Below are 144,179 nucleotides of genomic sequence, written 5' to 3'. Positions count from 1 at the left end.
AGAAATCTACAACAAAGCTTCTAGATCTGATAAATGGGCTCAGTAAAGTCACAGGTCATAAGACCAATGTGGAAAAATAAGTAGAAATTCTGTACACAAATAATTAGCAATCTGAGAAGGAAATCCAGAAAAAAATTCCATTTACAATAGTAAATAAAAAAGCCATTACCTAGGAATAAATTTAACTAAAGATGTAAATGACTCATGCACAGAAAACTGCACAACACTGTTCAAGGAAATCAAAGAAGTCTTCAATAAATGGAAGAATATTCCCTGCTCATGGATAGAAAGATTAAATATCATTAAGATGCCTATCCTACCCAAAGTAATCTAGATGTAATGCAATCCCAATAAAAAGCAACACAGCACTATTACACCTTTCTACCTTATCATAGATTTTGCCCGTATAGGCATTGACTCACAATCTTCTCTCTGTCTCCTGTAAACCTATCTTCCAGGCTATAGCTCTGTGAGCCTGCGGAATTTGCTTAATTCATATCACTTGGGTCTTGTAATATTTGTCCTTCAATACCTGGCTTGCTTCACTCAACAAAAGATCTTCAAGATTCATCCATGCATTTCTTTTTTTTTTTTAAGATTTATTTATTTATTTCTCTCCCCTCCCCCACACCCCAGTTGTCTGTTCTGTGTCTATTTGCTGCATCTTGTTTCTTTGTCCGCTTCTGTTGTTTTCAGTGGCACGGGAATCTGTATCTCTTTTTGTTGCATCTTCTTGTTGTGTCAGCTCTCCGTGTGGATGGCGCCATTCTTAGGCAGGCTGCACTTTCTTTCACGCTGGGTGGATCTCCTGACAGGGGACACTCCTTGCATGTGGGGCTCCCCTACACGGGGGACACCCCTGCGTGGCACGGCACTCCTTGCACGCATCAGGACTGTGCATGGGCCAGCTCCACATGGGTCAAGGAGGCTCAGGATTTAATCCTATGTGGTAGACAGACCTCCCATGTGGTAGACAGACGCCCTAACCACTGGGCCAAGTCTGTTTTCCCCCATGCATTTCTAATACTGCATTCCTTCATATACTGAGCATAATAATATTCCACTGTATGTATATGCCACAATTTGTTTATCCATTCATTTGTTGATGGACATTGAGTTGTTTCCAACTGTTGTAATAATGAATAATGCCACAATGAACATTTGTGAGCATATATCATTCATTGCTGGATCATATGGCAGTTCTAGTTAGCTTCCTGAAGACCTACCAAGTTGTCCTCCACAATGGCTACAACATTTTACATTCCCACCAGAGGGGGATAAGTGTTCTCATCCCTCCACATCTTCTAAAACACTTGTAGTCCTCTGTTTTTTAATAGGCCCCAGTCTAACAGGTGTCAGATATCTCATAGTTTTGATTTGCCTTTCCCTAATAGCTGTGATGTTGAGCATCTTTTCATATACTTTTTAAGCCACTTGTATTTCTTCTTTGGAGAATTGTCTGTTAAAATCTTTAGCCCATTTTTTAAATTGGTTGTTTGTCTTTTTATTTTAAAGTCATAGGATTTCTTATATATGCTGGATATTAGCCCCCAATCAGATAGATGGTGTAGCAGTCTGATTTGATTATGAATTCCAAAATAGATACTAGATTATGTTTGTAAGCTGATCTGTACCTGGGCATGATTAAAGTTAGGGCTTTGATTGGGCCATGTCATTAGGGCACAGATAAAAGGCATGGCAAAAGACAGAGTTGAGGGTTCTTAATGTTGGAGTTTTGATGTTGTAGTTTGATGCTGAAGACTTAATCTGGAGCCCCAGGAAGTAAGCTCACAGAGGAAAGAGAAGCAAGCCCTGGGAAGAGAGTAACCCTGAACCCAGAGAGAAGCAAGACCCTGGAAGGGAGAAACCCAGGAAGCCTGAACCCTTACAGACATCAGCAGCCATCTTGCTCCAACACATGAAAATAGACTTTAGTGAGGGAAGTAACTTATGCTTTATGGCCTGGTATCTGTAAGCATCTACCCCAAATAAATAACCTTTATAAAAACCAACCAATTTCTGTTATTTTTCATCGGCACACCTTTGGCTGACTAATACAGAATTTGGTACTGAGGAGTGTGGTACTGCTTTTGCAATTACCAAAATGCTGAAATGGTTTTATAAATGGGTAAGGGGTATTTTTTGGAGGAATTGTGAGATGCTTGGAAGAAATGACATACAGTGTTTTGAAGAGACCGTTGATAGCAATATAGATACTAAAGAGACTTTTTATGATGCCCTAGAAGTAAATGATGAAACTAATATTGGAAACTGGAGGAAAGGTGATCCATGTTTTAAAGCTGCAGAGAACTTAGCAAGATTAACTCCTGGTGATTTATGGAAGGCAGAGTTTGAAAATGGTTAGCCTGGGCATTTAGAAATTTCCAAAGTAAACCTAGAGAATGCAGCTTGGCTTCTGCTTGTAGTTTACAACAAAATGCTAGACAAAAGAGATATGCTGAGGACTGAACTGTCAGGCACAAAGAAAACAGAAACTGATTTTGGAAATTCCAAGCCTCTGGAAATCAAGCTCCCAGATGAAAGTGCCCCACTGGAGGACTTAGCTAAACTTGGAATTAGTAAATCAAGATTGAAGATGCAGTTATCTCAGAAAGATTTGTGGGGGAAGTGGACTTGGCCCAATGGATAGGGCATCTGTCTACCACATGGGAGGTACGTGGTTCAAACCCCGGGCCTCCTTAACCTGTGTGGAGCTGGCCCACATGCAGCGCTGATGCGCACAAGGAGTGCCGTGCCATGCAGGGGTGTTCCCATGTAGGGGAGCCCCGTGTGCAAGGAGTATGCCCCATAAGGAGAGCTACCCAGTGTAAAAGAAAGTTCAGTCTGCCCAAGAATGGTGTCACACACATGGAGAGCTGACACAGCAAGATGACGTAATGAAAAGAAACAGATTCCTGAGCCACTGACAAAATCAGAAGTGGACAAAGAAGAACATGCAGCAAATGGACACAGAGAACAGACAATGGGGGGGGATGGGGAGAGAAATAAATAAAATAAAACTTAAAAAAAAAAAAGAAAGACTTGTGGAAAGTCTTACTGTCTGATGGCTTGGACCTCTGCTTCTTGCATGCTAAACCAAGAAGATTTTGGAGAGAACTGTATGAACAAAACCACTGTCATCTTGGACTAAAAGGGACAGGGAAAGGAGAGATTGAAGGAGAAACAGCTATAAGAAGAAAACCATGGAAGCTGAGATCTGGAATTAAGACATCACCTTGGGCCAAGAGAGGAACCCCCCACCCATGTATACAGAGAGGGTGAGTTTCCACCAGCAGTTGAAGGTGGATGTTCCAACCCAATGTTCTGGGAGAGTTTTGCCACCCCAGGGTACAGAGAGGGTGGAACACATTCCTCAAGGATTATGGAGGTTAAGGTCAACACCCCACAGGTCTGAGAAGGGTGAACCTGTCCCCCATGGATTAGGGAAGGCCTGATTGTCAACTCATTGCTCTGAGAGGGTTGAGTCTGCATGCCAAAGGTTAAAGAAGGCCAGGTGGTCAACTCATTGCTCTGAGAGGGTTGGGCTTGTATGCCAAAAGTTAAGGAAGTCAGGTGGTCAACTCGTTGCTCTGAGTGGGTTGAGCTTGTTTGTCAAAGGTTAGGGGGAATGTTGTCTTCACTTTGCTGTACTAGGAGGTTAAGACTCTAGCCCAAAGATTGGGTAAGGTGTGTCAATCACCCCAACACTCTTGGAGGTTGAGGTCTGGAGCTTGGTTGACACCCAGATGCTTGATGAGGGTGGAACCAAGAAAATGGCCATAGGGCAAGCACATGGAAAGGATGGGTTCCCATAAGGCACCAAGGAGAAGAAACCATCATCTTAAGAATGACTCTGATTGAAATTGAATGGAGGATGTCCTGAAGGTTTACTGAAATGTAGAGGACCTGTGACTCAGGTTTCCCCCCAGTTTCCCCTTATTTTAATGAAAATGTTTATCCATTGTCTGTCAATTTGTGTATTTGAAACAGATACATTGTTCTGTAAGTTTCAGAGGTCTATAGCAAACAGTACTTTGGCCCAAGACAAACTATTTCTTTAAATTGATTGTACAAATGTGGCCTCCCTCTAAGCCAAACTCAGAATATAAATGCATTACCTTACCCCCAGAAAGGGACAGGACTCCTGGGGATGAGCCTCCCTGGCACTGAGGGATTACTACCAAGCACCAACTAGCAATGCAACTGGAAAAAGACCTAGAATAAAAGGGTGAAAATGTAAAGACAAATGAGTTTATATGGCTAAGAGAACTCAAAGTGAGTCAGAAGGTCATTGCAGAGGTAATGCTTATGCACATCTCAGCAGGATCTCATAGACTACCAAAGTGGATACTACCCCAAATAGTGGGGCTCCTGAGGGCTCTGGAGACACACAGGCCCTATGGTCAGGGCAGATAGCTCCAGAGTTTGGCACCTTGCCAAAGGGCCCTACGTGGGAGTTTGTGCTCCTGAGAGCAACAGACTTGGGCTCACTTATGGCTTCCCTACACATTCCCTTCTATTTGAACCTATAGGTGCTGGAGTTTGTAGGTGTACATCCAAGAGACTAGAATCTGGGCTGTTCATGTGCCAGCTGGGCCCTGAGCCTCAGTGGAGTTGCAAAACCTGCCAGCTGGGCCCTGAGCCTCAGTGGAGTTGCAACACCTACTCTTGAGTTCATTGGACTCACTCAGAACAAGGACTGAGTGAGGGCTGAGGATTGACAACCACCATACCAAGGAAACAAGAGTGTAAAAATGGGGAAGTGGATTTGGCTCAACTGATAGAGCATCTGCCTACCATATGGGAGGTCCAGGGTTCAAACCCAGGGCCTTCTGACCCATGTGGTGAGCTGACCAATGTGCAGTGCTGATGCACACAAAGAGTACTGTGCAATGCAGGGGTGTCCCCCACATAGGGGAGCCCACACACAAGGAGTGCACCCTGCAGGGAGAGCCACCCCATGCAAAAAAAAAAAAAAAAAAAAGCACAACCTGCCCAGGAGTGGCACCACACACACACAGAGCTGATGCAGCAAGATGATGCAACAAAAAGAGACAGATTCCCAGTGCCACTCACAAGAATATACTTGTCAGTACAGAACAGAAGAACACACAATGAATAGACACAGGAAACAGACAATGGGAGGAGGGGAGAGGAATAAATAAATAAATAAAAAGAGTATAAAAATGCAAGTTAGAGAGTCCCATCCATTGGCCTCATGGGATTTAAGCCCCCTCTCAATTAGAGGTGGAGTGGACATCACCATCCCAGAATCTTCAGGATTGAGGAATGAACTATGGACTAGAGTGAACTTACTATTATTCTACTATAGACTTATTGTGATTCTAGCAATGGAAGAAATTACAACACTGATGTGGAGGCAGTGGCTACTGGAGGCTCTGGAGGTAGGAAGAGGGAAAAAAAACAGGTGTAATACAGGGCCTCTTTCAGGACTTGGGAATCACGCTGGAAGTTGCAATGACAGATATAGACCATTTTATATCTATGCAGAATAGTGTGGGAGAAAGTGTAATCTATAATGTGAACTATGGTCCATGCTCAGTGGCAATGCCCCAGGATACATTTATCAATTCCAGTGAATGTGCTGCACTAATGAAGAATGTTGTTTATGTGGTAGGGTGTGGGAGGTGTGGTGAGTGAAGCATATGGGAATCACTATTTTCTGTGTAACATTTATGTAATCTAATAAACTTTTTAAAAATATGTTATTTAAAAAATAAATAAATAAATCCAAAAGATAAAAGAAAAAGACCTTGACCAAAAGGGTGAAAGAATAAAGACAAATGAGTTTACATGGCTAGGAGACTTCAAAGTGAATCAGGAAGTCATCTCATTGACTGCTAAAGTAAATATTGATGCAAATAGCAGGACTCCTGAGGGCTCTGGAGACATCCAGACACCATAGGCAAGGCAGGGAGCTCAGGAGTTTGGCACCCTGCCAGTGAACCCTACTTAGGAATTTATGCTCCCCAGTGTGACAGAAGTGGACTCATTTTGTGCTTTCCCTATACATGGTTTTTCTGCCCCTTCTATGTGAACTTATAGTAAGTACTAGAGTTAATAGGTTTATGTCCAAGAGACTTAAATCTTTGGGCCTTCCATGTGTCAGTTGGGCCCTAAATCTCAACAATATTGCAACACATGCTCTCCAGCTCATTGGACTAACCCAGGACAACTAACAAGGAGATGATGATGGACATCCCAAGCAACAAGAGAGTCTGCAAGTGAACACAAGATAGTTCCATCCATCTGCCCCATGAGAACTAAAAACCCTCTCAATTAAAGGTGGAGTGGGCATCACCATACCAGAGTCCGTGGGATTGGGGAATGAGTGATGAACTAGAGTAGAGTTACTGTTATTCTACTATAGACTTTTGATTCCAGCAATAGAAAAACTGTTAACATTGATATGGAGGCAGTGGCCACTGGAGGGTCTGAGGGGAGACAAAGGGAAAAATAGCTATAATATGGGGTGTGATGGTTAGACTATTATGTCAACATGGCCTGGTAATTGAGACAAATTGTTTTCTCAAGCAAGCACTGGGCCAATGTAACATAAGGACATTTATTGACTTTAGTTACCATTGACTTTACTGCAGTGGTAAATCATAGATAGCTGATGATGGTGACATCAGTCAGGGAGATTGTCATCAGCCAGGGGGGATGCTTAACCCAATCAGCTAAATGTCTTAAAAGGGAAAGTGATTTCAGCATTGAGAGAGAATTTCCCAGCTCATCTCTGGATAGCCAACATCTCCCAGAACTCATCAAGAACCTTCATTGGACTTTCATTGCAGTCCCTGTTTGCAGCCTGCCTGTGGAACCTAGACTTGTGCATCGCCATGGCCATGACTCTTACAGAATCGCATACCATTGGCAGATATCTCCTGTTGACTCTTTCCCTAGAGAACCCTGACTAATACAAACCATAAAAGCTTCCAGAAGAAATTGCAGGAAAACATCTTCAAGACCTGGTGGCAGATGGTGGATTTTTAAAGGAGATAAGAGGAGGACTGAGATGGGCTACTGATATTTAATGTATAAAGTAGTTTTCATTAGCTTTTCTGTAAAAGTGTGGAAATGTAGAGAGTGGATGGTAATAAATTATGATTAACAGCTATATTATAAATGGGGATGTAGCTGAAAATGGTAGTCTAAGTACATAAATTCCAATTGACAAATGCTAGAGAATAATCTAGGAACTGTATAGTACAGTAAACCAAGAGGTGGATGAGAATTGTGGTTGATGGTACAGATGAAAGCATGTCCTTTGTGAGCTAGAGCAAATGTACATCACTACTGCAAGGTGGTGGGAATATGGAGAAGAATGGGAAAAATACAACTGGAGTGACCTATGGACTGTGATTATCAGTAATAATATAATATTCTTGCATCTTTGCCAAAGATTTATTGTGTTGATAATGGGGCAGTATGGAAAATGTGAGCTGAATGTACACTATAGATGTGGTAACAATCAGATGATATTATTGTATGTGTAGCAAATGTTCCACCACAGTGTGGTGTGTTGATGTAAGGGTATTATTTGGGAATTCTGCACATGTGCATGACTGTTTTATAAGTTTATACCTTCTGTCATAAAAAATATATTTAAAAAATAACAATAGGCTGGGTTGGGTGGAAAACACAGCAAATGTAAGATAAGGACTATAATTAGTAGTAAGATTTTTAAAATATTCTTTCATAATTTGTAACAAACATCTTATGACAATGCAGGGTTTTGTGGAGGGTTGATGTATGGAATCCCTGTGTGATGTTATGCATGTTCGCTTTGTAAGTTCACAACTTTCACTATACACTTATTGTTTATGTATGTTCATATATAAATGATATAAAGATAATAACAATAAGGTGGGTTAGGGGAAAATACTTTGGTTAGTAGTAATATTTTGACAATGCTCTTTAATCATTAATTAAAAAAGGTTTAATGACAATGCAAGGTATTAGTGGTAGGGTAAGTTATGAGAGTCCTGTATGATGTTATAAATGCTTGTTTTGTAAGTTCACAGATATTACTATATACTTATTGTTTATGTATGTTTATGTATGAGTGATATACTTCAACACTCTTTTTAAAAAATGGGCAAGAGATTTGAACAGACACATCTCCAAAGAAGAAATACAAATGGCTAAAAAGCACATGAAAAGATGCTCAACATCACTAGCTATTAGGGAAATACAAATCAAAACTACAATGAGATACCATCTTACACCCATTAGACTGGCAACCATCAAAAAACAGAGGACTGCAAGTGTTGGAGAGGATGTGGAGGAATGGGAACACTCATTCATTTCTGGTGGGAACGTAGAAGGATCCAGCCATTGTGGAGGACAGTTTGGTGGTTCCTCAAAAAAACTAGCTTTAGAATTGCCATAAGACCCAGCAATTCCACTGCTCAGTATTTACCCAGAAGAAATGAAAACAAGAACATGAACCAATATATACCCATCGATGTACATATCAGCATTATTCACTATTACCAAAAGTTGGAATCAACCCAAATGCCCATCAACAGATGAATGAATGAACAAAATGTGGCATATACATACAATGGAATACTACTCAGCTGTAAGAAGGAATACAGTACTAACACATGGGATAATATGGATGAATCTTGAGAACCTTATGTTGAGTGAAGCAAGCCCGGCATTAAAGAACAAATACTGCATGACCTCTTTGATATGAATTAAGCAAAACAAGCGGTGTCAGAGAACTAGAGACTGGAAGATAGGTCTACAGGAAATAGGAAAGGAGAGGAGAGGAGAAGAAGGTTGTGAGCTAATGCCCACACGGGTGAAATCTATGATAAAGTGGAGGTAAGTTGTGCAGTGAAGGGATAAGACGGTCGGGAGAGGGATACTGTTGGGTTGGTCTTTGCAGGCTTCAGGGGGCCTAGGGTTGGGAGGATGGGTCAGGATGGTCCATAGAATTGAGAGAAGGGTTGGGGGGTAGCAGGTGAACACGAGAGATTGTCAGGTACGTGATTGACTCTATAATGTAGAGAAAACTCTTTAGAAAATATAATGAGGAAGGGTTACTGTTTTAAGGTGTTTGACAGGTGACATCTAGCACAGGGTGCACCTGAGGCAGGCTTCTAGGGAGTATGTGAGTGCTCATCATGTCATAGTGTGTTATATCAGTGGGTGGAGACCCATACAATGAGTGGGAATTTGTTGTACCCCTATCCTGGGGAGGCTTGCTGTTCTCAAACAGAGGGGAGGGTGTCTCTTGAAAGCATGGGTGGCTCCCAATGGGGGAGGACAGACTAGTGTGTCAAGCCCTTAGCATTGTTGCAAGTGTCTATGAATCTTGTCCTTCAAGCAGTGAAACTTGGTTGTCACTGTGGGCCCTGAGTGGAGGGGGAGAGAGAAATAGAATAGATGGATGAGAGGGTAACCGGGTGACAATGGAAGTGTTCTGCATGATCATGTAATGATGGATACAGGCCATGTTAAATTTCACCAAAAAGTTATAAAAGTGTACAGTCTAAAATGTAAACCGTAATGTAAACCATGATGGAACCATGGTTGGTGGCTGTGTTTCAATATCTGTACATCAGCTGAAGCAAATGTAATATCCACATGTAAAAAGATCATTGCTGGGGAAGGGGGGAAAGGGTTTGATGCTGGGTATATGGGATTCCCCTATAGTCTATATGTGAATTTACTGTGATGTAAAACTTTTTTGAAGACATAATTTTAAAAAAGGATATAGACACTGAAGAAGAAATGGAAGAGATTGCCTTGCCACTATACATACAAGGAATCAATTATTACAGTAATGATGGGATGTGGATTTGGCCCAGTGGTTAGGGCATCTGTCTACCACATGGGAGGTCCACGGTTCAAACCCTGGGCCTCATTGACCCGTGTGGAGCTGGCCCATGTGCAGTGCTGATGCGCGCAAGGAATGTCGTGCCACGCAGGGGTGTCCCCTGTGTAGGGGAGCCCCATACGCAAGGATTGCACCCCGTAAGGAGAGCCACCCAGTGTGAAAGAAAGTGCAGCCTGCCCAAGAATGGCGCCACACACACGGAGAGCTGACACAACAAGATAACGCAACAACAACAAAAAAAGAAACACAGATTCTCATGCCGTTGACAACAACAGAAGCGGACAAAGAAGAAGATGTATCAAACAGACACAGAGAACAGACAACTGGGGTGGGGGGGGGGAGGGGGGAGAAATAAATAAATAAATAAATCTTTTTAAAAATGATTACAGTAATGAAAGGCAAAATGTCAACATTTTTAATGCCCCATTTATTTTTTACTTTATTTTAGTTTTTCTAAATTATTGTGTATTTTATTTCTATTCTTTAAACCTACCATTACTATTTCATTTTCTTTTTAATTGAATTTGGCAATATGTTAGGCTTCATTTTTGAAGAAGTTTTGGATCAAAGAGGTGTTCAACTATGGCATGGGAGGAGCATTGGTGTGGGGTGTCATTGATGGGGTATGCATGTATGGGAAGGAATTCTCCAGGACATGCATATAGGGTATATAGATATGTTTGGATGTTCATTGGTTATTGACATAGTGGGTAGAGTTTCACACAACAACCAAGGGAACGCTGAGTTCCCATCCTGGGGAGCTCTGTTGTATTCCCCAATGGAACAGCAACAATCCCCCAAGTGCAAGGGCAAAGACCAATGAAGAAGGGTGGTCCAATGATGGGCCCTTGATACTAATGACTATGCTTATGAGCCAGTGTGCTTGAAATTTCAAGTAGCCCTAGAGCTGCAGAGTGCTTAAGAGTTACCTTCTGAAAGCCTCCATGTTGCTCAAATGTGACCACTCTCTAAGCTCTACTCAGCACATAAATGCATTAACTCCCCCCCAGCATGGGATATGACTCCCAGGGATGAGCCTCCATCATGCATAGGGATTACTTCCAAGCACCAGCTGGTGAGGCAAATAGAAAAAGACCTTTAATACAAGGGGGAAATGGTAAGGACAAATGAATTTATAAGACTGAGAACCAGAAGGAGTCAGGAGGTCATCAGAGGGGTTGCACTTACACAGATCTCAGCAGGATCTCAGAGACAGCCACAGTAGATACAACTCCAGGTAGTGGTGCTCCTGAGGGCTACAGGGACATGCAGGTCCTCTGGTCATGGCAGAAGGCTCTGGCATTCAGTGCCTTACCAGTGGGCCCTACTATGGAATTGTACTCCTGAGTGTGATAGAGTTGGACTCAGATGTGACTTCTCTATAAATACCTCTTCTGTTACTTTTACTGGACCTGTGGTTGGCACTGGGGCTATTGTATGCACAGAAGACTTGAATCTCTGGACTGTCCATGTGCCAGCTGGGCCCTGAACCTCAGCAGAGTTGTAATAGCTACTCTATCATTCAGTGGACTTGCCCAGGTCAGCTAACAAGGAGGTGAGGATGCTCAACCACCACATCAAGGAACCAAGAGAGTCTACAACTGTAAGCAGAAAAATCCTATCCATCAGCCATGTGGGATATAAGACCCCTCTCAATTTAGAGGTGGAGTGGGCATGGAGGAATAAAATATGGATTAGAGTGGACTCACTGATATTCTACTATAGAATTTTTGTGACTCTAGCAATGGAAAAAAATTGTATCATTGATGTGGAGACAGTGGCCACAGGAGTTGCTGAAGGCGGGGAAAGGGAAAAAGAGGTGTGACATGGGGGCATTTTCAGGACATTGAGTTCACTTCAATGATAGTGCAGGGACAGATGCAGGACATTATATATCCTGCCATATCCCACTGAATGGACTGGGAGAGAGTATAAACTACAGCCATGTAGCAGTGCTCTAAAATGTACCACAATAATGAAAGAAGTTTTTGATGTGGGAGGAGTGGGGGATGTGGGAGTGTGGTATATGGGAATCTCTTTTATCTTTTAATGTAACATTTTCTGTGATCTATGTATCTTTAAAAAATATAGAGATAATAAAAAATTTATTTAAAAAAAGGAAACTACTCCCTACCAGAAGAGCTTAAAGATGTTTTCCTACATTTTCTTCCAAGTGTTTTATGGTTGTAGTTCTTATGTTTAGGTTCTTGATCCATTTTGAGTAAATTTTTATAGGGTGTGAAATAAAGATCCTCTTTCTTTCATTTGGATATAGATATCCAGTTCTCCCAACACCATTTGCTGAATAGATTGTTCTGACCCAGCTGGGATTACTTGACAGCCTTGTCAAAAAATTACTTGACTCTAGATGTGAGGGTCTTTTTCTTCTTTTTTTTAATTTAAAATTTTTTCTCTCCCCTCCCCCCCCCATTGTCTGCTCTCTTTATCCTTTTGCTGTGTGTTCTTCTATGCCTGCTTGCATTCTTGCCAGCAGCACCAGGAATCTGTGTCTCTTTTTGTTGCATCATCTTGCTGCATCAGCTCTACTTGTGTGCAACTCCATTCCTGGGCAGGCTGCGCTTTTTTCACATGGGGCTGCTCTCCTCATGGGGCACATTCCTTGAACCTGGGGCTCCCCTACACAGGGGACACCCCGGCATGGCATGGCACTCCCTGCATGCATCAGCACTGCGTGTGGCCATCAGCACTGTTTGCATGGGCCATCAGCACTGCACATGGGTCTTTTTCTGAGTTCTTGATTCAGTCCTGTAGCAATTTGATATTATTGATGAATTCCAAAAAGAAATATTGAATTATGTTTATAAACTGATCTTTTCCTCTGGGCATATTAGATTATACTGGATTCATAGGTTTACTTGATTAAGTAATTACATAAACCTCTTGTGTCAGTAGGGCATTGAGTCCCCACCCTTTGTTGGTTGTGGACTCACAGATAAAAGACATGGCAAAGGCCAGAGTAAAGGGTTTTAATGTTGGAGTTTTATGCTGAAGCCTTAAGTTTGAGCCCCAGGAGGAGAGGAACCCTGAGCCAAAGAAGAAGCAAGTCCTAAACCCAGAGAGGAAGACTGAACCCTCACAGATGTCGGCAGCCATCTTGCTCCACCACATGAAAATAGACTTTGTTGAGGGAAGTAACTTATGCTTTATGGCCTGGTATCTGTAAGCTCCTACCCCAAATAAATACCCTTTATGAAAACCAAGCAGTTTCTGGTATTTTGTATCAGCATCCCTTTGACTGAATAATACAAGTGCCATTGGCCAATGTGCTTATCTATGTCATGATGCTATTATCACTGTAGCTAAGTTATATGCTTTAAAATCAGAAAGTGAGAGTCCCTCAACTTCTCCTTTTCTAAGACATTTTTGGCTATTCCAGGCCCCTTCCCCTTCCAAATAAATTTGATAATGGTCTTTTCTATTTCTACAAAATGGCTTTTGGGATTTTTATTGTGATTGCATTGAATCTGTGAATCAGTTTGGATAGAATTGGCATCTTAATAATATTTAGTCTTCTAGTCAATGATCATGGAATGCCCTTCCATTTATTTAAGTCTTCTTCAGTTTCATTTAGCAATGAAACTGCTTCATAGTTTTCTGAATACAGATCCTTTATGTCCTTGGTTAAATGTATCCTTAAGTATCTGTTTCTCTATTTGCTATTTTTTTATGATATTTATTATTCACACATGAACATCTTTAAACAATAAATGTGTAATATAAATTGTGAGCTTACAAAACAAAACATTTATTTGCTATTATAAATGGATTTTTTCTGATTTCCTCCTCATATTGCTCATCAGTAGTATATAAAAACACTACTAGTTTTAGTGTATTAGTTTTGTGTCCTGCAATGACCTGAACTTGTCTATTAGTTTTAGTAGATATTTTGTGAATTTTTCAGAATTTTCCAGTTATAAGATCATATCATTAATGAATAGCAAAAGCTTTTTTCCCCCTCCTATCCTATTTTGGTGACTTGTATTTCTTTTTCTTGCTTGGTTGGTCTAGCTAGAATATCTAGCACAATATTGAATAACAGTGGTGACATTGGGCATCCTTGTCTTGTCCTGATTTCAGTCAGAAAGCTTTCAGTGTTTACCCACTGAGGACAATATTAGCTGTAAGTTCTTCATGTATGCACTTTACCATGCTGAGAAAACTCCCTTCTATTCCTAACTTTGGAGTGTTTTTATCAAGGAAGGATGTTGTATTTTGTCAAATGCTTTTTCTGCTTCAGTTGATAGGATCATGTGATTTCTCTTCTTCAGTTTATTAATGTGGTATATGACACTACTTGTTTTTCTTATTTTGAATCACACTTCCACACCTGGTATAAAGCCCATTTGATCATGATGTATAATTTTTAATGTGATTTTTACTTAGCTTAGTAAGTATTTTGTTGAGGATTTTTTAATGGTATTCATTAAAGAAATTGGTCTGTAATTTTCTTTTTTGTACTATCTTTATCTGGTTTTGGTATGAAGGTGATATTTGCTTCATAGAATGAGTTTGGTAGCACCCCTTCCTGTTCAAATTTTTGGAAGAGTTTGAGCAAGATTGATATGCAAAAGGTTGATGCAAAAGGAATTGTGGGTTGGGACTGTGAATTTTAAATCATTATAACTAGGCTCAAACACATCCTTATTAATCAAAATAGGAACCATTACAATTAACACATTTTTGCCAAAGAGAAATAAGTTTATTTATTCTTATAGTGTAAAAATCCATGCTTTGGGATTTGACAACTCTTGGAAAGCATTTTCTGCATCCTGTTGTTTGTGGAAGGGTTTTGCCTGCAGAAAGTTGAAGAGATGCTTGAAAAAGTGGCAGTTGGTTGCAAGAGGTCAGGTGAATATGGCAGATGAAGCAAAACTTTGTAGCCTAATTCACTCAACTTTTTTTTTGTCTTTTTTTTATTGACTTTGTAATAATATTACATTGAAAATATATATGTGAGGTCCCATTCAACCCCACCCCCCACCCCCCCTCTCCCCCCCGCCAACAACACTCGTTCCCATCATCATGACACATCCATTGGATTTGGTAAGTACATCTTTGGGCACCTCTGCACCTCATAGACATCACTCAACTTTTGAAGTGTTGCTTGTGCCACATGCAGTTGGGTATTGTGGAGAATTGGGCACTTTCTATTGACCAACGTCAGCTGCAGGTATTGCAGTCTTCAGTACATCTCATCAATTTAATGAGCATACTCTTCAGATGTAATGGTTTTGCTGGAATTCAGAAAGCTGTAGTGGATCAGACCAGAAGCAGACCACCAAATAGTGACCATGACTTTTTTTGATGCAAGTTTGGGTTTGGGAAGGGTTTTGGAGCTTCTTCTTGGTCCAGCCATGGAGCTGGTCATTGCCAGTCATTGTATAAAATCCACTTTTCATCATACAACACAATCCAATTGAGAAATGGTTTGTTGTTGTTGTGTAGAATAAGAGAAGATGATACTTCAAAATGATGATTTTTTAAAAATTTTTGGTCAGCTCATGAGGCATCCACTTATTGAGCTTTTTCCCCTTTCCAGTTTGCTTCAGATATGAAACAACCATAGAATGGTCAATATTGAGTTCTTTGGCAACTTCCTGTGTAGTTTAATTGGATCAGCTTTGATGATTGTTCTCAAATGGTCATTGTCAACTTCCAATGGCTGTCCGCTATGCTTCTCATCTTCAAAGCTCTGGTCTCCTTTGAAAAACTTCTTGAACCACCACAGCAGTGTGTATTCATTAGCAGTTCCTGGGCCAAATGTGCTGTTGATGTGAGTTGTCTCCACTGCTTTATGACCCATTTTGAACTGAAATAAGAAAATGCTTGAATTTGCTTTTTGTCTAACATTGTTTCCATAGTCTAAACTAAATATAAAATAAAGAGCAAGAAAGAAAACATTAGTTAAAAAAAGCAAGAAATGCACATTAAAATTATGTATAACGTAACCACATTTATTTAAGAAAGTATGCCAATATCAAATGGCAAATTTCAACAATGCAAAACCACAATTACTTTTACATCAACCTAAATATATCTTCTTTAAATGATTGGTAGAATTCAGCTGTGAAGCCATCTGGTCTTGGTGACAATTTCTGTAATTGGTTTGTTGATGTTCTATTTCTTCTAGGGTGAGTGTGTTTTGTTCATATGTTTACATAAATCTGTCCATTTCAGCAACATTGTCTAATTTGTTGGCATACAGTTTTTCATAGTCCTTTTATGATGTCTTTTATTTCTGTTGGGTCAGTGATAATGCCACCCTTCTCATTGCTGTTTTATTTATTTGTATCTTCTCTCTCTTTTTTCTTTACTAATCTAGCTAAGGGTTTATTGATTTTGTTGATGTTGTTGATATTCTCAAAGTTCTGTTGATTTTCCCTATTATCTTATTATTCTCTGTTTCATTTATTTCTGCTCTGACCTTTATTATTTCTTTCCTCCTGCTTGTTTTGGGATTGCTTTGCTGTTCTTTTTCTAATCCCACCAGTGGTGCAGTTTAGTCTTTGATTTTAGCTTTCTCCCTTTTTTATTTGAGGGCTATAAATTTCCCTCTCAGTTTTAATATGCAGATGTGAAACATTAGAAGATCTTGCATTCTTTTATCTGTCTATTCCCCTATCTTTTCAAGTTCAAATGTTTTATCTTTGAAATCATTTCCATTCTTTCAGTAAGAAGTGAATTTTCTAATGTATTAAATGTAGAATCTGGGGGGAAAGCATTTGTGTTAGTCAGGGTTCTCTAGGGAAATAGAACCAACAGGAGAAATCAGCAAATGTGAGATTTTATAAAAATTGTTTCATGTGACTGTGGGGATACATGAGTCCAAATTCCATAGGACAGGCTGAAAGCCAGGAAGCCTGATGAAGGACCTTGATGAGTTCCCCAGGAGAAGCTGGCTGTCTGAGGTACAGATGGGAATTCTCTATCTGCATGCTGAAATCATTTCTCCTTTTAAGGTCTTCAACTCATTGGATGAGACTTCTCCCATTGCCAAAGGCAATCTCTTTTGTTGATGGTGAATGTAATCAGCCATAGATGCAAACAACCCACTGATGATATCCTTATTACAATTAGCCCAGTGTTTGCTTGAACAAACAACTGGGTACCATTACCTGGCCAAGTTGATGCACTAGTCTAAACATCAGAGAATCCTAGACCAAAAAAAGAAAGAAAGAAATATAGCCAGCACAAATTCCCAACACAGAGTGGGTTTGTGGTAATGAGAACAGGAAGGAGGCCAATGGATGTTGTCAGAAATTGTGAAGCTCTGAGATTTTACCTTACTTGGTAGCAACAAGGTTAGCCTGCCATAGTTCCATATATATACAACATATACTGACATAAAACACTAAAGCACAGAACCAGAGAAATGGGTGATTTATTACTGACAGTAAAAACAGCAGCTTGAGATGTATTTTGCGTTGGTATCCCACACCCCATAGCCCACAAGGTGATGTGACTGTGGCTGAAGGTCACCTGCACATACAGCAGGTTTACATTCCAAGGGAGAAACCAAAAATTTAGGAGACAGATTTCATCAGGGCTGCTGGTGACCTGCCCATCCTCCCCAGGTGCGCAGGAACACAAAAAGTCCAGGGAGAACTGTCTCCCAACAGTAAGTTGAGTGATATTAGGGAGCAAGGACATCACAAGAGATGAAGTTTTAGGGGTAACATGGGGACTGCTTGCCCTGCAGGGGCACAGGCAGGGACATGGGTGGGCTCAGGCAGTGTCTGTTAGAGACCCTGAGACCTGTTAGATGGAAGGAGCCAGTCCCTGAGGCTCAGAAGAAGAGCATCCCAGGCAAAGGCACAGCATGTACAAATGTCCTGAGGTTGGAATGTTTGAGAGACTGAAAGGAAACCAAGCCATCCAGTCCTTTTCCAATTTCTTGGGCTTCTTTCAAAAATACTTTATGTAAATATAAGGGAAAATGCTCATATACAAATATATTTTTTATTTTAACATAAAAAGTAATATACTCTTTTATTTTTAATACTTTATTTTTTCATTTTGTGATATGATTTGCAACTTTGTTCACACTGCCTCAGTCCTTTTAACAGCTGCATAATATTCCACTATAGAATTTATTTAACCAGAATGCTGCTGAGGAACTTTTAAATCACTTCCAATCTTTTGCTAGTACAGACAGTGCTACAGTGAAGAACCTGTATCATTGTGAAGTTCTATTAGTACTTGTGAAAGCTAAATTCATAGAATGAAATTTCTCGTCAAAGACTATGAAAATTTTTTATTTTAATAGATATTGTTAAAGTATTCTCCACAAAGGTTGCATAAATATATATACACACAGGCCACATATGAGAACATCTGTTTCTTAACATCTGAGACAACACACTGCATTATTAAACTTTTTGATCTTTACTAATATGATAACACGATGATCTCAGCATAATTTTAATTTTCAGTTTTTTGAGTATGTATGAGATAGAGCATCATTGAACATTTTTATTTGGGGGTTTGACCTTCTACTTACTGATTCATAGGTGCTTTTTATGTCTTAGAAAATTAACCTTTTGCTTGATCTCAGATGTAAATATTTTTCCAAGATCATCATTAATTTTCTAACTTGGCTTTTGGTGATTTTTATGAGGCTGGAATTTTTTGTTTTTTCTTATTTTAAAGATTTATTTATTTATTTTCTCCCTCATTGAGATGGCTCTCTCAGCTGCTCATTGTTTGTGCTTACTGTGTCTGTTCACTGTATCTTCTTGTCTTCCTTAGTTGGCACTGGGAACTGAACCCAGGGCCTCCCATGTGGGAGTTAGATACCCAATCACTTGAGCCACATCTACTCTCTGCTTTCTGTGTCTCCTCACTGTGTCTCCTTGTTGTGTCAGCTCATTGTGCCAGCTCATTGCATCAGCTCATCTTTAGAAGACAATGGGGACCAAACACAGGGCCTCCCATGTGGGAGGTGGGCCACATCTGCTACCCCAACGCTGGAGTTTTGGGATCTTATCTAAGTGTTTCACTATTTATTTTAGGTTTCTAATTTCTTTTCCCTAGGTAGCAGAAAGGACTTCTGAACTCCAAGATTATAAAATAGATTTTCCCTGATTTCTCAAACTTGTATGACTTCATATTTTACATGTAAATATTTGATGCATTTAGAATTTGCCTGCTGTAAACTTTTGTGTTTAGCACAAATTTTGTTTTTCCTAAATGACTAATTATCTCAAAAATCTATGTTGAATAAACTTTTTATTTTTGCCCACTGATTTAAATGAAACCATTACAAAATTAATAGACCAACAGGGTTTTATTTTCATTTACTCATGTCTAAGATAGAACTTTTGATATGTCATTCCACCTATGCAGAATTCTGATTCTGACACCAGTCCCTGAAAAATCTTTCTATGTCCATTGTAAATATTGAGACACCCTTGCTCTAAGTAATCTCATATATCTAGCAACACTTTGATAGAGGTAAATTTATTATTCCCATTTTATGGATTAAGAAAATGAGTCAGGGAGAAATGAAGAAACTTGCTCAAGGTCACATAACTAGTAAGTGACTGAGTCCAAGCTATTAACCATTATGATACACGGCTTCCCATAGTCTAAGAAGCATTAAGTGATCCTTTGTTCCCTGCAGTTATTACTGAGCTTTGTATAATGGAATACTAGCATTGTTTCTACCATAGAAAATGAAGATTACTGACTCAGTGCATGTGCAGAGCAAGCACACTGCCAGTGTTAGCTTTTCATATTAATTTAATGATTTAGGATCTTGTTTACTCAGAATTGTCTATTTCTGTACTGCCAAACACAGATGCACTCAAGGTTTGGTATCATCATGGACTTTGGTGCTGTAGAGATCTTGGTTTGAATCTCAAACTAACAGCTGTGTTCTCTGAGCCTCATTTTCATCAAGAAAGTGGACACAATAACAGTAACTACTCCCGAATACTGTTTTATGGATTGAATGAGATGAGATAAAATATGTAAAGCGTCTACTCAGGTTCTCCTATACTATCTGCTTCAGCAGGCCCTTGGATTTCTTTTTGTTCTGGGCATCTCCTCACTCAGCTAGTCACAAGGTGCTTCCTCTTCAGTTTGAGCAAAAATGGCTCTTCATTCCATTCAGAATGGGAAGCTGAGAATTGCAAAAAGTCCAGCCATGAAACCTCTTACCTGAGTGTGTCAACTGCATCTTATGGTTTCTGGCAAGAAATTGGAGGGAGTCAGCACTGGCTTCAGGACACAGTCCAGCTCTACCTGGCATTGGTTTCCCTTCCCTTAGGAGGGAAATGTGCCTCCTCACTCTGCCATAGTCCCTCTCTCGCCCCAAAGCACTCCTGTTTCTTCCCCTTATGTTCTCTGGGCCAAATGAACTTAGTTTCTAGCTTTGAACCTAGGACTACCTTCCAGCCTCTCTTTAACAAGGCCAACTCCAACTTTCACATGAGAGTTTAGATTTCTGCTGACCTGAAACTTGGGTGCCCTATTTCCTATTGAACTGGACAATTCCTAGATTTCTCTAAAATTCTTGTTTTCTACTGGATGAGTTGCTTCTTCTTCACAACCTTTACAGCATTTAACTAATCATGGCCAGAAAGCACTGCTGAGATCAATGAAGGCAAGTTTCGTCTTCATTTTCCAACACCAAAAAGGTAACAACTTGTCATAGGACCTGGATTGAACCCAGAGGCCCAAACTGATTATGGTCTAACATTCAGCAAGCATAGAACCCATTGCATGCATTATTTCACAAGAAGAGTTTCTCACTACCTGGGAATGGTACTTTAACAGGGAGGGGTGTCTTGGCAGTCTTGGAAGTGTCCAAATGAACCTGACACTGTCAGATAGATAGCAACCTGTTTGGGAAGAAAACGGCATTAGGGAGTATGAGGGTTAAGTTCATGTATCAATCTGGCTAGATTATGGTGTTCAGTTTGGTCAATCAAGTACTGGCCTGATTATTACTGTGAGGGTATTTCATGGAATTAAATGAAAATAATTGATAGCATCTATGACTGATGACATGTACAATCAACAAAGGAGATTGCCTTCAGTAATGAGAAAGGGTTCATCCAATTTGGTGACATCCTTAAAGGATTGATTATTTCAGCAGTCAGAAAAAAAACATTTTTTATCTCTCCTCGGTCAACCAGTTTCTCCTGGGGAATTAATGGAAACCATCGTCAGAGTTCCCACTTGTGGCCTGCCCTGTGGAATTAGGGCTTGCCAAGTCCCATGGTCAGAAGGGACAATTCCTATAATAAATCTCTTAATATTTACATCATATGTGTGTGTGTGTTTATATATATATTTCTCTGGAGAATGCTGACTAATATAGTGAGGGGGGCCATTGAACAGGATCAGGGTTTTGGTGGCATCCTGTATAAATTTACTCTTGTGTTTCTGATCACCTACCTGTCTGGTGTAATGGTTTATCTCTCTGAATGGAGACTGTTTGCCTTTCTGGCTGGGTGGGACATCTATCTGGCTGTTCAACTGGAGATCTCTTTGGCTCACAGAGTGTTTACCTGTCTGGCTGAGGTTTCATCTGGTTGTTGTCTTTATGGCTGGGGGTCTATATGTCTGTCCTGCCAAGGATCTATGTGCCTGTTTGAGGACTTTGTCAAGCTGGGAGTCGGTCTATCAGTCCAGGAGCTGGTCTGTATGTCTGGGGGGTTAGACCATGTGATGGTTTGGCTAATGTGTGAACTTGACTTGGTAATGGTGCCCACCTGTTTGGTTAAGTAAACCTTGGGCTAACTGTAATACAAGGACATTTCATGGACTTCAGTCATCAGTGAGTTGATTGCATAGATGGCTGATTACATCTACAGTCAAGAAGATTGCCATGGCAATGAGTGATATCTAATCAGTTGAATACCTTAAAAGCCGAAGTGATATCAGCATTCAGAAAGATTTTTCAGCTCTACTTTGGATAGCAAATATCTCCTGGGAACTCATCAAGGACCTTGTTGGAGACCCTGGTTTGCAATTTGCCTGCAGAATTAGGACCTGTGCATCCCCATGGTCACCTGAGAGAATTTTATAAAATCTCCTACTGTTTTCAGACATCTCTTATTGGTTCCATTTCCCTAGAGAACACTGATTAATTCATCTTGGTACCAGGAGTGGTTCTTGAGAAAGAGAGTTTTAAAATAGGATTTTTGAAGTAGTTCTGGGAGTTTTGCAATTGGCTCTCTAATTACACTCAAGGGTATTAATTACTCCTTTTCCAATAATCAAGAGGCCACTGACAGTCCATAGTGTGAGCGAGCAATGGAGAAATGCAAAATATCACCACTGGATTCCACTACTCTCATGTTTATAAGAGGCATGAATCTGCGTGAGAGTGTTTTCAACATCTTAAAAGAGTTTTGAGGAGTCAAATGGTATAATGATCTTAGCTGGTTCTTCCTAAATACTCTGGATGCAGTTACAAAATAATTGGATGAGGGACTTCCAGGAAAATGGCAGACTAGAAAAATATAGGACTCTGTTCTCCTTCAGAAAAATAGCTAAAGGACACACTGAAATGGCCTAGAAAAAAAATCTTCTGGGTTTTGGACACAAGGTGAAGGCTGGACACCACTCAGAGGAAGAGGAACAAAGGAGGGGCATCATGGTGACAGAACTGTGAGTTGAAACCAGCAGCTGCTGCTGCTGGCACCCTGCCCACACTAAAGGCACCTTAGAATACTCAGATCTCTTGGCCTGTGTTACAGACAAAGGGGGCTTCAGCGATTCACCACCCTAGAAAAAGGGAGAGCTAGGGACACAGCCTAAGGCGGACTCAGCTTCTGATACACAAATTTGGTCTAATGTGCCCCAGGAGCCCTTGCCACTGTTTGCCTTGGGAGCCAGCAAGGGCTTAAGAGGTACTACCCTCCCAATCTCCTTATCTACCAACCTGGAGTGATTGTTGAGGATGCAGAGGGAAGTGGAAATATTTTCTACCCAGAGAAGGCTGGAGATTCAGAAAGCTTGAATTATAAGGCTTTTAGCCTCACTATCACATTGATCCTATCTGTGTTGCAACAAACACTTTCTGACCAGGCACTGAACTGAGAGGGTTGCCAGTGAGCACCATCTGTTGGCAGACCAAGGAAGTGTACATGAGAAAAATTAAAAATAAGTGAGAGGTTTTTCCAGCCTTTATAGCCTTTCTCCCCAAGACCCAAGGAAGAGGGTCTACAACCAATCACTGGGTCAAGAGCACAGATTTTAGCAACTAGCAGGGACAATCCTAACAATCCAGGTCAAACAAGAATCAAAGAATAGCAGTAACACACAGCCTCTTGCCAAATAGAAAGAACTTGAGCATCTGTGTAAACTACATCCTAATCAGATGCCTAGACATCAGAAAAAATTATAAGCCAACTAAAAAAAATGGACGATATGGCACAAGGAAAGGAATATATCAAAACCCCAGAAGATATGCAGGATTTGAGAGAACTAATTAGTGACATGTGCACAAATTTCCAAAATCAAATTAATGAGTTGAAAGACAACATGGCTAAAGAGACAAACAACATCAAGAAGATGCTAAGTGAATGCAAAGAAGAATCTGCAATCCTAAACAGAAAAGTAATAGAGCTCATGGGATTGAGAGACACAATAGGTGAGATTTAAAAAAACACATTAGAGGCATACAACAGACTCGAAATGATAGAAGAAAGAATAAGTGATACAGGAGACAGAAGAGATGAAATTGAAGAGAGAAAAAAAAACAGAGAAAAAATGGGAAAAAAAATTGAGCAGGGGCTCAGGGAGTTGAATAACAACATGAAACACACGGGAGTTCCAGAAGGAGAAGAGAAGGGAAAGGGGGAAGAAAGAGTATTAGAAGAAATAATAGAAGAAAATTTCCCAACTCTCATGAAAGAAATGAACTTATATGTCCAAGAAGCACATGGTACCCCAATCAGAATAAATCCAAATAGACTACTCTAAGATAAATAATACTCTGCCAAATAACAAAGATAAAGAGAAAATTCTCAGAACAGCAAGGGAAAAGCAAACCATCACATACAAAGGATGTCCAGTAAGACTTACCACAGATTTCTCATCAGAAACCACGGAGGGGAGAAGACAGTGGTTTGATACAAATAGGATACTGAAAGAGAAAAATTGCCAGCTGAGAATTTTTTATCCAACAAAATTCTTCTTCAAATATGAAGGTGAGTATAAAATATGCACAAACAAACAGAAACTAAGGGAGTTCAAAAAAAAGAATCCATCTTTGCAAGAAATATTAAAGGAAACCTTAGAACCTGAAAGAAAAAGGGAGGAGAGTATAGAAGAAAGAAAAGCAGAAAGGATATCAGAAGAGTAAAAAAGACAAAAATATGATATGGTGTATGAAAACCAAAGAATAAAATGGTGGAAGTAAATAATGCATTTTCAGTAATATCATTGATGTGAATGGATTAAACTACCCAATCCAAAGATACAGCCTGAGAAAATGGAAAAAGAAAACATGAGCTACTTATATGCTGCTTATAAGAAATGCAACTTTGACCCCAGGATACTTTTTTTAAAAGATTTATTTATTTCTTTATCTCCCCTCCCCCCCACCCCGGTTGTCTGTTCTGTGTCTATTTGCTGCGTCTTGTTTCTTCGTCCGCTTCTGTTGTTGTTAATGACACAGGAATCTGTGTCTCTTTTTGTTGTCATCTTGTGTCAGCTCTCTGTGTGGGTGGCACCATTCTTAGGCAGGCTGCACTTCCTTTCGCACTGGGTGGCTCTCCTACGGGGCACACTCCTTGCACGTGGGGCTCCGCTAAGCAGGGGACACCCCTGCGTGGCACGGCACTCCTTGCATGCATCAGCGCTGCTCATGGGCCAGCTCCACACGGGTCAAGGAGGCCTGGGGTTTGAACCGCGGACCTCCCATGTGGTAGACAGACACCCTAACCACTGGGCCAAGTCCATTTCCCAGACCCCAGGATACTAACCAATTGAAAGTGAAAGGTTGGAAAAAGATACTCCACTCAAGTAGTAACCAAAAAAGAACAGGACTAGCTATCTAATATCAGACAAAATAGACTTTAAGTGCAAAAATGATACAAGAGATAAAGAAGGTCATTATATATTAATAAAAGGGACAACCCACAAGGAATATATAACAGTCATAAACATGTATGCACCTAACCAGGGAGCCCCAAAATACATGAGGCAAACTCTGGCAAAAATGAAGGGAGAAATAGACTTCTCCACAACAGTCATTGCAGACTTCAACACCCCACTCACATCATTAGATAGAGCTAGACAGAAGATCAACAAATAAATTTGAGACCTTGAACAATATGATAAATGAGTTGCATATACAGAATGCTGCATCCAAACTCAAGTGTCCATGGATCATTCTCCAGGATAGACCACATGTTAGGGCACAATGCAGCTCTCAATAAATATCAAAAGATTGAAATTATACAAAGCATCTTCTTGGATCATAATGGAATGAAACTGGAAGTCAATACTAGACAGGAAAAAAGTAAATTTGCAAATGTGTGCAGTCTAAACAACACACTCCTAAATAATCAGTGGGTCTAAGAAGAAATTGCAAGTGAAATCAGTAAATATATTGAGACAAATGAAAACAAGAACACAACATCAAAATTTAGGGGATGCAACAAAGGGAGTCTTGAGAGGGAAATTTATAGTCCTAAACATCTATATTAAGAAAGAAGAAAGAGCTAAACTCAAGATTTAACTGAACAACTACAGAAAGTAGAAAAAAAAAACAGCAAACCAATCCTAAAATAAGCAGAAGGAAAGAAATAATAGAGATTAGAGCAGAAATAAATGAAATTGAGAACCAAAAAAGCAATAGAGAAAATAAACAAAACCAAAACCTGGTTCTTTGAGAAGATCAATAAAATTGAAACGCAGCTAGCTAGACTAACAAAGAAAAAGAGAGAGAAGATGCAAATAAATACAATCAGAAATCAAAGCAGGGAACTTACGACTGACCCCATGGAAATAAAAAGAATCATAAGAGGATTTTATGAGAAACTGTATGCCAACAAACTAGACAACCTAGAGGAAATGGACAAATTCCTAGAAATGCACAAAGAGCCCACACTGATGCTATAAGAAATACAATAACTTAAACTAATCATATTTAAAGAGATTGAATCCATCATCAAAAATTTCCCAGCAAAGAAAAGTTAGGACCAGATGCCTTCACAGGTGAATTCTACCAAGCATTTTGAAAAGAATTAACACCAACCCTGTTTAATCTCTTCCAAAAAATTGAGTAGGAGGGAAAGTTTCAAAACACATTTTATGAAGCCCACATCACCCTAATACCAAAGCCAGATAAAGATACTACAAGAAAAGAAAATTACAGACCAATCTCTCTAATGAACATAGATGCAAAAGTTCTCAACAAAATACCTGCAAACAGAATCCAACATCATATAAAAAACTTACACAGCAAGGATGGTTCAACATAAGGAAATCAATCAACATAATACACCACATTAACAAAAAAAGGAAAAAAATAGTCTTCATTATGATAAAAGGTGTATATGAAAAACCCACAGCCAGCATCATAGTCAATGGGGAAAAGTTGAAAGCTTTCCCTCTAAGATCAGGAACAAGACAAGTATGCCCACTGTCACCATTTTTATTCAATATTGTACTAGAAGTTCTAGCTAGGGCAATCAGAAAAGAAAAATAAAATAAAGACATCCAAATAGGAAAAGAGGAAGTAAAACTCTCACTATTTGCAGATTACATGATCCTGTATTTTTAAAATTCTGAAGTATCCACAACAAAACTTCTTTAACAAATAAATGAGTTCAGCAAAGTGACAGGATACAAGCTCAACATGCAAAAATCAGTAATGTTTTTGTACACTAGTACTGAACTATCTGAGCAGGAAATCAGGGGAAAAATTCCACTTTCAATAGCAACACAAAGACTCAAATACCTAAGAATTAATTTAACTAAAGAAGTACAGGGCCTATATGCAGAAAAGTACAAAACAATGATAAAAGAAACCAATGAAGACCTAAACAAATGGAAAAACATTCCATAATCATGGATTGGAAGACTAAATATTCTGAAGATGTCAATCATACTCAAACTAATTTATAGATTCAATGCAATACCAATCAAAATCCCAACAGCTTACTCTACAGAATTGGAAAAGGGAATTACCAAATTCATTTGGAAGGGAAAATGCAACTGAATAGTCAAAAATCTTCTAAGAAACAAATGAAATATGGGAGGAATTTTGGTGCCTAACCTTGAAACATTACAAACCTACAGTGGTCAAAACAGCATGATATTGGCATAAAGATAGACATAACAACCAGTGGAATAGAATTAAGAATCCAGAAATAAACCCTCACCTATATCATCAGCTGTTTTTTGACAAACCCACCAGGTCCATGTTAATGGGACAAAACAGTCTCTTCAACAAATGGTGCTGAGACAACTGAGTTATCTATAACCAAAAGAATGAAAGAGGACCCCTATATCACTCCCTATACAAGAATCAACTCAAAACTGATCAAAGGCCTAAGTATAAAAACCAGAACCATAAAACTACTAGAAGAAAATATAGGGAAACCTCTTCAAGACCTTATAGTAGTTGATGGTTTCTTGGACCTTACACCCAAAGTATGTGTGACAAAAGAAAAACTAGATAAATGGAACCTTCCCCAAATTAAACACTTTTGCACTTCACAGGACTTTGTGAAATGGAGAAAAGGCAGCTGACACAATGGGAGAAAATATTTAGAAATCACGTGTCTGATAAGGGTTTAATATCCAGGATAAATAAAGAGCTGTTACAACTCAACAATAAAAAAAGAAAAGGGCTAATTAAAAAATGGGCAAAAGACTTGAATAGACATTTATCCAAAGAAGAAATACAAATGGAAAAAAAAAACCCTGAAAAAATGTTCAACATCACTAATGATTAAGGAAATGCAAATCAAAACTACAATAAGATATAATTTCACACTTATCTGAATGGCTACTATTGAAAAGGCAGAGAACTACAAGTATTGGAGAGGATGTGGAAAGATAGGTGCATTTATTTATTGTTGGTGGGAAGGCAGAATGGTATATTCTTTGTGGAGGAGTGTTTGGCAGTTCCCAAAGAAGTTGATGTTGTAGAATTTGAGAGAGGTTCAATTATTTGCGTATAGAGAGGCCAGGACTCAGGAATGATTTTGAGAAGGAAAAATGGTTTATTGATGGCTCACCGGACTCAGGAGCTTTCTGTTTGAATCCCGAGCCCCAAACAAGATTTTTTAATCCCTTTTATACAGAGAGGAAAGGCCAAAAGGTCCCTTTGTTTCAGTTCTCAATAGGCTCCAATTAGCATATATATCTTCCACATCTTAGGTAAGCTTTTAGCATGGACTTCAGACATTCTAGGTAAGCTTTTAGCATATTTAGTTTGCATTTCCCCTAAATACTTAAAGTTTATAGACCTTGCATTGTTAAACTGTTTCCTGGGACTGGAGTCCTTGCCATTGTTACCTAGGGCAGGACTGCAGCCTCTTACCATCACACCCACAAGTCAGAGAGCTTAGATTATCTCTGAAGAGACAAAGAGCTTCCCACCCATAGCCCACATCATTGAATATAGACTTGCCTTGTGATCCTGCAATAACACTACTGGGTATATACCCAGAAGAACTGAGAGCAGTGACACAAATAAACATCTGCACATCTATGTTAATACCAGCATTATTCACAGTTGCCAAAAGTTGGAAACAAACCTAGGTGTCCTATGGATATACAAACTGTGTTGTATGCACACGATGGAATATTATGCAGCTGTAAAAAAAAAATGAAGTCATGAAGCATACAACAACATGGATGAAACTGGAGGGCATTATGTTGACTGAAGCAAGCCAGACACAAAAGGACAAATACTGTATGATTGTGTACTATGAACCAAATATATTGTGTAACATATTGTATGATTCAAAAAAATTTATGGGAAACGGACTTTGGCCCAGTGGTTAGGGCGTCCGTCTACCACATGGGAGGTCTGCGGTTCAAACCCCGGGCCTCCTTGACCCGTGTGGAGCTGGCCCATGTGCAGTGCTGATGCCTGCAAGGAGTGCCGCACCACGCAGGGCTGTCCCCCACGTAGGGGAGCCCCACGCGCAAGAAGTGCGCCCATAAGGAGAGCCTCCCAGCTTGAGAGAAAGTGCAGCTCACCCAGGAATGGCGCGGCCCACACTTCCCGTGCCGCTGACGACAACAGAAGTGGACAAAGAAACAAGACGCAGCAAAAAGACACGGAAAACAGACAACTGGGGGAGGGGAGGGGAGGGGAGGGGAGGGGAATTAAATAAATAAAAATAAATCTTTAAAAAAAATTTATGTATATCTAGTACATTTAACTGAGAAATGTATGTTTTTATTCAACTGCATTTTCTTCTCACTCAAATTATTGTTTACATTTTCAATTATTAAATGTACAAAATAAAGTTAAAAAAGAAATGGATGAGCAAAAGTCTTCAAATTTGCAACTTAAATGGCACACGAATATGTGAAAGTTTCTATGTATGCTCTGAAAGAAAATCTTGTTTCATGCTGCCATGGACTTGAGATTTCTGAAGACCAGACTCAGAGTCTCACTCTACAAGTAGCAGAGATATGTAGGAAACTAAAATCTCACCCTTGCAGGGTGTCTGCTGTTAAAGTAAAGGCATTGATTGGAAAAGATTGGAACCCTGAGGATTGGGATGGAGACATATGGGTTTATGTTGATATCGGTGGGGATATTGAAACCCTAAATTCTGCCAAATAAACTTTATTTATTTGACTTTGCCAAATAAACCTGTGATGGTCTGCCCTATAAAGACTACACAACGTCAGGCTTGTATCACCCAGCCTCTGGCCTGCCCCAGGGAGTCTGGACCTCCTCCCAGCCCTGAGGCAGGTACCAGCCAAACTCCATCAAGTACTGTCAAACTTCCACCCTGCCCTGAGGAGTCTGTCTTCCAACCCCTGCCGAAAGAGATTAATCCTGTCTCACCAGACAAAAATGCAAAGGAATGCCCTGAGGTCAGTAGCTTGCAAGACATTTCTAATCCTTCTCCTTACCCACCCCCACCACCCTTCTTCTGAGACCTATTACAAGACTAAAATCACAAGTCCCCAAAGGTTAAGTTCAAAGTGGGACCCATGAGGAAGTACACTATATTCTAAAAGTACTGCATGACCCATCACTGTGTGCAGGCAGTGAAAGCATCCTTTCCAGCAGTGGGGGTGGGAGGGTCTGAGGCTGATTAGAAGGATCTGGCCTTGGAGTCAGACAAACTGAATTCCCCAGGCAACAGTACACTTAGGGGACCAAAGCCTCCTTCAAAATGGGCATCTCTAGTCCAGATGATTTTGTAGAGGGTGTTGGTTAGCCAGCTCTCTCCACTGTGGCTCTAAAAATGTAGTCAAATGACCTGCCTTCTAGCCATGAATTTTGCCTAATCATCCTATCCTGTATTGTTAGTTTTTAAAGATTGTTAAGTCATGGGTAGGGAGATGTTTTGGTGCTGTTTTTGTTTACTTGTTTTTTATTTTTATTTTATTATCTTTTTTAATGCACAACATGTTACATTAAAAAATATGACGGGAAACGGACTTTGGCCCAGTGGTTAGGGCGTCCGTCTACCATATGGGAGGTCCGCGGTTCAAGCCCCGGGCCTCCTTGACCCGTGTGGAGCTGGCCCACGCACAGTGCTGATGCGCGCAAGGAGTGCCGTGCCACGCAAGGGTGTCCCCCGCGTGGGGGAGCCCCACGCGCAAGGAGTGCGCCCGTGAGGAAAGCCGCCCAGCGTGAAAAGAAAGAGCAGCCTGCCCAGGAATGGCGCCGCCCACACTTCCCGTGCCGCTGACAACAACAGAAGCGGATAAAGAAACAAGACGCAGCAAATAGACACCAAGAACAGACAACCAGGGGAGGGGGGGGAATTAAATAAATAAATCTTTAAAAAAAAAAAAAAATATGAGTTTCCCATATACCCCACTCCCCACAGCCCCCACTCCTCCCACATCAACAACTTCTTTCATTAGTGTGGTACATTCATTACATTTGATGAGCATTGCTACCCAGCATGGATTATAGTTTATGTTGTAGTTTACACACTCCCAGTCCATTCAGTGGGTTATGACAGGATATATAGTGTCCTGCATTTATCCCTGCAATATCATTGAGGACAACTCCAAGTCTTGAAAATGCCCCAATATCATATGAGTGTACTTGTTTCCTGCCTTTAGGCAATGCAGACCCAGGCAAAAAATGGCACTTTGGAGAAAAAAAGAAAAAGAATTGCATGAGTTTTCCAAATTATATAGACAGAAATCAGAGGAATATGTGTGGGAATGGATACTACAGGTATGGGTTAATGGTGGAAGGAATGTAAAGTTGGATCAGGCTGAATTTATTGATATGGACCCACTAGGAGAATTTCTGGATTCAATGCTGTAGCCCAAGGGGTTAGAAAGGGCACTAACTATTTGGGTTGCTAACTGAAACATAGACCCAAAGATGGCCTAGAATGTCTGAGGTCAAGGTGCTCAGTTTATCCTGGTATACAGTGTAAGAGGGAATTCAAAGACTTAGAGAGACTGAAATGCTAACATGGATTTACCATTTAAGATCTGCCCATCCACCCCAGGAATGTCCAGGGGACACACCTTTAAGCAGGACTATGAGGAATAAATTTGTAAAACAAACTCCATATTCCCTGAAGAGCTCTATGGTTGCTCTTCTCTGTAGGTCAGCTATTACTGTGGGAACTGCTGTCATGGAACTAGAATCCTTAAACACTATGGGGATGATCAGTTCTTGGGCTGGTAAAAGGCAAGTATCAGAGTTAATCACCAAAGACAAGGTGGGTGTGGCTGCCACAATAAAAGCCAGGCTCAAAGCAACAATCAAGAGTCTGAGTCACATAAATCTATGGCAATGGTTAATAGATCATGGGGTACCTAGAAGTGAAATACATGGGCAGTCTACTAAATTCGTACTTGATCTGTATAAGCAGAAGAGTTCTAGGTCAAGTGAACAAAACTCTAACTTGAATTATAGACACAGAGAATCACAGTCCCTTAGTCAAGTCCCAGACTGTTTACAGACCCAGAGCCCCTTTAATGAGGAGAGGGCCAGGTCCCCTTGGGGAAGGATCCTGATACACTGTGAAAAATTTATACTGTTAATCTTCCTCCTAGCTTTCCCCAAAGAGACCTATGGCCTTTTACCAGAGTAACTGTGAATTAGGAAAAAGGAAATGATCAGATGTTCTGGGGATTATTTGACACTGGCTCTGAAGGGACATTAATTCCAGGAGACCTAGAACATCACAGTGGTCCACCAGTCAGAGTAGGGGCTTATGGAGTCCAGGTGATTGATTGAGTTTTAGCTCAGGTCTATCTCACAGCGGGGCTAGTTGGTCCTCAGATTCATTTGGTTATTTCCCAGATCCAAAATGCATAATTGGAATAGATGTACTCAGTAACTATCAGAATCTCCATTTTGGATCCCTGACTTGTGGAATGAGAGCTATTATGGTAGGAAAAATAAGTGGAAGCCACTAGAACTTCCCCCACTTAGCAAAATAGTAAATTAAAAGCAATACTGGATTCCTGGAGGGATTATGGAGATCAGTGCCACCAGCAAGGATTTGAAAGCTGTAATGGTGCTGATTCCCACCATATCCTTGCTCAACTCCCCTATTTGGCCTGTGTAGAAAACAGATGGATCTTGGAGGATGACAGCAGATTATCATAAACTTAACCAGGCAGTGACTCTAGCTGCTACCCCAGATGTGATATTTTTGCTTGAACTAATCAATACATCCCCTGGTAACTGGTATGCAGTTATCAATCTGGCAAATGCTTTTTTCTCAATTGCCATTTGTAAGGACTACCAGAAACAGTTGACTTTCAGTTGGCAAGGCCAACAATATGCCTCCACTGTCCTGCCTCAGGGGAATATCAACTCTCCAGCCCTATGTCATAATATTGTCTGCAGGGACCTTGATCATCTCCCCCTCCCACAAGACATCACACTGGTTCATCATATTGATGACATCATGTTGATAGGACCTAGTGAGCTAGAAGTATCAATGACTCTAGACTTAGTGCTAAGGCATTTATGTGAGAGAGGATGGGAAATAAATCTAACAAAAACACAGGGGCCTTCTACCTCAGTGAAATTTCTAGGTGTCCAATGGTTTAGGGCATGTTGAGATATCCCTTCTAAAGTGAAGGATAAGCTGCTGCATCCTATGATCAAAAAAAAAGAGGCAGCACAGTGCTTAATTGGTCTCTTCAGATTTTGGAGACAATATCTTCCTCATTAGGGTGTGCTGCTCCAGCCTATTTACAGAGTGACCAGAAAAGCTGCTAGTTTTAATTGGGGACTGGAACAAGAGGAGGCTCTGTGGCAGGCTGTTGTGCAAGCTGCATTGCCACGTGGGCTATATGATCCAGCAGATCCAATGGTGCTGAAAGTGTCAGTGGCAAATAGAGATGCTATCTGGAGGCTTTGGCAGGCCCTCATAGGAGAATTACAACAAAGACCCATAGGATTTTGGAGCAAAGTCCCAACATCCTTTGCAGATAATTACTGTCCTTTTGAGAAACAGCTTTCAGCCTACTACTGGGCCCTCATAGAGACTGAACTCTTAACCATGAGCCATTAAGTTATCATGAAACCTGTGTTGCCTATCATTTCCGAGTGGGCAAAAAACACGAAAATATTTGTGTCCCATGTGAATGATCACCAGAGGGTGACTTCAGCAGAGGAAGATTTTAATAATCAAGTGGATGGGAGCAGACGTGTCTCAAGCAGAGAGGGCCTGCTTCCCACATGGGAGATCCCAGGTTTGATATTTGATGCCTCTTTAAAAAACAACAAGCAAACAAATGGGGGAAAAAAATAACTCAGGGGAGCTGATGTGGCTCAGTGGTCAAGCACCAGCTTCTCACATATGAAGTCCTGGGCTCATTCCCCGGCCCCAGGACCTCAACAACAACAACAAAAAATCAGTTGGGTAAGATGACCTGCTCTATGGCTATTGCTCATCCTCTTTCCCCAGGTGCTCCTGTCATTGCCTAATGGGCTCATGAACAAAATGGCCATGGAGGTAAGGATGGAAGTTATGTACAGGCTCAGCAACATGGACTTCCCCTCACCAAGTCTGACTTGGATACAACCACTGCTGAGTGCCCAATCTGCCAAAAGCAGAGACCCACACTCAGCCCATGATATGGCACCATTCCCTGAGGTGATCAACCTGCTACCTGGTGGCAGGTTGATTACATTGAACCACTTTCATCATGGAAAGGGCAGCAATTTGTCTTAACTGGAGTAGACATATACTCCAGATATGGATCTGCATTTCCTGCATGCAATGCTTCTTCCAAAATTACCTTCCATGGACTTACCAAATGTTTTATCCACCACCATGGCATCCCACACAGCATTGCTTCTGATCAAGGAACCCATTTCACAGCAAATGATGTGCAGGAATGAGCACACGCCCATGGAATTCAATGGTTTTACCATGTTCCCCATCATCCTGAAGCAGCTGGATTGCTAGAATGGTGGAATGGCCTTTTGAAGTCTCAATTATGGTGCCAACTATGGGACAATACCTTTCAGGGCTGGGGCAGTGTTCTCCAGGAGGCTGGGTATGCTCTAAATCAGCATCCACTCTATGGTGCTATTTCTCCCATAGCCAGGATTCATGCGTCCAGGAATCAAGGGATGGAAATGGGAGTGGCATCACTCACTGTTACCCCTAGTGAGCCACTAGGAAAATTTCTGCTTCCTGTCCCTACAACCTTAAGCTCTGCTGGTATACAGTTCTTAGTTCCAAAAGGAGGAGTGTTTCCACCAGGCAATACAACAGTGATTCCATTGCCACTTTGGGCTCCTCATGCCTCTGAATCAATAGGCAAAGAAGGGAATTACTGTACCATCTGGGGTGATTAATCCTGACTACACTTACATAATGGAGGTAAAGAAGAGTATGCCTGGAATACAGGAGCTCCTCTAGGGTGTCTCTTACTACTGCCGTGCCCTGTGATTAAAATCAATGGAAAATTGCAACAACCCAATCTAAGCAGGACTAACAGTTTGGACCACCCTATCAGGCAAAGAACCACATCCAGCTGAGGTGCTTGCTGAGGGTAAAGGGAACGTGGAATGGGTAGTGGAAAAAGGTAATGATAAATATGAACTTTGACCACATGACCAGTTACAGAAATGGGGACTGTAATGCTCATGAATAGTCGTCTTAGTTTTGAATGTGCTTATACTTGTACATAAAGTAAGTATCTTTGTTTTCTTCCTTAACTTTCCCCCTTTATCATATGACATAACTTGTATTAGTTTCATGTAGTAATATTTAAGGATGTCAGGTTTAAAAATGAATTTTACCCAAGGACTTGCAGCCTATTCTGGAGGGAATTAGTGCATTTCCAGTTGTATGCAACACAGTTAAATATTTTAGGTAGAAATATATATATGTATGTATGTTATTGTTTTTATTTAGAGACTAAGTATGGTTTAAGGTGATGTGTATAGCTGCCAAGTTGACAAGGGATGGGCTGTGATGGGTCCATTAGCCAATGGTCAACTCAGCCAGGTAATGGTGCCAAGTTGTATGGTCAGGTAAGCACTGGGCTTACTATAATATAAGGACATTTCATGGACTTTAATCATCAGTGAGTTGATTGCATAGATGGCTGATTATATCTACAAATAATCAAGAAGATTGCCATCAGCAATAAGCGATGTCTTATCCAATCTGTTGAATGCCTTAAATGGGGAAATTTCCAGCTCTACTTCAGACAGCCACTGTCTCCTGGGAACTCATCAAGGACCTTCGTTGGAGCCCCTGGTTTGCAGTTTGCTTGCAGAATTAGGACTTGTATCCCCATGGTCACCTGAGAGAATTTTATAAAATCTCCTACTATTTACAGACATCTTCTGTTGGCTCTGCTTCCCTAGAGAACTCTGATTCTGTATCTTGGTACCAGGAATGGTTCTTGAGAAACAGAATTTTAAAATAGGATTTCTGAAGTAGTTCTGGGAGTTTTGCAATTGGCTCTCTACTCTAATTAGACTCAAGGGTATTAATGACTCCCTTTCCAATAATCAAGAGGCCACTGACAGTCCATGGTGTGAATTAAAAATGAAGATACGCAAAATAACACCACTGGATTCCACTACTTCCATGCTTATAAGAGGCAAGAATCGGGATGAAAGTGTTTTCAACACCTTAAAAGAGTTTTGAGGAGTCAAATGGTTCAATGATCTTGGCCGGCTCTTCCTAAATACTCTGGATGCAGTTACAAAAGAAATGGATGAGAGGGACTTCTGTGAAGATGGCAGACTAGAAAGACATGGACTCCCTTCTCCAGAAAAAATAGCTAGAGGACAGGCTGAAATGGCCTGGGAAAAAGTCTTCTGGGGTTTTGGACACAAGGCGAAGGCCAGACACCACCCAGAGGGAGAGGGCAAAGGAGGGGAGTAGCAATGACAGAACTAAGTCTTCTGGGGTTTTGGACACAAGGCGAAGGCCAGACACCACCCAGAGGGAGAGGGCAAAGGAGGGGAGTAGCAATGACAGAACTAAGTCCGTCTGGCTAGAGGTCTGAGTGAACAGTTGGGGGTTGTTATGGTTGGTGGCTTTCTGGCTGGCTGGGGGTCTTTCTGTTTGGCTGGGGGCAGGAAATTGTCTGTGTGGGGCCTAACTGTCCAGTTAAAATCTAACTGGCTGGGGTTCATCTGTCTGAATAGCTGGAATTGGTTGTGCCTACTCACTTGGGGGCCTGTCTGCCCATCTAGGGAGATCATCTGTCTGTCTAGTTGAAGATCCATCTGTGTGTGGATGTGGATCCATCCATACATCTGGCTAAGGGTTTGTCTAGCTAGGGTCTATCCATCTGTCCAGCTGGGGGTCTGTCTGTCCAGCTTGGGATCTGGTCAGCTGGCTCATCCATCTCTCTGGTTGTGGGTTGTGAGTCAGGTCTCACTGTCTGGTACTGGCAGAGGACCCATCTGTCCAGCAAGGTGTCCATCAGATGGGGACTCAATCTATCTGAGGGGCTGGGAGCCCATCTCTCTGAAGGACTGAGGGTCCATCTGTCTGGTAGCATCTGTCTGGTAGCAGAGAGTCTGTCTAAAGGATCTTTTTTCCAGCTGGAAAATAGTCTGAATAGTGGGAAATCTGATTTTCATTTGCCTGGGGTCCATCTGGCTGCTCACCCAGCAGAAGGTGTCAAGGTGTGGGCTCTAAGTGGTTGATAGGGTCTGTCTGCCTGTCCAGGGGCCCATCTGTCTGGCTAGTTGGGAGTCTGACTGGCTCGGGGTCTGTGTGGCTGGTGTCTAACTGGGAGTCCATCTGTTTGTCCATTGGGATTCTGACCGAGAGGACCTGAGGGGGGAGACTGTGTGGTTGGGAGCCTCTAGGCAAGGGGATGCCTGTGGGTCTGTCTAGCTAGAGGTTCCCCTGGCTGGGGCTATACTGTCTAAATATGCAAGGGGATGTCTCTTGGGGACTATCAGTATACTGTTCTCTCCAGCTGAGGTTGACCTGTCTTTCTGGCTGTTAGGCTATTTGTTGGTTTATCTCTCTCCAGCTAGGAGTCTCTTCTCTCCAGCTGTGAACTGTCCCTCTGAAGGTCTGGCAGTCTGGGGATCTGGTTTCCTTTCTATCCAGGTCAAGCATCCAAATGTCTGCCTGCTCATCTAGGGGGTCTGACTGACTGCCCAGCCAGTGATCGGTTTACCTGCCTCGGGTCTGCCTGCTTGGATGTGGGTATGCCTAGTTTAGATCTGTCTGAATGGCTGAGGGGCCATCCCTCTTTCTCAGGGTCCATCCATCTCTCTGTGTCAGAGTGTGGAGGCTCAGATATTGAGGGATGGAGCTGGTCAGCATGTGTTGATGGGGGCAGCCACCGGAAGCCCAATCTGTCCACCCTTCCCTTCCCAAATGGGAGCCCCACTTGTCCAGCCCTTCGGGTCCAGGCCCATTCCTGATGTTCTTTCTTCAATCTGCTCAGGGCAGCCCTGCCAGCCAATTTCTCTTCTATAACCTCACCCCCCAAGCCTCAAAGTTCAAAATTACTGGGGCAAAGCTCCCACGTTTTCCACCCTGAGGAACTTTTATTTTGATCCAGGCCCGGCACCCCGTTCACAACACTTCCTGCTGCAGAGCAAAGCCGTCGCCGTCCAGTCTGCGACGAGAGGCGGCAGGGAGGTGCGGCCGCTCCGCTCACACCTGAGCCCACGCGGCAGGCGGGTCCCTCGGCCCTTTCGGCCTTCCGATGCGCAGGTTGAAGCCTGGGAGAGGAAGGGCGCGGGGTCAGAGGAGCCCTGGAGCTCAGGGGGCAGCTGGGGTGCGGACAGGCAAGCAGCTCGCGGGAGCCCTTCCCCGCGTCTCCAAGCCCCCGGGTTTGCTCCAGCACATCCGCGGGCCTCGGAGAGCACAAGTCCCGGGGTCCCACAACTCCAGGCTCGGTCTCCCTTACCTAGTCCACTGGTCTGGACCCCTCTCGCCACGTCCTCGTAGGCACCCGGCCCAGCGGGGTGCTGCTGGTCGGCAGGAGCTGTGGGCACGAGAACCCCTGCTCAGGTCAGCTGGGGCTCGAGTTCAGCGCCTCCCCCACTCCCCGCCCCCACCTCCCCCACTCCCCGCCCCCACCCAGGGACGGCGACGCATCCTCCAGAGGCCCAGAGGAGACGGCAAAGGGAAGGCGGGTAGGGGACCGCGGGCAGCCGGAGCAGAGTAGGGGTGGGGCCCAGGGAGGAGGTGGCTGCGTCGGGGGCGTGGCCAAAGATTGGACACCAGCCTCCCGGACACAGCCTCGGCCAGGCGGCTGCGTCAGAGAACCTGGCTGGCCGCCTCGGGGTCCCGTCGGGCTCCGGGAAGACTCAGGGGCGCGGCCAGGCCGAACCGGGGGCCGCGTCCTGGTGGTCCAGGGGCGCGCAGCCCAGGCGCTGGAGGCCGGGCAGCCCGAAGCACCTTTCCTCCCCGCAGACTCACCGCGTTCTGGCAGCGTTCCCTTCGCGTCCTCCGGCGGGGCAGCCCCGTCCTCGGAGGGCGCCCCGGGCCGCCGAGCGCGCGGCGTCACCTGGCTGTAGAGCGGCGCCTCCTCCGCGCGCAGCGGCCCCGGCCCCGGCCCCGGCCCCGGCCCGGCGCCCGCGGGGGCCGCGCGCTTCTGCACCACCGCGTACGTGTCGGCCATGGCGAGGGCGGGGGCCCCAGGCACCGAGATGCTCCTGCGGCGGGAGGAAGTGAAACCCCGGGGCGGGGAGGGCGCGCGCTCGGCGCACAAACCGCGGGCTTCCTTCCCGCCCGCGCGCTGGGGAGTGGAGCTGGGGCTCTCGGCGGGGAGAGCCGGGGCCCTGCGCGGCCCTCGGCGCCGTGTGCTTAGTGCCCTGCAAAGCTGGGTGGGTGAGCAGACCGCAAAAGGGCCTAGCCTAGGAGGGAAGGGGCCAGCGTAGAAGGTAAACGAGCCGGGGTGTTTGTACTGGGGTGGGCATTTCTTGGGTGCACGTTTGTTGGATTTAAAAAGAAGAAAAAAAAATGAGGAAACGGCATCCCAAGTGGAGAAAGGGATGGGTCAAAGGTGAGTGGTGAAGTGTCTGGTCCCAAGGGGTTTCCATGCCGTGTCTACAGTGCCCAGCTTGAGGCCTGACGAGGGAACACCCGGGCGGGGGCGGGGGCGGCCGGGACGAGCTAACCTCGACTGCTGGACGGTCTCAGGCAGAGGCGCGAGAGTCCAGGGATAGGCGGGGTCATCGGGGGCGGGGGAGCCCCCAGCTCAATTCAAAGACACGGTCAGCAAGTATTTGGTGAACTGACCGGCCAGAAAGGGGCTGGTGTCTCCAGGGCGAGGAAAGGACTAACCTTGGAAAACTTGCAAAGGGAAGAGGAATGGGCAGTGGAACCAAGTACCTGAGGACCCCGCCGACTGGGTGCGGCGTGGCCGGGAGGGCCGAGGGAGTTCTGAGGGAGAGGGCATCGTCGTAGAGTGGGGCGCGATTCTGGGGAGAAACGAGAGGAAGAGCCTGAGGCTGGAGAGGAAACTGGGCAGCCCCGATGGAGGTCACTGTGGCCACTTGTGTTGTAAGCGCAGGACGGACAGTCTGATAAGGGCAGAGGAGGGCGTGGCAGCGAGCCAGGCGCCCTGCCCGAGCTGCGGTGCTGGCCGCTGAGGCTGGAGGTGGGCTGGAAGGCAGCGGGGAGAGCGCCTCTGTACCTCCTTGAGGTTCTCGCAGTGGGGACTGGCCTTCTGGAGCGCGGCGGAGAACATCTGAGCCACCGTGCGGTACACGAGGCTGTACTGCTCCTGGTGGAGAGCGAGATGGGCCGTCACCCAGAGGCAAGGACGGGCCCAAGCCCAGCGGGTCCTTCCTCCTTGAGAACGAGGCCACGTGGCTCACACCTCTGTCTGCACAGCCGCGGGCCGCTGCTTCCGCATCTCCAGCACCAGGTCGAAGAGGCTGAAGTGAGGCGGGACAGTCTGGGGCGGAGACGGGGCACACCTGAGAGGAGCCGCACGGGCAGGGGACACACTGCCCCCGCACACAGGGCACGGCCGCATCGTACCTGCGTCAGGAGCAACTGCCTCACGTAATCCACGGTGCACAGGACGCCTGTTCTCCCGCAGCCTGCACTAACAAGCGCGAATCAGAGGGAGTTTGGTCAGGCCTGCCTGCAACGCCTTTTGAACGAACCATTGAGTGCGGGCACTTTCAGGACTTGGAGTTGTCCTGGTGGTGCTGCAGGGGCAGATGCTGGACATTGTACGTCCTGCAATGGCCCACTAGGTGGACTAGGGGAGAGTGTAGACTGCAATGTAAATCACTGTCCATGTGATGCAGCAGAGCTCCAAAATGTACTCAGCAAATGCAACGAATGTGCCATTATGATGAAAGAGGTTGTTGACGTGGGAGGGGTGAGGGGCATGGGGGGATATGGGGACCTAATATTTTTTTAATGTAACATTTGAAAAAAAAAAAAAAGAAAGAAAAAAATAAGCCATTTGGGGTTCACGGTGAGGGTCCTAACAGGAGATCCCCTCAAGTCCTCTTGATTTCTAGAATCCCCAGATTATAATGTAAAAGAAAAAAAGGTAATCACCTACATTTGTTGAGCATCAACTGTTTGCTTACTCACCAGCAGACAGGCGGTGCTCGGTGAGTGCTAACACTTTCAATACCCAGAACGTGAGCAAGTATGATCTCAGGTTTCCTCAGGCACCTGAACTGCAGCCCTGATGCCAAGCCCTGTGCCCCTCTCCCCACCTAGTCCCCTGTTGCCGCCTCCCCCGTCATCACAGCCCTGTAAAGCCCTATACACCTGCAGTGGACACAGAGGGGCCCAGGGCCAGATCCCTGAAGGCGCCGAGCTTCCTCCACCAGGGCGAGCACGTGGTCAGGGTTGCTGGGGACCCCTCGGTCCGGCCAGGAGAGAAACTGTAGCTGGTGAACAGACCGGGATTCCTGGAATGCAGGACAAGAGGGAAAAAGAGAAAAAGCATTTACTGAGCACCTATTACATGCCAGGCTTAGTTCTAAGCACCTTCCACTTAAACCCTCCAGACAATAACCGAGGGGGGTGGGTTTTATTGTAAATCCCCAGTTTACAAATGAGGAAACAGGCGGTAACAGCTTCCCCCTGAGGAAGCCCCCTCCCCTCCTCCCCCTTCAGCACCTTCTGGAGTGTGACCTGGAGGGTCCTGACCATCGTGTCAGCATTCAGCCACGTCTCCTTTGTCTGTGCACACGGGCAAAAGGGGAGAGGGAAGAGGACATGTTTATTTAAAAACAACGCAAAGCATACCTGATTAAAATTCAAACGTAATAAACACACTTTAAAAAAATACATTTACTCCAAGCATCCCCCACAGCTTTCATGAAGGGAACGTTTGACAGAGGAAAGAGGAATAATTATAAAAACCCAAACAAGCCCATTTACAGTGAAAAAAATATTTTTTTTGATCTAAAACAAAATAGTTTTACTGTGTTTATCAAGCATCCACTATATGTATGACCAGAGCTGAGAGATTCCCCTAGGTTCTTTGAAATGGTAAGATGAATAAGAATTTCGAGACTCCATCCGTGCATGTTTATATTAGGGAGATAACTGTAATGGGATCCAAATAGGAGTGAAGAACAGTGTGTCTATATTGAGTGCTGTTTGAGGGTTCACTCCAGTACTCTCAGGGGACCTGGGAAAACTCTCCATCCTTGTAGGCCCAGCCCAAAATGCTCCCCACCCTGTGGGTCTTCCTTGAAGCCTCCCTCAACATCCACGACCCCCCAAAACCCTTTCCCACTTCTGCCACAGCTCACCAACGTGATGCAGAAGAGTCCAATCGCCAGTGGCTCCTGTTCTTGGGCCCAGTAACGCTCACACTTTTTCTACAAAAGTCAAGGGAGAAAGGGCAGGAAGTGGGGAGGGGAGTCTGAGTCAGCTCCAGTGCCATTTGTCCCTCCCTCCCACAAGCCCCCCAGGTCCCTGGTGAAGCACAGGAAGCTGTGCTGTTACAGCCGCTGGCCGCCAGCCTGGTCAGACTAGCATGTGCAGTCTGAATGGAGACTTGAGCTTCTGACCATGCAGTGTGAAGTCAGCCCAGATACCCTCCCACTCTAATCCACCAAAGAACTGGACAAAATACATTTTCCCACATTGGCTAACAGAAATTTAGGACTGCACTCACTGGACAAAAGGAAATATCAATAGGGAACCCAGAAGGGCCACACATTCGAAGTAGAACCAAATTAGCTCTAGAATAAAGACTATGCTAAAACAGCTTAAAAATCAAAATAAAATGATCAAGCATCCAAAAGTAACTTAACTGCCTTCCAGAAAATGTCCCACACTCTTTAAAGGAAGACAAAAAAATTCAAAATTTACCTGTGTAAAATTCAAAATCTCAAGCATCCAATAAAAATTCACTAGACATCTAAAGAAGCAGGAAAGTGTGACCTATTACCAGGAGAAATACTAGCCAATAAAAAAAGACCCAGAAATAGCAGATGAGGAAGATGCAGAAAAGGCCCTTCAACCGGCTATTATAAATACACTAAAAAATGAGAAGGAAATTGCAAATGTGATAAAAAGCAAAACAGAAGATGCAAAAAGACTTAAATGAAACTTCTAAAGAGGAAAAGTAAAATAGTCAAAATGGAATTTTCACTAATAGTAGACTCTACACCAGAAGAAAAGATCAGGGAACATGAAGATATAGCAACAGATACTATTCACAATGAAACAAAGACAGAAAAAATAACTGGGAAAGAAATGAATAGAGTGACCTGTGGCAATATCAGCTGGTCAGCCTAAGTGTTCCTGGAGTCTAGAAGGGAAGGAGAGAGAGGGGTGAACAGAAAATATATTTGAAGAAATTACACTGAAAATTTTTCCAAATTTGATGAAACTATGAACCAACAGAACCAAGAAGGTCAATGAACTACATAAAGAAAATGTCATCAAGGCTTAACATGATCAAATTGCTGAAAAATAGTGATAAAGAGAACATCTTAAAAGCATCACATATGCAAATAACACATTACATACTGAGGAACAAAAATAAGAATTAATGCAAACTTTATGTCAAAAAAACAGGCAAACAAGAAGACAGTGGTATGACAGCTTTAAAATGCTGTATTTTTAAAAAAGATTTTTTCAGACAAAAGCTGAAAGATTTCATCACAAGGAAATCTTCACTGTGAGAAATAATAAGGTTCTTCACACAAAAGGAATATGATGCCAGATGGAAATATGAATCTATACAAGGGAATGAAAATTAAAGGAAAAGGTAAACATGAGCCTAATGTAAAATATGTTTTTCTCATTTTTAACATCTTTAAAATATAATGTTAGAAGCAGACTTGGCCCAGTGGTTAGGGTGTCTGTCTACCACATGGGAGGTCCACGGTTCAAACCCCGGGCCTCCTTGACCCGTGTGGAGCTGGCCCATGCGCAGTGCTGATGCGCGCAAGGAGTGCCCTGCCACAAATCCCTGCATAGGGGAGCCCCACGCGCAAGGAGTGCGCCCCATAAGGAGAGCCGCCCAGCGCGAAAGAAAGTAGAGCTTGCTCAGGAATGGCACCACACACACGGAGAGCTGACACAACAAGATGATGCAATGAAAAGAAACACAGATTCCTATGCCGCTGACCACAACAGAAGCGGACAAAGAACACGCAGCAAATAGACACAGAGAACAGACAACTGGGCTGGGGGGGGGGGGGAGAGAAATAAATAAATAAATATCTTTAAAAAAAACATGGGAAGTGACTGTGGCTCAAGCAATTGAGCTCCCGCCTACCACATGGGAGGTCCTGGGTTCTGTTCCCAGTGCCTCCTAGAGAAGATGAGCAAGACAGCAAGTCGATGTGATGGTGCAGTGAGCTGATGCAGCAAGATGATAGAACAAGAGACACAAGGAGAAAAACATAAAGGCACAACAAAGAAGGTGGCTCAAGTGATTAGGCACCTCCCTCTCACATGGAAGGTCCCTGTTTCTATTCCCAGTACCTCAAAAAAAGGAAGACACGCACACAACAAACAGACACAGTGAGTGCAAAAAATGAGGGGGTAGGGAGAAATAAGTAAAATAAGTCTTTAGAAAAAATAAAATATAAAAAATTGTACCAAATGTTATAGAAGAATTCTGGCGAAACTATTCAAAGAATTTAAAGAGAAGGGAACACTTCCCAACATATTCATGAGGCCCATATTAGCCTGATTCTGAGACCAAAGACATCATAAGAAAAAACTATAGACCAATGTCCCTTGTAAATAAAGACAGAAAAATCCTCTACAAAATACTAGCAAACCAAATCCAGAAGCATATTCAAAGAATTATATACCATAACCAAGTGGAATTTATTTCAGGAATGAAAGGTTGATTGGACACATTAAACATAAACAATGTAATAGATCATACCAACAGAATACAAAACAAAAACCACCCAATCATCTGAATACAGAAAATTCATTTGACAAAATACAACAAACTTTCCTGATTAAAAAAATATTCAAGGAACTAGGAATAGAAAGAAACTTTCTCAACATGATTAAGAACGTCTACAAAAAACCCATAGCTAATATATTTAATGATTAATGACTGGAGGTTTTCCCTTTTGGGTCAAGAATAAGACAGGAGTGTTCACACTTGCCACTTTTATTCAACATTGTATTGGAGGTTCTAGTCAGGACAATTAGGCAATAAAATGAAAGAAAGAGAGAAGGAGGGAGAGAGGGAGGGAGGAAGGAGGAGGGGGAAGGAGGGGGAAAGCATCAAGATTGTAAAGGAAAAAGTAAAATTATCTCTGTTTGCAGATGACATGATCTTATGTATAGTAAACCCTAAGGAATACACACAGAGATTAATACATTGTCAGAGCAAATAATTAAATTCACCAAGGTTGTGGGATACAAAATCAATATACAAAGAGCAATAGTATTTCTAGCAGTGCAAACTATTCAGTTTGCAGTGAACCTACAAATGTAATTAAGAAAATAATTCTATTTACAATAACATTAAAAAGAATTAAAATGCTTAGGAATAAATTTAACAAAAAGAAATGTAAGACTTCTAAACTAAACACTACAAAACTTTGCCAAACGAAATTAAAGAGAACACAGAAAAATGGAGAGACATCTCATGTCCATGGATCTGAAGACTTAATTTTGTTAAGACGGCAATGTTCCCCAAATTGATCTACAGAAGACTCAATGCAATCCCTATCAAATTCCCAGGAGGAGTTTTAAAAATAAGTCGACAAGCTGATCCCAAAATTAACATGGAGGGAAGCAGATGTGGCTCAACTGATAGAGAAGCTTCTGCCTACCAAATGTGGCTCAACTGATAGAGCTTCTGCCTACCAAATGGGAGGAGCTGGGTTCGAGCCCTGCAGCCTCCTGGTGTAAAAGAAGAAGAGAAAGTGTGCCTGCGCAGCAAGCCAGTGCCCACACGAGTGCCCACGTGGTGAGCCAGTGCCCACAAGAGTGCCCGCGTGAGAGCCCATGTGGTGAGCCAGTGCCCCGCGCAAGTGAGTCACACACATCAAAAGAGAGACAAGGGGAGAGTCAAGGTGAAGTGCAGCAGAAACCAGGAACTGAGGTGGCACAATGGACTGAGAACCTCTCTCCCCATCAGAGGTCTCTAGGATCGAATCCTGGTGAGTCCTAGAGGAGAGAGACAAGAAGACAAAAAGAGAAATAGATATAGAAGATCACACAGTGAATGGACACAGACAGCAAAAACAGCCAGGTGGGGGAGGGGAGGGGAAGAGAGAAAAAAGCTAAACATTCAAAAAAATTTAGCAAAGGGAAAATGCACATGTGTGAAGTCTGGGGAAAACCAGGTGCATGTTTCCAAGGGCCTTCCACCAATAGAGTTTCACAGGATGCACTAATTTCTCCAGCATTGAATTGTGACACTCGTGAAATGTTGTCTATCAAGAAAACACATTAGGGGCTCAGCGCCCAAGGTTTTTATTGGGGCACCCTCTGCCTACCTCTGTCTGTGTCTTTGTCTAGCATGTACCAAAATTTCAGACTCCCACAAGGAAATCACACTTTCAGCATAACCTGTATTGTTGTATAAGACATTTAGGTCATGGTAAACCACTCTTATCAGAAATCCAAGTTCTCAGATACCAGCCAAGGGACAATCTTGTAAGAAGGCCTTTTAAGCATAAGCTTAAGTGACTTGCTATGTTAACTCTCCTCTTCACAACAAGTGACCCAGATTAGCCAGAACAACCTTGAAAAAGAAGACCAAACACTTCTTGATTTAAAAACTTACTGCAAAGCTAAGTAATCAATTACTGGCACAAGAATAGATATATAGAGCAAAGGAAAAGAATTGAGAGTACAGAAATAAACCCTTACACTTACGGTCACTTGACTTTCAACAAGATGCTAATATCATTCAGTGGGGGAAAGCAAAGTATTTTCAACAAAGTTTCTGTGAAAACTGGATATATACATGCAAAAGAATGAATCTCCCTATCTCATACCATATACAAAAATTAACTCGAAGTAGACCAGAGACTTAAAATAATAGTGAAACTATGAAACATTTAAAAGAAAACATAGGAATAAATCTTTATGACCTTTGGTTAGGCAATAGCTTCTTAGATACAACACCAAAAGTACAACGAAAAGAACAGAATTCAGGTTGATCGAAATTTAAAATATTTGTGCTTCAAAGAATACTATTGAAATCATGAAAAGACAATCCACAGAATGAGAAAAAAATATTTGTCAATCATAAATCTGATAAGGGACAGAATATACAAAGAACTCTTACAACTTAATAATAAAAGGACAAACAACCCAATTAAAAATTTTACATTTTGAATAGACATTTCTCCAAAGAAGATCAATAAGCACATGAAAGGATACTCAACATGACTAGTTATTGGGGAAATGCAAATCAAAACTGCAATGAGATACCTCTTGACGCACACGAGGGTGGCCATTATAGAAAGGGCAGAGACAAACAAGCCTTCCTAGCGTCACACAGGCAAGCACCATAAAGGTCTTCTCTCATCTGGAAAGTGAGGGAAGATGAACCAGGGAGGCCAAGGCCAAGGATCAGGCCACAGCAGGCTCAGAACCACTGTACCATCCAGGCACCGAGGTGAGGCCCACAGAAGCCCTCCTAAATAAGTGCTCATTACTTGCTAAGCTGGACTTGTCTGAGTCTGTCTTTGGTCAGAAATAAACATTCCAGTTTGGTGGGAAGCTTTTATGTAGCTCCTCACTACACTTAGGACAAAGTGTTAACCAGGATGTGGAGAATTTGGAACCTTGCTGGGAATGTAAAATGCTGCAGTCACTTGGGAAAACAGTTTAACACTTCCTCAAAATGTTAAAAATAGAGTTACCATATCACTCAGCAATTCTATTCCTGGATATATACCCAAAGAAAAATGAAAACATATGTCCACACAGAAACTTGTACCCAAATGTTCATAGAAGTATTATTTATAGTTGTCAAAAAGTGGACACAACCTAAATTCTATCAATTTTTAATCAACTTATTAACTGGTTGCCAACCTATTAAGCCAAATATAGTATCCAATAGAATATTATTCAGCCACAAAAAGAGTGAAGTACTTCTATATGCTACTACATGAATGAACCTTGAGAACACTATGCTAAGGAAGTGAAGCAATCACAAAAGACTACATATTATATGATTCCATTTACATAAAATGTTCAATCCACAGAGACCAAAAATAGATGAGTGGTTGCCAAGAGCTATGGGATTGGTGGGTAATGGAGAGTGACTACTAATGGATACAGGGTTTTCTTTATGTGGTGATAAAAATGTTCTAAAACTTACTGTGGCAACAGTTGCACAGCTGGTGAATAAACTAAAAACAAGCTGTAGCTTTGCAGCTTAATAAAACTGTTTTAAAGATAATGTAAAGCAATATATTGTGGAATATATATCATATTAGAATTAAAATGTATAGTAACAATAGAACAAAATATGCAAGGGGAAATTGAATTATACTCTGTATAGTTTGTATATTTTATATGAAGTGGTATAATATTATTTGAATGTAGACTATGATAAGTTAAAGATATAAATTGTAAACCCTAAATCAACCACTGAAAGCATAAAACAGAGATATAGCTAGTAAATGAATAAAGGATATGAAATCTATTCATTAAAAAAGTCTCAATCTGAAGAAGATGAAAATGAACAAAGAGCAGATGGAACAAATAGAAAACAAATAGCAAGATGGTAGATTTAAACCCAACTTTATTGATAATTACACTGAACTCTAATTAAAAAGCAAAGATTGTAATATTACATGAAAAAATAAATTTCCACAAATGTTGCCTACAATAAACACTTTAAAATTAAAAGTAAAAGAATGGGGAAGTGGATGTGGCTCAAGCAATTGGACTCCCACCTACTACATGGGAAGTCCCAGGTTCGGTTTCTGGGGCCTCCTAAAAAAAAACAAAACAAGACCAGCATACAACAGACAGAACAAATGCAAACCATGAGGGGTTAGGCAAAATAAATAAATAAAATAAACCTTTAAAAAAAAGTAAAAGAATGGGAAAAGATTTATCATGAAAACTCTAAATATTAAGTGGCTATATCAATAATTATATTGATATTAATATATTAATATAATTAATATATAATTATATTGATATAATAATATCAAAGTACACTTAGGAACAAAGAATATTACCAAAGAGAAAAAGGGACATTATATAATGAACAGGGGGTTAATTTATTGGGAAGACGTAATAATACTAAATATTTTTGCACTCAATTATAAAGCTTGAAAATATATGATGCAAAAATTGACAGAACTAAAAAAGGGAAATACATAAATCTACAATTATAGTTGGAGATTTCAAACTCCACTTTCAACAGATGGTAAGAAAAATGACAGGCTGAAACAGCCTAGAAAAAGATCTTCTAGGATTTAGGACACCAGGGGAAGGCTGGACACCACCCAGAGGAGAGAGGGACAAAGGAGGAGAATCACGAGGACAGAACTGTGAGCTGAAACCAGCGGCTGCTGCTGCTGGCACCACCCCGCACACTAAAGACACTTTGGAATTCTCAGGCCTTTGCCCCCACACACATACACTCAGATCTACTACCCCAGGAAAAGGGAGAGAGAGGGACAGAGCCCAAGGCTGGCTAGGCTTTAGACTCACAAATTTGGTTGGCTGTGTCCCTCCTGGCCCTTCCAGGCTGGGGGGACCACATGGTGGTCTGCCTTGGAGCATGGGAAGGGCTGGAGATATCCAACTTGACCCTCCTAATGTCCCTCTCTTCTAGCTGGGACTGACGGTTGACAACCACCAGGAAAGGGGAAGGGCGGATGCAGCCTAAGGCTGACTCAGCTTCTGACCCACATATCTATTCTGCTGTGACCCAGGAGCCCTTCCAGGCTGAGTGGGGCTGCCCGTTGTTTGCCTTGGGAGCCAGCAAGGGGCTAAAGATGTACAACCCTCCCAATCTCCTCCTCTACTAACAGGGACTGATAGTTGAGGACTCACAGGGGAGTGGTAATATTTCCTGGCCAGGAAAAGATGGGACTAGGAAAGAAGTTTGGAGAACTGTCTCAGAGAAAGTTTGAATTACAAGGCTCTTAGCCTCCAGACAGGAAGCTCTGTCAAAGAGATCCGTCTGTGTAGCAACAAATACACTCTGACCAGGCACTGAACTGAGAGTTGGCAAAGAGCACCATCTGCTGGCAGACCAGGGACAATCCTAACAAGTCAGGTTGAGCCAAGAATCAAAGAGCAGTGGTAACACACCGCCTCTTGCCACTAAATACCCACAAAAGAGAAAGAAATTCAGCATCTGAGTAAACTACATCCTAAACACATGCTAGACATCAGCAAAAAATTACAAGCCATACTAAGAAAATAGAAGACATGACCCAAGAAAAGGAATATAGCAAAGCCCCAGAAGAGATGCAGAATTTGAGAGAATTAATCAGTGAGGTGCTCACAAGTTTCCAAAATCAAACTAATGAGATGAAAGACAATATGGTTAAAGACATAAATGACATCAAGAAGACACTGAGTAAGTGCGAAGAATTTGAAATCCTGAACAGGAAAATAACAAAGATCATGGGAATGAAAGACATAATCGGTGAGATCAAAAACACATCATAGGCCTACAACAGCAGGCTCAAAAGGACAGAAGAAAGAATAAGTGACACTGAAGACAGAGCCACTAAAATTGAAGAGAGAAAAGAATGGGAAAAAATTGAGCAGAGGCGGAGTTGAATGACAACATGAAATGCAACAACAAACATGTCATGGGAGTTTCAGGAGAAGAGAAGAGAAAAGGGGCAGAAAGAGTATTTGAGGAAATATAGCTGAAAATTTCTCAACTCTCATGGAAAAAAAATGAACTTACATGTTGAAGAAGCAAATTGTATCCCAATCAGAATAAACCTGAATAGGCCTATTCCAACACACATACTACCAAGAATGTCAAGTGTCAAAGATAAAGAGAAAAGCAAGGGAGAAGCAAACCATCACGTCCAAAGGGACATCTGGTAAGACTAAGCACAGATTTCTCTTCAGAAACCATGGAGGCAAGAAGACAGTTGTGTGATACAATTAGGATACTGAAAGAAAAAAACTTCCAGCCAAGAATTCTTTATTCAGCAAAACTGCCCTTCAAATATGAAGGTGAATATAAAAGATTCCCAGACAAACAGAAACTAAGAGACTTTGCAAAAAGAATCCACCTTTGCAGGAATAAATAAAGGAAGCCTTAGAATCTGAAAGAAAAAGATAGGAGAGAGATGCTTGAAGGAGAGTACAGAAGAAAGATTAGCAGAATGGATAACCAAAAGAGTAAAAAGAGAGACGAAAATATGATATTACATATGAAAACTAAAGAATAAAATGGTGGAAGTAAATAGGGCATTTACATTAATATCGTTGATGTGAATGGATTAAACTCCCCAATCAAAAGATACAGGTTGACAGAATGGATGAAAAAACATGAGCCATCCATATGCTGCTCACAAGAAACACCTTAGACCCAGGGACTCTAAAAGGCTGAAAGTGAAAGGTTGGAAAAAGATACTCTACACTAATAGTAACCAAAAAAGAGCAGGGGTAGCTATACTAATATCAGACAAAGCAGACTTTAAATGCAAAAAAGTTTTCAGATACAGATGGCCATTATATATTTTAAAAAGGGACAAGCCACCAGGAAGATATAACAGTCACAAATATCTATGCACCTAACCAGGGTGTCCCAAAATACAGACGCAAACTCTGGCAAAAATGAAGGGAAAAACAGACATCTCTACAATAATTGTTGGAGACTTCAACACCCCACACACATCATTAGATAGAACAACTAGATAGAAGATCAACAAAAAAACAGAACTTGAACAATATGATAAATGAGTTAGACCTAACACACATATAGAATGCTGCATCCAAATCTCAGTGGGTTACACATTCTTCTCAGGTGTCTGTGGGTCTTTCTCCAGGATAGACCACATGTTAGGGCACAATGCAGCTCTCAATAAAAATTAAAAGACTGAAACTATATAAAGCATCTTCTTAGATCATATTGGAATGAAATTGGAAATTAATTCTAGACAGGAAAAATGTAAATTCGCAAATGTGTGGAGGCTAAACAACACACTTCTAAATAATGAGTAGGTCAAAGAAGAAATTGCAAGTGAAATCAGTAAACATATTGAGACAAATGAAAACAAGAACACAACTTACCAAAACGCTTGGGCAAAGGGAGTCTTGAGAGGGAAATTTATAGCCCTAAACACCTATATTAAAAAAGAACGAGCTAAACTCAAAGATTTAAATGAACAACTACAGAAACTGGGAAAAGAACAGCAAACCAATCCCAAAGCAAGCTGAAGGAAAGAAATAATAAAGATTAGAGCAGAAACAAATGAAATTGAGAACAAAAAAAAAAATAGAGAAAATCAACAAAAACAAAACCTGGTTCTTGGAGAAGATCAATAAAATTGGCAAACCCCTAGCTAGACTAGCAAAGAAAAAGAGAGAGAAGATACGAATAAATAAAATCAGAAATCAAAGGGGGTAATTATGACTGACTCCACCAAAATAAAACGAATCATAAGAGGATATTATAAGAAAATGTATGCCAACACACTAGACAACCTAGAGGAAATGGACAAATTCCTAGATATGCACAAACAATCCATGCTGACACTACAAAGAATAGAAGAACTTAACAAACCAATCACATTTTAAGAGATTGACTCCATCATCAAAAATCTCCTAGCAAAGTAAAGTCCAGGGCCAGATGGCTTCACAGGTGAAATCTACCAAGCATTTTGAAAAGAATTAACACCAACCCTGTTTAAACTCTTCTAAAAAAATTGGAGAGGAGAGAAAACTACCCAACATATTTTATGAAGCCAACATCACCCTAATACCAAGCCAGATAAAGGTACTACAAGAAAAGAAATTACAGGGAAGCGGACTTGGCCCAATGGATAGGGCGGCCGCCTACCACATGGGAGGCCTGCAGTTCAAACCTGGGGCCTCCTTGACCCGTGTGGAGCTGGCCCATGTGCAGTGCTGATGCGCACAAGGAGTGCCCTGCCACACAGGGGTGTCCCCCACGTGGGGGAGCCCCACGAGCATGGAGTGCTCCCTGTAAGGAGAGCCGCCCAGAGCGAAAGAAAGTACAGCCTGCCCAAGAATGGTGCTGCGCACATGGAGAGCTGACACAACAAGATGATGCAACAAAAAGAAACACAGATTCCCAGTGCCGCTGATAAGGATAGAAACAGTCACAGAAGAAAACACAGCGAATGGACACAAAAGAGCAGACAACTGAGGGGGGTGGGGGGAGGGGGAAGAGGGAGAGAAATAAATAAATCTTTAAAAAAAAAAAAGAAAAGAAATTACAGACCAATCTCTCTAATGAACATAGATGCAAAAATTTGCAACAAAATACTTGCAAATCAAATCCAACAGCATATAAATTGACTTTTACATCAGAACAAAGTGGAATTTATTCCTGGTATACAAGGGTGGTTGAACATAAGAAAATCAATCAACATGATACACCACATTAACAAATTGAAGGAAAAAAAAAAAACACCACATGATCATCTCAATCAATGCAGGAAAGGCATTCAACAAAATCCAGCATTCTTTGTTGATAAAAGCACTTCAAGTATAAGAATATAAGGAAAATTCCTCAATATGATAAAAGGATCAACACACAAAAATCAGCGATATTTTTGCACACTAGTGCTGAACAATCTGAGGGAGAAATCAGGGGGAAATTTCCATTTTTCAATAGCAACAAGAAAACTCAAATACCTAGGAATTAGTTTACCCAAAAAAGTACAGGACCTCTATGCAGAAAACTACAAAACAATGCTAAAAGAAATTTTAAAAGACCCAAATAAATGGAAAGACATTCCATGTACATGGACTGGAAAAATAAATATTGTGATGTCCGTCTTACCCAAACTGATTTATAGATTCAAAGCAATACCAATTAAAATCCCAACAATTTTATACAATTAGAAAAGGCAATTGCCAAATTTATTTGGAAGGGAAAGTACACCCGAATAGGCAAAAGCATTCTAAAAAAGAAGAGGGACTTTGGAGGAATTTCACTGCCTGACCTTGAAACATATTACAAAGCTACAGTGGTCAAAACAGAGTGGTACTGGCATAAAGATAGACACACTGGTGAAGAGGACTTGGCCCAGGGGTTAGGGCGTCCGCCTACCACATGGGAGGTCCATGGTCCAAACACCAGGCCACCTTGACCCGTGTGGAGCTGGCCCATGTGCAGTGCTGATGCGCGCAAGGAGTGCTGTGCCACGCAGGGGTGTTCCCCGCATAGGGGAGCCCCACGCGCAAGGAGTGCACCCCGTAAGGAGAGCCGCCCAGCGAAAGAAAGCACAGCCTGCCCAGGAATGGCGCCGCCCACACGGAGAGCTGACGCAACAAGATGACGCAACAAAAAGAAACACAGATTCCTGTGCTGCTGATAAGGATAGAAGCGGTCACAGAAGAGCACACAGCAAATGGACACAGAGAGCAGACAACTGAGGGGGGGAAGAGGAGAGAAATAAATAAATAAATAAATCTTAAATAAAAGATAGATACACTGATCAATGGAATAGAATTGAGAATCCAGAAATAAACCCTTACCTATACTGTCAGCTGGTTTTTGACAAACCCACCAAGTCCATGTTAATGGGACACAATCTCTTCAACAAACGGTCTTGGGACAACTGGATATCTATAACCAAGAAAATGAAAGAGGACCCCTATCTCACTCCACATACAAGAATCAACTCAAGGGAAGAGGACTTGGCCCAGTGGTTAGGGTGTCCGTCTAGCACATGGGAGGTCTGTGGCTCAAACCCTGGGCCTCCTTGACCTGTGTGGAGCTGGCACATGCACAGTGCTGATGCGTGCAAGGAGTGCCGTGCCACACTGGGGTGTCCCTCGCATAGGGGAGCCCCACGCGCAAGGAGTGAGCCCCATAAGGAGAGCCGCCCAGCACAAAAGAAAGTGCAGCCTGCCCAAGAACCGTGGCGCACACAGGGAAAGCTGACACAACAAGATGATGCAACAGAAAGAAACACAGATTCCCATGCTGCTGACAACAACAGAAGTGGTCAAAGAAGAACATGCAGCAAATAGGCACAGAGAACAGAAGACTGGGGGGGGGTGTGGAAGGGGGAGAGGGGAGAGTAATAAATAAATAAATCTTAAAAAAAAAAAAGAATCAACTCAAAATAGATCAAAGATTTAAATATAAAAGCCAGAACCATAAAACTACTAGAAGAAAATGTAGGGAAACATCTTTAAGACCTTGTAGTAGGTGGTAGTTTCTTGGACCTTACACCCAAAGCATGTGCAACAAAAGAAAAACTAGATAAATGGGACCGCCTCAAAATTAAATACTTTTGTACCCCACAGGACTTTGTGAAATGGAGAAAAGGCAGCTGACACAATAGGAGAAAATATTTGGAAATCATATGTCTGATAAGGGCTTTACAACTCAATAATAAAAACAGAAATGACCTAATTAAAAATTGGGCAAAAGACTTGAATAGACATTTGTCCAAAGAAATACAAATGGCAAAAAAAATGCATGAAGAAATGCTCAACATCACTAATAATTAGGGAAATGCAAATCAAAAGTACAATAAGATATCGTTTCACCCCTATCAGAATGGCCACTATTAAAAAGACAAAGAACTACGAGTGCTTGAGAGGATATGGAAAGAGAGGAACACTTATTCACTGTTGGTGGGAATGCAGAATGGTACATCCACTGTGGCAGACTGTTTGGCAGTTTCTAAAGAAGTTGAGTATAGACTTGCCATGTGATCCTGCAATACCTCTACTGGGTTCATACCCAGAAGAACTGAGAGCAGTGACGCAAACAGACATCTGCACATCTGTGTTCATAGTAGCGCTATTCACAATTGCCAAAAGCAGGAAACAACCCAGGTGTCCATCAACCAATGAATGTGTAAACAAACTGTGGTATAGTCACATGATGGAATATTATGCAGCTTTAAGAAGAAATGAAATTGTAAAGCATATCACAACATGGATGACATTATGTTGAGCAAAGCAAGCCAGACACAAAGGGACAAACACTGTATGATTGCATATCTATGAACCAAATATATTGCATGATTTAAAAAAATTTATATGTATCTAGTACATTTAACTGAGAAATGTATGTTTAATTCAACTGTGTGTTCTTTTCAGTTTGTAATAAGTTATCTTTTCAATTAGTTAATGCACAAAATAAAGTTAAAAATGAAAAAAATGGTACAGCAAGTAGACAAAAAATAGCAATAATAAAGGATTTGAATAACGCTATTAAACTTGGCCTAATTGTCATTTATAGAACAGTTAGAAATTTTACTTTTCTCTCAGCAATACAATGTAGAGAAAATAAATCAGGAAAGAGATGAGATTTAGCATTGTCAACTTGGTCTTAATTTATAGAACACGCCATGCAACAAAAGCAGAAAACACATTCTTTTTAAGTGCACATAGTACATTTACCAAGATAGAATATTTCACTGCCATAAGACAAATTTCAATATATTTTAAAGGATTGAAATCATACAAAGTATGTCCTTTGACCACAATAACAGAAAGGTATATGGAAAAGTCCCCAAATATTTGGAAACGAAGCAAAACCCATGACCAAACATGATAGGTCAAAGAAGAAATTGCAAGAGAAATTAGAAAATATATTGAACTGATTGCAAATGAAGACACTAAATAACAAGTTTGTGGAATGCAGCTGTAGTAGTGCTTAGAGAAAAAGGAATAACATTAATGCTTATATGTGAAAAAAGAAGAATCTGAAATCAGAGAGGAAATTAATGAAATAGAAAATAAACAAATAATAGAGCAAATTTTAAAAATCCAAAACTGGTTCCTTGAAAACATTAATAAAATTAATGAACTTCTAGCCTAGGGTTTGACATACTTTTTAGTAAAGGATGAGATAATAAATATTTGAAACTTTGAAAGCCATATGGTATCTGTTGCAACTTCTCAACTCTGCCATTATAGTGTGAAAGCAGGCACGGACAATACATAAACCAATCAGTGTGGCTGTGGTCTAATAGATTTGATTTATGTAAACTGGCAGCAGGACGGATTTGGCTCATGGGTTGTAGTTTGTCAACCATATGGTAGCCAGACTGATGATAGAGAGAGAGAAAGAAATTATGAAAATGAGGATTGAAAAAGGAGACATCACTACAGATGGTACAGACACTGTGAACAGTCTTTTAACCCAGGGAAATTCTAACTTCCCACCCCCACCCATGGAGCAGGTGAGAAGGCAGAAGCCACAGACTCAAGCTCTATTCAGGAAAAAGGTAGGTGCCTTTAACGTTGACAAGCATTTTTTGAGTAACCACTTTAAGCCACCTGGCAAATAAAGATCCCTTCCCTGATAGAGCTTACTTTCTAATGAGGAGAGACAACGAGCACAGTACATTTGTAGATTATCTAGTATGTTAGAAGTTGGTAAGAATTTTGGAAAACAGAAAAGGACAGGGGTGCGAGACTGGGAATGCTGGAAGTTTTAACTGGTGTGGGGCTCTGGGAAGATCTGTTGAGAAAGTAACATTTGAGCAAAGGCCTGAAGGAGGTGAAGGAGGCAGCCTTGGGAATATCTGGGGAAACAGTGCTCCAGGCAGAGGGAGCACCAAGGCTAAGGCCCTGCAGCAGAGCCTCCCCTGGCACATGTGAGGAATACCAGAGGCCAGCCTGGAGTCCATGGGGAAGGGAAAAGAAATCAGAGCTGGAAGCAGGTCCTCCATTCCTCCATACCTCTGGTTACAGAATGGAGTGGGGGTGGGAAGTCCAGCAGGAGGGTTGCCAGAGGAACAGGAATAAAAGGGGGGGAAATCAACAAAAATGAAAACAAAGTAACAGTGGGTGCTCCACAAAGCCACAGTGAGGTCACTCCAAGAACGAGGCTCTGGGATCCTAGGGTTAAGGACATGTGAGCAGGATTCCTCCCCCTTCTTCCCTGAACGGGTACAGGCAGGCACTCTGGGCCTTGAGGACACGTACCCTGCCAAGCTCCGTCTCTCGACATGCCATCAGGATCACCTAGAGAAGAAGGGCAAAGGGGAGAGGGAAGTGGTTTGGGCTAGTGGGTCGAGGTCACAGGGGCAAGGGGGGACTGACAAGCTCCCTGATGAGGGAAGACTACAAGTCAGGACAGGAACAGAGGAAGGACGTGAGGGAGGAACTGGTGTCTGCACAGAGGGGTGTACTCAGAGTAGGAAACGGTGCATTCACAGCGTTGGCTCCACCCGGCCTCCTCCAAAGCTGACCTTGACCCCAAATTCCCAGACCATGCGCCAGAAGTCTAGCAGGGTGTGAGGCAGCGGTCCTTGCGTGGCGATGTAGGCCTGGCTTCCGTCCACGCCCTGGTAAAGGCCGCGTTCACTACCGAGCTCCTGCTGCCCAGCCCCCTCCCTGGCCCCCTCCTCGTCTCCCAGCCTGACCCGGATAAAGTTGCCATTGATGTAGTCGTCGTGTCCCTCCTCCTGGAGCAGGGAGAGGATCACTCTTGTCTGGTCATCTGCCAGCAGGACAGGTGAGAAAGGTGGAGGTTGGGGGTTCCAGGGCTTTGACAATACCCTGGACAAAAGACAGCAGGGGGACGGAGCACCCAGCAGGGGACAGTAAAGGCCAGAGCCTCCACGGAGGGGCCCTCAGGAGCACTGGAGGTGCAGGCACACCCAGCTGGCCCTGAGAGGGTGCCAGGGAGCTCAGCGGCACGGGGCGCATGCTGGCTCCTGGACCGCCGCCCAGGGGGCTGGGGGCGCACAGTGGGTGACACGGGAGCGCGCCCTAGCGCCCGGGCTGCGCCCCTGGAAGCGCACCGCGGCCACGAACTTACAGGGCAGCACATCTTTGTAGCGGTTCTTCCGCACGTTGCCAGGCTGACTACCCGCCTTGGTGGAGCAGACACCCTCAGTCTTCCAGGCGGCCGAGCGGGCCCGGATGTCCTGGAGGGAGGCACCGTGAGTGGAGCAGGCGAGGGAGAAGAGAGCAAGAGAGCCAGGTGGGAGTCCTGGGGACACGGAGGCACGCCCAGGGATAGGAAGAGGTGCGCGCAGCGGGGGCAGCAGCAGGGCCGGCTGATAGGAGCAGTCCCCGAGAGCGCCTCCCGGGTCAGGCTCTGCTCTGAGGGTCATCATCGCCGGGGCCTGCGGAGCGGGTACTGTTACTAACGCCCTCACAGTGCAGGCGCAAAGCGGCGCGAGGCGTCGTGGTGGGCTTGCCGAGGCCACGTGCCGGGAAGCGGCAGCGGACGGACCCCAGGCCTCCCACAGCACAGCACGCGCGAGAGCGCTCAACCCACGTCACGCTGTAAGTAATAGCTTCACTGGGACAGCCGCACACCACTTACCACAAACAGGAACATGCACTATGGACCGTGGACGACGTTTGCGAATTAAAGCGCGTGCATGTGACTCACGTAGCGCACATTTATTGCTGTTATAACTGAGGAATAGTGCACTGCCATCGCTATCAGATCTTCCTGCTGGCTGTGATGGTAGCTCGCCTATCGCAGTGAGCCACGATGCTAAGTGCTGTATTCAAGCCCTGGTGCACATCCTCTTGTACTGAAATTCCTACTCTACAGATAGGGAAACTGAGGCCCAGAGACGGCAGGCGACTCCTGTGAGCGCAGGAGTCCATCCTCCAGCCCTGCTCACTGTCACTGCCACGTCAGGAGTGGGCATGACGTCATACACTCCATGGGCATATGTGTACACATTTTCACTGTCAGTTATGTGTTTTACGTTTATTATAATGTATTTGATGTATTATTCATTACATCTATTTTATATTTGTATAAATTATGGATTTATTTTATACTCATCTATTTGCTTATGAACTGATCGAATAACTTCATTTTTAATTTTTTTAATTAGTGTATTGTTATATTTTTTATGAAGTTATATATTGGGTTAGTCATATTGTTTTATGTATTCACTATATATTTCATATTAATAAAATTATTTTCTAAATGTATTTATTTTATTGTACTTGATGACAGTCGTTTCTGATATAAAGTATTATTTTATACATCTATTTGTCAATTTTATTTTTATATTTTATAAAATCGTTACACAATTATATTTATACGATTATCATTATACTTACTGTATTTTATTGTACATGTTTATCATATCTTTTATATGCATTTATTATGCAGGTATTATATTGCACATATATCTAAATATTGTATCTAAATCGTCATGCGGTGTTTACATTTTTGTATTTTATATTTCTACGTTTGCTAGGTAAATCACACTTTAAGCAGCTCATTACGTAAAGAGTGCCGGCCTACGACTTTGCACTAGCATCGCTGTGCGTGGACTGCACACGCACCTTGACTGTAATGTTGAGAATCTTTTACAGCCGGTGACAAAGGCGCCTACGAAGAGAGCACTCACAACATACTAAGCGCTCTTTTAGCCACATTGGTCATTAACATCCCATGTCTCTAAGGGGACACCGAGGCCAGCGCGGCGGGACAGCACGTCCAGGCGCCTCTCCGCGCCCGGCCTCCTGCTGGTTCCTCTTTCCTGCTCACACCTCCTTCCTCTTCGCGACCGCAGAGGTGACGGCCGGGTCACCTGAAGCGGCCGAAGGGGAAGGGGAACCGGGAAGGCAGGTGCGCGCCCACCAGCCCTTCCCGCCGCCGGCCCTGCGCGCCGCGTCAGGCAGGTGGACGGTTCCGCGGGCGCAGAAATCCTGAGCCGGTGCGGGGTCGCCCTCCCGGCTTGGGGACTTCGTCCCTGGGGGCTTGAGAGTGGGGTTTGAAGACAGAGATAGAGAGATGCTGGGGAGAGAGACACAGAGAGAGCCTAGAGTCGGAGAGACAACCTCCGGACACCGAGAGAAAAGACGGAGCAGCGCGCGCGGGGACAGGTGTCCGGCCGGTCCAGGGCGCAGAGCCGGAGGGCGCGGCGTGGCCGTCCACATCGCCCACTCACGCTGAATTCGCCGGCGAGGACCGCCGCCTCCCGGCCGCCCCGCGCCTCCAGCCGCTCCAGGAAGCTCCGCACAGCGTCCAGGTTGCGGTCCATCGCTCCCGGGCCAGCGACGTCCGCGTCCGGCCGCTGCGCTGGGCTCGCCGGGAGAGCGCGGACCCGTCTGGCCGGGCGCCGCGGGCCGCCCCGCCTCCTGCTCGGCAGCCAACGGAGGCGCGCGGCGGGCGGCGGGCGCGCGGGGCAGCCAGTGGCGGTCCGAGGCCGCTCCCAGCTCCGCCCCGGCTCTCCTTCTGGGCGGTGCGGCCGGAGCCCCGGTTCCCGGCGCTGCCCGGCAGGGGCGAGTCCAGCGCGGGCGCTTCCCCTTTCCCGAGCCGCCGCGCCCAGCCGGGCCCCACGGCCACTTCCTCCTGCGCTGGCCGCTCCCTCTCTAGGAGCCAGCCCCGGGCGCGCGGAATGGTGCTCGTCTCCCGCGTGGATGGTCTCCAGGGGTCTGGCGCGGGGCCCCGACGCCTGAGCCCGGGCGAGCGCACACGGGCTTCCGCGCACCCCGTGGCGCCGCAGCGAGTGGAGACAGCGCAGAGATTCGGTTTCTCCCCTGCCCCGGGCGCCGCGGGGCACGTGGGGGCCCACAGTCTGCACTGCAGCTGCGTCCCAGGAAGGCAGGGAGGCGAGCGGTCCGGGCCACTCGACGTGGCTTGAGGGCGGCACGGCTACCCGTGCTGTAAAGGACAGTCAGCGCGGGGCTCCCTGAATCTGAGTGTTTCCTGAGGTTCCTTTTAACTGGAACCTCGGGGGGGGGGGGGGGGTGCTCTGGGCGCCAGGTCCAGTCCCGTGGACGATCTGAAGCTGCCTAAACCTGCGGGAAAACCGGGAGCGGAGGCGCTGGAGATGGTGCTGGGGGCGAGGTGCTCTCAAAAGATTTAAGGAACTTCTTTCTTCTTCTGCTCCACGTCCCGCCCTGCACCCCGCCCCACACCCCGTCTTTAGGGAGCATGCGGGCTCCCCAAACAGAGGTGCTGTTTCCCCGGCTCCAGGGTCAACGAGGGGCAGCTGGAAATTGGGCAGGGTCCTGGAGGCCCCCCAAAAGGGGGCCTAAGAAGGGGGGCGAGCCTGCTTCTCCCTAGAATCAAGGAAGGAATGTGGGGGAGAGGGGCAGTGTCTTCGGAGCGTCCGGCTTGAGGTCATTGGAGTGTTGAAGGGTGCTCCTCAGGCTGGAGGTGTGCTTTAAGTCCCTAGGGGGTCCCTGGTATCAGGTTGTCAATCTAATTCATTACGGGGGTTGGATTGTGTCCCCCAAAATGATATGTTCAACCTTAACCCGGGTCCCGTGAATGGACCCTTATTCGGAAGTAGGGTCTTTGAAAATGTGATTATTTGACCTGAGGCCAAACTGGATTGGGGGGCCCCACGCCAGTTTAACAGGCGTCCTTGTTGGAAGAGGGGAATATGGACAGAAGAGGGGAGAAGGCCAAGAGGTGGTGGAGGCAGAGAGCGGGGCTCCAGCTGCAATCCAAGGCGCACCGAGGGTTGTGGGCTCCACGAGGAGCTGGAAGAGCCCGAGGTCTCTCCTGCCCGTTCCAGAGGGCTCCGCCTCACTGACACCGTCCTCTTGGTCTCTGAGCGGCCAGGACTCGAGCCGGTAAATGCGCATTGCTTTAAGCCGCCGAGAATTTGTGTGCTCTGTCATGGCAGCCACAGTGAAGCAGGCTACTAAGATAGGGAATTAATAGATGGATCTGAACCTGGCGGCGTCCACGTGGACATCAGCAACCCCGAGATGGCGCTGGAGGACCCCCGCCCCCGGGGTTCTGCTACCAGAACAAAGACGCCTTCCTGAGAACAAGGGCAAGCCGGGATGTTCCCCAGGCACTATCACTGGGTCCTCACTAAGGGGTTGAGGGTGGGGTGACCAAACAGCAAACAGCTGGAACCCCTCCCCTGCCACTAGCAAAGGGGTGGAGTAACTAACAGCTTAAGAGCCAGGCACAGACTGGAGCATGGCCTTTCCCCCTGCTTTTTTTACCTACAGACCTGTCCTGCCGTCTGTGTCGTTTTTGCCATTTTTTCCTCTGCTACGCGGCCATGCAAGTAACCCTGGGGATTTATCATCTGTAATGGGGAATTGTAGCTTGTAAATCAGCCCTCTTCATCCCTTTCCATCCCCTTGCTCACTACCTGGGACCCCTGCACTATTATTTTCTCCCCTTTCTCTTCCCTCTCTACCTGAATAAACTTCTGGCCTAACTTACCCAGCGTGCTTTTGAAATTCATTTCTGCAGCATAGCCAGGAAGCTAGATAGAATCCGGTAACATATTTGGTGAGCCAGTCCAGGAGTTTATTGGTGAGTGAGACTGAGGCCTACGGCTTGTGTAATGCCTTCCTTTGGTTCTCTATTTTAAATGTGTTTGCATATGAGCCCCAGCAGGTCGTAATCCCGGGAGGGAAGGAGCTGGGGCTCCAGAATCCTTTGTGTCCGCTGCACGCCCCTCCCTGTTAGATCTGACGCTGGTCAGGAGGGCTGCGGCACAGGACTGAAGTTCACTGCGCCCTGCTCTTTCAAGCTGTTTTAGAAGCAGGAGGCTCTGCCCTCCTCCTCCGGCCCTCTCTAGAGGGAATGGGAACACGGCAGCAGTGGAGAGCCGAGAGCCTACCCCTCCCCCCGGGCCCAGCCTCTGTGAGCTGCTTTCCTACCTGACCACACCCAGTTACCTGGCGGATGAGTGGGAAAGCATGGGCAGAGCCAAGACAGATGCCGTGGGAGAGCCCCTTCCCCAGGGTGGCCACGTGACCAGAATACCCTTGCAATTTCTTATCTTTACCAATGTTTTACATTTTTGCTGAATCTCTTTTTGCAGGTTTGTGTTAAAATGCTTTCGTCGGTTTTATTTTTTTTTTAAGATTTATTTTTTATTATTTATTTCTCTCCCCTTTCCCATGCCCCCCCCCCCCGCCCGCCCCAGTTGTCTATTCTCTGCGTCCATTTGCTGCATATTCTTCTTTTGTCCACTTCTGTTGTTGTCAGTTGTCAGCGGCACGGGAATCTGTGTTTCTTTTTGTTGCGTCATCTTGCTGCGTCAGCTCTCCGTGTGTGCAGTACCATTCCTGGGCAGGCTGCACTTTCTTTCATGCTGGGTGGCTCTCCTTACGGGGTGCACTCCTTGCACATGGGGCTCCCCTACATGGTGGACACCCCTGCGTGGCACGGCACTCCTTGCATGCATCAGTTCTGCACATGGGCCAGCTCCACACAGGTTAAGGAGGCCTGGGGTTTGAACTGCGGACCTCCCATGTGGTAGGCAGACGCCCTAACCACTGGGCCAAGTCCACTTCCCTGGTCAGTTTTAAAAACTGTGAAAATAAAGCTCTTGTGGAAAGGGCCTTTGTTTAGCAGGGAAACTACTGCCTTAGGACCCCAGAGTCTGTTAACTTTGTAAAATGAACCTCTAATCACTTAATGACCTTTTAATAACTGGTTTAACTGGAAAACTATCAGACAGTACAGTCAGAACTAAGGCTGTGCTTAATAATTCTGGAAGGATAGGAGAAAGAAGCACAATTTGGCTTGGCAGCTTTAGGTTGGAAATCAGTTTGGCCTGTCTCCCAAGTCTCGGCTGCCCCGGGTATCCCCGGCAGCAGGGGCTCTCTGATTTCCTGGGGTGGCGGGAATCAGAGAGCAGCCAAACGTTTCCTGAGATTTAACTCAGGAACTTCTGTTTGGATTGGTCGTGGACCCTGGAAAGTAGGGGTCTGAGAACCAGAGCAGGAAACTTAATGGCCCCCACTCCTCGGGCCCATCATTCAGAGAGCAGCCAGGTATCTCCTGGGACACGTCTCAGGTGCTTTGATTTGGGGCCACTGCTCAGGCTTCCTAGTTGGCTTGGGCTCATTTATCTGATATCCAGAATCAGATACCCGAGACCTTCCCACAAGGATGCTTGTGGGCCAATTATACCCTGAAAATAAGTATTCTCAGGATGCTGAGACAGGGCTTCAGTTCCAAATTATGTGGAGTGGTGAATTTAGTCAAACTAGTCTCTGGGACACCAGAACAGTCGACTAAGGGGTGATTCTTCATTCTTCCTAAAATAATGGGCGCAATCTCTAGCCTACCAGCAAACTCTCTTAGAAATCAGGAAATTCTACCTACTGCTGGTCCACATGGCCACAGTATAGCCAAGAGCAGCCTCTGCGTAGAACCCTGGATTCCAGTTAAACCAGTGTAAGAAAATAAATAAATCGGAGGCCCAGAAACCTCATATCATGTCTCCTTAAAGAAATGAGGAAATAAACCTCAAACTTCTCAGTTTAAACTCAGTTGTGACTATAAAAGGTGTAAATAATAATCAAAATGAAAGAAACTTCATGTGCCATCAATTAAAGTCAAAGAGTTCCTTGAAATGCTAAATGTATAAAATTCTGTTTTAATTTGTGCATAACCTGTGTTCAACTTTGAAATCTGTGTTTAACTTTGTCAGTTTGCTTGTTCCTAGGAAACCAGATTTGGGGTTCACCTGTTACAAATTGGATAACGGAAAAAGGTAATAACCTGAGAATTAGTCTTTGAGAATCAAAACTGTCTTGCTAGTAGGTTTAATGCATAAATCAAAGTAGAATTTATTCAATTGCTAGAAAAGCAGAAATTTTATAAAGTTGTCACTAATAAAGTTCTGTGGCTTAGTTAATAAAGGTACTCAATTCACCTTATAATAACTGAAATTATAACTGGGTGAATTTAGCCTGAACCTATTATTGTAAGTGTAAATTCTAAACTGACCTTACCTTCGTTTATGGTCACTTCAAGCCTAGCCTCACCCCTTGCCTTTGCTTATGGTTATTTCATAACAGCTTCTGCCCCTATGGTGCAGGGAAAAGCAAACGTGAGACATCCCTGTCCCCTGTCCTACTGGTACTAGTGACCCTGCTTTCTCTCATGGCTCCAAGTGTGGGCTCAACTGCTGCCTGGTGGAATTCTTGACCCTCGGGCTGAACGTCCACTCTCCCAGTCCAGCAGCTGCTGAGTCCTGCTATCTCCAAGGCCTGGGAAATGAAGGAGGCCTCTGCCTTGACTGCTGAGGTTCCTAAAAGTGGCAATTCATGAGAGAAACCAGTTCCCCTGAGGCTTCCAGAGCCTCAGTGAATATACATAGAATTAGTTTTGCTCATCCAAAGTTTGCTAAAGTCAAAGTAAAATATAAAGTTCTGAAACAAAGGAAAATTGTATTAAAACATTGGGGACATTTTGGTTAGAAGCCATTAGGAAAGAAACAAAATTCTTGTGCAAAACTGCATGATTATAGTGCAAATTAAAGAAAAAACCTTCCAGAAGATCTTTCAAATGTTTTACAGTTGAATTTGTTTGGTAAAAAATGAAAGTTTTAAAGAGCTAAGTTGTGTCTCTGTGTCAAACTATTTATGTCTGCTTATTTGCTCAGTGTGTAATTTCATACATCAGGATAATAATATCAAATTAACAAATGATGAAAATTCTAAGTTCATATCTAATGAAATTAAGTTAAAGAAATGTAGGGTTGCCCTCTCTTAAATGCATAAAGTAAATTCCACTAGTTACTAAATGTAATCTAAGGTAAATTAGCCAGTCTGTGGTTGTGGTCAATTCTAAAGAGTTTGTAAAAGCATCTTCCAAACTAAAGCATTTAAATGACTCTAGTTCTAAGAAGTCATTATTAACCAGAAACCTAGGTTAATACTAATGGCAAAAAGTAACTTCATAGCAATGAAGCCTGTCTGAAAGTCACCTCAATGTACATATTCAAGTGGTGGTAATGAAAAGTTACCTTGATTCCATTAGGAATCTTCAGTTTTCATTTTAAAAATGGAAAAAAAAATAAGCTTTTCCTCTATTACTAAAGTAAAATACCTGCTAATGTCTTCCTGGTAAAAGTATAGAAGTAAACAAACTCATTTAATATGTAACATATTGCATTGGAAATGTTTAAAAGGTATATAAAAATCCAGAGATGGATTTCAGCATTATCAAACTCTCTTGTGCATTCAAACCAGGCCTTGAATACATTACAAGTTGCCTCTCCATATGAGTTATTGACTAGGCTGGTCACTGACCTCTCAAACAATAACGGTTTCTATTTAGTCTTTGGTTGTGCTCCTGAAGTTAAAGGAAACAAAATTGCAGTTTCAAGCTCCTGCAGCAGCCAATGATGTCTCAGTACAGCCAAGTGTACAATGGACATCGCCTCCAGACTGGCACTAATGGAATCAAGGTATAGTGCCAGAGAGTGCTATGCACCAGGCCAGTGGAATACTGGAAACTACCTTCTTAGCTTCTCTCTAGGGTCAACAATACTGTGGCTTGTTCACTGTGTGAAGAACATACCAAGTGGAGTCATAATCACCAGAGTACTGTAAGTAAAACTTAGATACAAATTGGCATTATGGCCTGCTCCCATGGAGAAATAATATGTAAAGTATTGCAAACCTGAAACTTGAATCTATTCATTGCACCTCAAAAAAAAACAAAAACAAAAAAACAACTTATACATTGAGTACTACATTGATTAGTATTAAGTACTGTGCCTTTATCCTATTCTAAATATATGCCTAATAATTATAGGGTTATCTTTTTTATTAGATCATGTGCAGGAGAACATTGAGCATGTTAAAAGTCCTGGTAAACTTCATTTTCTGAGAAGTTAATGAACATGTCTCTAAAATAAAGGAATGGCCACCTTGCCTAAGAGCAGGGGGCAACAGCCCTTTTAATTGAGAAAGCCACCAAACTAACTTGGGGGCAACCTCTCAGTTCTCACCCACACCAGGTGAAGGATGTGCTTGAGGCCAGGGGCCACCAGCGGCTCACAGGTAGCCAGTTAATTAAATACCAGGCTCAATTGCTAAAAACCCCCGAAGTGCAATTAAGAGTGTGTCAAACTCTTAACCCAGCCACCATACTACTGGTGGAGGGCCCAAAGTCAAATCCTGAGGGACGCCTTCTCCACTCCTGCTTCGAAACTCTTCACCAAAACTACTTGGGCAGGCCAGATTTTAGAAATGAGCCTCTTGTAAACCCAGACATTGAATGGGTCACAGAGAGGAGTTTTATTAAGGAAGGAATTGAAAAGGCAGGCTGTGCAGTGGCTTCTCAAGTTGAAACCATAAAAGCCAAAGCTCTTCCCCCTGGAACTTCAGCGCAGAAAGCAAAGCTAATTGCCCTTACCCGGAGTTGAAAAGAAGCAACTGGGAAACGGGATAATATTTACACAAACTCTAAGTATGCTTTCCTTGTCCTTCATGCTCACTCTGCTGGTGTGGTGAGAACAAGGCTTGCTTACTAACAGTAGGTCACCTATTAAGCATAAATAAGAAATTCTAGTTTTACTAGAAGCCATACTGTTACTTCAAAAAATAGCAGTTTTGCATTGTCCAGGACATCAGAAAGTAGACACCACTATAGCAAGGGAAATGCTTGAGCTGATGCAGCTGCTAAAGCAGCAGCACGAACTCAGATCTCCCTCCTACCCCTTATTCCAACACCTATCAGTTAATAACTCAAACGAGAGGCTCAACTACTCTCCCCCTTTAAAGCCTCCTGTCCAGAAGAGGGAATGATGTCCTGGGGAGGACTGGAAAACCCACATGTCATCCTACCAGGTCTAAATGTTTTCCCTTCAAAAGGAAAACAGCAAATGAGGTGGCTGGAGCCCACTTCAGCCTAGCCCCTTTGAGATGGTCCATGGGTAATCTTTCCTTACCCAGGACCTGAAAATCAGGTTCTGATCGCAACTTGGCAAAAACAAAAAACAAAAAACAACAAAAAAACAAGTGTCACCAGTATATAAAAAACTTTACTCTGTAGTTCTGATTACTACTATAGCTATTAAAGAAATTCCCAACTTAATGCACTAATCCTGAGTGAGACCAGCTGTCCAAGAAAGTATCAACTCACCAAAAGCACCTGACAGGTCATACAAGTGCCCACCATTGAACGGCCTAAAATACCTCTTCAAGAAATGAAGCTAAGTGTCATCTAAATCTCTAACCCATTGCCTTAAAAAACCCTTGTCTGTTTTCTTTTGAAAAAGGCGATGTCCTTTCTCATCCCCCTTAGCTGCTTTAAGCATAACCACTACCATCAAAAATTGCGGTTGGCAATCTATAATAAACCCCATTATCTATGTCAATCGCTCTCCAGAAATAACAGCACGGGTGAAACCAGCCGTGCCTCAGAAGCCCTGAAACAGCAAGCAGACTCTCTTGCTGCTGTGGTAATGCAAAATCGCAGGGCACTTGACATGCTAAGTGCAGCACAGGGAAGGATATATGCTTTCCTTAAGGAAAAATGTCATTTCTATGTAAATTACTCTAAAACAGTCCTAGACAGTATTCAAAACCTGCAAAATAAAACCCATCAATGTAAAAAAAATGCAGCTTTTTTTTTTTTTAATTTTTTAATTTTTTTATTTTTTATTGACTTTGTAATAATATTACATTAAAAATATATATGTGAGGTCCCATTCAACCCCACCCCCCCACCCCCCCTCTCCCCCCCCCAACAACACTCGTTCCCATCATCATGACACATCCATTGGATTTGGTAAGTACATCTTTGGGCACCTCTGCACCTCATATACATTGGTTCACATCATGGCCCATACTCTCCTCCATTCCATCCAGTGGGCCCTGTGAGGATTTACAATGTCCGGTGATTACCTCTGAAGCACCATCCAGGGCAGCTCCATGTCCCGAAGACGCCTCCACCTCTCATCTCTTCCTGCCTTTCCCCATACCCTTTGTCCATTATGTCCACTTTTCCCAATCCAATGCCACCTCTTCTATGTGGACACTGGATTGGTTGTGTCCATTGCACCTTTATGTCAAGAGGAGGCTCAGATTCCACCTGGATGCTGGATGCAATCCTCCCATTTTCAGTTGTAATCACTCTAGAAAATGCAGCTTTTATAGACACCTGGCCTTTTCTACTCCTGTGGTCCAGTGTCTCTTAGTGGGACCATGTATTCTAAAAATTCTAATTAAGTTTATTTCTTCATCAACATCTTGTCAGTCATATGGGGACTTCATCAGCTTCATACAGGGTGTCAGATCCGTCTTCTTCCAGTCGAGATAGAGTAGCAAGGGAGCTCTACACCTTGTCAGGCCGGGCCTGCAAGCCCTAACCAGCAGGAAGCAGCTACAGGAGAAAGATCATCTTCCTTCAGCACCCCTTAAGATTACAGGTGTGGAGCTCGCTAAGCGGGGATTGAAGCAGGCTGCTGAGGTAGGGAATGAATAGACCTGGAACCTGGCGGCATCCACGTGGACATCAGCAACCCCGAGATGGCTGCTGGAGGACCCCCGCCCCCGGGGTTCTGCTACCAGAACAGACGCCTTCCTGAGAACAAGGGCAAGTCCAGATGTTCCCTAGGCACTATCGCTGGGTCCTCACTAAGGGGTTGAGGGTGGGGCGACCAAACAGCAAACAGCTGGAACCCCTCCCCTGCCACTAGCAAAGGGGTGGAATAATTGACAGCTTAAAAACCGGGCACAAACTGGATCGTGGCCTCTCCCCCAGCTTTTTTTTGCACACTGACTTGTCCTGCCCTCTGTGTCGTTTTCACCATTTTTCCTCTGCCACGTGGCCACGCAAGTAACCCTGGGGATTTATCATCTGTAATGGGGAATTGTAGCTTGTAAATCAGCCCTCTTCATCCCTTTCCATTCTCTTGCTCACTGCCTAGGACCCCTGCTCTGTTATTTTCTGTTATTTTCTCCCATTTCTCTTCCCTCCCTACCTGGATAAATTACTGGCCTAACTCACCCAGCATACTTTTGAAATTCATTTCTGCAACATGGCTAAGAACTTAGATAGAATCCAGTAGCCACAGGAAATGAAGGCGAGTCATCGGGGAGCTTAAATCAGGGATCGGCAAACTCCTAAAGGGTCAGTCATTTCTCAGCTCTGCTGGGGCAGCAGGAGAGCAGCCACAGGCAATGTATAAACTTCATTTATGGACACCGCAATTTGAATGTCATATAATTTCCTGTGTCACCAAGCATTCTTTCGAGTTATTTTTGTGGCCCACAGATTGTGGTTTGCTGAGCCTGGTTTATGAGACTGACCACAGTGGGTCACCGGGGCTAGAGGAGTCAGCAGGGCCAGCGGGGGAATCGTCATTTGCTTCATCTGTGAGCTTCAAAACAGGTCAGCGGGCTCACTAGTGCATCATTGGGGTCAGCATACCTCTGCCCCACCGTGGGGCGGGGAGAAGCAAGGCTCCTTTTATCTGAAAAGACCAACTGGCTGTGTTAATTTTCAGCTGGGGCTGGTTGGGGCTGGTTGGGGCTGGTTGGGGCCGGCTGGGGCTGGCTGGGGCCAGACTGCAAGTGATGTTTGCAGACCTCACCAAGTCGCGAGCCCGGGCTGAGTGCAGACCCTACACCGGTCAAAGGGAGGCTGGGCTGGATCCACATTGGCTCAGCCCCTCGGCTACGCAGGGAAGGGAGGGTGCCCCCGGGCTCAGTGAGCATAGGTACCTCTGGAAGCTTAAGGCTAAACCCAGCTGCACGGGTGGGGGCTGGGTCTAGGTTTTTGTCTTCAATCCCTCCTTTTACTTCTTGAATGTTGAACCACGAGGTATTGCTGGCTCAGAGTCACATATTAAAAAGGAGAGAAAGCACGTGGGCTACTTTCCCTAGGTTGCAGGGCTGGACTTGGGCCACATTCACCTGACCCCAAGCCCGGGAGTGAACCTGAGACGTGGGACACACAACCTCCCCGTAGCTTTTCCACCACAGCCATAGAAAGCAACACTCCGGCCTTGGAAGGAAACGAAAACCAGAATGAGTCTTGTAAAGAGGAAGGGGAGTGGGGGCAAGAGAACCCGCCCCCCAAGTGGGCTCCAAAGAGCCCCTGGCTAGGGTTGAGGGTGAAGCCTCCAGTCCCCACCCTTGGCCCTGAGGTGGATGGTCAGAGTTTTCCTGAGGGAAAAAATGACTCTGACACTCCTGTGAGGATACCCAGGGTAAGAGCCGGGGCTGCTTCCACTGCTGCTGCACACCAACGAGCTCTTCAGCCCTAGAACAGCAATGTGGCACGAAGAGGGGTCCTCATCACCAGAAACAGGGGTCAAACACACCCTAACTGGAAGACGGCATAGTCAGCAAGAAAATTTAAGAGAACCTCATGAAAAGCCACAAGGACTTGAAGGAAAATCTAAGGATGTCTCAAGAAAATCCCATCATACACATATATGTATAATTTTCTTATATCCAAGCAATTTAAAACTACAAATCAAAAAATATTTCATACTAGTTTCTTGAAAAATATAGGCACTAAGTTTCAAACCCCCAATGAGTTAATGGGTCCAATGACTGCTGCCAAAAAAGTATGGACTTGCATCTGACTGAGACTCTAGACTTACATATTAATTCAGAGGAAATACAGTGGCAGAGGAAAATGTTAAATGACACCATATGGATAAGATCAGTAAGGCTGTGGGCACTTCACAAGCAAAGTAAACCAATTTCCAAATTGAATATGTTACAAAGAAAAAATAAAGAGAATCCTAGACTTAAAAAGAGACTTAGGACTTCACACAACTGTTCAGAGCAGCATTATTCATAAGAGCCAAAGAGGGGAAATAACCTTAATCCCATCAACGGGTGAGCAGATAAAATGTGGCACAGACAATGGAATATCATTTGGCAATAAAAAGAAATGAGGCACTAATACATGCTCTAACTTGGATGGTGAAAACATTTTAAGTGGAAGAAGCATCACAGAAGGGCACATACTGTATGATTCCACTTTATGAAAACTCCAGAAGAGGTAATCCTTATAGAGACCAAAAGTAGATTATTGGCTGCCCGGGGTTGGAAGGAAATGGGGAGTGACAGCTAATAGACACAATGTTTTAGAGGGAATAAAAATATTCTAAGGTTAGATTGAGGTGATAGTTATAAGAGCACTCAAATGTACAATTTAAATCTGTAAATTGTGTGGTTTGAGAATTAAACTTCAATGAAGTTGTTAAAAAAAACCTGACTTGTCATTCATTTCCAATGGATGGACCTATTTTGGATCCTAATTCAAACACGCTAACTGTAATCAAGGAAAATTGAACATTAACTAGGTACTTGGTGATGTAAAGGAACGGGTGTTACTTTTAGTGGTGATAATGGTATATATGTCTGTATAATAAACTTGGAGTATAAGACTGCCCAACACTTGGAATGCGCTCTCGGGACTCAGACCATCCTCTCTGCTCTTGTAAATGTTTGAAATTTTCCACAATTAAGATTTAAAACAAACAATGCAGATAAGGTGAACTATCATTTCTATAGTATAGTGGGAAGAGGGGAGACAGAGCATAAAAACATATACACATAACACAAACGGCTATTAAGTACTTGAAAAGATGCACAACCACCATCATAATTAAAGACATTGAAATTCAATGGGGAAACCTTTTGCGCCTAGAGCTTGGTAAAGGTGCAAGTCTGGCAATGCCCAGTGCCGAATGAGGATACGGGAAAGCAGCCACTCATCTAATGATGGTGGCTGTGGAAACAGGCACAGGCTCTTAGAGGGCAATTTGGTAACATCCATCACACTCTTAAAGATGTAATTCTACTTGTAGAGAATTATCCATTAGATATACTGGTGTACAAATGCACAGAGAGAGGCACAGAGGTTGTTTCAATGTTCTTCTCGAAGCAATGCATGTAGGAGCAAAAGCAGGAAGCAACCCGACTGTAATGCAGGAAAGGCAGCGAAACATACGTACTGCTAAAAAAGTTGTCCTGGAGACATCATCAAAGGGAGAGATGGCATGTTTCAGGAAGTTGGGCTTTAGCCCGTTTGGGCTAAAAAAGTATAATTACCAGTCAACAATATATGTATAACATGAATAGACAATGTCTGACCAGAAGTTTTAAGAAGCTTCAGTGCTACCTCTGAAGAGTAGACTGGGTGGGGTGGTGGGCAGGGGTCCATCTGCGACTTACTGGTCTGTCCCAGGTGGGAGCAAGCCCTAATCTTCAGTGAGCTTCTGGCATCAGGTTTTCAAAAAGCAAAACAGCACTGACCAAGCGCCTGCTCTGTGCTGGGGAAACAGTGAGTACTGCCCCAGCCTCATGGTGAGTCAGCAGGGGACAACCTCATTGTGCCAAGCCTGCGCGGGGTAGGGGTGGGGGGATGAGACAGGAAGGGAAGAAAGATCAAGGGCACTGGAGGTGAGGTCTGAGGACAGGCTGTGGCTCCACCACATCCTAATTCCTGGAACCTGAAACCTTATTTGGGAAGAGGGTCTTTGCAGCAAGAATGAAGTGAAGCCTCCTGAAAAGATCATTCTCTATTACCCAGGGAGGGCCTGAATTCAAAGACACAACACAGAGAGAGATCTTTTTTTTTAAAGATTTAATTTCTCCCCCTCCCCTAGCCCTGCTGTTTTTGCTGTCTGTACCCATTCCTGTGTCATCTTCTGTATCTCTTTTTGGTCTTTTTTCCTCTAGAATTCACTAGAATTCGATCCTGGGGACCTCTGACGCAGTTTCCCTGTCAGCTGTGCCACCTCAGTTCCTGGTTTCTGCTGTGCTTCACCGTGACTCTCCCCTTCAACTCTTTTGTTGCATTGTCATCTTGCTGCGTGGCTCACTTGCGCAGGCACTGGCTTGCTGTGTTGGCGCGCTTTTTCTTTTTCCCAGGAGGCCCCAGGGAATGAACCCAGGTGCTCCCATATGGTAGGCGGAGGCTTATCACTTGAGCCACACCAGCTGCCCACAAAGGAAGCTCTGAGGAAGAGGCGACTGGAGAGGTGCAGCTCCAGGCTAAGGAAGGCCAAGGGCTGCAGGCAGCCACCAGAGGCTAGCAGAGAAGCTCTTCCTGGGAACCTGGGGGAGCGTGGCCCTGCCGACACTTTGATTTTTTACTTCCAGGTTCCAAAACTGTGAGAACAAATTTCTATTTTAGGTTTGTAGCAGTTTGTTACAGCAGATGTAGGAAACTAATGCAGGACATCATCCTACTCTACTTTTGTGTTTTGAAATTTCCATAATTTACAGACTTCACAGTAACTTCAAGGGTACAGGTGTGGGGGAACCAGGTGTCCCTGAAAAACGCTATGGAAGGAACTGGATCCACAGGGCTGAGCCTGGATGAGGTCACTCCCCAGCCCCCCGAAGGTCCCATGCCCTGCCCTCCCAGAAGGCTGAGGCCCGTGGGTGCCCCGACCCTATTCAGCCTCTCCCCACCCCCCCAGGCCTGTACTTCCTTCTGGAACTCTACATGTACCATCCTGCCTTGAGACCTCTGCTCCAGCCACACCCCCTGCCAGGCCCCCAGGCGTCACCAGGAGGCCCTGCCGCGCTGCAGCTCCTCCAGCACTCAGCTCCCAGATGCCCCTGCTTGGGTTCTAGCCTGACCGGTCTCTCCATTGCCCTACCCCATCCGACATGGCAGGTTTGTCACTGCTCCCATTCAGAGGACGTCACATACATTCTGCAGGATCCTAACTCCTACTTTGCACTACACCAGGGCCCCTTGGTCCACGCAGGGAATACAGGCTCAGAGGACATGCCTGCCTCAGGGTGTGCCCCAGCTTCTCCTAGCCCCCACAGGGGTCCTGGGAAAACCCTTCCTCAAGAGAGAGCTGGAGGCATATGTGGTGGGTGGTCCCTTAAGTGTCACCGTGTCCCCCACTGTGGCAGTCTGAGGGTTTTTGTGGATCCCACAAATGACCATGCTCTTGGAGCTGGCCCGTTCCTGCGGTGGGGGGGCCTTTGGTGGGACTGGGTTCAGCTGGGAGCCTTTGCTGGGTTGCTTCAGCGAGGTGTGACCCAGGGCGGGTTTTGGTCCCCTTGCTGGAGTCCTTTAAACAGAGGACTGAGAGTAGTGACATGCGGTAAAAAAGTGGCAGAGAAAGAAACAGGCCTGGAGGAGAGAGAGGCAAGCCACCTGCCTGACTCCCGCAGCTGGGCTCAGGGACAAAGCAGCCTGCAGGAACGCAGGGACCCAGGCGGGCAGACTGCCACTGCCCTCACCACGGGGTAGGGGCCCTGGGCCGCCAGCAGCCGACCTTCGGTGAGACAGCATCTCTGATGAGGCCTTGATTTGGACATTTTCACAGCCTCAGAACTGTGAGCTTTTAACCTAATGAAATTCCCATTGTAAAAGCCAACCCAGTTCTGGTACATTGCTCGCTCCCAGCAGCCAGCAGCCAGCCAAATCACCCCTGAACAGAGCGGGTGCCTGAGGAGGTGCTGATGAGCAAGGTGGGCTACACTGGAACAGGGTCGTCTTCTCTGGCTTCCGCACGCTGAGTCAAGGCAGCACGCCATCGGCACCCCTCAGGACTGGGACGACCCGGCCCTGCCACCCGCATCCAGCCCCGACTCCCCGGTGACCTCGCAAAGGACCGCTGTGCTCCCGAGTTGAGGGGGGCACCCAGAGCTCCGAGGGTCAGGACCAGGCCCTTGCCGGGGCTACGGGAAGGCCTGGATTGGTCCAGACAGGACTGAGGCTTAACCTCAATCCCCACAGAATGCCCCGGGTGCACCCCAGGGGACCCCACAGGCCCCTCTTTCAGAGGCATGGCCAGGATGCCCAACCCACTCAGAGAGAGACGGGGGGCCTGACAGAGGGTTTATTCTGGCCCCTCCACCCCTCACACGGACCCCCTGCCCTCGGCCCGGGGGCCGTGTGGGGGGCTGAGCCATGTCCTCACTGGTGAGGGCTCACTCGGCGCTCAGGAAGACCCTCTTGTGCGCAGTGTTGGTGTAGGGGTGCCAGCGCCACTCCACGTCAGCTGTGGCCTCCTGCTCCAGCGTGCCCAGGCGGATCATGTACACTGGGGGCGGGGGCGAACGTCAGCGCCTGCCCCTCTGCCCCCCACCTGCCCCCCACCTGTGGGGCAACACCGACTCACACTTGAGCTCGAAGCGAGGCCCGACCTCGCTCAGCTCCACGTTGCGGTGGTCCGTCTTCTTGTAGGTGTGGTGCCTGGGAAGAGGGGAGCCGGGAGGGGCGTGGGCCTGCGAACACCAGCATGAGGCACAGGGGGTCAGGCCCCGCCGCTGGGGGCCGGGCCCCGGACCCACCTGAAGGAGATGTAGTCATCCTGGTTGGCAAAGGTGATGACGCGGTGGCTGTCATCCTTGGGCACGGGGAACAGGTAACGGAGGATGTCGGAGACCTGGGGCAGCGTGGAGGAGAGCGGCCCGTGACCAGCCAGGCTGGACTGCAGCCCCCCCTGAGGCCGCCCGCCTGGCACCCCAGACTCACTCGCTTGCCCAGACGGGAGGAGAAGCCGTGCAGGATGAGGTGGGGCTTAGCCTCCGACATGGTGCCCAGGTCGGGGACGTCGTGCCGCATGACGACGTTGCACAGCGTGAAGTACGCGGTGGGGCCGAAGGGCAGGTGGCTGACGATGAGCCCCACTGGTGGGGCGGGGGTGGGGGGCATGCCGTCAGAGACCCCGCCTGCCCGGGCGCCCCTGCCCCCCAGCCTCCCCAGCCACCGCCCTGCCCGGCCTCACCTGGTGTGCCTCGGTGCTCGTGCACCACCAGTAGGTCAGTGACCCCGTTGGCCTTGCAGGCTCGCACCAGAGCGCCCACCTCGTGCCGGCCACGGTTCATGCGCTGGGCGCCGGGGAACACCAGCTTCAGCTCCTGCACACGGACCTCCTGTCAGCACGCGCCCACCCTGTCAGGACACCCCCCTCGGGCCCTGCCCACTGATACCTTTGCAAACATCTTGAGGCGGGAACTGGGGTCTCGGGAGGTGGTGATCATGATCTTGGGATCCTCGACCCCGGCCCATCGGTACTCATCGTCCACATGGCTGGTTACACCTGTCAGGAGCGGGAGGGGCGGGAACGTGGTGGTGTCTTGAGAAATGAAAGGCTAGCTCAGGGGTGGACGAATCTGTCTAGGGCAGTGCTGGTAAACAGGACCCCCTCCCACACGGACACGGGCCCGTCTGCTCTGTACCACAGGGCAGCCACCAGCCTTCTGGGGACACTGAGCCCCGGAAGGGAGGTGGTGGAAAGGGAGTTTATTTTATTTAAATGATAATAGTCACAGGGGACCAGTGCTGTACTGGGTGGTACATGTCCGACAGCATCAGAATCTTATTTGTTGAATGATGCAACGAAGGCAACATTTGGGTTCCAGTGGGGTGCTGAGTGCTGGGGACACGACAGTGAACCCAACAGGAACTATCCCGCCCTAGTGAAGCTCGATCCAGAGAAAGCAAAACAGAATAACTGGTGCTGTTGTATGTATCGTGCATCACTTAATCAGAACTGGGGTCAGGCAGGAAGGCCCCAAGCCCTCTGAGGAGCTAAGGGAACACTGGGAGGGGGAGGAGTGGGAATGGGGAAAGGGCTCCCGCCCAGGGCAGCACGAGGCGGCCAGCAGGCCAAGACAGGAGTCAGTTGTTACCTTCTCCACCCGCGTCGTCAAACTCCAGGGACCCCTGTAAGGCCAGAGCCTCCCGGCGCAGCTCAGTGGGAATCAGGCGGTTATCTGCAGGGGAGGACAGAGGAGCTGAGAACAAGGCACGGGGCCCTCAATTTACAGGATACTCTGGCTTACCAACCAGTTTGGACTAAGTGGAAAAATTCCCTTCTTCCTTCTTTGAGCACAGAGGTGAAACATGATTACTGGGGGTGGGTGAGGACAACTCATTTCTGTCTACATGCCACCCTGTTAACAGTGATGGCAGGAATGTTCATTTTCCATGGCTCTTGATTCTCATGGCTTGAGGTTTTTCTAAGACGTTTTATTACAAATATGTATTTCTCTCGTATTCAGAAAAGTTAAGCTTGTAAAGAAGATGGACTGCTACTTCTCTATGAAGGTGGGCCAAAGACCCTGAAACCCTCCCACAACACAACAGCTAACTGTGCTGCAGAGAACGTGGCGAGTGAGAACATAACTCCATCACCTCCAGGTAAGAGGTCACCTCTGCGAACTAAAGTGAAACCAGCAGAGGGGCTGGGCACGATCTCTTTGGAAAACCTTCCATCGCCTTATAGAGCTGACCATTAGCATACTGTGGCCCCAACATTCCTCTCCCATATGCCTTCGAGGAACTCTTGCACAAGGAGATTGTTCACTGCAGCAGCACTGTTGCTACCTACCCCAAACTGAAAAACTCAGTGCCAACAGAGAACCACAGGGAGAAGGACAATCAGCCTGTGGCACATTCGCATGAAGGAGCCTCTACTGCACTCAATGGATCTTAGAAACAACGCTGAGTGAAAAAAAATGAAGCTGCAGAAGAATACTACGGTGTACTATTTTTAAAATTAAAAATCAACCAGTGTGGTTTAGGAATAAAAGCAAATATGATGTAGGCACAAAGAGCACAAAAGAAATTATTTATTTTAAAAAGGTATTCAATGCAGTGGTTATCTAAGTTGGAAAAAATATTTGTAAATTTCAATGTATTGATCATTTTTCACTTCTTAATAAGGGAACTGGGTTACAAACTGTTACTATTACGTTTCTTGACATAAACATATATATGCACCACACACTCTTTGTGTTTCTAAAACATAGAAGCAACAGAGTGATATTAAAATAAGAGGTATTGGGGTGCTGCACCATGAGAAAGGAAACAAAAAGCTCCACCGACAAAAGATCCAACATATGGCATTTGATAAATATGGCATTTCTAATCAGGGGTGTCATGCAGACTCTTCATTAACAGGGCAAATGGAAATGTGTGTGTGGAGGAATCCCAAGTTAGATTCCTACTTCATAATGCAAATAAAAAGAAATTCAATACAGATGAACAGTTTGAAAATAGGAAAGAGCAGTACTAAGAGAGAAAAGGAAAGACAGGAAGGAGAAAACCATTAGGAAGGGGGATGTCGATAGGTCCATGCAAATATTTTAAGTTTTGGGAGAACTAGATACACTGTAAACAAAGTCAACAGGTAAGCTGTAAAACATGGATACCGTAGCATGAATGACAAATCGTATCATCGCATAAAAAGGACGTTTACAAGAACGGCCAGTAAAAACTTAAGATGGCCAACCACCTTATACCGCTTTGTACGTTTATACCGCACGGTTTTCAACGTGCAAAGTCCGCGTACCTTCGAGGGCGCGTCGCAGTCGCTCCTTCTTCTCCTGCGCCGTGCGCTGCGCCTCCTCCCGGGCCTTGCGGTACAGGTACTCCCGCCGCAGACGAGCCTCGCGGCGTAGCTGGGGGTGGAACGAGCGTCGGTGTCCCAGGCCAGCGCCCCCAGCCCCGGGTTACCCCCTAGCTCGCCGAGAACCCCCCGCCCCCCTAAAAAGCCCGAATTCCCCTCCTACCATCCTAAGCGCTTCTTCCACGTGCGTCTGGGAAGATCTGAGACCGCCGCTTCCGCCCTGGCTTCCGCCCTCAACCAAAATCATAGAGGCCCCACTACTGCCGGGTGGGCCCGAAATTGCCCAAGGTTAAGATGGCAGACAGGAGGTGGGCGTAGCCAGGCGATTGGCCAGTCTGGCAGCGCGTGCTCGCTGGAACAACCAATAGGCTGAGCTCTTAGTATCACCGGGATTACACCAGCCATTAATAAACATGTCCGCCTGTGGCTTCACTACCTGCCGCCACCCTGCAGTATGCCTTATCTTAAGATGGCGGACAGCCAAAACAATCGTAATTAGGAGCTCGAGACAGTCCGCCGACCGTCAAAGTTCCACAGCTCGCCGTCTAGAATTCAGTTAAAAGCCGTTCCTCCGTTAATCACAATGGTTGTTGAACAGCTTCGACTTTCATCCGCAAAGCGGTCGCCCGACTTTAAACGGCAGCGCCCAGAGCCGCGCCGCTGGGCACGCCCCCGGGGGCGGGTCTCGGCCCGATTGGCTGGCGGGCGCGCGGCCGGCGGAGTTTGAGAACGGCGGGGGAGGTGGGCGCGCGCCGGAGGAGGTTGGGCGCGCGCCGGAGGAGGTTGGGCGCGCGCGGGAGGAGGTTGGGCGCGCGCCGGAGGAGGTTGGGCGCGCGTGGCCATGGCCGGGCAGGACCCGCCGGCGGAGCTGGACTCGGTGCTGCTGCAGCTGCTGCAGGACCTGGAGCAGCTGGAGGCGAAGCGCACGGCGCTGAACGCCCGCGTGGAGGAGGTGGGCGCCTGGGGCGCGGGCGGGCGGGGGCGCGAGGGTGTAAACCGAGGCTCACCACGTCCACACTCCCAGGGCTGGCTCTCGCTCTCCAAGGCTCGCTACGCCATGGGTGCCAAGTCGGTAGGGCCCCTGCAGTACGCCTCCCGCATGGAGCCTCGGGTCTGCGTCCGCACCAGGTGAGGAGCTTTGGGTGCCAGGGGGCAGGTGGGCAGGCCGGGCCGCCAGAAGTGCATCCTCCCTTCTCGTCCTTCAGCGACGCCCAGGACGGACTCCCGCAGTTCCGGGTGGTGAAAGCCTGCGCCCAGCCCCCAGAGGAGGTGGGGCCCTGCGAGGCAGGTGAGCCCGCCCCCTTCCCGCCTCGGCCCCACGCTGTTGCCGAAGGCAGAATGCACGCGACAGTTGAGAAAGTTCTGCTCAGGAGATGGCGCCCAGATCCCAAGATCAAAATGCCCCAGCAGGGTCCCAGCCTTAGACTTCTGTAGGGAGGAGTGGGCTGGTTACAGGTGGGGTGCTTTACAGTTGGACTGTTTTGCCATCGAGGGGAGCTTGACTCAGTTGAATAGGAAATGTTTATTTCTGTGTCTCCTTAGTTTGAGGGAGACAAACTTCTAATCTTAGCTAATCAAACATGAGACAAAGAACAGGGTGTGCATCTGGCTTTATCAGCAGTTTCAGGCAAAAAGAGAAAAGCCTTTGTTTGGCTTCAAGTTGCATAGCCTGAGAAAGGCCAGACTTTGCACACTGAAACCCAGTAGTATAAACGGTGCAAAGCGGTGTAAGGTGGCCGTCAGAGTATGACATTCCAAACCTGAATCAGGGGTCGAAGCCAGCTCTGGTTCTTCAGGAGAGCACAGGCTGTCCAAGCCAGGGGCTGTTTCCAGCTGCTCTGGTTTTCTTCCTTCTACCTTCACCGATTGCTCTTCACCACAGCTAATCCACCCTCCTTAAAATTTCAGTTATACACGGGGTTCTATGCATCTTCCGCCAGAAAGGAATGAGGAGTCTTATTTAAATCATATGGGGGAAGGGTAGTTCTTTGCAGTAAGCTGTTGCCTGGAACACAAAAGGGCACAAGAGGTTGGGGGGCTTTATGATCCTTGCTGTTGTCTGGGATCGTGGGGCTGAGGTAAAGGTTGTCATTGCCTTTCTTTTACCAGCTCTGCGCAGGCGCAAGGGCCTTGCTAAGACCCCAGAGCCTGAGCCCTTGGCAGCCCCTCCGGACCCTCTGAACTGGTTCGGGATCCTGGTTCCTCACAGCCTGCGGCAGGCCCAAGCCAGCTTCAGTGAGGGTGAGTGGCCCCTGGGAGCCCCTGGGAGCCCTGGGCTGAACTTGACCCTCCTCCACTTGGAGCTCCAAGAATACCAGCCCTGGGAGCAGTACGCAAAGGGCTCGGCAGGTTTCTCTGTCACAAAGTCTTGTTGGCTACCTGCTGTTCTTTGAAAAGCATCTACTCGCCATTGGCAGTGTTCCAGGCTCATGCAGGGTATTGGGGATATAGCAGGGGGAAAAAATGACAAACACCTTTCATGGAATGTTTATTCTAGGATGGGAGAAAGGCAACACGCAGATAAGTAAGTACGCCCTTAATGTCATACCAGGTCATGAAGATCGTTAGGAGAAAATCAGGCAGATAGAGTGGGACAGGAGTGGGCTGGTAGCAGAAAGGCCACTCTGAGGAGATGGGGAATGGGGACAGTGCTGTGGGCAGAGGTCCTAGCTGTGGCAGAAGAGCTGAGGCAAGGTTGCATCTGGTGTGTTGGAACAGCAGAGAGAGGACAGTGGCTTGGGAGGCAGTGCTGGAAGGGCAGAGGGGACCGGGTCAGATGGCTTGAGGGCTGTGTAGGCCAGATGAGGCCTTCGTTTTTGCTGGTGGGGCGTCTCTGGTTAGAAGTGGGCTCGATGGGAACTGCAGGGTAACAGTAACCCTGTGGCTGCTGGGTGGGGACAGACTGGCTGGCAGAGGATGGAGCAGGTGCAGGTGGGAGCACTGGAGGTGGAAAGAAATGGGGGATCCTGCATTGAGAGTAGAAGCCCAGGATTTGCTGACAGATGGGATGCAGATGTCTGAAAAGGAGTCCACATAGTTTCCATCCACCCTAGAAGGATGGCACTGCCCTCAGCCGCGGCAGGAAGGCAGCAGCAAAAGGGAGGTGGACTGGGAGTGTCCTTGTGCAGTGGCCACCTGGCCGAGGTGCTGGTCGAGCAGGCAGTTGGGCACATGTAGTGGGGTGTGAGGAGGCCAGAGCTGGAGAGGTCTGGGAGATGGACACATGGTGCTGGTGTTTAAATTACAGGTCTGTAAGAATCAGCAGGGGGTGAGTGTGCACAGAGAGGGTGTCTGAGGACTGAGGCCGTTAGGAGGTCAGGGAGAAGAAGGGGAGAAGCCATTCCAGGAGAATGTGAAGTAGCAGTAAGGTGGGAGCCCCAAAACCCCAAGGGTAAGTTGTCCTGCAGACCAAGCAGAGGAAGTGATTCCTGGAGGAAAGTGATGAGGTGCATGGGCAGCGCTGCTCCCCTCAGGTAGGCTGACCACTGCATGGAGGGCAGTGGGGTCATCCAGGGAGTGGATCCACAGTGTGGGCAAAGCGCGGGGCAGAGGTGGAGGGAGGGGGGTGAGGGCAGGGAGGTACTGGGATGATGGAGGAAGGAAGGGCATGTGAATTTTTTGTTGCTGGCAGGGGTCTGGTGAAATTCTGGAGCAGCCCACGCAAGGCTGGCGGTTGAGACCAAGTGCCGAATAGTGTGAGACCAGAGATGCCCTGGGCTTCTCCGTGCCCTGACGGTGTCCAGTGCCTGCTGGCTCATGTGCCACGGACACCGGGGTGATATGTTGTCTTCTTCCTCCAGGCTTGCAGCTGGCTGCAGATATAGCCAGTCTCCAGACCCGAATCAACTGGGGTCGAAGCCAAGTCCGGGCTCTTCAGGAGAGGCACAGGCTGTCCGAGCCAGGGGCTGCCTGACCTGTGTCCAGCTGCTCAGCTTTTCTTCCTTCTACCTTCACAGATTGCTCTTACCCCACCACAGCGACTCCACTCTCCTTAAAATTTCCCCTGCATGTTTACAACTCTGAAGAGGCAAAACGAGTCACATTGAAAAGTACCACTTTGAAACCACTTCTTGGCTTACTTGGCATAGGACACTCTCGTGGGCAGAAACAGAACAGGCTTGTGGATAAATGGGCTGTGATTTAGTTATAGAGTAAAAGAGGAATGGACAGGTTCTCTAGCTCCTCAAAACTGAATTTTAAAAAAACTGAATTTGATGGAAGATAGATTAAGGGAGTATGATTCCACGTATATGAACAAATCTAACACCTGAGTAGATGTTTTAAGGGAAGTGAAAAAAGAGTCTGGCTGGAAATTTTCAAGGAAACTGAAGAGACCTGCATTTATTTTAGGAATGAGGTTGAGCCCCTTTGTTGGTTGATGGGCCAAGTGTGTTTGATGTTCTGGGAACTCTATCCATATCCTTGCTTCATTTTCCTATGGGGTGGTTGCTCTTTTTAGCAATTTCTAAGAGTTGTTTATGTTTGGGGGAAATTAGTCCTTTGTTCATATTGTGAGATGTAAATTTTTTACCCCATTTGTTCACGATTTTTTATGTTTTAACTTGTAAAATAAAACACATCACAGCACTGCACAAAACAATTGAATAGCTTGATGAATAAGGTAAACTATAGGAACCATCACTTACCTTTTGTGTTTTAGAGTCAAATTTCTCTTCAATCCGCTGATTTATGATTTCTGCATTTGGGGTTATAATTGATGAGATAATGAGGGAATCCTTCAGTGTTCTCAAGAGCTTTTGTGGATTTAGTTGGTGTATGGGGTGGGTCCTGCATCCAACTTTGTCTTGTCTACATGGCATCTGTGTACTTTTGTTGATTAATCCACTCTTACCCCTGACATAACCCCAGAGTACGGCCAGCTCTAATTTAGAAACTTAACTCTGCTTCATTTGATAGTCCTGTCAGTCCACACACTTGTACCACTCTTTTAATTCCTGACCCTTTAACATGTATTGTAATTCCAGTAGAGCAGCTTTGGGGTTGGGTTGGGGGATGTCGCGAATCCTTTTTGGCCAGTTTGAGCTTGAGTTGTCAGTGGAAACCTAAAGGAAGAGCTCAACGGGAACCCGTGATGATTAAAAAAAGAAAAGGACATCCCCCCTACCTACCCCAAAGACGGCTGGCTTTGAGAACAACATCCATCTGTCCACGAAGTGCACCGTCTGAATAAAGAACGTCCCGTTTTTGCGCTGACCATAACTTGCAAGGGAAGAGGTAGTCCCGTGGCCACCAGTCGCGGGTCGGTTTCTACACTTTGATCTTACAAGTCAGTCGGCGTCAAAGCCTTCCCTGGGTCCTCGTTGGCAAATCATTTAAGAGTGTTACGGGTGAACCATGCCCTCTCCAAACAGTACAGCGCCACGGACACTCGTAGCCCCCATCCTCGCTCGGGTTGTCCCGGGAACTTCCTGGGGAAGGCACTGATTCCCGGACCCCGCGGTTGCAAACCAGGCGCGAGGGTCCCCGGAGCGCGCGCAGGCGCAGTTCGCAAGGGCGGCCCTTGGGCGGACCGACCGGATGCGCCAGTACGAAGCGGAAATAGTTTGCGACGCGAGACGCAGAGCTGACGTAAATGATGTATACGGACTGAGAAAGAGAGCTGCTCGTAGTTCCCATATGGTCTAGCGGTTAGGATTCCTGGTTTTCACCCAGGCGGCCCGGGTTCGACTCCCGGTATGGGAACAAAGTTGTGCTTTTTTTAAACTGGGGGAGAAGCAGTCCCGGGAATTTTGATGGTTTACCGGGTCAAAGTGGGTATTTCATTCCAAACCAAACCGGGTAAAAGTGAAGTTCCAGTCCACATGTGCCCTGAGCTATTTGCTTTGTCTGTCAATAACATTACTTATGTTAGGTACAATGTATATTACAGGTGTTCGTTCTTTGCTGACTATCCACATATTAAGCAGTATTTAAAAAACTCATTATTATGAAATTGTGAAACTCCGCCGTGGAGAGCGAGAGCTCCCACGGGCAGCACCGAGCGGTGCCGGTTCTCGGCGGGGCCGAAGGGGCGGGGCTCGGCTCTGCGCAGGGGCGGGGCCTGGGCGGGGCTACGCTTGCGCGGGGGCGGGGCCCCGACTTGGACGTGTTCCTGAGCCTGGCTTAGTCTTTGTCTGCTGCTTACACAGGTCCTTGCCCTGGTCCTGGCTCTGCTCCTGACTTTTGACCTTGCCCTGACTGTGGCCTTGACCCTCACTTTTATCTTAGCCACTGCACTGCCCCTGGACCTTGCTCTGGCCCTGGCCCTTATGCTAGCCATGGTCCTTCCTCTGGACCGGACATTCATCCTTGCCTCCTCGGCCTGGTTCTCATGACCCTCCTGACCAAGGTGCTGGCTGTGGAACTGGCCCAAGCATTGTCGCAGGCTTCCACCCTCCTTGCCCTAACCCTCAAACTTGTCTTGGCTCTTCTGGTTCTTCCCGTCAGCCTGGTCTTTGATCTTGACCTTGAACTTGACCTTGAACCTGACACTGACTCGCAAAATGACTTAACCTGATCTGTCCTTTGACTCTGGTCCTTAACCTTATATTCATCCTCATTCAGCTCTAACCGTTATCACCTGCCTCTGACAGCAAATTTTGAGTATGGTCTTGAAAGTTATCATGAGCATGACCTTAATTTGACCCTGACCTTCATGAATTTGGAGTTCAACTTGAACTGAGTCTTGACCTTAACCTGATGACAAAATTGACTTTGAACTTGACCTTAAACTAGTTTTTGACCATGAGCCTTTTATACTTCTTTACCCTAACCATCAGCCTTAGCATATCTAGTTGTAAACTTGAACTTGACCTTTCTTGATCTTTTCTTGAACTTGTAGTTTATCTTGACATTGATCCTTATAGTCTTCCTGATCATGAAAATTTTCTTAATGATTCATATCTAGCCCAGATACTGAATTTGATCTGGAACTTAACCTTATACAAGACATTATTCTTTATCTGATTTGAATTTCACTTTGAACTGGATATTGACCTAGATCTGATGATGACTGTGAATGGCACAGAGTGAGGGTGCAAGAGTGCAAGTGGGATGGAGCTGAACAAGTATGCAAAGAGTGATAATCAAAATACGTGCAGGTAGCAAGATAGTCCCATCCATCTGCCCCAAGAGAACTAAATCCCTTCTCAATTAGAGCCAGAATGGGCATCACCATCCCAGAATCCTGAGGACTTGGGAATGAAGGATGGACTAGAATAGACTTACTGTTATTTACTATAGACTTACTATGATTCTAGCAATCGAAGAACTGTTATCATTGATGTGGAGGCAGTGGCCACCAGAGGTTCTGTGGAGAGGGAGAGGGGAAAATAGTTGTAATATGGGGGCATTTTGGGGACTTGGTAATTATCCTGAATGACATTCCAATGACAGATACAGGTGCATTGTCTACTTACTGTGTGCTATTAAACAATGACTTTTTGAACACTCGCTGTGTTTAGTTCTATAACCACTCTTAGCACACTCATTCTCTATCAAATTCCAGTCTTGAAGTCCCACTCTATGCCACTCACAGTCATCATCAGATCTAGGTCAATATCCAGAAATCGGTTGGTTTTTATAAAGGGTATTTATTTGGGGTAGGAGCTTACAGATACCAGGCCATAAAGCATAAGTTACTTCCCTCACCAAAGTCTGTTTCCATGTGTTGGAGCAAGATGGCTGCTGACATCTGTGAGGGTTCAGGCTTTCTCGGTTCCTCCCTTACTCAGGCTTCTTTTTCCTGGGCTCAGGTTTCTCTCTTCCTGGGGCTTGATGTTTCTGTTTCCTCTGTGAGCTTACTTCCCAGGGCTCCAGCTTAAGGCTCCAGCATCAAACTCCAACATCAAAAACCCTCCAACTCTGTCCTGTGTCATGTCTTTTATGCCCTACTGGCACAAGAGGTTTACCTGATTACTTAATCAAGTAAACCTCTGAATCACATGTAATCTAATATTCCCAGAGGAAAAGATTGGTTTATAAACATAATCCAGCATTTCTTTTTGGAATTCATCAATAATATCAAACTGCTACAGATGGTAAAATGAGTATATAGAGTGGTTGCTGAATTACTCTAGAAGATTGCAAAGGGTAGTTTTTTAACAGTACACAGCAAGTGTTCAAACGTGGTTGTTAAACAGTACAGAATGTATTCAAGGAGTGGAATTTAGATGGTGCAGGATCTATGTGCAAAGAATGGTTGTTGAATTTCACACACTGAGTCTACAAGCATTAATCGTTCAGTGACAAAGAGTGGGTGTTAGAGAGTGGGAATTCAGTGGTGCAGAAATAATAAGTAAATAGTCGTGGTTGAACTACGTGCAGGAATATGCGGAGTGGTTGTTGATTAGCACACAGTGATTGTGCATGGAGTCATTGTTGAAAGCCAAATCACAGACATGGAATGTACAAAGGTGGTTGTTGAAAAGCAAATAGTTGGGGTACAAGGATTTGAAAGTGTATGGTGCATGAGAGTGCAAAGAATGTCTCTTGAGTTGCAGTCAGTGAGTATGTAGGGGATGATTACTGAATTGAAAAGAGATGGTGTGCAAAGAGTATAGGTTGGATGGTGCTGAATGAGTGTGCCAAGAGTGGTGAGTCACATAAAGTTGTTGCAAATTAGGTGATTATTGAATGGTTCAGAGAGGGTTTACAAGAATAGGTATTTGGATGGTTCAGGACAAGTTTGCAAAATGTGGTAGACGAGTTACACCCAGTGGGTGGGCAAAGAATGGTTGTTGAAAATAATACAGCAGGGTTCACAGAATGATTGTTTGAGGGCAAGGATGGAGTCAGAATTGGAGGAAGGTGGATTGTGAAGAGAAAATGTACAAAATATGGTTGTTTGATCACACACAGTGAATATACCAAAAAAAATCATTTTAAATATATTTTAAAATTTATTTTTAAAAGATACTAAGATTACATTAAAAAAATAAGGGATTCCCATATGCCCCACTCCCTACACCTCCACTTTTCCCCACATTAACAATTTCTTCCATGTGATTGATGGATACCTTTTGGAACATTGCCAGTAAGTATGATTATAGTTTACATAGTAGTTTACACTCTTCCACTCAATTCTGTAAGTTATGGTCATGTATATAAGGACTCATATCTGTCAGTGCAATGTCACTCAGGACAATTCCAAGTCCTGAAAATGCCCCCATATTACACCTCTTTGTCCCTCTCCCTGCCTTCAGCACCTCCAGTGGCCACTATCTCCACATCAATGATGTAATTTCTTCCATTGCTAGAATCACAGTAAGTCTACAGTGGAATACCAGTAAGCCCACTCCAGTCCATATTTTATTCACCAATCCTGAGGATTCTGGGATCTTGATGCCCACTTCACCTCTAATTGAGGGAGGAAATCATTGCTGAGTAACACAAGGTAAGTGTTTTAGTTTGCCAAAGTGCTGCCAATGCAAAGTACCAGCAATCTGTTGGCTTTTATAAAAGAAAATTATTGGGAGTAAAAGCTTACAGTTCCAAGGCCATGAAATGTCCAAACCTAGGCATCAGAAGAGATACTTTCTCACCATTGCCACATGGGCCTAACCTGAATCACAGTTTACTGGCATTGGAAAATAAAAAGCCCTAACATAATCTAATCTAAGTCCTCTCGACTGTATTTAATGTAATCAAGGGTATTACACCCAGAATAGATTAGTTTGAAAACATAATATTTCTCTTTTTGGGATTCATAAAATAATCTCAAGCTGCCACAGCAAGGATTTGATATTGGTTGTTGCCAAATGGATGAGAAAATAGTAGTTGTGATGGCTTGAAGTTGAATGTGCCCCCCAGAAAATCATGTGGTAGGAACTTTTGATTAGGTTACTTCAGTTAAGACCTTTAGATTAGGTTACTTCAGTGAGGCATGGCCCAGGGTGGGTTTAATCCTCTTCCTGGAGGCTTTTATAAATGGGATGACTATAGAGAGAAAGCCACGCAAGCCAGAAGCTGAAAGCAACAAAACTGGGAGGAGAAGGGAGAGACCAGCAGATACCACCATATGCCTTGCCATGCGACAAAGGAGTCCAGGATCACTGGCAGCCAGTCTTTAGGGAGAAAACATCACCTGATGAGGTTTTGATTTGGATATTGTTCTTAGTCTCAGAACTGTAAGCTTGTAAGCCAATAAATCTCCACTGTAAAAGCCAACCCATTTCTGATATGTTGCTTTTGGCAGCCCAGGAGAAAAAAACAGTGGTTTTGAGTTGCTGAAAGTGAGTGTGTGTGAGAGTAATATTTAAATGACACAGAGAGAGTATCCAAGAAATAGAAGTTAGATGACGCAGAATGGATGTGCAAGGTTTGGTAATGGAAACAGTAATTATGCAAAGTGTCATTATGGAATGGCAGAAAAACATTTGCCATAGTTGAAGTTAGATGGTACAGATGTATGTGGTAGTTGAATCACAAACAGTGAGTGCGTTAAGAGTGTTCAAGAGCAGATAGGGAGAGCGAAAGACTTCATTGTTCAATTATGTAGAGAGTGTTCAAGGAATGTAAGTTTGAAGGAGCAGAGGGACTGAATAGAGTGGTGTTTGAATAGCAAACAGTAGGTGTGCAAAGATTCATTCATGAATAGATAATGGTTGTGAAAGAGTGGGTTTTGGATGACACAGATTAGTGGGCAGAGTCCTTGTTGAATTGCACCAGTGTGCATTCCAGTGGTTGATAAATAGCACCCAGTGAGTGGGCAAGATTCATGAATGGCACGGATTAGGTGTGAAAGAAAGGATATTAATGATGGAAAAGACTGTGAATACAGTGGCTAATGAATTGCAAACAGTGAGTATGCAAAGAGTGGTTGTTAAATAGCACCCTTCAGTCTGTAAAGAGTGACTGTTCAATTGCACAGAATGGGAGTTAAAGGAGTGGGATCTGATGGTGTGGAATTGTGATCATAAACATAGTGTCGAGATACAAATAATTAGTGTGCAAAAGTTTTGTAATGGAAAATATTGGGTATGCCAGAGATGAACGTTGGGTGGTAAAGGAGAGGTGTAATGAGTGGTATTTGAGTCACATACAGTGAATATGTAAAGAATGACTTTTAACTAGCATACAACAGGTGTGAAAAAGAAGTTTAATTGCATGATGTGTGTACGCAATGAGTGAGAGATGGGGTAGAATGAGTGTGCAAAGAGTAGTTGAATCACACACAGTACATGTTAAAGAGTGGTTGTTAATGAGCACACTGTGAATGTGCAAGTAGTGTTTGTTCAGTGGCATAGAGTGGGTGTAATGGAACTAATATTAGATGGAGTATTAGAATGCATAGCGTCCCCTTCAAAAATTCATGTCCACAGTGGTTACACTGTTCTACATTCACACCAACAGTAAAGGAGCGTTCCTATTTCTCTACATCCTCTCCAGCACCTGTAGTTTTCTAGTTTTAAATAATGGCCATTCTAAAGGTGTGAAATGATATCTTATTGTAATTTTTATCTGCATTTCCCTAATAGCTAGTGATGTTGATATTTTCATGTGCTTTTTTGTCATTTGTATTTCCTCTTTGGAAAAGTGTCTATTCAAGTCTTTTGCCCATTTTAAGATGGGTTGCTTGCCTTTTTTTTTTTTTCATTGAGTTGTATAATCTCTTCATATAACATGGAAAGCAAACTCATATTGGATATATGGTTTCAAAATATTTTTTTCCCATTGAGTAGGCTGCCTTTTCAAATTCCTGACAAAGTCATTTGAAGTGAAAACATGTTTATTTCTGAGGAAGTCTCAATTATCCATTTTTTCTTTTATTGCTCGTGCTTTGGGTGTAAGGTTTAAGAAACCACTACCAACCACAAGATATTGAAGATGTTTCCCTACATTTTCTTCCAGGAGTTTTATGGTTCTAGGCCTTTGATCCATTTGAGTTCATTTTTGTATAGGAGTCATCTTTCTTTCCTTTGGATATGGCTATCGAATTCTCCCAGCACCATTTGTTGAATAGAATGTTCTGACCAAGCTGGCTGGGTTTGATAGCCTTGTCAAAAATCACTTAATCAGGGAAGTGGACTTGGCCCAGTGGTTAGGGCGTCCGTCTACCACATGGGAGGTCCGTGGTTCAAACCCCGGGACTCCTTGACCCATGTGGAGCTGGTCCATGTGCAGTGCTGATGCGCGCATGGAGTGCCCTGCCACGCAGGGGTGTCCCCCGCGTAGGGGAGCCCCACGCACAAGGAGTGCGCCTGGTAAGGAGAGCCACCCAGCACAAAAGAACGGCGTTGCCCACATGGAGAGCAGACACAAGATGACGCAACAAAAAGAAACACAGATTCCCATGTCGCTGACAACAACAGAAGCGGACAAAGAAGAAGACGCAGCAAACAGACACAGAGAACAGACAACCAGGGTGTCGGGGGTGGGGGGAGGGAAATCACTTGATCATAGATGTGTGGGCCTACTTCTGAAATCTCAATTCAGTTTCTGAAATCTCAATTCAGTTCCATTGGTCAATCTGTCTATCTCTATGCCATTATTATGCAGTTTTGTATTGTTTTTACCACTGTAGCTAAATAATATGCTTTAAAGTCAGGAGGTGAGAGTCCTCCAACTTTGTTCTTCTATTCAAATATATTTTTGGCTATTTGTGGTTGTGTGCTCTTCCAAATAAATTTGATAACTGGCTTTTCCTTTTCTTAAAAAAAAGGTATTAGAGTTTTTATTGTGACTGTGTTGAATTTGGGTAGAACTGACATCTCAATAATATTTAGTCTTCCAATCTACAAATGCAGAATGTCCTTCTATATATTTAGGTCTTCTTTGATTTCTTTTAGACTCTCCCCTGGTTGTCCGTTCTCTGAGTCTATTTGCTGCGTCTTGTTTCCTTGTCCGCTTCTGTTGTCGTCAGCGGCATGGGAAGTGTGGGCGGCCCCATTCCTGGGGAGGCTGCACTTTGTTTCGCGCTGGGCGGCTCTCCTTACAGGGCGCACTCCTTGCGCGTGGGGCTCCCCCGTGCGGGGGACACCGCTGTGTGGCACGGCACTCCCTGTGCACATCATCAGCACTGCGCATGGGCCAGCTCCACACGGGTCAAGGAGGCCCGGGGCTTGAACCACGGACCTCCCATGTGGTAGACGGACGCCCTAACCAGGGGGCCAAGTCCGTTTCCCGCTTTGTAGTTTTTAAAATATGGGTCCTTTATGTCCTTAGTTTATTACTAAATATTTGATTATTTATTATTATAGATGGAATTTTTTCCCTAACTTCCTCCTCAGATTTCTCATTAGTAGTGTAAAGAAATGCTACTGATTTGTGAGTACTAATCTTGTATCCTCCACTTTACTGAACTTATTACCTCCAGTAGCTTTGTTGTGGATTTTTCCAGATTTTCTAGGTATAAGATCATATCATCAGTGAATACTGAGAGTTTTACTTCTTCCTTTCCTACTTGAGTGCCTTGTTTCTTTTTCTTTCCTAATTGCTCTAACTAGAATCCCTAGCACAATATAGAATAGCAGTTGTCTTGTTCCTGATCACAGAAGGAAAGTTTTTCAGTGTTTCACTATTTTGTACAATGTTGACTATGGGTTTTTCATATATACACTTTATCCTGTTGAGAAGGTTCCCTTCTGTTCCTAGATTTCAGAATGTTTTTATCAAGAAAGGGTGTTGTATTTTGTCAAATACCTCTTCTGCACCAATAGATAAGATCATGTGATTTTTCATCTTTGACTTGTTAATGTGGTTTATTACACTGATTGGTTTACTTGTGTTGTACCACCCTTGCATACCTGGGATAAAACCCACTTGATCATGGTGTACAATTCCTTTAATGTGCTTTTGGATTAGATTAGCAAATATTTTGCTGAGGAGTTTTGCATCTGTATTCATTAGAGAAATTGGTATGTACTTTTCTTTTTCATAGCACCTTTATCTTGCTTTGAATGATGTTGGCTTCATAGAATGAGTTGGGTAGAATTCCTTCCTGTTCAACTGTTTGAAGAGTTTGAACAAGAATGATAGTAAGTTTTCTTTGAATGATTAGTAGAATTCACCTGTGAAGCCATCTAGTCCTGGGCTTTTCATTTTGGGAATTTTTTGAGGACTGTTTTGATATCTTTACTTGGGATTTTTTTTTTTTTTTTTGAAGTCAGTGTAGGTTGTTCGTGTGTTTCTAGGAATTTGTCCTTTTCATCTAAATTCTGTAGTTTGGTGATGTATGGGTTCATAGTATCCTCTTATGAGCTCTTTTATTTTGGTCAGATCAGTAGTAATGCCCCCTCTCATTTCTGATTTTATGTATTTGCATCTTCTCTTTTTCTCTTCATCAGTCTAGGTTAGGGTATATTAATTTTATTGACCTTCTCAAAGAATGAACTTTTAATTTTGTTAATTTTCTCTATTTTTTCTCAATGTCATATATTTCTGCTTTCCTCTTTGCTATTTCTTTCCTTCCACTTGCTTTTGGATTAGATTACTGTTCTTTTTTTCTTGTTCCCCCTGGTGTGCAGTTAGCTCTTCTTTTTAATGTAAGTGTTGAGGGCTATAAATTTCCCACTCTTCACTGCCTTTGCTGCATCCTGTGAATTTTGATATGTTGTGTTCTCATTTTTGTTCATCTTGAGATATTCACTATTTCTCTTCCAATTTCTTCTTTGACCCACTGATTAAATTATTTAAGAGAGTGCTGTTTAATTTACATGTATTTGTCAGTTTTCAAGTTCTCTCCCTATTTTTGATTTCCAGCTTTGTTCCTTTATGGCCAGAGAAGTTTTTTGTATAATTTCAATCTTTTTAAATTTATTGAGACTTGTTTTGTTACCCAACATGTGATCTATTCTGAAGAACTACCCATGTGCACTTGAGAAGAATATATATCCTGTTGTTTGGGGTGCAATGTTCTATAAATATCTATTAGTCTAGTTTATTTATCATATTATTCAAGTTTCAGTTTCCTTATTGATCCTCTGTCTAGACATTCTATCTACAGACAAGAATGCTGTATTGAAGTCTCCAAATATATATTATATATTAATATTAATATATATTTTATATTTCTCCCTTCAATTTTGCCAATATTTACCTTATATATTCTGGGGCACCCTGGTTATGATTGACGGTCATAAATATTTATGATTTTTAATCATAGCACTATATTTATTGAAAATATCGACAAAACATAATTGGGTCAACAGACTAGAAATTAAAGAGTTCTGTGATATAGGGCATCTGTGAAAAACCCACAACTACTTAATGGTGAAACACATAAAGCTATTCCCCTAAGATCAAGAACAAGACAAATATGTCAGGTCTTACTACTTCTGTTCAACATTGTATTGGAGGTTCTAGCCAGGGCAATTAGGCAAGAAAATTAAATAAAGATATCCAGTTTGGAGAGGAAAAATTAAAACTATCTTTATTTCCAGGTTACATGACCTGTACATAGAAAACTCTAAGCAATACACTAAAAATTACTACAGCTAATAAACGAATTCAACATGCTTGCAGGATGAAACATTAATGTATAAAAATGAATCGTAGGCAGTGGACTTGGCCCAGTGGTTAGGGTGTCCGTCTACCACATGGAGGTCTGTGGTTCAAACCCTGGGCCTCCTTGACCCATGTGGAGCTGGCCCATGTGCAGTGCTGATGCATGCAAAGAGTGCTCTGCCACGCAGGGGTGTCCCCACATAGGGGAGCCCCATGCGCAAGGTGTGCGCCCCGTAAGGAGAGCCGCCCAGCGCGAAAGAAAGTGCAGCCTGCCCAGGAATGGTGCCGCTCACATGGAGAGCTGACGCAACAAGATGATGCAACAAAAAGAAACACAGATTCCCCAGCCGCTGACAACAACAGAAGCGGACAAAGAAGACCCAGCAAATAGACACAGAGAACAGACAACTGGGGTGGGTGGGGAGGGGAGAGAAATAAATAAATTTTTTAAAAAATCAATTGTATTTCTGTACAGTAGCCATGAACAATCTGAAAATGAAATTAAGAAAACAATTCTATTCACAGTAGAATAGAAAAAGAATAAAATACTTAGGAATAAATTTAACAAAAGAAGTGCGAGACTTGTAAACTGAGCTCTGCAAAACATTGTTGAAAGAAATAGATTAAAGACCTAATAAATGGAAAGACATACTATGTTCATGGATCAGGAATTAATCTTGTTAAGATGACAATACTTCCAAATACTTCCCAGATCTACAAATTTAACCCAATTCTTATCATAATCACAGCTGGACATCTTTGCAGAAATTGACAAGCTGATCAAAAAACCCAGAATAGTGGAAACAATCTTGACAACTATATTGGAGGAATCACACATTCCAATACTAAAATTTAATGCTAAGATATGGTAAGCAAGACAAGGTGGTTCTGGCAGAAGGAGAGATGAACATACCAATGGAATAGAATTCAGCATCCTGAAATAAATCCTTATATTTATAATCAATTGACTTTTGTTTTTTCTGACCAAAATCAAGGTTGCATTTATCTTCACTGATTGACATGGGAACAGAATGTTTAAAGTTACCACCATCCATGATGCCGAATGGGGTCAAGAGTACAGAAATGAATGAAGCAAAAAGCTGCAAATGGCTGACACAGGAAGGCTCAAAAGTCCAGCAGAGACAAGACAGAAACCGTGGACAAAAAGAAATAAAAAGTAGAGTTTACAGCTGAACATGGTGATGTTGTACAGCTACGAATACAAAACCAGAAACCAAAAGGAAACAATGCTAACATGCTGGAGGCATAATACTGAACAAATATCTGCTGATGGCCTTCATAGAGGAAAGAAAATATACAATAGTCATTATTTTTTTGTAGTCCACAGTTACACTTTTTTAAAAATACACTTTTTATTTTTATTTTTTAAAAGAAACTTAGATTACATAAATGTTACCCCAAATTATAGGGGATTCCTATATGCCCTGCTGCCTAGTCCTCCCACGCTTTCCTGCATCAGCAGCATCCTTCGCTAGTGTGGTACACTTGTCATTGATGAACACATCTTGGAGCATTGTCACTAAGCAATGATTATAGTTTATATACTCTAGTTTATAGTATTGTATTTTACACTCTCCCACACGTTTTTGCAAGTTATTATATGATATACAATGGCCTGTATTGTCATTGAAATGTCATTCAGGATAATTGCCAAGTCCAAAAAAATGCCCCCAAATTACACCTATTGTTCCCTCTCCCTCCCCTCGGGACCTCTGGTGGCCACTGCCTCCACATCCGTGATAAAAGTTCTCCCACTGCGAGGAACAGTTACGCTCTTGTACTATGAAAATTCTAACTGTCTGGTATACAGATTCCAAGAAGAGCACTGCACAATTATCAGGACTGTCAGCAGAAACTGTGCTTGCTGCAGCCGGGAGCAGGGGTGAGGGTGTGGACGAGCCATGTTCTGGGGTGCCCTGACCCCATGGACGAGGGCATCGCCAGGGCTGGAGGCTGTTCTGGGCAGGCTGCGACTCTGCTCCAGGAGCCCAGGACCACTGAAGGCTCGGAGTGCTTGCAGAGTTGAAGTAGAGTTCCTGCAGAGAAACTTTTGAGTCTTCGAACTGATTTTTAACAAGAGTGTCAAGGCACTCCAATGGAGAAAGGATAGTCTTCAACAGTGTTGGGACAACTGGATATCCATATGCAAAAGAAATTGGACCCCTTCTTCATATGTATACACAAAAATTAACTCAAAATGGGCTAGAGATCTAAATGTAAGAACTAAAACCATAACATCTCGGAAGAAAACATAGGATTTTGTCTTCATGATCTGGGTTTAGACAATTTCTTAGCTATAAGATATGATCTTAAAAGCACAAGTGATAAAAAGAACATTGATAAATTGGATTTAATCAAAACTGAAAACTGTTTTTTGCTTCAAAAGACACCATCAAGAAGTGAAAAGACAACCCACAGTCCAATAATGAACTTGTATCCAGATTATATAAAGAATACTTACTACTCAATAATAATTCAAAAAACAAACAAACCAAATAAAAATGGGCAGAAGACTTGAATAAATATTTCACCAAAGAAGATATACAAATGGTCAATAAGCACACGGAAATGCTCAACATTGTTAGTAATAATGAAAGTGCAAATCAAAACCACAATGACAAAAGGCTTCACACCCACTAAGACGGCTGTAATAACAATGAAGACAATTACAAGTACTATAAAGGATGTGGAGAAACTGGAACCCTCATGTACTGTTGGTGGGAATGTAAATGGTGCATCTACTATGGACAACAATTTGATAGTTCCTCAGAAAGTTAAACAGAGAATTATCATAAGACCCTGCAAATCCACTCCTAAGTGTCGAGCCAAAAGATCTGAAAACAGGGATTCAAAACAGTGGAATAGTATTCAACCAAAAAAAAAAAGGAATGAGGTTCTTATATACACTGTAACAGGGATGAACCTTGAAAAATTATGCTAAGTGAAATAACCCAGACACAAAAGGAAAAATATTGTATGATTCTGAGAATGTGAAATATCTAGAATAGGCAAATTCATAGTCACAGAAAGTTGATTAGAAGTAATAAGATGCTGGGGACAGTAAAGTGGAGAGTTAATGCTTAATGGTACAAAGCTTCTGTTTGGGATCATTAAAATGTTTCAAAGATATGTAGTGGTAATGGTTGCACAAAATTGTGAATGTAATTAATGCCACTGAATTATACACTTAAAATGGCAATTTTTGTTATACATATTTTACCATAATAAATTTTTTTAAAGATATATTTTATCTCTCTCCCCTTCCCCGCGCCCCCCCCCCCCCCCATCTGCTCTCTGTGTCCATTCACTGTGTGTTCTTCTGTGTCGGCTTGCATTCTTGTCATGCGGCACTGGGAAACTGTGTCAGTTTTTTTGTTGCATCATCTTGCTGCGTCAGCTCTCCCTGTGTGCAGCACCACTCCTGGGCAGGCAGCACTTTTTTCCACGTGGGGTGGCTCTCCTTGTGGGGCGCACTCCTTGCGTGTGGAGCACCCCTACACAGGAGACACCCCTGTGTGGCACGTGGCAACATTGCACATGGGCCAGCTCCACACCCGTCAGAAGGTCCTGGGTGTCAAACCCTGGACCCTCCATATGGTAGGCAGATGCTCTATCACTTGAGCCATGTCCACTTCCCCATAATAAATTTTTAAAAACCATAGATGAATGGTGTGAAAGGACAAGAAAAGATAATACACCTAAGGAGAAAAATGAAAGGCAAATAAACATACAAAAATTCAACTTCATTAATTAAAAAATTAGAATAAAAGAAAAATGGAACTCCAACCCAGCAACCATCCTGAGAAGTGACATCACAATTTTTGTAGCAAATCATCCAGGAAGTTAACCATAACCTCTTTAGTAATCAGCCCACGATAATGAAGACTTGGTCAATAACTGACAATTTCCCTAATTTTCTTCTCTGCTTCCAACTCAAGCTCAACCAGAGAAAGCCAATTATGATTCCCTAGCCAATCACATGGGATGCTCTGCTTCTAGTTAGCAGGTCTCTAGCTTCCTTGGGACCACAGCCTCTAATCAGGGCACGCCTAAAGTCTTTGCTCTACGCTGTGAAGCCTTCCCACACCTCTGACAGTCTTTGAGTCTCTCCCGATTGCAAGTAATGGTGGCTGACTTCTTTGCTATAGCAACCTCTGAAAAAATATCCTTTGCTTTTTCTCATTTGGGTAGTCCTCGTTTATTTCCAGAGCTCAATAAAATATTAATTTGAAATTATTTCACATAGGTCCAAAGGTAGATTTTTAAAATTTTTTTATTGTTGTAACAAATACACAATTCAAAATTTCCCATCTTAACCACTTTCATGCATACAATCAGTGCTATCAGTTACATTCACAATATTATGCAACAATCACCCATTGCCCATTACCACAACATTTTTTTATCACTCCAAATAGAAACTCTGTACTCATTAAGCAATAAGTCTCCCTAACCCTCACTCCACCATCTCCTGTAACCTGTGATCTATTATCTGTACAAATTTCCTTATTCTAGGTGTATCATTTAAGCGAGATCATACAATATTTTTCTTTTTGTGTCTGGCTTATTTTATGCAACATGATGTCTTTAAGATTCATCCTTGTTGGAATTTCATTTCTTTTTTCTTTTTTTTAGGAGGCACTGGGGATTGAACCCTGGACCTCTTACATGGGAAGCAGGCACTCAGTCACTGAGCTATACCTGCTCCAACTTCATTTCTTCCTATGGTCGAATAATATTATACCATGCGTATATGCCACATTATGTTTATCTATTCTTCTGTTGACGGACACTATGGCTGCTTCCACCCTTTAGGTATTGTGAACATTGTATACTACTGTAAACATTGGTATACAAATATCTGTTCAAGTTTCTGCTTTCAGTTACTTTGGGTATATAATAAGAAGTGAGATGGCCAGGTCACATAGTAATTCTGTGTTCAACTTTCTAAGGACCCACCCAACTGACTTCATAGGGGCTGCTTCACTTTACCTTCCCACCAACAATGTATCAGCATGCCAATTTCTCCGTGTCCTCACCAACACTTATTACTTTCTTTTTTTAAAACAATAGCCATTCTAGTGTGTGTGAAGTGGTATCTCATTGTGGTTTTGATTTGCATTTCCCTAATAATATTGAGCATGTTTCCTTGTGCTTATTGGCATTTGTATATCTTTGGAGAAATGTCTTTTTTTTCCCAAAGATTGAGTTTTAAGGGCCCTAAAAAATATCGGTGTATACTAAGAAAAATGGGGAATGGGTTATATGAGAACCTCTTATGTTGGTTTTTTTTAATGTTTTTTAAGGTAACATTCCTGTGATCTATTAACTTTAATTTAAAATAAAGTATACCTTTAATGGAAAAAAAACAAAGAAAGCACAACAGGCTCGCAAAGCACTACATAAATGTTCATAGTTAAATGGTTCTTGATATCGTGAAGCAAAATCCAGACTTCTGCTTTATGGAACCCCCCACGCCCGCTCCCAGATGGCTCCCTCGTCTGTTTGCTCATTGCTTGTGCTCGTTGTCTGCTTGTTGTTTTTCCGCTCATTGTCTGTTTGTTTTTCTCTTTAGGAGGCACCGGAACCAAACCTAGGACCTTCCATGTGGGTTGCAGGGACACGACTACTTGAGCCACATCCTCTCCCCTTTATAGAATTGTAGAACACATTAAGTTTAATAAAATAGAATGAAATAAGAATATTATGTGGAGAAAGGAAAGCATGAGAAATCGCCACCACCGCTGCCACCGGGGCCAGGCTTGATGGAGCTGAGAGAAGACCATGGGCCCCGCTGCCCAGCCGGTCCCTTTCCTGCCCCTGGCTGCCAACCTCCTAAGGACTTGTTCCAACAATCTGTTAAAACACGGTGAATTACTTAAGTTCTAGGCATGCAGAGGCATCCCTCACCTGTGGATATTAAAGAGCCATATCATGGGAAGTGGACTTGGCCCAGCAGTTAGGGCATCCGTCTACCACATGGGAGGTCCGCGGTTCAAACCCTGGGCCTCCTCGACCCGTGTGGAGCTGGCCCACGAGCAGTGCTGATGCGCGCAAGGAGTGCTGTGCCACGCAGGGGTGTCCCCCGCTTACGGGAGCCCCACACGCAAGGAGTGCGCCCCGTAAGGAGAGCCACCCAGCGCAAAAGAAAATGCAGCCTGCCCAGGAATGGCACCGCACATACAGAGAGCTGACACAAGATGATGCAACAAAAAGAAACACAGATTCCCGGTGCTGCTGATAAGGATAGAAGCAGTCACAGAAGAACACACAGCGAATGGACAGAGAGAGCAGACAACTGGGTGGGGGGGGGGGGGGGGAGAGAAGGGGAGAGAAATAAATAAAAAATAGGTCTTTTTTTTTTTTAAAGGCATATCACAAATTGGCACTGAAGTGACATCCTGATAAAAATCCTGAGAATAAAGAAAGAAGCAGAGAGAAAATTGTAACAAGTAGCTGAGGCATATGAGGTGTTATCAGATGCTAAAAAACAGGGCATCTATGACACATAGGCAAAGAAGGATTAAATGGTGGTGGTGAATGTGGGAGTCATTTTGACAGCCCACTTCAGTTTAGCTTTACATTCTGAAATCTAGATGATGTATTCAGGGAATTTTTTTAGTGTAAGGGACCCATTTTCATTTGACTTCTTTTCATTTGAGGATTTTTTTTTGGAAAATGAAGAGACCTCCATGGAACCAGAAGTAGGGGCAGAGGATCTTTTTTCTCTATGTTCAGTGGTTTTCCATCTTTTGGAGGTAGATATTTATCTTTTGATACAGAATTTACTTCATTGTTTCATTGGGGCATGGGGGTCTTCATTCTTTAACATCCTTTAGTGGTAACAGGATCGACAACATTTCTATATCAACTTCTACTAAAATAGTTAATGACAGAGAAATCATAACCAAGAGACTTACTAAGAATGATCAAGAAAGAATGTGGGACTGAAGCCCCCTCTCCATTAGAGGTGGAGTGGGCATCACCATCTCAGAATCGTCAGGATTGGGGATAATATATGGACTAGAGTGGACTTACTGGTATTCTACTGTAGACTTATTGTGATTCTAGCAATGGAAGAAATTATATCATTGATGTGGAGGCAGTGACCACTGGAGGTGCTGAAGTCAGGGAGAGGGAAAAAAAGGGGTAATATGGGAGCATTTTCAGGACTTGGAAATGACATTGCAATGACAGATACAGGCCACTATATATCCTGCCATAACCTACAGAATTGGATGGGAGAGAGTGTAAACTTGGATGTAAACTATAATCCATGCTGTGTAGCAGTGCTCCAAAACGTGTTCATCAATTGCAATGAATGTGCCACACTAATGAAACAAGTTATTAATGTGGGGAAAAGTGGAAGGTGTGCGGAAGTGGGCATATGGGAATCCCTTATTTTTTTTTAATGCAACATTTTATGTAATTTAAGTGTCTTTTAAAAATAAATAAAAAACATATTTACAAAAATAAAGTGATTAGGCTAAAAAAATATTTTGTATACATTGTAACATGCGTGCATATGCGTGTATTTTAATAAGTACTTACAATTTTTAAAAAATGGTGTAGCAGTTGAAGAAGCCTTTGCAGAAGAATGCAGGTGAAGAGGACAAAATGCCCTACCTTCCCAAGTAGCCCGTGTCCACTTGCTGAAGTCTCACAGACCTGCCACTTTACCCAAACATGTTTCTAATCGTATTTATGAGGAAGATGATGAACAAGATAAATCTCAGGTCACCAGCAGCTGGGATCCCTCCATTTATTCAGCAAGATTCCAAGAAGGTGACCTGAGGAAGAAGCAGAAACAGAGAGAGGGCAGCAGCAGAAGTAGACCGAAGGGAATCGCTAGATACGACTTACCAGACACATGCACACTTTTGCACCAATGCCCATGTAACATTGGACCAGAGTCCTGTGGTCTCTGTGTGATTTGGTTGTACACCCTCCAGGTAGAAGACATCTTGTTTAATACTATACCAAGATCTCACTGATTTTTAGCTGGTCTATGGATCATGGCTTAGATTAGGACTGTCAGAAGAAGTGAGTTGTTGATCATGTTGGCAATGATAGAAATTGAGAACACAGAGTAGATTTTCTTATTGTGCTTTCCCCCAGCACTAAATCTGTTAGTGTTTTCCTATAGCATTGTTAAGAATCTAATTCATTTTTTCCAAGGCTTTATCTCATTCTTTTTAACTACTCAACCACTATACAAACTACTGAAATATTTATAGCTTTAGAAGGATAATAAAATACAGACTGAGTATATATTTATGAAATGAATTTTTTTCCTAATGGCAATAGAGTATTTGATATTAGGTTATAATTAAGTATAGCATAATTTAAAGATAATGTAAATTATACGTTATATTATTGAATATAAGGGTACTTTTTTTTTATAAGTTTAAGACGTGAGTATGAATTATTCAAAGCAATCTGGTCTTATACATGGTAGCCTAACAGTGATTTACTTCAGATGTAAAATCATCTCTTATATTTATTGTTTTAAATTTTAATCCTCTCTAAGTAATCCAAATTCTATTTAAAATACTATTTAATTTTTATTCAAGCTGATCTTTTTTTCCTTACATCCATATTTGTTCTTTCAGCACATATACAGGATTCTACAAAATTTTGTTCTTCAATACTATCTCTAGTTCTTTTAGTTTAGGGTCACGCTGGGGGAAAATAGATGAGATATACACACACATATAAATATATACATACACATAGACACACGGACACAAAAGTACATACCCACACATGCCTAAACATATACTGAGCAATTAGGTTGAACTAAATGTTTCAGTTTGTAAACATTGACTTCTTTTTAAAAAATAATTTTATTATAGCAAAATTCTCCCCAGCTTCCTGTAATTATTTCATGTGCGTGATATATTTCTTCTTAATAGAACTCGGTATTTCCTTAACCTGTTTCTTTTATGTTCCTTTTCAGGAAACTTTTCCTTCCTTTTTAACATCAGGACTTTCTGTTCATATTGCTTCTTTCCTAGTTCTCTTGGAAATGAGGATATTGTAAAAAGCTTGGATGTGATTTTAATTATTCCAACATATTTGAGTGATTATTTCCATATAAGAGGTTCCCGTATACCTCCCACCCCTCCCCCCCACTCCTCCCACACCAACCACTTCCTCCATAATTGTGGTGCACCACAGGGTGGCAATAGCCTACCCTGTAGTTCACACTTTCCCCCAGCACACCCTGTGGGCTATGGCAGTACACATAAAGTTCAGCATCTGACCCTGCAATACCATCCAGGACAACTTAAGGTCCCAAAAATGCCCCCACATCACACCTCCTCCCCCTTCCCCCTACCCCCAGCAACCACTGTGGCCACCCTCTCCACCTCAATGCCACAACTTCTACTACCAGGCACAATAGCTTTATAATAGAATACCAGTACGTCCATTGTAATTCATATTTTATTCCTCCATTCTGTGGACCCTGGGATGGTGATGTCCACTCCACCTCTAGGTCAAGAGGGGGCTAGATTCTACATGGATGATGGATGCAATTCCTCTGCTTGCAGTTTTTGGCACTCTTGATTCCCTGATGTGGTGGTTGATCTTCTTCACCTCCCTGTTAGCTGCCTGGGTAAGTCCAATGAACTAGAGAGTAGGAGTCACAACTCTGCTGAGGCTCAGGGCCCAGCTGGCACATGGGCAGTCCAGAGATTCAAGTCCCCTGAATATGCACTATCCCTAGCACCAACCTCAGTTTCAGTAAAAGTGACAGAAGAGGCATGTGTAGGATGGCCACATCTGAGTCCAGCTCCATTACACTCAGGAGCACAAATTCCAAAGTATGGCCCTCTGACATGACACAGAACTCCAAATCCATCTACCATGACAATATACCCTGTGGATCTCCATAGCCTTCAGGAGAACCAGCACCTAGGGTTGTATCTACTTTGGCTCTCTCTGGGGCCCTGCTGAGGTGTGTGTAAGTGTGACCCTCAGATGACCTCCTGACTCTTTCTGGAAGACTCATAGACATATCAACTCATTTTCTTTGCCATTTCTCTCATTTATTCAAGGTCAAAGAGCAGTTTTTAACACTTGATCCAACATGTAGGCTGAGATATTCTGCTGGTCTGAATTGACCCTTTTATTCAAGGTCTCTTTCTAGTTGCATCACCAGTTAGTGATTGGTAGTAATCCCTTGGTGCCAGGGAGGTTCATCCCTGGGAGTCGTGTCCCATGCTGGGGGGAAGGTAATGCATTTACATGCTGAGTTTGGCTTAGAGAGTAGCCACATTTGAGCAACATGGAGGCCCTCAGGAGGCAACACTTAGGCACCCTGCAGCTCTAAGCCTAGTTCATATTTCAGGCACACAGACTTATAAGCATAGTCATCAGTATCAAGGGCTCATTATTGGACCATTCTTCCTTGTTGGTCTTTGCCATTGCACTTGGGTCTTCTATTTCATTTAGGGTCACTGTGGGCTTTTCATGTATTTCTAGGAACTTCCCCATGTCATCTACATAGTCTAGTTTTTTGGCATGTTCAAAGAATCCTCTAAGGATTTCTCTTATTTGTGCAGAGTCAGTGGTAATGTCTCCCCTCTCATTTCTTATTTTATTATTTGAATCTTCTCTTTTTTTCTTTGTCAGTCTAGCTAAGGGTTTTTCAATTCTCTCTCTATTTTTTTTTTTTGTCTCAATTCCCCTAATTTCTGCTCTGATCTTTATATTTCTTTCCTTTTGCTTATTTGGGTTTATGTTGCTGTTCTTTTACTAGGTCCTTGACGTGTGCAGCTAGATCTTCATTTTAGTTCTTTCTTCTGTTTTAATGTAACCATTGAGAGCTATACATTTCCCTCTCAGTGCTGCCTTTGTGGTGTCCCACAGGTTTTGATATACTGTGTTCTCATTTTCATTTTTCTCAATCTACTGAATTCTCCTGCAATTTCTTTTTTGACCCACTAATTATTTTAGAGTGTGTTATTTAATCTCCATATATTTTTGAATTTTCCCTTTTTCTATCCATTATTGACTTGCAGCAATGAGTCCCAACCCCCTTGGTAGGCTGATAAAACAGACTCTCACATGGAAATAGATACAAAGGGAACCTCTTATATTTTTTAATGTAACATTTTTGTGGTCTATGTATCTTGAAAAAAAGAAATTGAAAAAGAAAATTTGCTATTAAAAAAAAGAAAAAGAGAAGACACATAGAGGATCCTGTGGCCCCAAGAAGAGAGATGATCCTGACAGTTTACAGCTGACATTGTGAAGAGATCAGAGCTGCAAAGCCCAGAATGAAATGAGCCCCAGAGGAAGAGAGATGAGCCCTATGGCAGCATATAGCTGAGATAGGAAGAAGCTGGGACCACAGAACCTTAAGAGGAAAGAGGAAGACTGAACCCTCACAGTCATCACCCACCATCTTGCCTCAATACATGGCAACAGACTTTGGGTGAGGAAGTAACTCAAATGGTACCTTGAGTTGGACTATTTAGGGCCTTATCACTGTAAGTTTTTATCCCAAATAAAAATCCTTTATAAAAGCCAAAAGATTTCTGGTACTTTGCATCAGTACCCCTTTTGACTGGCTAATACAGTGATCCTCCTTCATTCTTTTGGTTTTGGACGTCCAGTTCTCCCAGCACCATTTGTTATACAGACTGTTTCATCCATCAAGGCAGACTTGGTAGGTTTGTTGAAAGCCTGTTGGCTAAAAGGTGAAGGTTCATTTCTGGATTCTCAATTCTAGTCCACTGATGAATGTGTCTATCTCTATGCCAATACCATGCTGTTTTGAATAGTGTAGCTTTGTAATACATTTCAAGGTCAGGCAGGGAAATTTCTCCCATATCACTCTTCTTTTTTTAACTTTAATTTTTTCAAGATACGTAGATTATACAAATGTCACATAAAAATATAGGGGATTCACATATGGCCACTCCCCCCACATTTTCACACATTAACAACATCCTTCATTAGTGAGGTACTTTCATTACAATTGATGAACACATTTTGAAGCATTGCCACTAAGTGCGGATTAAAGTTACATAGTAGTTTACATTCTCTCCCACCCAATTCTGTAGGTTATGGCAAGATATATAATGGCTTGCATCTGTTGTTGAAATGTCATTCAGAACAATTCTCAAGTTCTGAATATACCCCCAAATTACACCTGTTTTTCCCTTTCCCTACCCTCAGAAACTCCAGTGGCCATTGCTTCTACATCAATGATATAATTTCTTCCTTTGCTAGACTTAGAATAAGTCTATAATAGAATATTAGTAAGTCTATTAGTCCACAGTCCATTCCCCAATCCTGAGGATTCTGGGATGGTGATGTCCACTCCATCTCTAATTGAGAGGGGGCTGCAATCCCATAGGGTCAATGGATGGGACTCTCTTGCTTGCAGTTGCAGACTCTCTCAATTCCTTGGTAGGGTAGTTGTGCATCATCAGCTCCTTGTTAGTTGTCCTGGGTGAGAACAATGAATTGGAGAGTAGGTGTTGTAACTCTGCTGAGATTCTGAGCCCAGTTGACACATGGGCAAACCAAAGTCTCTTGGACATACACCTACCAATTCTAGTACAAATTGTAAGTTCAAATAGAAGGACAGAAGAGTCATGTGTAGGGAAACTGCAACAGAGTCCAACTCTGTCACTGTGGGGAGCATAAATTCCAAAGTAGGGCTCTCTTGCAAGACACCAAACTCCTGAGCTATCTTCCCTGACTACATTGTCTGAATGTCTCAAGAGTCCTCAGGAGCTCCGCTAATTGGGGGTGGTATCTACTTTGGCAGTCAATGAGATACTGCTGAGACATGTATAAGTATGACCTCTGGAATGATCTCCCGACTCACTTTGAAGTCTTTTAGCCATACAAACTCATTTGTCTTTACCTTTTTCCCCTTTTGGTCAAGGTCTTTTTCCAGTTGCATTGCTGGTTGGTGCTTGGTAGTAATCCCTTGTGCCAGGGAGGCTCATCCCCAAAAGTCATGTCCCATGCTGGGGGGAAAGTAATGTAATTATCTGTTTTCACTCTTCTTTTTTAGAATGCTTTTGGCTATTTGGGTGCATTTTCCCTTCCAAATAAATTTGGTAATTGCATTTTCTATTTCTGAAAAACAATTGTTGGAAATTTGATTGGTGTTGCAAAGAAACTATAAATCAGTTTTGGTAGGATTGACATTTTCATGATATTTAGTTTTCCGATCCATGAATATGGAATATCTTTCCATTTGTTTAGGTTCCTCATTGATTTCTATTATTGTTTTGTAGCATTCTGAATATAGATCCTGTACTTCCTTGGTTAAGTTGATTCCTAGATATTTGAGTCTTTTTATTGCTATTGTAAATGGGAATTTATCTGATTTCCTCCTCAGATTGCTCAATACTAGTGTACAGAAACATTATTGATTTTAGAAAATATTTATTTTATTCATTTATTTCTCTCCACCCCCTCATTGTTTTGCATTTGCTGTGTCTGTTTGATGTGTGCTGGTCTTATTCTTTTTTGTTTTTCTTTTTAGGAGGCACCAGGAACTGAACCTGGGACCTCCAATGTGGGAGGGAGGTACCCAATCCTTGAGCCACCTCCACTCCCTGATTTGTTGTATCTCATTATTTTTTCCTCTATGTGTCACTTGTTGAGTCAGCTTGCCACACCAACCCATCATGTCAGCTTGTTGCCTTGCTCATTTTCTTTAGGAGGCACTGGAAACCAAACCTACCCTGTGGTAGGCAGGAGCTCAATTGCTTGAGCCACATCTGCTTCCCAGAAACATTACTGATTTTTGTAGGTTGATCTTGTATCCCGCCGCTTTGTTGTACTTGTTTATTAGTTCAAGCAGCTTTATTGTAGACATTTCAGAATTTTCTAAATATGTAATCTATGAATAGTGAGAGGTTTACTTCCTCTTCTCCTATTTGGATGCCTTCTATTTTTTTCTTGTCTGATTACCATAGCTAGATTTTTTAGTACACTGTTGAATAACAATGGTGACAGTGAGCATTCTTGTCTTGTTCTTGATCTTAGAGGGAAAGCATTCATCCTTTCTCCATTGAGTATAAAGTTAGCTGTGGATTTTTCATATATGCCTTTTATCATATTGAGAAATGTATTAGTTAGGGAAAGGAATGCTGATGCAAAATACCAAAAACTGATTGGTTTTTATAAAGGGTGTTTATTTGGGGTAGGAGCTTACAGATACCAGGCCAAAAAGCTTAGGTTACTTCCCACACTGAAGTCTATTTCCATGTGTTGGAGCAAGATGGCTGCCGATGTTTGTCAGAGTTCAGGCTTCCTGGGTTCCTCTCTTCCCAGGGCTTGCTTCTTTCTGGGTTCAGGTTTCCTCTCTTCCCATGGCTTGCTTCACTTTCCTCTGTGTGCTTACTTCCTGGGGCTCCAGCTTAAGACTTCAGCAGCAAACTCCAACATTGAAAACCCTCCCATTCTGTCCTTTGCCATGCCTTTTGAGTCCCCACCCCTTGGTAAGGTGGAGGCTACTGACATGGCCCAGTCAGAGCCCTAACTATAATTTAATCACCCCCAGGTACAGAACAGTTTACAAACATAATCCAATATCTATTTTTGGAATTCATAACTGTATCAAACTGCTACAAGGAATTTTTCTTTTATTGCTATCTTTTGAAGTGTTTTTATCAAGAAAGGATGCTGGATTTTATTGAATGCCATTTCTGTATCAATCAAGATGATCATGTCATTTTTCCTTCTATTTGTTAATGTGGTATATTACATTGATTGAACCACTCTTGCATACCAGGAATAAATCCCACTTGGAGATGGTGTATAATTCTTTTGATAAGCTGTTGGATTCTATTTGAAAGTATTGAGGATTTTAGCATCTATGTTCATTAGAGAGATTGCTTTGTAAATTCCTTTTCTTGTAGTATCTTTATCTGGCTTTGGTATTAGGGTGATATTGGATTCATAAATTATGTTGGGTAATTTTCTCTCTACTTCAATTTTTGGGAAAAGGATTGGTGTTAATTCTTGGAATCCTTGGTAGAATTCACCTGCAAAGCCATCTGGTCCTGGAGTTTCTTTCTTGGGAGATTTTTAATGATTGACTCAATCTCTTTAAGTGTGATTGGTTTGTTAAGTTCTTGTATTTTTTGTAGCATCGTGTAGGTTGTTTGCATTTCTTGGAATGCACAACATAATATTCTCTTATGGTCCTTTTTTATTTCTGTGGGCTCAGTTATAACATCCCCCCTTTCATTTCTCTTTTTTTTTCCTTTAACTAAGGATTTATCAATTTTATTGATCTTCTCGAACAAGTTTTTTATTTTGTTGATTTTCCCTATTGTTTTTTTCCTCAATTTCATTTATTTATGCTGTAATATTTATTATTTCTTTCCTTCTGCTTGCTTTCAGAATGGTTTGCTGTTTTTTTTTTTTCTAGTTTCTCCAGTTGTTCAGTTAGATTTTAGCTATTTCTTCTTTTTTAATATAGGGATTTAGGGCTATAAATTTTCCTTTCAGCACTGCCTTCAATGTATTCCATAAGTTTTGATATGTTGTGTCATCATTTCTATTCATCTCCATACACTAATTTCACTTACAATTTCTTCTTTGACCCACTGATTGTTAGGAGTGTGATGTTCAGCCTCCATGCATTTGTGTTTTCCCCTTTCACATCTATTATGACCTGAAAAGGTGCTTTGTATATATTTAATCTTTTCATATTTATTGAGACCTGCCTTGTGACCTAACATGTGCTTTATCACGGAGAAAGATCCATGAGCACTTTAGAAGACTGTATAACCTGTTATTTGGGATGCAGCGTTTTGTTTATGCCTATTAAGTATAGCTTGTTTATCATATTGTTCAAGTTTGCTGTTTCCTTGTTGATCTTCTGTCTAGTTGTTCTATCTAATGATGTGAGAGGTGTGTTGAAGTTTCCAACTACTACTGTAGAGATGTCTATTTTTCCCTTCAGTTTTGACAGAGTTTGCTTCATGTATTTTTGGGCACCCTGGTTAGATGTATAGATATTTATGAGTATTATTTTTTCCTGGTGAATTGTCCCTTTTATTAATATATAGTGGACTTATGTATCTCTTATAACTTTTTTGCATTTTAAGTCTGTTTTGTCCAATATTAGTATAGCTATCCCTGCTCTTCTTGGTTACCTTTTGCATCAAGAATTCTTTTCCAAACTTTCACTTTCAGCTGGTTTGTATCACTGGGTCTAGGTGAATTTCCTGTAGGCAGTGATACAAACTGGTGTGCTCTATCCTGCATATCCCCCCACCTCCAGCACCCTGCACCAGTAACCCTTCCCTGCCATATTTGCAAGAAAACATTCTCACCATTGTAGTTTTTTTTAAGATTTATTTTTATTAATTTTTCTCCCCTTCCCTGCCCCACCCCCTTCAGTTGTCTGTTCTCTGTGTCCATTCGCTGTGTGTTCTTCTGTGTCCACATCTGTTCTTGTCAGTGGCACCAGAAACCTGTGTTTCTTTTTGTTGCATCATCTTGCTGCGCCAGCTCTCTGTGTGTGCAGCACCACTCCTGGGCAGGCTGAACTTTCTTTGGTGCTGGGTGGTTGTCTTTACGGGGTGAACTCCTTGTGCATGAGACTCCCCTACACAGGGGACACCCTGCATGGCAGGGCACTCTTTGTGCATGGGTCAGCTCACCACACGGGTCAGGAGGCCCTGGGTTTGAACCATGGACCTCCCATGTGGTAGGCTCTATCCATCGAGCCGAGTCTGTGTCCCTCCCACCATTGTAGTTTTAACCACAGACCTACAAATTCCAGAATTAACCTGCTCCTTCCTCCAGCCCTCTCCCCAGTTGCATGGATAGTCCAACCCAAGTCCCCCCACCCTACTCCCTCTCACATTCCAGCACCATCAGACCCAAGCACATCACTGCACAACTATCATTTCCATCTACTGCCCAACCACTCCTTCCACCTTTTCATATATTTTCCTGTTTTGAGCATTAGCTCACCACACTTTACTCCCTTTCTTTCTCCTAAGAACCTATCTTCTAGACTCTAGGTATGTGAGTCTGCTCAATTTGCTTGAGTCACATGAGTGAGGTCATGTAATATTTGTCCTTCAGTCACTTGCTTACTTCACTGAACATAAGGTCTTAAGATTCACCCATATTTTCCCATGTGCTAATACTGCATTACTTCTTACAGTTGAATAATATTGCATTATATGTATATATCACAATTTGTTTATTGATTCATCTGTTGATGGACACTTGGGTTGTTTTGAACTTTTGGCAATAGTGAATAATGCCACTATGAACAGTGGTGTGTGTGTACCTGTTTGAGCCTCTGCTTTCAATTCTTCTGGGTATATACCCAGCAAAGGCATTGCTGGATCATACGGCAGTTCTGTAGTTAGCTCCCTGAGGAACCGCCAAACTGTCCTCCACAATGGCTGCACCATTCTACATTCCCACCAGCAGTGGATGAGGGTTCCCTTTCCTCCACATCCTCTCCAACACTTGTAGTTCTCTGTTTTTTAATAGTCACCAGTCTAAAAGGTAGGAAGATGATATCTCATTGCAATTTTGATTTGCATTTCCCTAATAGCTAGTGATGCTGAGCATCTTTTCATGTGCTTTTTAGCCATTTATATTTCTTCTTTGGAGAAGGGTCTATTAAAACATCTTTTCCATATTTTTTAATGGTTGTCTTTTTATTTTTGAGATGTAGGATTTCTTTATATATGCAGGATATTGGGCCTTTATTGGGTAAATGATTACCAAGTATTTTCTCCCATCGAGTCAACTGTCTTTTCACTTTCTTGACAAACTCCTTTGAAGTGCAAAAGTTTTTAATTTTGAGGAGTTCTCATTTATTTATTTTATCTTTCATTGCCTGCCTTTGAGTGTAAATTTTATGAAATCATTTCCTACTACAAGATCTCATATATGCTTCCCTACATTATCTTCTAGGAGCTTTATGGTTTTGATTCTTATATTTAGGTCTTTGATCCATTTTGAGTTAATTTTTGTATATGGTGTGAGATGGTGAATCTCTCTCATTCTCTTGGAGATGGATATCCAGTTCTCCAAGCACCATTTGTTGACTAGGTCATTCTATCCCAGTTGAGTGGGTTTTGGTGGCCTTGCTGAATATCAGCTGACCATATATGTGAGAATCTATAACAGAACTCTCAGTTCTATTCCATTGGTCAGTACGTCTATCCTTGTGTCAATACCATGCAGTTTTGACCACTGTAGTTTTGTAGTATGCTTTAAAGGCAGATAGCATGATTTCTCCAATTTTATTTTTCTTTTTCAATTTATTTTTGGCTATTCAGGGTCTCTTTCCCTTCCAAATGAATTTCTTAATTAGCTTTTCCAATTCAGTAAAAAATGCTTTTGTAATTTTTATTGGGATTGCATTAAATTTGTATATGAATTTGGTTAGGACAGGCATCTTAATGATGTTTAGTCTTCCAATCAATGAACAGGAAATACTTTTCTATTTATTCAGATCTTCTTTGATTTCTTTAAACAACGTTGTGTATTATTCTGTGTACAAGTGCTTAAAGCACTGACACATCAACAACAAACCTTCCAGAGCTGATAAATCAGTTCAGTAAGTAGGAGCATATAAGATCAAAGTGCGAAAATCAGTAGCATTTCTGTACACCAATAATGAGCAATCTGAGGAGGAAATCAAGAAAAAAATCCCACTTACAATAGCAACTACAAGAATAGCAACTACTAGGAATAAATTTTATTAAATATGTAAACATTTTGTATGCAGAAAACTACAAAACACTGTTAAAAGAAATCAAAGAAGACCTAAATAAATGGAAGAATATTCCCTGTTCATGAACAGGAAGAAAAAATATCATTAAGATGTCTAACCTACCCAAATTGATTTGCAAATTTAACACAATCCCAATAAAAATTACCACAGTATTTTTTTTTTATTGAATTGGAAAATCTAACCATGAAATTTATTTGGAAGGCAAGGGACCCCAAATAGCTAAAGACATATTGAAAAAAGAAAACAAAATTGGAGGAATCACACTATCTGACTTTGAAACATACTACAAGGCAACAGTGGTCAAAACTGCATGGTATTGGCACAAGGACAGACATACTGACTAATGGAACTGAACTGAGAGTTCTGATATAGATCCCCATATATACTCAAAGGAGTTAGTCAAGAAAGTGAAAAGGCAGCCTACTCAAGGGGAGAAAATATTTGGTAACTATGTATTTGATAGGGGCTAATATTTAGCATATATAAAGATCTTACACTGTTGTGGAATTTAAGAGAAGTTCAATTATTTGAGTATAGAGAGGCCAGGACTCAGGAATGATTTTGAGAAGGAAAAATGGTTTATTGACGGCCGGCCGGACTCGGGAGCTTTCAGTTTGAATCCCGAGCCCTGAACAAGATTTTCAAACGTCTTTTATACAGAGAGGAAAGGCCAAATGGTCCCTTTGTTTCAGTTCTCAATAGGCTTCAATTAGCATATATCTCTTCCACATCTTAGGTAAGCTTTTAGCATGGACTCCAGACATTCTAGATAAGCCTTGGTTTTTGCATTTCCCCTAAATACTTAAAGTTTATAGCCCTTGCATTGTTAAACATTTCCTGGGACTGCAGCCTCTTACCGTTCTACACCCACAAGTCAAACAACTTAGTTATCTCTGAAGAGACACAGAGCCTTCCACCCATAGCCCACATCAACACAACCCATTTAAAAAAAAAAGGCAAGTGATTTGAATAGACACTCCTCCAAAGTATAAATACAAATGGCTAAAAAGCACATGAAAAGATGCTCAACATCACTACCTGAATTAGTCAGCCAAAGGTGTGCTGATGCAAAATATCAGAAATTGGTTGGTTTTTATAAAGGGTATTTATTTGGGGTAGGAGCTTACAGATAACAGGCCATAAAGCATAAGTTCCTTCCCTCACCAAAGTCTATTTGGAGCAAGATGGCTGCCGACGTCTGCGCGGGTTCAGGCTTCCTGGGTTCCTATGTTCCTGGGGCTTGCTTTCCTCTGGATTCAAGGTTCCTTTCTTCCTGGGCCTGGCTTCTCTTTCCTCTGAATGCTGACTTCCTGGCTCTTCAGGATCAAACTCCAACATCAGAAAACCCCCAACTCTGTTCTTTGCCACGTCTTTTATCTGTGAGTCCCCACCCACCAAGGTGTGGGAGCTCAACGCCCTAATCATAACTCAGTCATGTCCAGATACAGATCAGACTACAAGCATAACCCAATATTTCCTTTCGGAATTCATCAATAATACTAAACTGCTATACTAGCTATTAGGGAAATGCAAATCAAAACTACAACGAGATATTATCTTACACCCATTAAACTGGCAGCTATTAAACAGAAGACTACCAGTGTTGGAGAGGATATAGATGAATGGGAACCCTTATGCAGAGGGGAGGGAATGTGGAGGACAGTCTGATGGTTCCTTAGGAAGTTAAGTACAGAACTTCCATATGATCCAGCAATCCCAGTACTGGGCATATATCCAGAAGAATTGAAAGCAGGGACACAAATGGATATATGCACACCAATGTTCATAGTGACATTATTCACTATTGTCAAAGTTGTAAACAACCCAAATGTCTGTCACCGTATGAATAGATAAGCAAACTCTGGTATATAGGTACAATGGGATATTACTCAGCTGTGTGAAGGAATGCAGTATTAACAATGGGGTAATATGGATGAAACTTGAAGAGCATATGTTGAGTGAAGCAAGTTCAAATATTATATGAACTCACTGATATGAATTAAGCAAATTGAGCAGACTCACAGAGCTAGTCTGGAAAATAGGTTTACAGGAGACAGAAAAGGAATAGAAGGTTGAGAGTCAATACCCATATGGGCAGAATTTATGGTACGGTGGAAGGGTGTCATTGTGCAGTGGATGGGTGTGAGAGTGGAGCAGTGATGCAACTGGGTTGGGTGGTGCTGGCCTGTGAGCGGAGTGAGGAGGAAGTTGCACTGTCCATGGAACTGGGGGGAGGTCTGGGGGAGGGAGCAGATGAACACTGGAGATTTATGGATAGATGGTTGAAACTACAAAGTTGAGAGTGTTTTTTTGACAAATACTTCAGGGGAGGGTTACAGGCTTAGGGAGTGGGATGTGGGGGGCATGGGGGATAGGGCACGATTCTGGAGAGTATGTGAGTGATCATTCAGTCATAGTGCATTGTAGCAGTGGGTGGAGACCCACACAATGATCAGGAAGGTGTTGGACTCCCATTCTAGGGGGGTGCTGCTAAGTTCTCAAATAGAGGGGCAGGAGTCTCTCAAGAGCATAGGCAGTGCCTAATAGGGGAGGAGAGGTCAGTATCTCAAGCACTCAATGTTGTTGCAAATAACTATGAATCTTGTTCTTCAATGAGTTGTCTTGGTGGTTACTGTGGGTCCTAAGGGGAGGGGGAGAAAGGAATAGGATAAACGAAACAGGGGGCATTTGGGGGGCACCGGAACACTTCTACATGATCTTGCAATGATGGATACAGGCCATGTTAAATTTTGTTAAAATTTATGGAAGTGTACGGTCCAAAATATAAACCATAGTGCAAATCATTGACCATAGTTAGGAGCAATGTTTCAATATTTGTATATCAATTGTAACAATGTACCAAACATACATAAAATGTTATTAATAGGGGAAAGGGGAAAGAGGGAGGATGTTGGGTATATGGGAATTTCTTATATTCTGTACATAACTTTTCTGTAACCTAAAGCTTCTTTGAAGATAAAATGAGAAAAAAAAAGACACTGGGGGAATAAATGGAAGAAAATGTCACTGTACATACAGAACAACAGATCTTACAGTGATGAGAGGAATAAGGACGAAATTTATTTATTTATTTATTATTATTTCAAATTCTTTTTAATTTTTTTGTATTTTGTCATTTTAAAAACTTACTATTTAATTTTCTTATTAATTTTATTTGGTTATTTTGTTGGTTTCATTTTTGAAGAGGTTTTGGGTCACAGAAAGGTTACAAGTGTGGCAGCAGAGGATCATTGTTGTGGGGTGTCAGTGATGGGGGATGCATGGGAGGAGGTTCACTTGGGGCATACCTATAAGGCATACAAAAGAGTTCAGGTGTTCGTGGGTGGAGATCTACACAATAACTGAAAGAGCATTGAATTCCCATCCTTGGGAGTTCTGCTACATTCTCTAATGAGGCAGAAAGAATCCCCTGAGTGCAGGGCAGTGACTAATAAAGGAGGATGGATCATTGATGGGGCATTGATACTCATTACTGTACTTATGAAGATTTTCCTTTGAAATTGAAACTTAGTCTAGTGTTATAGTCTGCTGAAGAGCTATCTCCTGAGAACCTACTTGTTGCTCAAATGAGGCTTCTCTCTAAGCCAAACAGCATATAAATGCATTACCTTTCCCCCAGCTTGGGACATGTCTCCCAGGTATGAGCCACCCTAACACCAAGAGCTTACCACCAAGCACCAACTAGTGATGCAACTGGAAAAAGACCTTGACCAGAAGGGGGAAAGGACAAAGACAAATGAGTTTTTATGGCTGAAAGACTTCAAAATGAGTCAGGAGGTCATCCCAGGGTTAACACCTATGCATGTCTCCTCAAAATCCCATTGATTGCCACAGTAAATATTGCCTCAAATAGTGGGGCACCTAAGGGCTATGGAGACATCCAGACACTATAGGCAGGGCAAACAGCTCAGGAGTTTGGTGCCCTGCCACTGGGACCTACTTTGGAGTTTATGTTCCCCAGTGTGGTAGAGTTGGACTCAGTTGCGATTTCCCTAAACATGGCTTTTCTGCCCTTTATATTTGAACCTATAGTTAGTACTGGAATTGATAGGTATATGTCTAAGGCATTTAAATCTTTGGGCTTTCAATGTGCCAGCTGGACCCTGAATCTCAGCAGGGATGCAACACCTACTCTCCAGTTCATTGGAATCACCCAGGACAACTAACAAGGAAATTATAATGGATAATGACCATCCAAGCAACAGAGAGAGTCTGCAACTGCAAGCAAGATAGTCCCATCCATCTTCCCCATGGGATCTAAGCCCCCTCTCAATTAGAGGTGGGGTGGACATCATCATCCCAGAATCCTCAGGATTGGGGAATGCTCGATGGATTAGAGTAGACTTGCTGGTATTCTACTATAGACTTATTGTTATTCTAGCAATGGAAAAACTTTTATCAAAGATGTGGAGGCTGTGGCCACTGGAGGTTCTGAGGGGAGAGAGGGGAAAATAGGTATTATATGGGGGCATTTTCAGGACATTGCAGTTGTCCTGAATGACATTGCAGTGATGGATACAGGTCATTTTATATATATTGTGATAATTTACAAAAATGTGCGGGAGAGAATTTAAACTATAATGTAATCCATAATCTATACTTAGTGGCAAAGCTCCAGTATATGTAACAAATGTACAATACTAAGGAAGGATGTTGCTATTGTAACAAATGTACAATACTAAGGAAGGATGTTGCTATTGTAACAAATGTACAATACTAAGGAAGGATGTTGCTATTGTAACAAATGTACAATACTAATGAAGGATGTTGCTAATGTGGGAAAGTGTGGGAGGGGTAAGGAGTGAGGCATATGGGAATTCCCTACATTTTAAAATGTAACATTTATGTAATCTAAATATCTTTTTAAAAAGTAAATAAATAAAAGTTAAAAAAATAAAATAGTGACAGACATGACTCCCTGTGCTGAAGTTTAACTAAGTAATAACTAAGTTTCTACTTAACATTTGCTTAGATTTTGCATCAGCTTTTATGCATATGGATGAACATATATAGCTCATTATATAATTGTATGATTAGTATGTTCAGGATATCATGCTTGCACGTACATTGCATGATAAAAAAAGGGATGGATAATTGTACCCTGGGGTGGGAATTTTACTACATTTATTAAGCAAGTTGAAGTGAGGACAGCCAGGGGCTTTTTTCTGCCCAGGTCCAGCCAACTGATTGAAGCTGGTTTTCATACTTCATTACTTCAACTGGATATTCTTAAAGACAATAATCAGAATCTAGCACCAAAGGAGGGTTGCATCTCATTACCTTCTAATTTACATGTAATTCTTTTCTTTGTATCCTAGCAACTGGAAACAAATAAGCTACTTATTTGTAACTTATTTGGTTGCCCTACATCCATCACTGTCAGAAGCCAATTTGAGCCTTGAGTTGAATGTAGGGGAGCTTTGGGGATTTCCAAACAAAATGAGGCTTCACTCTCTCTTTCTTGCGTTCACAGGCCTGCACTCGTACACACGCACACAAACACATGAGGTCCCAAGTGACCTGAAAGAGTCCTTCATTTCTTGCTCAAAGCATTCAAACCCTGCAGGGTGGTCGCTGATTTCTTGCCTGTCTCCCGTACTCACAGGGAAACTCCTGAGGCCACCTTGCCTCTGAAACTCCTGAGGCCACCTTGCCTCTGTCCCACGCCGTCCCAGTGCCCAGCACAGCACTGACAAGCCTTTCACCGTGGGCTGCTTGGGGAGATGATGCTCTGTTGCTCGATGAGATTGCAGCTTAGTCCCTGTGAGGAGCATCTGATACCACGCCGGGCTTCTGGGACGCCCGAACACCACGTCCACCACAGTTCAGAGTCATCATTTAGCCTAAGGCAGCATCAGCTGTGCTGGAGGCAGTGGCCCTTTCCTTTACGAAAGTGCTCATTAAGGATAGTAAATAAAATATGTTCCTGTATTTCCTAAAAACTACAAGTGTAAATAGACTCTATACTTGACAAAAATCATAAATTAACTTCTATTTAGCAATAATAGAAAAGAAAAACCTTGGAAACTTTATAAATGCCTAAAGAGAAATAGTGAAAACAAAAACAAAAACAAAAAAACAACTTACCTGGGGGGGAAATACCATGATCTCGCAGGTGGTTTTCCCAGGACGAGGCTCTTCCATTGCACTCCGGACGTGCTGACCCCTGCAGGTTCCCAAATGTGGGAGCTCGACTGCGTAGTTTGTGGTAGTGGGGGACTGCATTTGCGCTCTCCCCTAAAAAGAAAAAAGAAGAAAAAGTGATGCTTCCATAATATGTGATATCATACGAGCATTTTAAAATTAGTTAATGAAATCTGTCTTTTTAGGAGGAAAATATAATCTAGTAAGTAGAATAGAATGTGAAAGATTTATCCCTACTTAAGATAATAATATCCATTGGAAACAATTGGATTATAAAAGCCTTATTTTTGGCATTTTCATTATGAAGACACATCACTGTCTTTTATTTAGAAACAACTTAAGAAAAGGAAAAGAAAACAATTTTTCTAGAAATTTCCTTAGTGACGTATAACTGAGGTCCTAGTAAAGAAAATGGCCACAGAGGACGACATTTCATTCTTTGTTTGCTACCAGATGTTCCTTATAAATGGCAGGACTGGGATTAACGGCTAGTGAGAGGCTTCTTGTTCTTTTAATCACTAGCACAGTCTTCATGTGTCAGGAGTACAGACTCTGAAGTGTTTTCCCTCTTTTTAGGGGCGGGGCTGCGGTGGGCTTGGGGCTCATTGCCACAGGGCTGGGCAGCCGCGAGCGCCTTTGCAGTGGCACCAGGCAGCAGGCCCTTCCAGAGGCACAGAGCACGGTCACTGCCTTCTTTTATTTGTCTTGTGAAAAACTTCTCTGACCTCTCTTCAAGCGTCCAGTTTCTCAGGAATCTGATTGTGGTGTGTGGAGCAGTTATCTCAGGTGCCTGGCACAGTGTGTTTATTTCACCTGGTGGGGTCTCAAACTTCGCAGTTCCAGGAAAGTCCTCCAGGATGGTGCATTTGTCCTCACTAGAAAGCACCTGAAGGATAAACACACCCTGGCAAAGTGCCCCTGGATGCAAAAGAGCTCGACAAAGCACGGCGTGGGAGAGTCAATTTAATAACCAGAGCTCGTATTTCTTTTTAGACTACTAATTTTTTTTCGAATTGAAAAGCCTTCAATTTAAAAATTTTTAGACTATTAATGTTCACATTTCTTTTTAAATGCTTACATTGCATTCCTCAACTCCAAATAATATAACCAGACTTACTTTCCAAACAGAAAGTCATGGCTGCTAGGATCCACTCTACTTTTGAGGATGAAACATTTATCATGATATATGTAAAAGGGTAAGATTATTTCAAGCTCAGATTAGGAAGAGAAAGAAAAGGAAGTGGGAAAAAATGTATGAGTTCATTTTTATCGGCTTTGTCTCCTGCCCTGACCCCTGCGGGTCTGTGCCCAAGGCATTAAATTAATGAGAAAGAAGAAAAGGAGGGGGGAGGAGGAGGGGGGAGGAGAAGCGGGGAGGAGGGAGGAGGAAAAGGAAGGGAGAAGGACAGGGAGAGAGAAAGAAGCAACTGCAGGGGGTTGGGGGGTGCATCTAAGGAAGTAAAGCCATCTGTGTGCTTTTTTAAATCTTTTTTTTTTTTTAGAGAAATGTCCATGTGCAAACCTCAACGAGGTGCCTTCAGACGTCTGCTCTCCGTTTCGGTGAAGATACGCTTCTCTCTTTTGCTCTTGGGTTGATGAACCTGTGGCTTTGCACTCTGGCACCCAGCACCAGAGAACAACAATCTCTCTTTTTTGAAGGTATCATATGTGAGAACTGCCCTGACATCCCTGATCTTTGATGACTAAGAGCACCAGCTGGTCCTGCAGCCTCTCAAGGGGAGGTTGAGATTTCATAGTGGTCTGCAGACAGATGCTGAGGAACACAGGTAGGCGAGAAGGATCACAGCCTGAGGTCTGCGAATGGTGGAGATGTCCTTTGGCACCCCCCTTTTTGGTGGGGAAAAGCAGTCTCCAAGATGAAAGGAGTCACACCATGAACTGGACTCCTGTAGGGGGCGCAAAACTCCAAGGAACTCCCTTAAAATCACAAAGAAGGAAGAAGGATGTGGTGTGGGGGCATCTTCAGGATTTGGAGTTGTCCTAGGTGGTGCTGCAGGGATGGATGCTGGACGTTGTGTGTCCCGTCATGGCCCACTGGGTGGACTGGGGGAGAGTGTGGACTACAATGTGGACCACTGTCCATGTGGTGCAGTGGTGCTCCAGAATGTATTCACCAGGTGCAGTCGATGTGCCGCGATGATGGAAGAGGTTGTTGATGTGGGAGGGGCGGGGTGGGTGGGGTGGTGGTATATGGGGACCTCTATTTTTTTAATGTAACATTTAAAAGAAAGTAAAGAATAAAAAAAAGATTTAAAAAAGCACACAGATGGCTTTACTTCCTTAGATGCACCCCCCAGCCCCCTGCAGTTGCTTCTTTCTCTCTCCCTGTCCTTCTCCCTTCCTTTTCCTCCTCCCTCCTCCCCGCTTCTCCTCCCCCCTCCTTCTCCCCCCTCCTTTTTTTCTTTCTCATTAATTTTTATTGTGGAATACTTACTTAACCCAAACTTTCCCAACATAACCATTCCTAGGTGTACCTTTCAGTATTAAGGAAGTTGCTACACCAGCCCCCTGATACTGGACTGGGAACACAAAGATAACATTAATTAAAGTATTTTCCCTTTTATGGAATGACAGGAAAATTTCTTCCTATATAAGGTGGATTTGGAAAACAATTTTGAAACTGAAGACACAAGTAATGCCATTTCTTGGTTCTCAGAATAATTAATGTATTTCTGTAATAGGTGTACCATTTCCTGGAAGAGACAGAATAGCATTTCATAGTGCTGCTCTAACATTTTCTAAAATGACTAACTCTTTTCTGATCCACACCCCTATAAAAGCATTTAATCCCAATATCTATGATCCTCCCTCCCTCCATGCCTTCTGCTTTTATTTTAATAAATTTTAAAAATTTATTTCTCTCCCCTTCCCTGCCTCCCCCCAGTTGTCTGCTCTCTGTGTCCATTCGCTGTGTGTTCTTCTGTGTACGCTTGTATTCTTGTCAGCAGCACCTGGAATCTGTGTCTCTTTTTGTTGCATCATCTTGCTGTGTCAGCTCTCTGCGTGTGCAGCACCATTCCTTGGCGGGCTGCACTTTTTTTTTGTGCTGAGCGGCTCTCCTTACAGAGCACACTCCTTGCACATGGGGCTCCTCTATGCGGGGGACACCCCTGCGGGGCACGGCACTCCCTGCGCGCATCAGCACTGCGCATGGGCCAGCTCCACACGGGTCAAGGAGGCCTGGGGTTTGAACCTTGGACCTCCCATGTGGTAGGTGGATGCACTATCCATTGAGTCAAATCCGCTTCCCCCTTCTGCTTTTAGATCTATGGCTCTTTTTCATTTTTATTAGAGAAGTTGTAGGTTTACAGAAAAATCATGCAGAATATATGGAGTTCCCATCCCCTCCTCCATTAATAACACCTTACATTAGTGTAGTTTCTTCATTACAATTAATAAAGATATTATTATAATTTTACTATTAACTATAGTCCATCATTAGGGTTCACTGTATTGTATATTCTTATGTGTTTTTTTTATTCTAGAAACATATATACAACCTAAAATTTCCCCTTTAAACCACATCGAAATACATAATTCACTGGTGTTAATTACATTCACAGTGGTGTGTTACCATTACCACCATCCTCCACCAAAACTTTTCCATCACCCCAAGCAGAAATTCTGCAGCAATTAAACAATAACCCCCCATTCCCTACGCCTAGCCCCAGGCGACTGCTATTCTAGTTTCTGACTCTATGAATTGCTTATTTTAATTATTACATATTAGAGAGATCATATGTATTTGTCCTTTTGTGCCTGACTTATTTCATCAACATGATATCTTCAAGTTTCAACCATGTTGTTTCATGAATCAGAGCTTCATTCCTTTTTACGGCTGAATAAAATTCCATTGTATACATATACCACAATGTGTTTATTCATTCATTGGCTGATGGACACTTGGGTTGCTTCTATTTTTTGGTAATTGTGACACAATGCCACTATGAACATCAAGTATCTGTTTGAGTCCCTGCTTTCAATTCTTTTGGGTGCATGCTGACTAGTGGGAATGCCTGGTCATAGTATTTATACAGTTAGCTTTCTGAGAAACTGCCAAACTGTCTTCCACAAAATTGCACTATTTACCATGCCACTAGCAATGATTGTCACTATTTCTCCTATGCTCTCCAACACTTGTTATTTTCCTTTTTTTTAATTAGAGAAGTTGTGAGTTTATAAAACAATCATGCATAAAACACAGGATTCCCTTATACCACCCTACCACCAATACCCTGCATTGTTGTGGAACATTTATTACAATTGACTATAACACTTTTAAAAATAATTGTACTATTTTTAAACAGTACTTATTTTATTACAGTTGATGAAAGATCATTAAAATAGTTTATATCTACCATCCATTAATTACCTTAACTGACTCTTCCCCTATATAACATGCTGTCAATACCTTGTATTAGTATCATTCATTTGTAATAATTCATGAAATAACATTCTTATACTACTAACTATAGTCCATCACCTATAATAGAGTTCACTGTGTTGCACAGTCCTATGTTTTATCTTTACGTTTTTATTCTAGTAAAATGTGTACCCTAAGGTTCCCCTTTTAAGCATATTCACCTATATATGTCTGTGCTATTTGTTATACTCACAAGAGCACACTGCCATCACCACCATCCATTTCCAAACCTTTACCATCATCTTAAATAGAAATTCTGGACAAGTTAAGTGTCAATTCCCCATGCTTGATCCCAGTCTATCTCCCGGCAACCTATCTCTTAGTTTCTAACTCTATGAGTTTGCCTATTATAATTAATTCACAACACTAAAATCATACACAACATTTGTCCTTTTCTGTCTGGCTTATTTGACTTGACGTAATGTCTTCAAGGTTCATCCACATTGTGGCATGCATCAAGACTTCATTCCTGGGAAGCCGTCTTGGCTCAACTGATAGAACTTGTGCCTACCATATGGGAGGACTTGGGTTCAATCCCTGGGGCCTCCTGGTGAAAGATAAGAAGAGAAAGCATGCTGTATGGTAAGCCAGTGCCTGTGCGAGTGCCCGTGTGGTGAGCTAGTGCTGCATGAGTGCCCACATGAGTGCCTGCACACATACCTGCGTGGTGAGCCAGTGCCCCGCACAAGTGAGTCACACAGCGAGATGATGACCAATCAAAAGAGAGACAAGAGGAGAGTCAAGGTGAGGCACAGCAGAAACCAGGAACTGAGGTGGCACAATGGATAGGCAACCTCTCTCCCCATCAGAGGTCTCCAGGATCGAATCCAGGTGAATCCTAGAGAAGAGAAAATGAGAAGAGAAGGACAACCCAGACAGCAAAAACAGCAGGGCCAGAGGAGGGGAAGGGGGAAGATAAATAAATAAATAAATAAATCTTAAAATAAAAGACTTCATTCCTTTTTACAGCTGAATATTACATTGTGTGTGTAGGCTATGTTTTGATTATCCATTCATTAGTTAATGGACACTTGGGTTGCTTTCATCTTTTGGCAGTTGTGAAACTTTGGCACTATGAGCATTGGTGTGCAAATATGTGTTCAAGTCCCTGCTTTCAGTTCTTCTGAGTATATGCTTAGTAGCAGGATTGGCATATCATATGGTAATTCTATATTTAGCTTCCCGAGGAATTACCAAAATGTCTTCCACAGCAGCTGAACCATTTTGCATTCCCACCGTCAATGAATGTTCCTATTTCTCTGCATTCTTTCCAAAACTTATAGTTTGCTGATTTTTAAAAATATTTTATGTTTTATTTATCTCCCCCTCTCCCCATTATTGTTTGCACTCACTTTCTGCTGCTCTCTGTGTCCATTCACTGTGTGTCCTTCGTGTCTGCTTGTCTCTTTTCCTTTTCACTTTCTCTTTAGGAGACAGCAGGAACCAATCCCAGGACCTCTGGTGTGGGAGAGAGGCACTCAGCTGCCTGAGCTACCTCTGCTCCCTGGTCTGCTGCTTCTCTCACTGTCTCTTGGCTGCGTTTCCCTTTGTTGCGTCATCTTGCTGCACCAGCTCTCCGTGGCACAGGCTGACAGCTCAGCACAGCATGGGCCAGTTTGCCTTTTACCAGGAGGCCCTGGGAATTGAACCCGGGGCCTCACATATGGTAGACAGGAGCCCAATCACTTGAGCCACATCTGTTTCCCTGCTGTTTTTTAAATAGTAGCCATTCTAGTGGGTGTGAAATTATATCTCAATGTGCTTTTGATTTGCATTTCCCTAATAAAGAGTGAGGGTGAGCATCTTTTCATGTGCTTTCTGGTCATTTATATAAACTCTTTGGAGAGATGTCTATTTCAGTCTTGTCGATTTTTTAATTGGGTTGTTTGTCTTTTTGTTAAGTTGAAGATTTTTAAAATATATTCTAGATATTAAACATTTATCAATTTTCTTTCCAAATATTTTCTCATGTTATGTAGGCTGTCATTTCACTTTCATGATAAAGTCCTTTAAGGCATGAACGTTTTAAACTTTGATGAGATCCCATTTATGTATTATTTCTTTTGTTGCTTGCACTTAGGGTGTAAAATCTAAGAAACCATTGTCCAACACAAGGTAGTAAAGATGCTCCCTTATGATTTCTTCTAGGAGTTTGATAGTTCCACCTCTTATATTAAGGTCTTTGATCCATTCTGAGTTGAGTTTTGCATATTGTGTGAGGTAGGGGCCTTCCTCATTTTGGGGGGGAAATGGTGATCCAGTTTTCCCAATACCACCTATTGAAGAAACTATTCTTTCTGAAGTAAATAGTCTTTGCCACCTGTCAATAATCAGCTGGCCATGAATGTAAGGGTTAACTTCTGAGCTCTCAGTTCTATTCCATTGGTCTACATGTCTGTCCTTGTGTGTTTTGATTACTGTGGCTTTGTAAAAGTTTTAAGATTTGGAAATGTGAGTCCTCCAACTTCATTCTTCTTTTTCAAAATAGCTTTAGCTATTTGGGGCCCCTTACCCTTCCATATACATTTAAAAAATAATACTTTATTAAAATATATCACTCATACATGAAAAAACAAACAATAATGTATAATAAAATTTGTGATTTTACAAAAGAAACATGCATATAATCATACAAGGTTCCCATATATCTCCCCACCACCTACACCATGCATTATTGTGAAACAATTGTTACAAACTGTGAAGAAGTATTGTCAAAACATTAGTACTAACTGAAGCCCATATCTTACATTTGACGTATTTTCTCACACCCACTCATTTAACTCCCTATATTAGTATTATATATTTGTTATTGTTCATGAGAAAACATTCTCATTTTGTCCTTTTAATCACAGTCCATCATCTACCACTGGATTCCCTGTATTATACATTCCCATGCTTTGTATAATCCATTCAAAGTGTACACTTAGTGACTCATTTTCATCAGAATTGTCATCACTTCAGTCAATTTTAGAGTATTTATTACTCTAAAAGGAAAACACCAGACCTTATACACCTTCATTGTTATCCCTTAGTATTGAAAAATATCTTCTTGCCATTGCAGAAAAATATTACAATGTTACTATTAATATTATTGTTAAGTATCATCCATAAGTTACATTGGTTGCAATTTTCCCATGCATCACCATATTCTTAGTCCTTTTAAAGGCAGAGCATTGTTATATTTATACTATTAACCACAATCTCCATCTACCACTGAAATCACTGTTATACCTTCCCTAGAATATTCTCTAGTTTCCTTTCTTTTTTTCAAAATTTATTTCTCTCCCCTTCCCCCATCCCAGTTGTCTGCTCTCTGTGTCCATTTGCTGTGTCTTCTTCTGTATCCCCCTGTATTCTTATCAGTGGCACCAGGAATCTGTGTCTCTTTGTTGCGTCATCTTGCTGCCTCAGCTCTCCATGTATATGGTGCCACTCCTGGACAGACTGCAATTTTCCCACTGGTGGCATTCCTTGCACATGGGGCTCCCCTACTTGGGGACACCCCTGCATGGCAGGGCACTCCTTGCCTGCATCAGTGCTGCATGTGAGCCAGCTCACCACATGGGTCAGGAGACCCAGGTTTTTTTTTTGTTTTAATTTTTTTTTCTTATTGACTTTGTAATAATATTATATTAAAAATATATATATGAAGTCCCATTCAACCCCACCCCCCCACCCCTCTTCTCCCCCCCCCCAGCAACACTCGTTCCCATCATTGTGACACATCCATTGCATTTGGTAAGTACATCTTTGGGCACCTCTGCACCTCATGGTCAATGGTCCACATCATGGCCCATACTCTCCCCCATTCCATCCAGTGGGCCCTGTGAGGATTTACAATGTCCGGTGATTGCCCCTGAAGCACCATCCAGGGCAGCTCCATGTCCCAAAGACGCCTCCACCTCTCATCTCTTCCTGCCTTTCCCCATACCCATCAGCCACCATGTCCACTTTTCCCAATCCAATGCCACCTCTTCTATGTGGATATTGGATTGGTTGTGTCCATTGCACCGCTATGTCAAGAGGAGGCTCAGATTCCACATGGATGCTGGATGCAATCCTCCCACTTTCAGTTGTAATCACTCTAGGCTCCATGGTGTGGTGGTTGTCCTTCTTCAACTCCATCTTAGCTGAGTGTGGTAAGTCCAATAAATCAGATTGTAGGTGCTGGAGTCTGTTGAGGCTCAGGACCTGGCTATCACATTGTCAGTCCAGAGATTCAAATCCCCTAAATATATCTTAAACCCCAACACTAACTGCACCTCCAGCACATTAGCATGAAAGTCTTATGAAGAGAGATCCCATCTGAGTCCAGATTCATCACACATAAACACCAGTTCCAAAGAGGGGCCATCTGACCTGGTAGTTAACCCCATCGGCCATGACCATAACTCCCATGGGTCTCTTTAGCCCTCAAAGGAACCAATATCTGGGGGTTGTATCTGCTTTATCTGTCTCTCAGACTCTGCTCAGTTGTGCATAAGGGCAATCCTTCTGACAGCCTCCAGACTCTTTTTTAGAGACTCGTAGCCATATAAACTCATTTCTCCTTTCCATTTCCCCCTTACATTAGGTCAAACAGCATTTTAAAGACATGTTATTTTATGTAGACAGGGATATTCTGCTGATCCGCATTGAATCTTCCGTATAAGGTCATTTTCCAGTTGCATCATCAGTTGGTATTTGATAGTGGTCCCTCGGTGCCAGGGAGGCTCATCCCCAGGTGTCATGTCCCATGCTGGGGGGAAGGCATTGCATTTACATGCTGAGTTTGGCTTCGAGACTGGCCACATTTGAGTAACATGAAGGCTGACAGGAGGAAATTCCCAGGCACAATGCTGCTCTAGGCCTTGTTCTTATTTCGGAGATCCAGGTTTGAACCCTGGACCTCCCATGTGGTAGGCGGATGCTCTATCAGTTGAGCTAAATCTGCTTCCCTCTAGTTTCCTTTCAATTAAAATTTACTTACACATACTACACCTTTCAGCCACAATCACATTTATAAATCAGCAGTGTTAGTTATACTCATTTTAATGGGTTACTCTCAACTCTATTCATTTCCACATTTTTATAATTAACCTTATTAATAATACTACATACATTAGTCATCAGCTCCTGTTCTCAACCAACCTTTTATTTCCTAATAACCTATAAGTTTACCTCCATGAGTTTATTCATTGTGTTTAGTTCATATTATGAAACCTTGCAATATCTGTCCTTTTGTATCAGGCTTATGTCACTCAACATAGTATCCTCTAGGTCGGTCCATATTGTCATATGCATCCGATTTCATTTCTTCTTACAGCTGAATAGTATGCCACTGTGTGTATGTAGACCACATTTTGTTTATCCATTCATCAGTTGATGGACACTTGGGCTGGTTCCATATTTTAGGAATTGTAAATAATGCTGCTACAAATATCAGTGTGCAAATGTCTGTTCATGTCTTTGCTTTCAGTTCTTCCGAATATATTCTTAGTAACATGATTGCTGGAACATTACAGCAGTTCTATACTCAGCTTCTTGAGGTACTGCCAGAGTGTCTTCCACGAAGCTGCACCATTCTACATTCCCACCAACAGTGAAGGAGTGTTTCTGTTTCTCCAAATCCTTTCCAGCACATGTGGTTTTTATTTTTTTCCCATTTTTAAAAATAATGGCCGTTCTATAAAGTGTGATATGGTATCTCATTATAGTTTTTATCTTCTTTCCCTAATAGCTGGTATTGATCAGCATTTTTTCATGTACTTTGGCCATTTTTATTTCCTCTTTGAAGAAATGACTCTTTTGCCCATTTTTAAATTGGATTGCTTGTCTTTTTATCATTGAGTTTTATGATCTCTTTATATAATATGCATTCAAACACTTGTTAGATATGTGGTTCCCATATATTTTCTCTCATTGAGTAGGCTGCCTTTTTTAAATTTCTTTCTTTCTTTAGGTTTGGGGGGCCAGGGATTGAACCTGGGAGATCATATGTGGGAAGCCAGCACTCAACCACTGAGCCACCTTGGCTCAATCACTGAACTCAGTGACTGAGTAGGTTTTTCTGTTTGTTTTGCATGTTGTTTTTGTTTTTTCAGAAAGCACCAGGGACCTCCCATGTGGGAGGTGGGTGCTCAACTGTTGGAGCCAAATCTGCTCCCCCTTTTAACTTTCTTGCAAAGTCTTTTGCAGATCAAAAGTGTTTCATATCGAGGAGGTGCCATTTATCTATTTTTCCTTTTGTTCCTCGTGCTTTGAGTATAACGTTTAAGAAACTAGCATCTTCAAGATCTTGAAGATGTTTTCCTACATTTTCTTCTAGGAGTTTATGGTTGCAGCTCTATATTTACATCCTTGATCCATTTTGAGTTAATTTTCACATAAGGTGTGAGATAGGAGTCCTCTTTCCTTCTTTTGGATATCCAGTTCTCCCAGCACCGTTGGTTGACTAGACTGTCTGGCACAGCTGGGTGGTCTTAACAGACTTGTTAAAAATCACTTGACCATAGATGTAAGGGTCTATTTCTGAGTTCTTGATTCAGTTCCATTGGTTAATCTATCTTTATGTCAGTACCATGCTGTTTTTACAACTGTAGCTAAATAATTTGCTTGAAATTCAGGAAGGAACAGTCCTCCAACTTCTTTCTTTTTTAGACATTTCTGGCTCTTCAGGTCCTCTTATCCTTCCAAATAAATTTGATAATTGGCCTTTCCATTTGTGCAAAAAGGGCTGTTGGAGAAAGTGGACATGGCTCTAGTGATTGAGCTCCTCCCTACCACATGGCTCGCTTCCCAGTGCCTCCTAAAGAAGACAGTGAGCTGGGGCAATGGGCAGGCACAGCAAGCTGATGCAACAAGATGACACATCAAGAGATATAGGAAGAAAACCATAATGAGAGACACAACAAAGCAGGGAGCAGAGTTTCCTGGTGTCTCAAAAGAAGACAAGCAAGACAGTGAGTGGACACAATGGGCAAGCATGGCAAGCTGATGCAACAAGAGACACAGGAAGAAAAACAATAAGAGACACAACAAAGCAGGGAATGGAGGTGGCTCAAGTGATTAGGCTCTTCCCTTCCACATCAGGGGTCTTGGGTTCAAGTCACAGTGTCTCTGAAAGAACAAGGAAGATGGACAGACACCATGAGGGGGTAGAGAGAAATAAATAAATAAAACATACCTTTTTAAAAAGAGCTGTTGGAATTTTTATTGGGATTGCATTGAATCTGTAAATAAGGTTGGGTAAAATTGGCATTTTAATGATAATTAGGGGCGGCGGACTTGGCCCAGTGGTTAGGGCGTCCGCCTACCACATGGGAGGTCCACGGTTCAAACCCCGGGCCTCCTTGATCCGTGTGGAGCTGGCCCATGCGCAGTGCTGATGCACGCAAGGAGTGCCCTGCCACTCAGGGGTGTCCCCTGCATAGGGGAGCCCCACACGCAAGGAGTGCACCCCGTAAGGAGAGCCACCCAGCACGAAAGAAAGTGCAGCCTGCCCAGGAATGGTGCCGCACACACGGAGAGCTGACTAAGCAAGATGACGCAACAAAAAAGAGACACAGATTCCTGTGCCGCTGACAACAGAAGCGGACAAAGAAGATGCAGCAAATAGACACAGAGAACAGATATCCAGGTTGGGTAGGGGAAGGGGAGAGAAATAAATAAATAAGTAAATAAAATAAAAAAGATAATTAGTCTTCTAGTCCATGAACATGGAATGTCCTTCTATTTTTCCAGTCTTGTTTGGTTTCTTTTAGCAATGTTTTGTAGTTTTCTGAATGCAAGTCCATTATGTCCTTGGTTAGTTTATTCCTAATTTTTTTATTCTTTAGTTGCTATTATAAATGTAATTTTTTTTCTGATTTCCTTCTCAGACTGCCCATTAGCCATACACTACTTATTAATCTTTGTATCCTGCCACTTTGCTGAGCTTGTCTGTTAGATCTAGTAGCTTTGTTGTGGATTTTTTAAGGTTTTCTGTATAAGGATCATATCATCAAGCAAATAGCAAAAGTTTTACTTCTTCCTATCCTATATTGTTGTCTTTTATATCTTTATCTAATGTAATTGCTCTAGCTAAAATTTCTAGCACAATATTGAGTAAGAGTGTTAAGAGTGGGCATCCTTGTCTTGTTCTCATTGCAGCAGAAAATCTTTCAGTCTTTCACTATTGAGTACAATGCTAGCTGTAGGTTTATCCATGTATGCACTTTACCATGTTGAGAAAGCTTCCTTCTATTCCTATCTTTTGGAGTGTTTTTAGGAAGAAAGGATGCTGTGCTATGTTAAATGTCTTTTCTGCGTCAATTGAGAGGATCACATGAATTTTCTTCTTCAATTTATTAATGTGGTTTATTACACCAATTGATTTTCTTGTGTTGAACCACCCTGGTAAACCTGCTTTAAAAAATACTATATCGTGGTGTTTAATTATTTTAAAATACTTCTGGATTTGGTTTGCAAGTACTTTGTTGAGGATTTTTGCATCTATATTCATTAGAGATATTGGTCTATAATTTTCTTTTTTTCATAGTATCTTTATCTGGTTTTGGTGTTAGGGTGATGTTGGCTTCATAGAATGAATTTGGTAGTATTCTTTCCTGCTCAATATTTTAGATGCTCTTCAGCAAAGTCATCTGTTCCTTGGCTTTTCATCTTTGGGAGTTTTTTTATCTTTTTAAAAAATTAAAGATACATAAACCACACAAACTGTTACATTAAAAAATATAAGAGGTTTCCATATACGCCACTCCCCACACCCCCCACTCTTCCCACATCAACAATTTCTTTCATTAGTGTAGTACATTCATTGCATTTGGTCAATCTTTGGAACACTGCTACACAGCATGGATTATAGTTTACATTGTAGTTTACAACCTCTCCCAGTCCATTCAATGGGTTATGGCAGGATATATAATGTCCTGCATCTGTTCCTGCAATATCATTCAGGAAAACTCCAAGTCCCAAAAATGCCCCCATATCACACTTCTTTTTCCCTCTCCCTGCCTTCAGCAACTCCTGAGGCTACTGTCTCCACATCAAAGATATAATTTCTTGCATTGCTAGAGTCACAATAATTCTGTAGTAGAATACCAGGAAGTTCATTCTAATCCATATTTTATTCCTCCATTCTGACCCTGAGAGGGTGATGCCCACTCCACCTCTAAATTGAGAGGGGGCTTAGATCCCACATGGCTGATGGATGGGATTCTTCTACTTGTAGTTGTAGAATCTCTCAGTTCCTTGGTGTAGTGGTTGACCATCCTCACCTCCCTGTTAGCTCACTTGGGTAAGTCCAATGAACTGGTGAGTAGGTGCTGCAACTCTGCTGAGCCTTAGGGTCCAGCTGGCATGTGGAGAGTCTGGAGGTTCAAATCTCTTGGGCATACACCAAGGTTCAGTAAAAGTGACAAAAGAGGCGTGTGTAGAGAAGACACATCTGAGTCCAACTCCATCACACTCAGGAGCACAAATTCCAAAGTAGGGCCCACAGGCAGGACACTGAACACCAGAGCCACCTGCCATGACCATAGGACCTGAGTGTCTCTGTAGCCCTCAGGAAAACCCCTACCTGGGGTTGTATCTACTTCTGCTGTCTCTGAGATCCTGCTCAGATGTGTGTTAGTGCAACCACTCTGATGACCTCCTGACTCATTTTGAATTCTCTTGGCCATATAAACTCATTTGTCTTTACCATTTCCCCCTTTTATTCAAGGTCCATTTCTAGTTGCATCACCAGGTGGTGCTTGGTAGTAATTCCTCAGTGCCAGGGACGTTTATCCCCAGGAATCATGTCCCATGCTGGGGGGAATGTAATGCATTTGCATGCTGAGTTTGGCTTAGAGAGTGACCACATTTGAGCAACATGGAGGCTCTCAGGAGATAACTCTTAGGCACCCTGCAGCTCTAGGCCTAGTTGAAATTTCAAGCACACAGGCTCATAAGCATAGTCATCAGTATCAAGGGCCCATCATTGGACTGTCCTTCACTGGTCTTTGCCCTTGCACTTGGGGGATTGTTGCTGTTCCATTGGGGAATGTGACAGAGCTCCCCAGGATGGGAACTCAGCACTCCCTCTGTTGTCCTTTGAAACTATACGCACTATGTCAATACCCAATGAACATCTGAACTTATATATATATATACCCTATATGCATGCCCTGGAGAACTCCCTCCCACCTGTAAATCCCCCATCAATGACATCCCACATCTTTGGGAGGTTTCTGATGACTATTTCAACCTCTTCACTTTTGACTGGTTTGTTGAGGTCTTCTATTTCTTCTAGGGTTAGTGGAGGTTTTTCTTGTGTTTCTAGGAATTTGTCCGTCTTGTCTATAGTCTAGTTTTTTGGCATATAGTTGTTCTTCGTATCCTCTTATGATTTCTCCTCTTTGTGTGAAGTCAGTGATAATGTCTTGCCTCTTGTTTCCAATTTTATTTGTTTGCATCTTCTCTTTTTCTTTGTCAGTCTAGCTACGGGTCTGTCTTCTCAAAGAACCAACTTTCGGTTTTGTTTATTCTTTCTATTGTTTTTTTTTTAAAGATTTACTTATTTATTTTATTTCTTTCTCTTCCCTTCCCTTCCCCCCCCCCCCCCCCCCCCCGGTTGTCTGCTTTCTGTGTCCATTTGCTGTGTGTTCTTCTGTGACCACTTCTATCCTTATCAGCAGCACTGGGAATCTGTGTTTCTTTTTGTTGCATCATCTTGCTGTGTCAGCTCTCTGTGTGTGCAGCGCCATTCTTGGGCAGGCTGCACTTTCTTTCATACTGGGCAGTTCTCCTTAAGGGGTGTACTTCTTGTGCATGGGGCTCCCCTACATGGGGGACACCCTGCATGGCACGGCACTCCGTGCATGTATCAGTAGTGTGCATGGGCTAGCTCCACACAGATCAAGGAGGCCTGGGGTTTGAACGGTGGACCTCCCATGCGGTAGGTGTTTCTCTTGTTTTTTGTTCTCAATTTCATTTATTTCTGCTCTGATATTTATATTTCTTTCTTTTGTCTTGATTTGGGATTAGTTTGCTGTTCTTTTTCTAATTCCTCTAGGTGTGTAGTTAGGTCTTCCCTTTAGTTCTTTCTTTCTTCATAATGAAAACTTTGAGGGCTATAAATTTCCCTATCAGCACCACCTTTGCTGCATCCTATATGTCTTTTTTTTTTTTTTTTTTTATGGTTCTGGGGCTGAGGAAGGAGCCTGGGACCTGTTATGTGGGAAGCCAGCCTTCAACCACTGAGCCACATTGGCTCCCCAGAGTCGGTTTTTTCATTTGTTTGCTTGTTATTTCTTTATTTGTTTTTAGGAGGCTCTGGGTACCAAACCCAAGACCTCCCATGTGGGAAGTAGGCCCTCAACTGTGTGAGCCACATCCACTCCCCCTCATTTTCTTTTGTCTCAAGATATTTACCAAATTCTTTTGCAAGTTCTTCCTTAACCCACTGATTATTTAAGAGTGTGTTGTTTAATCTCCATATATTTATGAATGCTGTCTTTTTCTATCCATTATTGATTTCCAGCTTCATTCCATTATGATCAGAGAAAGTGTTTAGTATAACTTCAATGGTTTTAAATTTATTGAGACCTTTCTTGTGACCCACGATATAGTCTATCCTGGATGATCCATAAACACTCGCAAAGAACATATATCCTGCTGTTTTGTGGTGTAATGCTATATAATCGTCTGTTAGGTCTAGCTCATTCATCATATTATTGAAACTCTATGTTTCTTTATGTATTCCCTGCCCAGATGTTCTATCCAATGTAGACAGTGGTGAAGTCTCCAGCTATTATTGTTGAGATGCCTATTTCTCTCTTCAGTTTTGCCAGTGTGTGCCTCATGTATCTTGGGGCACTAAGGTTAAGTGCACGAATATTTATTACAGTTATTTCTTCTTGGTGAATTGCCCTTTTATTAATATATAATGACTCTCATTACTTAAAACAATTTTGCATTGAACATCTATTTTGTCTGATATTAGTATTACTACTCCAGAACTTCTTTGGTTACTGTTTGCATGGAATATCTTTTTCCAACCTTTCACTTGCATCCTGTGTCCTTATGTCTGAGGTGAGTCTCCTATAGACAGCATAGAGATGGCTTATATATTTTTAATCAATTCTATCAGTCTTTTGATTGGGGAGTTCAAGCCATTAACATTCAGTGTTATTACTGTAAAGGCTTTGTCTATTTTATCCTTTGGCTTCTGTTGTCATATCTTAAAATTGTTTTTCTTTTTTCCCTTTAACTTACCCTTCCTAATAATCTTCATTTATACACTCTTCTCCAAATCTCTCACTCTTTTTGTTTCTTCCTTTCAGGCTTCAACACTCCTTTTAGTATCTGTTTTAATTCTGGTCTTTTTGTAACATACTCTTTCAGTTTTTGTTTAGGACTTTGAACTCACTCTCATTTCTTGAAAGACAGTTTTGTCAGATACAGAATCTTTGGCTGTTTTAAGTTTTTTTCTTTCAGTAACTTAAATATAGCATACCACTTTCTTCTCCCCTCCATAGGTTTCTAATGAGAGGTCAGCACTTACAGAGGTTTCCTTCTGTGTGATGCTTTGCTTTTCTGTTGCTGCTTTCAGAATCCTCTCTTTAGCTCTGATATTTGTCATTCTGAATAGGAGGCGTTTCAGAGTAGGTCTATTTGAGTTTATTCTATTGGGGTGCATTGCCCTTCTTGGATATTTATATTTATGCCTTTCATAAGGACTGGAAAGTTTTTGGTCATTATTTCCTTAAATATTCTTTCTGACCCCTTTCCATTCTCTTTTTCTGTGTTTCATGTTATCATTCAGTTCCCTGTTCCATTTTTTCCATTCCTTTCTCTTTCAGTCTTTTTAACATCTTAAATCAATTCAAACTGTTGTTATGTGCCTCTACTTTTTTTTTCTAGTAGAAAGTGGGAATTCAACCTGGGACCTTGTACATGTGAAGCAGGTGCTCGTCCACTGATCTACCCCTGCTCCCTGCTCTAATATGTTTTTAACCTCATTCATTGTGTCTTTTATTCCCATAAAGTCTGTTACTTTTCTTTCCAGACTTTCAAATTGTTATTTAGGCTTACCCAGTGTCTTCTTAATATACTTTATCTCTTTAGTCATATTTTCCTTGAATAGTTTGTATTGATTTATGAGATTTGTGTAATTATCATTGATTAGTTGTCTTAAATCTTGTATCTTGTCAGGATATTTGTTTTTTTCCTTTGGCTGGGCCATTTCTTCCTGTATCCTAGTATGGTATGGTTTGTAAGTTTTTTGCTGATATCTAGGCATCTGAATAGGTTGGTGAATTTGCTATGATGATCATTTTCTCTCTCTCTGTCTCTGTCTCTCTCTCTCTTGCTTAGTGGGTCTTTTTTTATGACTCTTCTTTGTTTTTGTTTTTTTTTTACATTTCTCAATTAAATGTACTGGGTACCTATATATTTTTTTGTATCATACAATATGTTACACAATATATTTGGTTCATAGTAATGCAATCATACAGTGTTTGTCCTTCTGTGTCTGGCTTGCTTTGCTCAACATAATGTTCTCCAGGTTCATTCATGCTGTCATGCGCTTTATGGCTTCATTTCTTCCTATGACTGCATAATACTCCATCACGTAAATGCACCACAGTTTATCTATTCATCTGTTGATGGAGACCTGGGTTGTTTCCAAATTTTGGCAATTGCAAATAATGTTGCTATGAACATTGGTGTGCAGATGTCTGTTCATGTCACTGTTCTCACCTCTTCTGGGTATATTCCCAGGAGTGGTATTGCAGGGGCTTGTGGCAAGTTTATATTTAACTTCTTTAGGAACTGCCAAACAGTCCTCCACAGTGGAGGTACCATTCTACGTTCTTACCAACAGTGAATAAGTGTTCCTATCTCTCTACATCCTCAACACTTGTAGTTCTCTGTATTTTTAATAGTGGCCATTCTGATAGGTGTGAAGTGATATCTCATTGTAGTTTTGATTTGCATTTCCCTTATCTTTAGTGATGTTGAGCATTTTTTTCATGTATTTTTTTGTCATTTGCATTTCTTCTTTGGGCCAATGTCTATTCAAGTCTATTGCCCATTTTTAAATAGGGTCTTTTGTCTTTTTATTGTTGAGTTGTAATATCTCTTTATATATCCTGGATATTAAGCTCTTATCAGATATGTGATTCCAAGTATTTTCTCCCACTGAGTTGGCTGCCTTTTCACCCTTTTGACAAAGTCCTGTGAGGTGCAAAAGTGTTTAATTTTGAGGAGGTCCCATTTATCTATTTTTTCTTTCATTGCATATGCTTTGGATCTAAGGTCCAAGAAACCACCACCTACTACAAGGTCTTGAAGATGTTTCCCTACATATTCTTCTAGTAGTTTTATGGTTCTTGCTTTCATATTTAGGTCTTTTATCCATTTTGAGTTGATTCTTGTGTAGGGAGTGAGACAGGGGTCCTCTTTCATTCTTTTGGTTATAGATATACAGTTATCCTAGCACCATTTGTTGAAGAGACTGTTTTGTCCCATTAACATGGACTTGGTAGGTTTGCCAAAAACCAGTTGACTGTATAGGTGAGGATTTATTTCTGCATTCTCGGTTCTATTCCACAGATTGATGTGTCTATCTTTATGACAGTACCATGCTGTTTTGACCACTGTAGTTTTGTAATATGTTTCAAGGTCAAGCAGTGAAATCACTCCAATGTTACTCATCTTATTAGAATGCTTTTGGCCATTCAGGTGCACTTTCCCTTCCAAATGAATTTGGTAATTGTCTTTTCTAATTCTGTAAAGTAAGCTATAGGGATTTTTATTGTTATTGCATTGAACTTATTAATCAGTTTGGCTAAGATTGACATCTTCATGATATTTATTCTTCCAATCCATGAACACAGAATGTCTTTGCATTTGTTTAGGTTTTCTAAAATTTCTTTTAACATAGTTTTGTAGTTTTCTGCATATAGGTTCTGTACTTCTTTGGTTAAATTAATTCCTAGGTATTTGATTCTTTTTGTTGCTATCGAATTTTCTCCCTGATTTCCTCCTCAGATTGCTCAGTGCTAATGTACAAAAAGATTACTGAGTTTTGTGTGTTGATCTTGTATCCTGCCACTTTGCTGAACTCATTTATTAGCTTAAATAGCTTTGTTGTGGTTACTTCAGTATTTCTTCTTTGATTTCACATATCCAACACATTCTGATTCTTTAGAATTGCCCAGCTTAAGTTATCAAAATTGGTCCAGGGATTCACTAATGGAGCACAGATTTTCTCCCAGGAGTTTGGGTTAAGAGATACCTAGAGGTACTTTTTCTCCTTGCAGTTTCCTGGTTTGCTAGAAGATGGTTCTCATTGGCAAACCTTTCCATGGAAGTTTTTGTTTCAACCTCTGCTTGACCATATTTCTGGTTCGGCCATAGCAGAGATCCATAGCAGGCTCTTCTAGCCAAATTTACTGAAGAGAAGCCACTCTTCTCCCTCTGCTATACCCTCCCTTTTCCCGGGAAGGAATACTTTTGTTCTCCTCTCATCAGCTGTAGTGAGCCTTGCATTTTATCCAGGCTGTATGCCTTAAGGCTGGATGACAGGCCTCTTCCCAGTTACTATGGGTGTTAGTAACTCACAGTTGTTACTTGTGTTCTTCATCTCTCTGTCCCTCTGACAGTGTTGCATAGCACTGTCCTGGTCTGATGACCACCAATGCAGGTCCTCCAACAGCTTTTGGCCCTTTCTCCATTGTTTTTATGAGACAGCTGAGTCTTGTCTGCCTACTTCTGAATCCACCCTCCCAGAACTCTCCCTTCCATATAAATTTGATGGTTGGCTTCTCCATTTCTGCAGAGAAGGTTTCTGGAATGTTGTTGGGATTGCATTGCACCCATAAATTGCTTTGGGTAGTCCTGACATCCTAACAATATTTAGTCTTCCAGTCCATGAACACAAAATGTCCTTTCACTTATTATTTCTTTTAGCAATATTTTGTAGTCTCTGTTTACAAATCCTTACAGTCTTATTTAGATTTAGTCTAGATATTTGATTCTTTTTGTTGCCATTGTGGATATAATTTTTTTTCTTGATTTCTTTTTCAGCCTTTTCATTGCTTGTGTGGAGAAACATTACTGATTTTTGGATTTTGGTATCCAGGAGATTTGTGGGCATTTTTCAGGATCTTCTGTATATAGGATCATATCATCTGCCAAGAGGGAAAGTTTTACTTTTCCATTCCAGTCTGAATGCCTTTTATTTCTTTTTCTTGCCTAATTGCTCCTTCAAGAACTTCCAGTATAATGTTGCGTAACAGTGGTGACAGTGGGCATCCTTGTCTTGTTCCTGATCTTAGACAGAAAGCATTCAGTCCGTCACCATTAAGTAGGATCCTGTCTGATTTTCATACGTCTTTAATCATATTGAGGAAATTTCCTCCTATTCCTCATGTTCTAGGTGTTTTTATCAAGGAAGGTGATGCATTTTTTGTATCAATTGAGATGATTGTGTGTATATTCTTTCATTCATTCTGTTAAAGTGGTGTATTACATTAATTGATTTTCTTATGCTGACCACCTTACATACCAGGAATAAATCCCACTTGATCAAGCTGTATAATTTTTTTTAACATGCTGTTGGATTTGGTTTGCTAATATTTTCTTTAGAATTTTTCTGTCTATATTTATAAGAAATACTGGTCTGTAGTTTTCTTTTCTTGTGGTATTTTTATCTGGCTTTGATATGATGGTCATGTTGGCTCAGAATTAGTTAGGGAATGTTTCCCCCTCTTCAATTTCTTGGAAAAATTTGAACAGAACTGGATTTAAATCTTCTTGGAATGTTTGGTAGAATTCCCCCGTGAAGCCATCTGCTCCTGGGATTTTCTTGTTGTAAAGGTTTTTGACTACTGATTCAATTGCTTTACTAGTAATTGATTTGTTGAGATTTTCTATTTCTTCTTCAGTCAATGTTTCTAAGTGTTTCTAAAAATTTGCCCATTTCTTTTAGAATATCCAAGTTATTGGCATATCATTGTCCATATTATTCTCTTATATTTTATCAGTGGAGTCAATAGTAATGTCCACCTTTTCGTTTCTGATTTTCATAATTTATATTCTTCTTTTCTTTATCAAACTAGCCAAAATTTTGTCAGTTTTTTATCTTTTCAAAGAACCAACTATTGGCTTTATTTATTCTCTCCCAGTTTGTTTTCTATTTTACTTATCTCCAATCTTTATTACTTCTTTCTTTCTGTTTGCTTTGAGTTTAGTTTGCTCTTATTTTTCTAGTTCTTCCAGTTTTGAGGTTAGTTCTCTTATCTAACATCATTCTTTTTCAGTGTAAGCAAGAGCTGTAAATTTCCCTCACAGCACTGCTTTTGCTGCATCTCCTAAGATATGGTATATTGTATTTTGATTTTCATTCACCTCAAGGTATTCCCTAATTTTGCTTCTGGTTCCTCTTTAACCCATTGGTTGTTTAAGAGTGTGTTGTTTAATTTCTACGTATTTGTGAGTTTTCCATTTCTCTCCTATTATTGATTTGTAACTTTATTCTATTGTGATTGGAGAATACACATTGTATGATTTCAATATTTTTGAACTAATTGAAACTTGTTTTGTGACTTAACATATGGTCTACCATGGAGAATTATCCACGTGCACTTGAGAGGAATGTGAATTCTTTTTTGGGGGAGGGGAGATGTACTGTTTTCTATATATGTGTGTCAGGTCTAGTTGGTTTAGTATATCATTCAAGTCTCATACATTCTTTTTTTTTTTTAAGATTTATTAATTTTTAAATTTCTCTCCCCTTTCCCCCCGCTCTGTGTCTGCTCTCTGTGTCCATTCGCTGTGTGTTCTTCTGTGACCACTTCTATACTTATCAGTGGCACCGGGAATCTGTGTTTCTTTTTGTTGTGTCATCCCACTGCATCAGCTCACCGAGTGTGCAGCACCATTCTTGAGCAGGCTGCACCTTCTTTCGTGCTGGATGGCTCTTCTTCCAGGGCGCACTTCTTGCGCGTGGGTTCCCCTACATGGGGGGCATCCCGTGGCATGGCATGCCTCGCACGCATCAGCACTGCGTGTGGGCCAGCTCCACACCGGTCAAGGGGACCCGGGGTTTGAACCGCTGACCTCCCATGTGGTTGGCGGATGCCCTATCCATTGGGCCAAGTCCGCTTCCCATCATACATTCTTAATGATCTTCTGATTAGATGTTCTATGCATTATTGAGAGTAGTATATTAAAGTTTCCTACTTTTAATGTAGAGCCATCAATTTCTCTATTCAAATCTGCCAGTATTTCCTTCATATATTTTGGGACTCTGATGTTAGGTGCATATTTATTTAAAATTGTTCCACCTTCCTGTTGAATTGTCCTTTTTATCTGTATATAATGACCACCTTTGTCCTCATAACTGTTTTTTTTTTCATTAAAATCTATTTTATCAAATATTAGTATACTTACCCTTAGCTCCCTTTTGGTTACTACTTGCATGGTATATATTTTTTCCCACCTACTTGTATCTTTGACTTTAAGGTGAGATTCTTTAAGACAGAAAAGCACTGCGTTGTGCTTTTTTTATCCATTTTGTGCATCTATGCCTTTTGTCTGGTGAGTTTAACCCATTACATATAAAGTCATTACTGATAATATAGGACTTTCTTCTGTGGTTTTGCTATTTAGCCTTGGTAAGTCTTATATCTTTTTTGTCCCTCATTTCTGTTAATGCCTACTGTTATATTCATTTACAATTTTTTTGTATCATTCCATATTGAATGGCTTCTTATTTTTTTCATTTATTTTCTATGTGGGCTTAACATTTAATTTACTAAATATATAACAATCATATTTAGCTTGAAGTAATCTTAACTTCAACAGCATGTAAGTGTACTTTTTCTTTATCCTTTATTTGTACTTTTTATCACTTATACCTTTATAATGGTATGCCCCAAAACCTTGATTTTTCATTACTTTTATGCATTTGCATTTGAGCAATTGTAGAAAGTAAAAAGTGGAGTTATGGGAAACGGACTTTGGCCCAGTGGTTAGGGTGTCCGTCTACCACATGGGAGGTCCGCGGTTCAAACCCCGGGCCTCCTAGACCCGTGTGGAGCTGGCCCATGCGCAGTGCTGATGCGCGCAAGGAGTGCCCTGCCACGCAAGGGTGTCCCCCACGTGGGGGAGCCCCACGCGCAAGGAGTGCACCCGTAAGGAGAGCCACCCAGCGCGAAGGAGGGAGCAGCCTGCCCAGGAATGGCGCCGCCCACACTTCCCGTGCCACTGACGACAACAGAAGCGGGCAAAG

General features: G+C 42.9%; 3 protein-coding genes, 2 non-coding genes and 1 pseudogene across 7 annotated transcripts; 4 read left to right on the top strand and 2 right to left on the bottom strand.

Annotated features, from left to right (window-relative positions):
- Window positions 1-38,015: 38,015 nt before the first annotated feature.
- Window positions 38,016-61,111, bottom strand: PTPN18 (protein tyrosine phosphatase non-receptor type 18). Of its 3 annotated transcripts, XM_004479303.5 has the most exons (15): window positions 60,960-61,111; window positions 58,850-58,958; window positions 58,452-58,528; window positions 58,278-58,373; window positions 58,012-58,050; window positions 42,237-42,305; window positions 41,596-41,658; window positions 41,242-41,384; window positions 40,489-40,555; window positions 40,325-40,402; window positions 40,139-40,228; window positions 39,835-39,923; window positions 38,920-39,155; window positions 38,405-38,482; window positions 38,016-38,216 (listed from the first exon to the last, which is right to left on the bottom strand). In XM_004479303.5, exons 1-15 carry the CDS (start codon window positions 61,050-61,052, stop codon window positions 38,149-38,151), a joined length of 1,395 nt encoding a protein of 464 aa, XP_004479360.1. In that variant the 5' UTR covers window positions 61,053-61,111; the 3' UTR covers window positions 38,016-38,148. The 3 variants fall into 3 exon arrangements, with proteins under 3 accessions (XP_004479360.1, XP_023440652.2, XP_058157200.1); XM_023584884.3 differs by lacking the exon at window positions 60,960-61,111 and having other exon boundaries at window positions 58,850-59,998; XM_058301217.2 differs by lacking the exons at window positions 38,016-38,216; window positions 38,405-38,482; window positions 38,920-39,155; window positions 60,960-61,111 and having other exon boundaries at window positions 39,162-39,923; window positions 40,489-40,550; window positions 58,850-60,953.
- A 15,446-nt stretch (window positions 61,112-76,557) lies between these two features.
- Window positions 76,558-80,869, bottom strand: IMP4 (IMP U3 small nucleolar ribonucleoprotein 4). The gene is made up of 9 exons (XM_004479308.4): window positions 80,254-80,869; window positions 80,034-80,142; window positions 78,370-78,453; window positions 77,668-77,777; window positions 77,463-77,595; window positions 77,210-77,364; window positions 77,026-77,120; window positions 76,854-76,927; window positions 76,558-76,775 (listed from the first exon to the last, which is right to left on the bottom strand). Exons 1-9 carry the CDS (start codon window positions 80,335-80,337, stop codon window positions 76,663-76,665), a joined length of 957 nt encoding a protein of 318 aa, XP_004479365.1. The 5' UTR covers window positions 80,338-80,869; the 3' UTR covers window positions 76,558-76,662.
- Window positions 80,870-80,914: 45 nt separating this feature from the next.
- On the top strand, window positions 80,915-84,690 carry CCDC115 (coiled-coil domain containing 115). The gene is made up of 5 exons (XM_004479306.5): window positions 80,915-81,042; window positions 81,115-81,218; window positions 81,296-81,378; window positions 82,200-82,331; window positions 83,891-84,690. Exons 1-5 carry the CDS (start codon window positions 80,932-80,934, stop codon window positions 84,001-84,003), a joined length of 543 nt encoding a protein of 180 aa, XP_004479363.1. The 5' UTR covers window positions 80,915-80,931; the 3' UTR covers window positions 84,004-84,690.
- Window positions 84,691-85,628: 938 nt separating this feature from the next.
- LOC101434035 (dnaJ homolog subfamily B member 6-like) lies at window positions 85,629-102,757 on the top strand (annotated as a pseudogene).
- On the top strand, window positions 85,722-85,793 carry TRNAE-UUC (transfer RNA glutamic acid (anticodon UUC)). Its single transcript has one exon. It is a non-coding gene; the product is annotated as a tRNA-Glu (tRNA).
- Window positions 102,758-120,412: 17,655 nt separating the features above from the next.
- Window positions 120,413-120,573, top strand: LOC111760797 (U1 spliceosomal RNA). The gene has a single exon (XR_002794391.1). It is a non-coding gene; the product is annotated as a U1 spliceosomal RNA (small nuclear RNA).
- The last annotated feature ends 23,606 nt before the right edge of the window (window positions 120,574-144,179 follow it).

This window comes from Dasypus novemcinctus, chromosome 7 (assembly GCF_030445035.2).
Source record: "Dasypus novemcinctus isolate mDasNov1 chromosome 7, mDasNov1.1.hap2, whole genome shotgun sequence".
NCBI lineage: Eukaryota > Metazoa > Chordata > Mammalia > Cingulata > Dasypodidae > Dasypus > Dasypus novemcinctus.
This window is presented reverse-complemented; position numbering and strand designations above follow the sequence as displayed.

Coding starts and splice junctions, on each gene's coding strand:
- CCDC115 (XM_004479306.5), top strand. CDS start 80,932: ATGGCCGGGCAGGACCCGCCGGCGGAGCTGGACTCGGTGCTGCTGCAG. Junction 81,043..81,114: donor TGAACGCCCGCGTGGAGGAG/GTGGGCGCCTGG, acceptor CCACACTCCCAG/GGCTGGCTCTCGCTCTCCAA. Junction 81,219..81,295: donor CGGGTCTGCGTCCGCACCAG/GTGAGGAGCTTT, acceptor CTCGTCCTTCAG/CGACGCCCAGGACGGACTCC.
- PTPN18 (XM_023584884.3), bottom strand. CDS start 59,150: ATGATGACCCTCAGAGCAGAGCCTGACCCGGGAGGCGCTCTCGGGGAC. Junction 58,051..58,277: donor TCTGGGAATTTGGGGTCAAG/GTCAGCTTTGGA, acceptor CTTCTTCTCTAG/GTGATCCTGATGGCATGTCG. Junction 41,659..42,236: donor GACTCTTCTGCATCACGTTG/GTGAGCTGTGGC, acceptor CCGTGTGCACAG/ACAAAGGAGACGTGGCTGAA.
- IMP4 (XM_004479308.4), bottom strand. CDS start 80,337: ATGATTTTGGTTGAGGGCGGAAGCCAGGGCGGAAGCGGCGGTCTCAGA. Junction 80,143..80,253: donor TGGAAGAAGCGCTTAGGATG/GTAGGAGGGGAA, acceptor TTCCACCCCCAG/CTACGCCGCGAGGCTCGTCT. Junction 77,596..77,667: donor GCCTCAAGATGTTTGCAAAG/GTATCAGTGGGC, acceptor GTCCGTGTGCAG/GAGCTGAAGCTGGTGTTCCC.